Raw genomic sequence first — 144179 nt, forward strand, 5'->3', positions numbered from 1 at the left:
AATATGGTATAATATATGGGCATAGGCCAAAACTCTGTATAGTAGCGACATACCTGCTGTGCATACATGCTTGCCTCCAATGTCCTGTTGTTGTTCCATTTATTTGTTTTTTGTTGTTGTTTTGTTTTCTGTGAATGATGTCTACAAGTGCTAGAAGTTGCTGTGTACCAGCGTCAAATTCCTCATGTGCACAGGAACACTTGGCCAGTAAAGTTGATTCTGAGATGATCTGGGCTGTGGTGATATGCTCATGATGTGATCTAGTTTTCCATTGGGCTCTTTGGCAGCCAAGCGCCATCGAAGCATGTGTGGCAGTGTGAAGTTAACCACATGCAGATATGACGGTGTAGCTAAGCCAATGAGTGTGTGCATCTCTGTGAGCATAAGAAGCCATACACAACACAGACATGAAAAGAGTTTCCACTTTAATTATCTTAAATATAAGCCTAGTTCTTATTACATCTGAATCCATACGATTTCTGCACTTGTACAACTTTTGCCATGTCCTCTTTGTTTGACCGACACTGACAATGGCATGAACGCCAAAATAGGCTACAATTTCACATGAGGCTTTTTGAAAAGTATCAAATCTTCCCTTTACAACAACAATGCATGAGTTGTGACAAAAAATTTCTTGGTGGAAACGATATAAAAAAAGATATGACTATCATCTATAGTACAAAATGTGCTACCACAACAAATTGAAGACTAACAAACAAACCCAAATTTGTACTCAATCAATCCTGCTTGATATGTGCAAAAGGCTTGGCGCAACACTATCGTGAACTGAAAGCAGATTATGAGGCACAGTAACAAAGAAAAGGCAGGTACAGGGACAAGACCAGGAATGGTGAGGATGCAAGGAGTAGAGGTGAAGTAGGCATATGAGTTTAAATACTTGGGGTCAACTGTTCAAATTAACAGAGAGGGTGGAAGAGAGATGAAGAGGAGAGTGCAGGCAGGGTGGAGTGGGTGGAGAAGAGTGTCAGGAGTGATTTGTGACAGAAGGGTACCAGCAAGAGTTAAAGGGAAGGTTTACAAGATGGTAGTGAGACCAGCTATGTTGTATGGTTTGGAGACGGTGGCACTGATGAAAAGACAGGAGGCAGAGCTGGAGGTGGCAGAGTTGAAGATGCTAAGATTTTCATTGTGAGTAATGGAGGAGGACAGAATATGGAACGAGTATATTAGAGGAACAGCTCAGGTTGGACGGTTTGGAGACAAAACAAGAGAGGCAAGATTGAGATGGCTTGGACATGTGTGGAGGAGAGATGCTGGGTATATTGGGAGAAGGATGCTGAATATAGAGCTGTCAGGGAAGAGGAAAAGAGGAAGGCCAAAGAGGAGGGTTTATGGATGCGGTGAGAAAGGACATGCAGGTGGTTGGTGTGACAGAGGAAGATGCAGAGGACACAGGAAGAGATGGAAACGGGTCACCAGTTGTCCACGGGTAAAGTACCTTATAGTGACAACATCTCATAGGTAGGACATTTTTAAAGGAGTTCTGTATTACCATTTAAGACCCGATAGATACCAACTGTGACTTGCCATAGACAACAAGTTAAGAAATGGTGAAAGATTTGTGTATGCCCTCACTGTCAGGGACCACCATGAAGTGTACCAATCTACAACAGAAACAAAGTAATCTGTAAAACTACCACTCATTTAACAGCCAGATTACACAGCCAATACTAGGGTTTTCTCTGCTACACCACTGTTATATTAGAAAAATAATGAACATTAACTATATTCTACATTTCCATGTTAATGAGCAATGAGGTTGAGCTTTGGGCACAACGGACATTTGCAGTGACCCCAGCATCCATTTACAGGGGGTGGAGTTAGTCATGCGACAGCAAGTCCCTAAACAAACAAAAGGTTTGGGGAATGTGGATGGGGACCACAAAAACTTCTCAATATAATGGGAACCATTTTGTTCTGACAAGGACACGAGTCAACTCCAGTGTATTTTGGCACCCAAAAATACATTGTGCATTGTGGTGCACTCACACAACAGGGTTCAAGTGCTTGAACCCTGTTGTGTGAAAACAGGTGTTAGTTGGATAAAGCACTATTAACAGTCTTAAAGATACAATCCGCAATTGATGCACAACAGCAGATGTCAGCACCACTTCTACTGTGGCTTGGTCAGACTTTGTAAACTTTCACATCATCACTTGCGAATGAGAGTGTCTCAAACAAACCTGACGGTGAGACATGCCATGTAGATTGCTCATGTTGTTGCAGTCCTCCACACGGCCATGGCGGCACATGCCATTATGGATTGTGCCTTTAATATGAATATGTGTATCCATTTAGATGTAACAGACATGTTTCGTTAAAATAAAATAAATAATAATAATAATAATAAAGCATTTTCTGCAACAGATCTGCACTGAAATTGTAAAAAGATTCCCACCCAAGAGAATGTGGCTGAGTCCACCATGGCTGACAATAAAAGTGTCGTTGTCATCTGAGCATGTAAAATAGTACAGTGAGGCCGTTTCAGAACAATGCCGGTGATTGTGTACAAGTCACAAGAGCTGTACAACAACATCTTTTTATCGACAGTAAGGTCTGAAAAAAAAAAACATGAGATGAGCAGCTTGAAGTTAATAGCAATCCTGTATAAGCTGCATGTTTGCTTAACAATTAAATTCCAGCACAACTAATCCACTGAGGCACAGCCTAAGGGTATGCTACATGCAAGATAGGTTGACATACCTTGGTAACATATTGCAGTTATGTTATGTCTTGGTATGACTCATGTTGTAAAGCAAAGTTTTTACCCAAGTTAGTTTTTGATGCCTTCATATCCAAAGTTACCCAGTTCAAGAATCCATAGGAGCACGTTAATTCTAGCAGTGTCCAGGTGACTACAGAAGACAGTGATATTTGGTATTCCCTACTTGGAGAGCATAGTACTGTGGGGCTATTTGAGAACAGTAGGAAGAAGTGTTTGCCTGGGTCCAGACCTTTGAATCTACCCACTCCACCAAGTTGACCGATGGAAATGGAGTGTTAACAAGTTGACAATTCTGTCTGATATCAGGTAAAAGTGTAGCTTCCAATAAGAAGGGAAAAAAAGCAAAAAAACATATGCAGTCCACTTTAATCTTACACACACACACACACACACACACACACACACACACACACACACACACACACACACACACACACACACACACACACCTTTCTGGATTCAATGTGAAGAGTCACCATTTTATTTTTGATCCATGCCTTGGCAAATCTCATCAGCCTACCATTAACACTGGGCAGGACAGGCTGTACCAAAAACCAACAGACTCCATGTGGTATTTCAAACAGACTGGGAAATTCTGGCCTCACTGGCTGGAATTCCAGTTCAGAAGACTAGTAATGCTAGATCGCTGACTAAGCTTAAAGGGTAGCAAACCTTTTTTTCACCATTTTTTTGAGCTGAAACATGGGGCCTCAGATGGCAGAACCAATTGCCCTCATGATGAACTCAACAATAAACAAGATGCATCATATTGCCCCTTTGAGGGACAAAATGTAAGCTTTATCTTACTTCTGGGGGAAACACGTTAAGATCAGTCCCCTCCGAAATTGTCTACTTAATACAGAGGAATCAAAGATGCCTAGACCCATAAGACATAGGCGACACACATGGGGTTCAACACATAAGTTCAATAAAACTGAGCTGAATAGAAAAGCAACATGCTGGCTTTAGCCAGCTTAGCTCTCTGCACAGACTTGTGAGATGCCATGGCGTGTTGTTGTACTATAGACCCCCCCCCCCAAACACACACTCTCTGTTCTCTTGTTCTCCAGTCCTTTTTTCACCCTTTTCAAAATGTGAATTGGCAGAGACATGAAAAACAAAAACGAGTGCTTACTTATTCCTTTAGACCACATATTAGATGACCAAATGGCTGAGGTCATGTGTACTCTGGTCTTGTTCAACACTTGACAGTCCATTCATTTCCTGGTTTGTACTAGATGGTTCAGAACAAATGCAGTAGTCACAGTAGTAATACCTATACTTGGAAGGCAGAAAAGAGTCTGAATAAAGCAAAAGATGAACGCAACGGTCGACTTAAAGAGAAGGGTTTTACAATTGAACGTATACTGTTTTAGGCTGACATTTCTCTGGCCTGTTAACATTCCAAATTTTTCTGAATCTCTCTCGGATTAAGTACATCGGTGGAACATTTGCATTATATAAATAAGGCCACACACACGGGGCTGTAACAGTATACCTTTCAGGTAACTTTGAGTTTATGTAGACAAAGTTAAAAAACATAACCATCGGGGTGAGGCTCCAGCAGTAGATCCAAGTTCACTCAGAATGAAGTGGATCATATTTTTTAATTAAACCACTGATTCAGTCAGAATAGACTGGGTACTGCTGATTATATATACTAGAGAAGAATATCTGGCATATTGGAATCCGTCCTAGCATAGTGGATAGCTTTGTGAAATCCAACCGTTTTCAAACATCTTTACATTTGATTCCTTTTGCCTACCTTCAAAGCCACAAGCCACTAGTCAGACCAGCTTGAATTTTTCCGCCTTTTCATGTGAGACACTGGCAGAGCTTGAGCCATGACAATCATCTTGACAACAACTGAAGCATTTCCACTGCTTGTCTGGGGACTGCCGCTACATGGTCCTGGGGATATTATAGGATATGGAAAGTGTTGGTGTGCTGTGGACAAGGGGGACTGTAGGGAAGCCCAGTTCAGCTGGGTATGGCTGTAGGCCCATCTGTTTGTTTTCATATAGCTTGCGGACAACCACGTAACAGAAATCCTCATTGCGGCGATTGCATGTGTCTAGAAGATGGCGGACCTTGGCAGTGCGCGTGGGCTGGTTGATCACCAGCTCATAGTCTTCGTGCATCAACAGTGAGCGTGCCAGCAGGGCATCCAAGCTCTGATTCAGGCAGGCATCAGTCATCTGGCGGATGATTTCTTCGCGCCGCACTGCAATCCACTTTCCGATGGGGCCCTGCGAGGGAGTGGAGAGGGGCAATGGAGGCGAGTTGTCGGCTACAGCAAAGAAAAGGATTCCGATTTTATTCACAGTGGATAAGAGTTGTTAAGAAAGACAACATATCTACAGAAATGTGTGTACACATCAGTTGTCATGAACTGCAATGTCCCACACCTTGTTGCTGTAGCGTGATATTCTCTAGACGGCTCTCACATTCATTTATAGGTATCATTGTTTTGACAGGTATATTCAAGTCATTCATAGGTTTGGCACTCTGGTAGTCACTTTGATTGTTGACTGGGTTGTGGTCCTGCAGTGACTTAGGAGGCTCAAGAGCATTGGACATGAATGACAATGGAGACTCTTCTACATTAGAAAGGACAGCAAGAATGTAGAATGACAGCAAAATTATACAAAATATCAAAGTCAGCATCTTAAGCCTTAACTCATGAGAGTTTATTCCCGGTTACCTATAATGGTATGGCATGTAAAAATCTACTATGTCAATACAGGACTACGTCAAACTAATACACTAACTATTACAATTTCCAACAGCAACAGCACAGTCCTAAGTAATGTAATGACATCAGATAACTTGGTTTGTGATGACATGGATTAATTACCTTTAGAGGGTGGCACAATGCTGCAGCTGGTGAGGAAGCCTGGCTGAGATACTTCTACTTCCTGGGATGAACAAGACCCTGATCCTGAGGTGGAGCTCTCCTGTAGAGTGGACAGTAAGAGAAAAGGTAAACTTAAAGACAAACACCCTATATAAAAATACAAAAAACAAATTTATCGATTGGTTGATGAACTTGACTGATCCCCTAAAGGGAAAATGCATCAGCCACCACACATAAGGACATACAGTGCATCCGGAAAGTATTCACACCCCTTCACTTTCCCCACATTTTGTTATGTTACAGCCTTATTCCCAAAGGGATTAAATTCCTTTTTTTCTCATCAATCTACATACAATACCCCATAATGACAAAGCGAAAAAGGTTTTATAGAAATTTTTGCAAATTTATTAAAAATAAAAAAAATGAAATATTGCATGTACATAAGTATTCACACCCTTTACTCAGTACTTGGTTGAGGCACCCTTGGCAGCGATTACAGCCTCAAGTCTTCTCGGGTATGAAGCTACAAGCTTGGCACACCTATATTTGGGGTATTTCTCCCATTCTTCTCTGCAGATCCTCTCGAGCTCTGTAGGGTTAGATGGGGAGCGTCGCTGCACAGCTATTTTCAGGTCTTTCCAGAGATGTTCAATGGGGTTCAAGTCTGGGCTCTGGCTGGGCCACTCAAGGGCATTCACAGACTTGTCCCGAAGCCACTCTTTCGTTGTCTTGGCTGTGTGCTTAGGGTCGTTGTCGTGTTGAAAGGTAAACCTTCGCCCCAGTCTGAGGTCCTGACCGCTCTGGAGCAGGTTTTCGTCAAGGATCTCTCTGTACTTTGCTCCATTCATCTTTCCCTCAATCCTGACTAGTCTCCCAGTTCCTGCCGCTGAAAAACATCCCCACAGCATGATGCTGCCACCACCATGCTTCACTGTAGGGATGGTATTAGCAAGGTGATGAGCGGTGCCTGGTTTCCTCCAGACGTGACGTTTGGCATTCAGGCCAAAAAGTTAAATCTTGGTTTCACCAGACCAGAGAATCTTGTTTCTCATGGTCTGAGAGTCCTTTAGGTGATTTCTGGCAAACTCCAAGCGGGCTGTCATGTGCCTTTTACTGAGCAGAGTCTTCCATCCGGCCACTCTACCATAAAGGACTGATTAGTGGAGTGCTGCAGAGATGGTTGTCCTTCTGGAAGGTTCTCCCATCTCCACAGAGGAACGCTGGAGCTCTGTCAGAGTGACCATCGGGTTCTTGGTCACCTCCCTGACCAAGGCCCTTCTCCCCCGATTGCTCAGTTTAGCTGGGCGGCCAGCTCTAGGAAGAGTCCTGGTGGATCCAAACTTCTTCCATTTACGAATGATGGAGACCACTGTGCTCTTTGGGACCTTCAAAGCTGTAGACATTTTTTTGTACCCTTCCCCAGATCTGTGCCTCGATACAATCCTGTCTCGGAGGTCCACAGACAGTTCCTTTGACTTCATGGCTTGGTTTCTGCTCTGACATGCACTGTCAACAGTGGGACCTTATATAGACAGGTGTGTGCCTTTCCAAATCATGTCCTATCAATTGAATTTACTATGGGTGGATTCCAATCAAGATGTAAAAACATCTCAAGGATGATCAGTAGAAACAGGATGAACCTGAGCTCAATTTTGAGTGTCCTAGCAAAGGGTGTGAATACTTATGTACATGCAATATTTCAGTTTTTTATTTTTAATAAATTTGCAAAAATTTCTACAAAACCTTTTTCACTTTGCCATTATGGGGTATTGTGTGTAGATTGATGAAAAAAAAAAGGAATTTAATCCATTTTGGAATAAGGCTGTAACATAACAAAATGTGGGGAAAGTGAAGGGGTGTGAATACTTTCCGGATGCACTGTATATGACAGAAATATAAGGGTAAAAACAACACTAAAATGGTGCCATTCAGGACAAAACCTTGCCCCTTGACGGTTACTCAAAGTGAAAGTCAAGGTGCCAGATAGAAGCCTGACTGGGACTAATGTTAACTAATACAATTTAATTTCTCATTGTGGCTTCCCCTTAAAAAAAGTGTTTCTCATAGACTGAAAAGAGGACACAGGGCACACTTTGAAAAATACAAGTGTTGAGCCAAAAACAAGTGTTCCCGACAAATCCCCCATACTTTTAGCAGAGCCAATTTGCTGAAAGGTCACCAAATACGATAGGAAACCCATTTTGGTAGAACACCTGCGACAGATTACTTCCATAGATTAGACCCAGAGATGGGTCTGTCCGACCGTAATACTGTCATTCATGATTGGTTGGAAAGAAGTTTGATTATATCTGCTAGTTGCTGCTTTTTTTTCCTAAGTACCTGGCTGTTTGCAAAGTCTGAGAGATTTTTGAGGGTTGAATTTGAAATCGCAAATACAGAATTCCAGAGAATGTTAATTTTTAAACTGTTCTTCTCCCAATTACATTGAAACTGGATGTTGAAAACTCATTTTCAAATAGGCTGAAATTCAGATTTTAACAATTCAGAGTTAAAGAAATTAAGACTGAAACTGACTAGCTAGAATATACAATTCAAATTCAGGTCTCTGCTGACACAAATGTCATACCAGAGGGAACATGCTTTTGGCTTGGTATTGGCCTACAGGGTGTGGATTGTGCTGACGTGCTGTTTTTGTAAATACTGACCGGCCAGGAGCTGGGGCTGTCCTTCAGTGATTCCTGCTCTTTCCTCTTTTCACAGGCTGGCTGGGCTGTGCAGCTGGCTGTCATCCTCATCAACTGTGGTTGGGGGTGATGTGGATTAAAATAAAGGAGAGTCAAAAGAGAGGAGTCATGTAACAGAGATTAGTGGGACCTAGTGAATCAAAATAAAAATCAGAATTGCTATTGTTGTGATGGTTATGACAGATTTATGTGCAAATAGAAGAACAATCCATCATAATTTATTACTGCCACTTGCCACTCAGTCACTTTAAAATTTCATTTAACCTTATCTATAACTACTGTGTAGTGTTGTGTATTGTTGTATGGTGTGCACTGTCTCATATGCCGGTGCCAAAGACAAATTTCCATTTTATGTAAATTTAATGGACGATAAAGTAATCTGAATCCGAACCCGAAAAACATTTGCTATTTTAATGTTGCCTCAAATATGTAAACCATTCAACTATGTGACAATAATCAGTGGTAGTACTTATCCATCTCAAACCCCAATAATACGGAGGTTTCTCCTTACATGCACTGTAAGCAGTTTTACCAAGATACAACAATGTGCCAATACATAGTACAGCTGTGTGAAAACGTGGTCTCCATCGCATACACAAATGAAAGGAGGAAGGATGTTTCTAGAGGATATGGTGAAAATGAAATCTGTCAAGTCATTCCTTTCAAGTTATGCTACATGTCCAACATCACCCAATTAGTCACAGTTTAACAGTCAATTTTGCTGTGTCAAATGTGAACATCTCAGCTTATGAAAACATGTCATAACTCTTTGTATTGTTTAATAAGAGCAGTACAATGAGCACAGTGTACCCTGAATTCTGACAAACCTTTGATTTCTTGATCTCCAACACAGCTTCCATAAAATCAATCTCATTGAATCTCCTCAGCATGGGCTCCAGCTCAATCAGACACTCTAAATTAATAATAAATTATAAATAATGATAAACATTTTATTTAAAGGCACCTTTCATGACACTCAAGGTCACCTTAGATTTAATACAGTAAAACAAAGCAGTAAAAACACTGGCACAACCAACAATAAAACACACAAGCAATAGAGCATACATCAACTGGAATTAAAAAAAAAGAAGATGAATTTCATGCTGTCAATGCTGTTAAAGTGAGTATGCTAGCTTAAAAAGGTGGGTTTTAAGAGCAGATCTGAATTCTGTTAAGGAGTCCAGTAAGCGGATGTGACAGGGAATGGAGTTCCAGAATTTGGGTGCAGCACAGGAGAAAGCCCTGGCATCTATTGTTCTGAGGTTGATGGCTGGTAGTGCCAATAGACCTGCTGGTGAAGACCACAGGGAGCAAGATGGAGTGTAATTCTGAAGGAGGTCTGTGAGGTAAGCAGGGGACGGATTATGAAGAGTTTTGAATGTTAATAATACAATTTTAAAATTAATCCGCTGTGGCACAGGAAGCCAGTGTAATCGAATCAGCAGGGGAGACATGGTCAGTAAACTTTAACATTTAATAATGTGCTGCAGAATTCTGGATGAGTTGAAGTCAGTGAAAAGTTGGGGATGCCTGCCAGGACTGCATTGCAGTAGTCAATGCGTGATATGACCAAAGCATTGACTAAGACTACCATGGACCGTGGAGTGTTGTATTAAAAGCAGGGCATAGTCTGGAGATGTTTCTCAGATGGAAAAAGGCAATCCAGGAGACATAGTTTATGTGACTGGAAAAGGAAAGGGTACTATCTAGGATAACACCAAGGCTCTTAGCCTGAGGGGAGACAGGCATGGTGGCTCCAGTAATGGAGAGTGAGCAAATATTGGTTTTGAGAATGTAGATTTAATGCCAATGAGGAGTAGCTCAGTTTTACTTCTGTTGAATTTCAGATTATCGTTAGTCATCCATATCTGTATATCATGGAGAAAAGCAGTGAGGGTACCGGAGGGTAGAGTGGAAGTGGGCTTAGTAGACACAAAGCTGTGTATCATAAGCATAGCAGCGGAAATGGATACCATAGTGCCAGAAGATGTTGCCAAGAGGGAGGAAGTAAATAATAAACAGGTGTGGCCCCAACACTGAACCCTGTGGAACTCCATGAGGAACTATCAAACTTTCTGACCGGTAATTCCGAATTAGTACAAAATGTGTCCTGTTTGTAAGGTAGAAAGCAAACCACTGATACACAGTGCCCCCAACTCCAATGCTAGCCAGATAATCCAAGAGAAGCTGATGAGATATAGTATCAAAGGCTGCTTTGATGTCAAGGAGGATGAGGATAGAGAGTAGACCAGAGTCAGCTGCATGAAGGAGGTCATTAGTGATCTTAACCAGGGCCGTTTCGGTACCATGTTTGGGGCAAAAGCCAGATTGGAATTATTCAAAGAGACTATTTGCTATCAAGGTAGATCTAGAGTTGAGATGCAACTACCTTCTCAAGGATTTTGGAGATAAATGGTAATTGTAAAAGTAAAAAAGTAAAAAGTAGAAAGAATACAGCAAATCATGAAAAGATACTATGAGATCCTACATTTTCAGAACCAAACAACTGCACTGCGTGAGCACATCAAATTCATTTTGCAATCAAAAGGAGATAATAAATTGAAGTAGGTTGTGAAATAATCAATATTATCAATAGTGAAGACATGAAATTTTTTTTGCCAGACTGAAAAGTCCTTTTCATGTTTTACTTTCTCTGTTTAAGTATAGATTTGTAATAAAGTACATTAAAAAGGAATAGGGCTTTGAAAAAAGGAGGAGAGGACATCTTAAATCGTATTCCTACAGTTGCACCACTTATCATGTGTCCCTTACTGAGGAAGGAGGGTCGTTCATCAGGGTTAGCGGTCCAGCCGCAGGTCATAATGTTGATGAGAGTCTCTCTACTGGGGATATTGGCGGGCAGGCTATCCAAGCCTGTGTCAGGACGCCGTCCCCGCAGCACGCTAAACATGATCTGCATGGGGTTGGTCACTTCTGTCCACACAAAAACACACGGAGGATTGGTAATTACACTTTCAATAAAACAGTGGAAAAAAAAAAAGGAATAGAAACCAAGTGAAAAACATGTCAATCCAGGATGTTGTCTTCATATACTACTGAACTAATAGTTACCTTCAAATGGAATCTGCCTGGACAGAACTTCCCACATAATTATTGCATAGCTAGAACGTAAACAAAGGGGGAAAACAGATTAGGTAATGACAAATACATGTTCCATGTAAAATGGTATTCCCCATGGCTGGAGGGAGAAATTACAAACTATTCCCTTTATTTTACATTTAGTTGGAAATCAGAGCTTAACAAAGAGCATCTCTCCTGCTGGTTGAGCCTGATATGGTCAATGGATTTAAGCCCTTGGCCAGGTGACTCACAATGTGTTTGTTCTTAGTATATTAAGAATCCACGCTTTACTGTCACACTGTTTTGACTTATCGGTTGCGCAACATTTCTCACACAATGTCACCGGGCTGTCGGGGTTGTCAGCTACAGCGCATTAAAGACACCAACCTATGGTGATAACTATGACATAGTTTGTGAATGGGTGTGGTTCACACTGAGGTTTAAGTCACCTAAAATTATGTATGCAAGAGATGTCCAAAAAGTTAGTTAAATTGTTTGCTTTAGCATGTAGCAGATACCTTAGGTACTGGTTTATATCCAGGATAAGTTCAAATTTGTCATAAGTTTGTAATGTGCACCGTCATATTCTTATCTGAATATATGAATGAGAAACAAGTCATTGCAAATATTTCCACTAAGACAAAGCTTACATATAATGAGCCCCAACAATAAATTTGATAAGATCTTAACTATCATTTCAAGGATTCTGATATTTGGGATATGAGAACATTCAGGTAATGCAACCAGAATGAAGCATGAACATGTTCAAAATCAAACAGAATACTCAGTGTGTCCAGAACAATGCCAGGACATTAAAGTGCACACAAATACACTTGATGTTCACAACTTGACTCAAAGCAACTGATTTTAGGGATCAATGTCTCACCTGTACATGTCGTGTTTGACATCAGCCCGCCGAGTGTTGGAAGGCTCATACTTTTCGGGGGGCATATAGATTACTGTGCCCCCCATTTCTGTAGGCTTGGACCCTGAACCTTTACTGACTGAGAGCTGCCGCCATTTTGAAAGGCCAAAGTCTGCAATCTGGACAAAAGATTAGCATAATGTTAGAGGTCAGCTTTGTAAAGGATGGGTAGCTTTAGAAAATCAGCTATCCTTCCACGGAGAGCAATTAATCGAAAGATTAAGGAAAAAAAACATCAAATTTAAAGATCTGTATTAGGGGCTGTGAACCTCAGGAGAAAAAAAAACAGCTTTTGAATACAGGTTGTTTAAATGAGTCAGATCAGGATCAGACTGGTTCTTGCTTGAGGACAGCTTTTAATCAAGAATTAATTCATATGCAAATCTACAACAACTCTGTTTAATATGGCATGGGAAAGTTTGAGTGAGTCTGTGATTGAGAGTATATTATTATATCAGAGATAGATTTTCTGCAACACACACACACACACACACATATATATATATAGTAACGTGCATGACCAAATAGACTCGCTGGCCCTTGGTTAACGGGTCAGACCCTTTAGTTGACTGGTTAACATAGTCACCCGTGGTGCAGGAGATCCGGGTTCGCGTCCTGGCTGCGGTGGTTCCCACGCTGCTCCCCAAATTCGCCACATTGGTGTCAGAAGTAGGATGGTGAGACTGTGAGGCCATCGGAAGCACGTGCGCCCAGAGGCATGAGGGAGCTGATATGCTGAAGCGTGGGGATGCACTTCCCGAAGGATGGGGGTAGTGTAACGTGCATGGATAAATAGACTCGCTGGCCCTTGGCTAACGGGTCGGACGCTTTAGTCGACTGGTTAACGTAGTCAACCGTGGTGTGGGAGATCCGGGTTCGCATCCCGGCTGTGGCGGTTCCCGGGCTGCCCCCCGAATTCGCTACATTCCCAAATTTGCTACATTCCTGAAGGAGGGGGGTAGTGTAACGTGCACAGATAAATAGACTCGCTGGCCCTTGGTTAATGGGTTGGACCCTTTAGTCGACTGGTTAACATAGTTGTCCATGATGTGGGAGACACGGGTTCGCATCCTGGCTGTGGCAGTTCCCGGCTGTCCCCCTGAATTCGCTACATTGGTGTCCGAAGTGGGATGGTGAGACCGTGAAGCCATCGGAAGTGTGTGCGCCCAGGGGCGTGAGGGAGCTGATACACTGAAGCACAGGGACGCGCTTCCTGACGGAGTGGAGTAGTGTAATGTGCACGGATAAATAGACTCGCTAGCCCTTGGCTAACGGGTTGGACCCTTTAGTCGACTGGTTAACGTTGTCGCCCATGGTGCGGGAGATCCGGGTTCGCGTCTTGGCTGCGGCGGTTCCCGGACTGGCCCCCGAATTCGCTACAACACACACACACACACACAAACACACACACATATATATATATATATATATAGTAACGTGCATGACCAAATAGACCCGCTGGCCCTTGGTTAACGGGTCGGACCCTTTAGTTGACTGGTTAACATAGTTGCCCGTGGTGCAGGAGATCCGGGTTTGCGTCCTGGCTGCGGTGGTTCCCACGCTGCTCCCCAAATTCGCCACATTGGTGTCAGAAGTAGGATGGTGAGACTGTGAGGCCATCGGAAGCACGTGCGCCCAGAGGCATGAGGGAGCTGATATGCTGAAGCGTGGGGACACACTTCCCGAAGGATGGGGGTAGTGTAACGTGCACGGATAAATAGACTCGCTGGCCCTTGGCTAACGGGTCGGACCCTTTAGTCGACTGGTTAACATAGTCAACCGTGGCGTGGGAGATCCGGGTTCGCATCCCGGCTGTGGCGGTTCCCAGGCTGCCCCCCGAATTCGCTACATTCCCAAATTTGCTACATTCCTGAAGGAGGGGGGTAGTGTAACATGCACAGATAAATAGACTCGCTAGCCCTTGGCTAACGGGTTGGACCCTTTAGTCGACTGGTTAACATAGTTGCCCATGGTGCGGGAGATCCGGGTTTGCGTCTTGGCTGCGGCGGTTCCCGGACTGGCCCCCGAATTCGCTACAACACACACACACACACACACACACACACACACACACACACGTATGACAAATTATCAACATCAATAACATGTGACCCCTTAAAAAGATGTCCAAACTGGAGGTGTCCCTCAATTGAGACGTAGGCAGGCTAAGTGTTTTGGTGGAAGTTTGTATGAGGAAGACTCAAGAGCGAACACTCGAAAAAAAGTCAAGAGCAACCCTTCAAAAAGGTGAGTGATTAAACATCACAGAACTCTCCTCAGTGGTGACTTTGATGTCGAGTTGTTGAACATAAGGCTTAGTTGGTAGTTTACTCCTTAATTTTACCAAACTACGAGCCAGGATATTGGCACGGTTAGGCCAGTTAGTAGACTTAAGGTGTCATATGATGACTAGTAGTTCTCCTGATTTCCTACGTTAAATGCACTTATCGTAAGTCGCTTTGGATAAAAGTGTCGGCTAAATGACTGTAATGTAATGTAATTTACATCACATATATAGCTATGTAACTGCAGATGGTGGAGGGAGCCCTTGCTGATATCCAAGTAAAGTGACTGCAATAATCAAGCCAAGAACAGATAAAAGCATGTACAACTTCTTGCAGATCAGCAATTGATGAAAATAAAATAATAATAATAATCATTACATTTATATAACATTTTCCTAGACACCCAAGGTGCTTCACAGTGAAGGGGGTAACTCACTTCAACCACCACCAATGTGTAACACCCACCTGGGTGATGCACAGCAGCCATTTTGCGTCAGAATGCTCGAAACATCAGCTTGACGTGGAGAGGGGGGAATCATTGAGCCAGTTACATAGAGGGATGATTAGGTGGCCAGTTGGATACAGCCAGGTTGGGAATTTTGCAAGGACACCAGGGAAACCCCCTACTCCTTGTGATAAGTGCCACGGGATCTTTATTGACCACAGCGAGTCAGGACCTCCGTTTAACGTCTCATCCGAAGGACAGCACCTCCTAAAGCAGAGTGTCCCTGTCACAGCACTGGAGCAATGGGATTTGATATTTGTTGTTTTTATTAGGACCAGAGGGAAGACTGCCCCCTACACCACTTCCAGCAGTAACTCAGTTTTCCTGTGAGTTCTGCCATCCAAGTATTAGCCAAGCCCATACCTGCTTAGCTTCCATCATTTGGCAGAGCCAGGGTACATGTTGGTATGGCTGCTGGCATAATGACCTAATTTTACAGATTACCTTGAGCTGGAGAAAGCATGACTGAACAACAGGTTTGATTTGATTATCAAAACCGAGGCTAGCATTGAATATTACCCCAACATTCCTAGCAGCCTGCTTAAGACTACCTGACAGACCACCAAGATTAGTACTAAAAGGGCTGATGGAATTTGGGGGACCGAACAGATTGACCTCAGACTTATCATGACTGCATTTAAGAAATTTTTCAGAAATCAAGGATTTAATGTCAAAGAGGCAAGTTGTAAGATTTGCTAGGCCGCTAGGATCTGTGGGTTTTAGTGGCATGTATAATTGAGTGTCATCAGCATAAAAATGGTAAAACATATCATGATTTTGAATGACCTGGCCAAGGGGCAGCATGTATATAGAAAACAAAAGGGGTCCAAGAACTGAGCCTTGAAGGGCACCACAACTCAACTGAGCCATCAAGGAAGCAGTTACCCAGAACAACAAGTTCTGTTGGAGAGGTAAGAGCATAATAAACTAAGAGCTGAGCCTTTGATGCCAACCCAAATCTCTAAGCAATGTAAGAGGATACTGTGACCGACTGTGTCAAAAGCAGCACTTAAGTCTAACAGAACTAAAATCGAGCAGTCACCCCTGTCTGCAGTCAGTAGTAGGTCATTAGTAACCTTAAGTAGAGCTGTCTCGGTACTATATGAAGTGCTCTAAAACCAGACTGGAAACTGTTAAAAAGGAATCAACTGAGATTAAATTACTCTCTCCAGAACCTTAGATAAAAAAGACAATTTGGAGATTGATCTGTGGTTACTTAAGGACAGGGGCTCTAAATTAGGTGTTTTCAGCAATAGGTGAACAACGGCATGCTTAAAACTCTGGACAAGAACCAGAGGCCAGAGAATCATTAAGAATTTGCAAAAACAACAGGGCTAACAGTTGAAAATACCTCCTTCAGCAGCTTAGTGGGAATGATGTCTAGGATACAGGAGGAGGAGTTCATATTGAAGACTGCACTCTCTAACACTGAAATTGTAATTGGCTGAAACTGGGTAAGAGGCAGAATTAACATGGGGAATGGAAAGAATGCAAGAGTCAGGCTGGATTTGGGACCTGATATTTTCCACCGTATTTACAAAATTAGTAAGACATTTTTCAGACAGCTCAACATCAGGCTCAAAAAAAGTGGAGGGACCATTAATAACAATCAATAACCCTAAAGAGAACTTTAGGATTATCAAGTCAAGTTTATTTATCGAGTTTATTTATAGAACCAAAGTGCTGCACAAGCTTAAAATACAATATAAAATAAGTGACACAGACGAATATAAAAATATATGCAAAGAAAACATAATAAAATAAAGAATATAAAATATAAACAATAAAACACAAGAGTAAAAGTATATTTGCACAATAAAATCATGGTATCAAGCTCAACTTGAATTGACTGCCAGCGAGAAGAGGTAGGTCTTTAACAAAGATTTAAAAGTCTTTAGGGTCTGAGCAGATCTTATGTGTACTGGTAGATTGTTCCAGAGATCAGGGGCAGCCACTGCAAAGGCTCTGTCGCCCCTATTGTGGTTATTTCTAGACATCAATTCAGAAAAGTATGCTGATCTCGCATCCTTAACTGCCTCCTGAGAAATTAACAATTGGTTTTTAAGGGTGTTGTGTGATAATTTGGACTTGTTGACCATTCAGGTTTTCTATAGTGTCTCCTAAGGGCATGAGTGTGATTGTTCAGCCAGGGGAGGTTATTTGATTTTTGTTTGTTTCCTAGTTTTAAACAGTGCCATTTGGTTAAGGATGGATAGGCACCGATCGTTGAATGAATTTAACAGTGCATCTGGATTGAGAGTGGATATAGAGGGATTAAAGGATGATGAATTAATAGCATCACAGAATTTAACTGCAGAACCAGGATTGAGAATGCGAGTAGATAGCGATAGTGACTAGGAATAGAGAGCTGTAGTGGAACTTTGAAAACAACAGCTTTATGGTCAGTTACAAACATATCCACCAGATTAAGACACTTGAGAGACCAGATGATAGTACAAGGTCTAAAATATGACCTTTAGAATGTGTGGCCCCTTTAAGAGATTGAATGAGGTTAAAAGAGTCTATAAAATCCCAAAAATTTGAAATTGGGGAACGGGAAAGACATTCATGAATATTAAAATCACCAATCAATAAACACCCTGTCATATTTTGGCATGACAATAGATAGCAGGTCAGAAAACAGAAAACTCAGAAATAAAACTTAATGAATTAGGGGTCTATAAATTAAGATGCAGAGTAAAGGGGGAGGGCCAGTGATTAAAAAAACTTAAAATCTCAAAATAGTTGAATTACCAAAATTAACAGGATGGCACTCAATACCTAACTTATAAAAAAACAGCTAGGCCACCCCCTCTTCCAGAGGGCCTGGAAATATTAAAATATTTAAAATCAGGGGGCCTAGCCTCAATCGGGGGATTAGTGTCCCCTGGGGACAGTCATGTCTCAGTAATCATAAAAAAGTCCATATTATTAGAAACATCCATCCATCCATTATCCAAAACGCTTATCCTGCTCTCGGGGTCGCTGCAGCCTATCAAAATCATTAATGATAAAGGACTTATTACTAAGAGAGCTCACATTCAAGAGGCCAAAATTATTATAACGACAGATAAAGCCAGTGGAGGGGGCTAGTGGGCAGAACAGTACTGTGGCGTGCCACTATAGGCGGAAGTGGAGGTTCCGGGAGGGAAGTGTGGGATGTAACAGTCAGTCATGTGAAGAAGACTGTACAGTGTGCTTTGTCCGCTAGCATCCAGCTACCCAGCCTGTTTGGGTGGACTCCACCAGTTCTGAAGAGGGAGAAACGATTCCTAAACAGATTAAAATTGTCAATAAAACCTATCTTGTGAGCTCTGCAGGCGGAGATGAGCCATGTGTGCAGGCTGGGGATTCTGCTGAAATGCCCTGCTTCATGGGCCAGTGTCGGAATAGCACCTGAAATAAAAACAGACTTTCCACAAGTACTGAAAAAGTCAATAAAATCCTTCTTGGTTAATTAAGACTGCTGATGAGCCACATTGTTTGTCCCCACATGAACGATCACTCGATTGGTGGAGGATGGGAGTGAGCGGATCAACCCCGGGAGCTTTATCCAGGATATCAGGGACTGTGGCTCTACGGAAACAGTGACCAGCTGCATTGAGAAAACTGATATTCCTGATTATGGCATTCCCAACTATTTTCCCCCCTTTTTGCCCCCAACTGTACCTGGCCAATCACCCCATTCTCCAAGCCATCCTGGTTGCTGCTCCACCCCCTTTGCCAATCCGGGGAGGGCTGCAGACCACCATGTGCCTCCTCCGATATATGTGGAGTCAACAGCCGCTTCTTTTCACCTGACGGTGAGGAGTTTCCCCTGGGGGATGTAGCGCTTGTGAGGATCACGCTATTCCTCCAGTTCCCCCTCCCCCCTGAACAGGCACCCTGAGTGACCAGAGGAGGCACTAGTGCACCGACCAGGACACATACCCACATCCGGCATCCCACCTACAGACACGGCCAATTGTGTCTGTAGGGACACCCGACCAAGCCCTTGGAGGAACCAGGGGGATTCGAACAGGCGATCCCTGTGTTGGTAGGCAATGGAATAGACCGCCACGCCACCCGGACACCCCAGAATCCCCAACTATTAATGTGCCTGGAGAGAAAAGGGGATGAGGTGATGTTGGCTGTGGCTTCTCATAGCAGGAGAGTACAAGATCCACACTGTGTTGAAATCGCCGACTGGGGATGTGGTGTCTGAAGTCGCAAGTGTTGTGACGGGGCAGTGACGTCAGCTCTGAGAATGGATTTCTCTGCCGGCTCAGGGCAAGGAAGACTTCGGGGGTGTCTAATCACGGCCTCTTTCAGGAACTTATGAAAGGAAGAGGAGGTCATTACCCGGGATGAGGGCCGTTGTTTTGGCTTCACAGAGGGATGGCAAGCCATCTTAACATTGCTAGCCACCCGCAGGATAGTTGCAGTGTCAGCAGGTGCCATTGTCGCAGAAGGGCCCAGACCAAGATGTGTCAGAACCGCAGGAACATCAGCTGGGTGGACTGGAGTGTCGTCAGAAGACAGCGGTTGGAGAAGCTTAGGTGAGGAGGGAGGCAGCCCCGTCCGAGCCTCTCTTGCGACCAGGGACCACCTCTTTGGCCCAGGACGACTGGTAGTTAGGTGTTGAGTAGAAAGAAAGCTGTGGAGAAGTGGAGGGGTCCCACAGAACTGTGTCCTGGATGGCTGTACTGAGAGAGGAAATGTATTTGGACTGCCCATAAGCCATGTCCATGAAGCTGGTCAAAAGGGAGTCTCTTATGGAGTTCATCAGAAAGCCATCGAACATACTCTTCAAGGTCAGCGATCTTTCTATTTGCTTTCTTTAGCAGGGTTCAACAATAAGGATTGTCCAGGGCAAGTAAAATGCCATGCCGGGCTAGTAAATCTAGCAACTCACTTGAATGGGCAAGCAGTAAAAAAAAAGTTAAAAAAAAAACACAATAAAAATGATTCACTTTTTTTAAATCATCGTCATATGTCATATCATAAATTATGTTCTCGTTCACTGGTCAACAGTATAGCCCCCTCCTCTTGCATGCATTGGAGAATATTGGCACACACCATTGGCCAATCAAGAATTAAGTAGGCTAGTCATGTGATGCATGGACGCCAGACTTGACACTCATGAGAAAATGGCAGCGAATAAAGACAAAATTTATGAACTGAAGCGCAAGAGAGTATTTCAGTTATCCTGGAAACAGGAGTTTGGTTGGGTTGCATTAGAGGATGTGGGCAAAACTCCAACAATGTATTGTACAGTATGCCGGAAGTTTAACAGCAAGGCAGATAAAATGGGGTCGTTTTTCAAAGGCAGGTCAAGTTTCCAAAAACATCACTGGAGTACTAAACAAGAGCCAACAGCATGTGGATTGCAAGGCAGGTAAGAGGGCTACCGGCAACCCCTCCTCCGAGGCCTTGCTGGCGCTTGTACTAAACATGAACACTGAGGAAAGTCACTAGTTGCTAAACTGATTACCACAGCGTATCATTTTTTTAAAAACGTGCAGCCATTCATGGCGTACTCCAGTGTGATTGCTCTTCAACAGAAGAATGGGAGTGACCTGTGTACGCAGTACCACAACAACATGGCTTGGCGAAGACAAGTATCTATCTAATGTTACACTATTTATCATTCTGTCAGTCAAACCTTGCACTCGCAGTTTATTTTCTATGGGTTTAGCATTTTGTGTTTTCCATAAAAATATTTTTTGATGATCAAACTGATTATTTTACAACTGGTGTTATGAATAGCTTATCATTTGACCACATCAAAACCATGAAAAGGTAATGGGCAATTCACAACACCATATATACATGGTGCTCACATAAATTATTAAAACACAGAAAAAGTTTATTTTGTATTTTGTCCATAGAAAACGAATTGTGAGTTAAAAATGTGACGAGTAGCCACCAACTGGCTAAGGTTAGAGGTTAGGGTAATTCATACTAAAACTTGCAACGAAACCAAATGCATACATTCAGCCGACATGCACTTACCTTAACATGAAATTCCCCATCCAATAGAATATTTTGTGTCTTAAGATCATGATGTAAAAGGGGTGGAGTCATGTTGTGAAGAAAGTTGACCCCCAGAGCAATCTCATACAGAATCCTGAGCCGCAAAGGCCAAGCAAGCAGGGGGTAAAGAACTTTCTGTGGGCAGAAAAGAGAAAGCAAGTAATTTAAAAAGTGTGACGTGAGGGTAGAATGAGAAAGGGGAAGTAGTATTAGAGCAGGGAATCAGGGAATTTCCCCTAAAACTATGCCTGATTGCATCATTACTCAACTATTCCTTCCCCTGCATAGTTCAAGGGTTTATCAGACATTGCAAACAATTCCAGTTTCGATTTTCAATCTATACCTGAAAAGGCAAAATATAGCAATCAGGCAACAAAAAACAATGGCCCCAGTTTCAATTAAATCATTTAGGCTGTACACAATCCAAGTGAGGGTGTAACTTGGCAAAACCAGTAACTAAAGACTGGTGAAGACATCTACTCTATCAGCTTTTTTTTTGTCACCACAAAGCAAGAAGATGACACTCACTGCAAAATTAGAAAATACATTATCAAGAGCCATATGAAGAGAATCACAACTACAGGGTGGCTGTCTGAGTGAGTTAATGGAAAAAGGATAAAGAAACCTCACTTCTCCCAATAGAAAAAAAGAAAGAAAGAAAACAAAACAAAACATGTGCCTGAGATGATTACCTTAAATCAGAGCCATGGATTAGGGTTATACAACGATATCAAGACATTAAGACTTTAAATACCACATGGTCATTAGTATCCAATGACAACTTCCAAAGAAAAAATGACGTCTGATGACAATCAACGGCCAAGTCAACACCCCTGCCCCGTGTATTTTAATGGTTTGTTTTGGCACGTAGTTACCTCGTGGAGCAGCAGGTCTAGGGAGCCATTGCTCATGAACTCTGTAACTATGCAGAAGAACTCGGGCTCATTACAGACGCCGAAGATCTGGATGATGTAGTTGAACCTGGCTTTATGCAACACCTCTGCCTCCTTCAGCAGGCAGTTTCTTTCCCTGCAAAACGAGGTTAGAGTCAGCCGTTACATTCAGAAAGTGCTGAGTAATTTCGATTTACCAATATAGCGATGCCTTATTTGCATAAAACGAGCTGTTTGACAGCACACCAAGAAACTAATGTAATGATCGCAACAAGGAATGAAGATCACTTGTCAATTACACAGCATGTCATCACGACCCCTAACCTATATAATACGTCTCTTAAACTTCAAATACATTAGCGTGCATTCGATTAGTTGTTAAGTACCTTTCGCCAACGGGAGAATCGAGCTTGAGGCACTTGATGGCCACAGTTGTCCGCCAGTCCGAGTGCTGAGCCTTGAATACAGTACCGAAACCACCTTTACTCAGGTAGTGAAGGTTTGTCAGCTTCTGGTAGGGAATTACTGGTAAGGTGCTAGTCAGACTGCCAATGTTCACACAGCCCGTGTGCGGCTCCATGGCAGCCCCTTTTTACGGAAACTACAGCTAAATTTAACAAGCACCAGTGCTAGTGGCAGAGAGATGAATTAACCGTTCTCGTAAGCGCAAGGAAAAGTCCCATTCATCTGTTTTTCCACCCAGACGTCGCTTATCGCCGACAAGCTAAGCTAATGTTAATTTCGTTAGCTGTGGCAGACGGGTGAAAAAGGAACAACCAGATGAGTTTCTCCACGAATTAGGTGCCCGTATACAGCAGCCACGATTGGAGAGCCACGCTTTCACTGTCTCTTCAACTCATCGGCTCTGTCGAAAGACTGGCTAGAAAGGGGTACGTCAGGAAGTTGTAAGTCTGTTGTCATTCATGGCAGGTGAGTTACTGCCAATGACGACAGACTTCCGGGTTTCATAAAGCGCGTTAATGGCGCAAACGTTTCTGGATGGCGTCGTATTTTTTCTAAAGTCCTATACAATTAATGCATATATTTTTGTTTTAGTCAAATAAGAGTAAATATGTTTCAATTATTGTCTAACAATTGCAAGCATCGCCTTTCACAAAGAAAAAAAACAGTTAGAAATCATGACGTGTGCGCGTACACGTTTATTTACGGTAGCCCACAAGTTTTGTATGTTTGGGTACATCTACTGTGCGTTTGTTTCATCACGCCCGCATGCGACGACGAGATATTCATCCGGTTAAAGAGAAATAACTGTGTTTCAGATGTACAAATTTATATTGTAATAATGCAGATTTCATAGAATTACATCATATCATGGTTACACATCCTACTGCAGCTTTAACCCCTAAGCGATTAAGTCGCTGAATTGCAAGGAATTTCCCCAAAACTGGGAATTTCCTAAACTGGCTTTTCTAAATCGCGAGGATGTAATATGGGAAAAAAGACTCGAGTTTCGGGGAAGTTGAAAGTGAATTTGTAAACGGAAAAACAAATAGTTGGTAGTCAGCCGACAACGGATGTATAATAATCTTGTGTCGATGTGACTTTTGCTTTACTGTATCCTACTTGGTCTGGTTTCGGTTTTTGATCTATAAGTAACGCACTTCTACGTGTAAAAACGCGATGAAAAAAAATAGGTTAACTCAAAATCTCTATCGATGTTAAAGGTGAACATGCGCTTGCTCTGTTGTTGGTTTAGTGTTTGGCGTGTGCGTGTCCCCGTAACCTGAATCCCGAATGAGGAAAGGGTGTCAACAAATCCTTAACCAAGAACTGCCCCGTTGAACGGGCGCATACGTGGAATTGGTTGAATGCACTTTTCATCGATTGGTTCGAAATGAGAACCTCATTGATTAAGTAATAGCATGCACTTCAGCAACATCTTTCCAGTTCAAGCGGAAGTCAGACTGAGAAACTGAATCGGATCAAAGACGCGTCAGACTACTGTACTTTATCCTCCATCTTTGACAGTGATCATATTCGCGCTGAATTTCAGTAAGTAGCACCCCCCCCCCCGTGGCTGTTGTGTCTGACTAACCCTCTTGTTCATTGAATCTACGGTATCAAAATCCTACCAAGGCGACCACATATGGCAGCCCCCTTCGTTCCAGTTCAGTTCCCAGTGATCCGGACGGGGACGTGCAGGTCTTGGCCCAAGTGGACGTCCTCGACGAGCAGCTCTTCCCCTGGTCATCAGTCTTCCTCTCCTGCTTGGATTCCCTGGGTGAGAGGGTCCAGGTCCTGCTGCCCCAGCACAGAGGAATATCCAAGTAGGCTTAAAAAAGGTACGGAGCAAGGATCGTCCCTCCTGGAGGATAAGAGTCCCATCAACAGCTGGGTAGAGAGGCCCATTACCCCTACACTGATGGGCTTTGAAATCATGGAGGAGAGGGCAAAGTTTACGGTAAGGAGTCAAGAAGGAATTTCTTACTGGAGGCAGAAGCTACATTTTAATAATTATGAAGTTGTAATGAATTAAACTGTTAATGATAATAATTGTTGTAGTTGAGTTTGTACTGTGCAGCACAACTTGCATTGAATTTGAGCTATACGGTACAGTGGGAATTGAGTTTGAAATGTATAGTTGCTGAATTAATTTAAGAGTAGGTGAGAAGGGGTAGGATAAAAAAAGTGTATACTTGCTCCTATACTCCTTTTCAAACACGTAACAAATAATCTGATGCATACGGAGACTGTTCACTGAGTTTGATGTGTGGATTTGTTGATCACTTCAGATTATTGGCAATGGCTTACCTGTATGTTATATCCTGCTTATTTACATGTTCGAAATATATCATTCATTCATAATAATAATGATTTTTTAAAAGGAAGAAGCATAAAATGAGAGTGTGCTATCATGCATCAATGTCACCTTTTTCAGTTTTAAAATAATGGCACAACTACTAAATACAGTGCAAATAAGTAAACATTTTTGGAGCTATGGCAAGCAAGCCAGCTAGCATTAGCTGCTTTATAGTGCTTCTTGAATCTGTGCTACTTTCTGAGAGACAGCTGGAATGTCTGATACTGAGTCACACCCACATCACATGGTCTCATTTTAGAGTGGCCGAACAAATGCATGTATGTGTGTGTGTGTGTGTGTGTGTGTGTGTGTGTGTGTGTGTGTGTGCGTGCATGCATGTGTGGTTTTTTTTAAGGCACCCTATTTACTGCCCTCACACTGTTGTTGGATGCAGAATCAGTCACAGTCACATGATAGTGAGTTCGAGAAGAGTGATTTAGTTTCCGTTTTCTTCGCAGGGTAGTGATTAATAACCACACTGTGTGTGTGTGTGTGTGTGTGTGTGTGTGTGTGTGTGTGCGTGTGTGTGTGTGCGTGTGTGTGTGGTGTGTGTGTGTGTGGTGTGTGTGTGTGCACACATGTATGTGTGCATGCACATGTTCAACATTTTGCTCCAGAGTATAACTTCAGTTTGATCCGCATTTACATTTTAGAAACCTAAATGTTCTCTTTCGCAGCAGCAACTAACAATTTCCATGGTAATGGAGACACTGAAAGCTTATTTACAGTATTTCAAAGTATTTCAACTTCCTTGTGCAAGGCAATTGTGGTTTTGGTGTTTGTGTCTCTGATGTAGGTTTATAAGATCTTGGTGACAGGGAGTCATGGAGACAGCTGGGTGATTTTCAGAAGGTATGCTGACTTCGCCAGGCTTAATGACAAGGTGAGGGGCTGTGAAACACAATAATTACCTAGAAACTCCTTCCACATTGTTGTGCACAAGCATTTGAGCTCCAGTATTTCAGCCACAGGTCTTTCATCAGCATGTGGAAAGCATTTCCACATCAAAAGTGTTTGGATTGATAAGAAATACGTAATACTGGTGCAGTCATTTACACAAGTAGGAATCCGATTAAATGATTGTGTAAATAAAATGTCACATGAAAATGGGAAAAGGTTCATCCTGAGGTTCTTAGTTCAGACCCTAGCGTTTCCTCCGGCAGTGCTCCATAGTGGTGAGCCAGAAGGGTTAATGTGTCCTGCCATTACAATCAGAGACTCCTGCATATGGTGTGGCATTTGTACAGCTGCATGTAGATCTTGGGGAAATAGTTATGTTTTCCTGGAGAAACCTGAAGTTTGTAGTGGGTCTGACTCTGCATTGTGTAAGAAATGATGACAGACTTCCCGAGATCTGCATAAGTGATCTGTATTTGTGTGTAGAGAAACATTCACGTTATGAGTTTCTTACATGCTCTCATTCCGCGCCTTTCCCCAAGAAATCCCAAAACAGAAAGGGAAAGAAGGCAGTTGGCGACTCCATGCTTATCAGAGGATACATGTGGAAGTCTACACCTTCCCCAGTGGTTGGGGCCTTAGGACAAGGAAATGGACAAGCCAGATTGGGATGAAAAAGGGAAACCCCCTCCCAAAAAAAAAAGAAAAAGGGAAAAGGTTTGTCTTGCTTTAAGGCACTTCATAGGGGACTGGAACCCAAGTCTTCTGGTTGAAAGACAGCCCCCCTTACTCACTACTCCACCCTTCTGCCCCTCAACAATTGTTTTTGATTTTTTTTTGATTTTGATATACTTTATTAATCCTCATGGAGAAGTTCTGCTCTGCATTTAACCCATCCTAGCTGTGTAGCTAGGAGCAGTGGGCAGCCACTGTGCAGCGCCTGGGGACCGACTCCAGTTCGTTTTGCCATGCCTCGGCCAGAGGCACAGACAGGAGTATTAACCCTAACATGCATGTCTTTTTGATGGTGGAGGAAACCAGAGCACCTGGAGTAAACCCACCACAGACACGGGGAGAACATGCAAACTCCACACTGAGGACGACCTGGGATGACCGCCAAGGTTGGACAACCCTGGGGTTCAAATCCAGGACCTTCTTGCTGTGAGGCAACAGCGCTAACCACTGGGCCACCGTGCCACCCCTTCTGTTTTTTTATTTTTATTATTGAATTTATTATTTTTTTATTTTAATTTTAATTGTGTTTATCTTTTCAACCTTTCTTTAAGTCTCTGATATCATTGTCCTCGAGTCTCGGCGAGTTTTGATTCTCTTTTTTTATCTTCATAAAAGAGATATGTTCTATCATCATCTTGTTTCGTCATTATTTCTCTCCCTTTGTTGCTTTTTGTACGGCTGCAGCTCAAAGAGCACTTTCCAAGGTTTCGTCTTGCTCTGCCACCCAAGCGATGGTTTAAAGACAACTATGACATGGAGTTTCTGGAGGAGAGGCAAATCGGACTGCAGACTTTCCTACAGAATCTGACAGCACACAAAGACATAATCAACAGGTGCACAGTGGCGTGTGTGTGTTAAACCTTTGTTTCACTTTGTTGTCTGTCTACCCTCCATACTGCAGAATTTCTTGAAAAGCCATTTTAAACTTATCAGAATTACTCCAGAGATTACAGTGTTTATCACAGCTCCCTTTCTCTCTTTAGTGAGGCAGTCAGACAGTTCCTGTGTCTGGATGATCCACCAAGCCCATTTGACAGTCTGGAGGAAAGTAGGGTGAGCTCTCTCTACAGATTTATTTATATTTTGCAATAATAATAATAATAATAATAATATGCTTTATTCAGAACACTGCTCAAAACAGATGTTTCACAGTGTTTCACAGAAAACGAAAAGACAGCATAAAACAAATACAAAAACAATAAATTAAAACAGGCTACAAAAACACAAGATAGCTTTTGGAAGAAGGCAGTGATTTGAAAAATTGGCACTGCATAAACTAATTGATTTTCTTCTGGTCGGTTATCTTAATGTTAAGAAGCCCCGACAAGGCCTGATCATGATAGCAAACGCACAATCACATTCAAAAGCTTTGCACGCCAAGTCAGAATTTTTACGATGTTTTTTTTTTTTGTAATCTGTCATCAAGGTCCAACAACTCAAAAATCTCTGAGAGCTTATTGGCGGATGCAAGAAACCGCAGAAAATCAAAATTGTTCCAACCAAAACACTTATGATGAACGACATTTTTGGAGTTTGTGTACAAACTTATTGGACAAAACATGAAGTCATATTTATTTTTTTAACAAATGAAATTTTGGGACGAAAAAGCCTCACTTGATGTGCAAAGGCCTCCAGTCTGTGGCTAAGAACTGTCAATAAAGCATTGTTAGCAGATCATGAATTACATAAGAGCTCTGAGATACAAAGGGACCTTACCATTTAGTGCTGTAAAAGTAAAAGTGGGGATCTTGAAATCAGTTGTAAAATGCACTGGGAGCCAATGCAGGGACACTGAGTTGTTCTAGTTTGAAGTCTGGCTGAAGCGTTCTGAACCAGCTGAAGACGAAAACAATCTTTACTACCACGGCAAGAGAACAGCAAATTACAATGATTAAGATGGGTCGTAATGAAAGTGCAGACAACTTTCTCCGATAAAAATGACTACGCTCTGGACACGTTTCTCAAAATTTCAGAGTTGAATTAAAACTACTCCTGTAATTTCATCAGATGGTTTGACATGAATGGAAAGGTTGCCGAGAGTAGCTTGGACACCTCCCGATGGGCTCATTGCGCCAAATAAAACATCAAGTGCATCATCATATTTAGAGCACATCAAAGTTAGATCGAAAAAATAATGTTTGTGGACCAAAGTAGGAAAATTGTCGATGAATGAGATGCTAATTGATTTGTGGAAACCTTCTCATCAAATATGCAGCCAATGAACGCGGCTGTATCAAATACCACCATAACAGGGAGATGGCAAAGGGCCAGAGTTAATGCAGGCATTTCCTGAGCCAAGAAAAAATGTCAAGTAGACCTTTAAAATCCTCCTTAACCTTTGCTGATTCTTGTTGTTTAATGTTGTTGGAGCCCGTGTGGACGATAAGAGAAGAAGCAGTAGAATTAGCATCAGATACCTGTGCACCAGGGTACCAGAAAGTCTCAGCTTCAGATAATGAAATCTCCATACCATAGATGACCCTGCTACAGGTTTGAGAGGGGTGATAAGACCCCAATAGAAAGAAAAAAAATCAACAAAAAAGTAAAGCGCAAGTTGTGTTGGGCTGTCAACATTGACAGCTGTCTAACTGCCTGTGAGTGCAGGGCCACCCATAAAGTGTGTGTGTGTGTGGGGGGGGCAGCTTTCTGAGGCCCAGTCACTAGGGGGGGGGGCCATGGAGGCTAGCAATAATCACATTCATCCTAAATTTAAGCAATGATAATGGTAATACTTGCCATTAAGTGTGAACTGGCTACACAGATGGACTTTAAAGACATTATAATAAAGGACTTTTTATCCAGCAAGACAAGGAAAATGGCTGTATAAGAGGCAAAGATGAAGCCATATGGTAAGAAACTGCATTTTCTACTAAGAAATGTGTGGTGTAAGTGTAGCAGATCTTTGTTGACCTTGGTGTATTTAAGTGTGTTAAATAGTTCTGTTGTGGTGTGTGTGTGTTTGTGTGTGCCTATGCCTATATAGCCCCCATTACTGAGCAAGTCTCTCAGTTTACATGTATATGTGTAGTAGGAGCGAGAGAGCACGTGCATGTGTTGATATGAGTAAAGCAGATTGGGGGGGGGGGGCAGTCACTCGACCTTTTCAGGGGCCCAGCCATTTCTGTGGGCGGGCCTGTATGGGTGGATTAAAAAATTGTGGCAAATCAGGACATAATCAAGAAGTAACATAATAAAACTAGTGGTAAAAAAAACCCCAGCTTTATTATTCTTATTCTTTTTTTTTTAAAGTGGTAATGATGAACAAAATGACTCACAATAAGAATAAATTGTTATAATCTACACAGCAAAGAGAAAGCAAAATTTAGTTATATGTGACATGAAAAATGTATGTATTGATTTGTACATTTGCCAAATGGCTGGAAGCTTCTGTGTATCATATTAGTGTGTCAGTTGTCACTATTGTAACTTGTGCTATAGTTCAACTGGACAAGAATTTGGTGATGATTACAGTTACAATGGGAAGTCAAATCTACACCCCTAGTGGACCTAATTCAAGCAGTCAGTTGCTTTATTTATCCTTGGAGCCCAGAACTTAAACCTCAAAGCCGAACCTTACTCTCATTCTCACAATATAAAGTGTTTTTTGTTGACATTAACCCATCTGGTTTTTGTTTGGTTTTTTTTTCTTTTGCTTTTTGATTGTGTCCAGGCTTTTTGTGAGACCTTGGAGGAAACGAATCATCGTCTCCAGAGAGAACTTCTAGAAAAGCAGAGAGAAATTGACAGTTTGAAGATGGTCCTGGAAGACAGAGAACACCACATCATACTCTTGGAGAAAAAAGCCAAGTAAACAACACTGTTCTCATTTAGGAAAGTGAGGTGCGGTCGTGTGCATGCATGTGTGTGCATGCGTGCAAGTGTGTGTGAATGCCTCTCTGTGCTTCAGCACAGTGGACAAAATTACATGCGTGTGTGGTCAGTATCAGTGCATACGCCATACGCACACTGTTACGTTCATGTTTGTCTGCAGTATCACCATTTGTTCCCCTTACATAGTGGTGTGGCCCTCGCTGTGGAGAGCTCTGAGGGTCTTTGTCAGCGGTCAGCCGCGGTCAGTGAGAGCGGCACAGGACAAAGCACGAACGAGTGTATAGGCACAGACACCAACACACAAGGGCAAAGAGATGCAGACACGTATATAAATGGACAAGGACAAACAGGCAGTAATGAAGAAGCAGTTGTCGGCCGGAGACGCTCCATAACAGAGGCTGACCGGGAGTTGAGCCCTGCAGAAAGGTACGTAATCTGTTACAGAAGGCCCAGCAGTATTGCCATTCACTCATATGGCACTGTTTGCACCGACCCTGTATTCTAGTACCTCTGTTCTTAAATTGTATTTGATAGTTGCCAGTAAAGTTTATAAATATTCATTTTAAAATGTCAAAAACTTCATGGATGAAAATTATGAATTATGAATTTTTTCCTCTTCATTCCTGGAAAATCTAAAATTCAGTTTCTGCCGGATTGATGATGACATTTTGCCCTTTTTTTTAACCCTCCCAGCTGTGAGGCACCCGGCGCCGTAAAACATCATGGAGCTTACTGGAGTACTCTGGTCACCACCGGTTCCCACCTGCCGTCTTAAATCTAAGGAAGAAAGACTAGAAATAACAGCGAGAAGACTCCAGAATGGAAGAGTTTGATTTAAGGATCACAAACGCAAGTTCATGTAGCGAATAACCATAGGAAATCATGGACAGTTGTATTTGGTCTTATTAGGTACCATAAAAAATGTCTCTCCATCATTTATCACCCCAAATGTATTTCAACTCCTTTTTATGATATAAATTTATGTGTAGGTCACATTTGTGTGGGTAAGCCCTTTCCTTGACTGTGGGCGTAGAAGGTTTTGATGCGCTAGGGATACGGGAGGGTACTCACTTTAAAGGTGCCACTGTTTCATCGACATCTAAACATGACCTTTATAGCGTACTAACCAAAAACACTCAAAAGGATCCCACAAATCGTACATAATGACAATTAGCTCCACATGTCAACCTGGCTGTAATTTTTAGTGTTGTAGCTGTACAGAGAATGGGAACAGGTTTCACCAGAAGGTGGCACTGTGACGACAGTTTCTGAAAGTCCAACGAGTCAACACAAAGGTGAAGAAACTGGGTACTTGGATTCTATACGTGTTGTCATCATGGATGTACTACTATAATACATCCATGCTTGTCACCATGAAGGTCATTTATATGAACATTGGACATAACACAGTGGTCTTAACTAACAGGCAGAGACACTTTCTCTCGCTTTATATCTCATAAAATAACTGCAAGGTTTTGCTTTTGTTCGCTGAGCTAATGGCGCTTGGACTATTGATTACCAAAGACTGATTTCCAGAGCTTTAAGCACAGCCAGGTTACGTCCACAAGTAATATCCTTCATATTCAAGCATGGTTATTGGATCCATTGAGGGAAGCATTTGAAAATAGATGTTAGATTTACCTCACGGAAACCTTGTGAAAGCATGAGGCAGTTCATGCCAACGCACACTTCCAGTATTTTATTTTAAGCATCGGTGAAAGAGTCATTGTATTTGAGTAAATATTAATGGTGAAATCCAAGGTCCATAAACATTTCTTTAGGGCCTTTTGGAAATACCAGATTTTCTAGTGTTGTGTGTCAACAGAAGCTTTATCACATCTTCTCATCGAGCCAAAGCAAACATTTTGATTATAGGCTGACCAATATCAGTACATTAAATTATTCATGTGCACTTTAATAAAGGTGTTTACAAAAGTATAAAAATATTCAGTGCCGTACTGAATCTTATTTGCCATGCAAAGTGATTTTGTTACTGATCATAACTTTCCAATTGAAGGACCAACTGTTGTAGTTGGCTTTGTTTCAAATGAATTTTTATTGAAGGTCAAGACAAGTAACTTTGCACATACAAGGAATTTGACTTGAGTGGATAAAAAGCACAATGGAACGTAACATGACATAACTGTGTCCTAGGAAAACGATCCTAAGAGTTTCGAAGAGATGGTTGATGAGTCTAAGATGTTCTACATATTTAAAAGAAAATGTTAACTAGCAAGTTAATCAAGGAAACTGGGTATCTTGGTATGCCAAGTTGGCAACTCCTAGTCGGAGGGACATGCTCTGATCCATCTGAGGGGGACTAAGTACATCGAGTTGTTCATTTTCATGTTGTACTTGAGGTTGTTAAATGTATTGTGTAATTTCTTTGTTTTCGTCATCAAGCCTCAAGTATTGTTAAACACATTTCAAATTTAGAGCCTGCTATCGTTTTGTTTTTCTTAGCCTTCATTCCCATCTGCTGTGAACTTGTACAAGCTAACTGTGCATTGTACCTTGAGTAAGCGAGTTTGGAGTCCATGGGGTTGCTTTACGTGGAAAACAAACAGTCTATACAATCTGACAAGAACCATTTGTTCTACGGGGCTCCTGGGATTTCTCACTTTCATATAAAATTGTACCACTAATGTAAACTTCACTTTTCAGCATGTGCCTCTAAAATCATAACGTGCTGGAAATTTAAATCATCTTATTTCCTATGAATGTGCAGTGCTGTCTCATGCTTTGAAGGACTCCAGGCTCATTCTGTTCAAAAGAAGTACAGGCATAGAAGGTAAAAGAGGTTTTAGACAAACATATAGTCATTTGTCTTGATAAAAGCCATTGCCGAGACTTCTTTTCATTGTCATTCTTTAACCGTGACAATTTTTGAACTGGAAATATGTTGGTATCTCACGAGAATGGTAAAACTGATTATGCTGGCGATAAATTTAAGAAAAAAGGAGAAAATCTACACTTTCTCTTTCCTGTAGGGTAAAATGCACATCACAATCAATCCCCCGGATTGCCTACGTCATATGGGGGCATCAGAATTGCCTGTCAGAAGGGGGCATCGGAGGCACCAATACCCCGCATCACACAGCCAACACATGTAGTGTCCAATGTATTAGAGCAATGAAATATGACTAGAGTATAAAGGTGACATCATTGTCATCATCATCATCAGCGATCACTTGTGGTTGAGTATGATTGTCCTGTTGGTGAGTTGGATTATTTGTGAATCTTCAGATGGCTGTAGAGGCCGATCCTGGATCCACAGTCTGTTGCATTGTAGGCAGTTGTGTGTAGATGTTGTAGTCGTAGGTGGAGGAGGAGTTTTGGTGGTGGTTCTCTCCTTTCTTCATTGCCTTTTTGCTTCCATGACACGGTGGTGGTCCTTTTCCTGTTGCGCTGTGCCTTCATATATCATCCTTCTCCAAAGGTTCCTCTCCCCTGCTGTTGAGGTTGAAGTGGCATTTCCTCAGGTGGGATACGAGGTTATCCTTGTACCGCTTTTTTGTCCCCCTTGGGTGTGCTTCCCCTCCTTAAGTTGGCCATAGAGGGCCTATTTCGGAAGATGGGAGTTTGACATGTGGATTATATGGCCTGTCCATCGCAGCTGGTGTCATGTGATGGTTGTGGAGATACTTAGTAGGTTGGTTTCCATCAGGATGCTGATGTTTGTTCACCTGTCTTCTCAGTTGGTGCTGAGGATCTTCCATAAGCTTTGCTAGTGATATTGCTCCAGAGCTTTGATGTGCCTGCTGTAGGTAGTCCAGCTTTCAGCACCATACACGAGTGAGGGTAGAACTACTGCTTGATAAACAAGCAGTTTGGTCTTAGTCTGGATGTCCCGATCCTAGAAAATCCTATGCCTCAGCCTTGCAAAAGCCCTCCTGGCGCATTTTATTCTGTGTTGTATCTCAGCATCAATGTCTACCCTGGTGGACAGGAGGCTGCAGAGATATGGGAAGTGATCGACATTCTCGAGAGTAATGCCATCAATGTGAATTGCGGGGGCTTGGGATGTTCCTTTAGGTACATGTTGATGGAGGATTTCTTGATGTTGATGTTGAGTTCCAAGAGCCGGTATGCCCAAAGGTGACATATGCCAGCGCCGGCCAACTAAACTCTCTGGGTAGACGTGTGAGAAGCTGAGGTGTGTTGTTCTACTACAACACTGCCGCCCTCAGTCTAACCAACACCACCACGACTGCTCTCTTCATCAATATGCCTTTTCTTTTTTTAAAGATTCAAAGGTTTATTTATCCTCTACTTCATGTACAAGTACAATATGCAGTGAAATGCTTCTTCTTTTTTTTTTTTGCAAACTGCCGCTGTGCAAAAAGAGGTAGAAAAACAATTAGAATCAGAAACACTTCATTTGTTATTTCATTTCATGCACTTGCACACATGAAGCAAGTAAAATGGAATAAAATTAATGTAAAATTTGCAAAGTTAAATCTAATACAATATTTGAATACCAATGTGCAAATACTCTATTTGAAGGAAAGTGTCAGAGGCAAGTGACAGTAGTGACAGTTCTTAATATGTATACACAGTGTATGTTATTAAGTGTTACCAGAAAGGTAAATCAGTTCATCTGGTCATGAGAAAGATTTCATCACTCGTCTAAATGACTTTGCCAGTGTCATTTGACTGCAAGTTAGAGATTGATCCTAGGATTTCCTTAGCTGATTACTGAGCATGTATCAAGACATTATTTGTTGTTCAAAGAAAGTTGAATAGCGTGATCCTCCCACGTGCTACGTCTCCCTGGTGCAACTCTTCACTGTCAGGTGAAAAGAAGTGGCTGGTGACTCCAAATTCATTGGAGGAGGCATTTGGCAGTCTGCAGTCTTCCCCGGATCGGCAGAGGGGATGGAGCAGCGACCGGGATGGCTCGGAAGAGTGGGGTAATTGGCCCGATACAATTGGGAAGAAAAAAAAAGGGGGGGGGACTTTCCACTGCTGATTTATAAAAGGAGGCAGTTGTGAGACAATAATCTCCCTCAGTTTGCCTAAGGACAGCACCCATTGTTTAACCTTCCTGACAGAACAGATGTTCCCGTCACACTGGACTGGATGGTTAGGGTCAGTTCTGCAAACTAAAATGACCCAGCTACCAAACAGTTTCTTCTGAAAACTGTCACTTGGGAGTAGGATTGTGAATGCAAACAGTTTTCACTGACCTGCATTGAAAAGACCTTGACCTTGCTCCCAGTCTGTAAGAATTAGGACATTATGAAAGCCACTTTATTGACTTTGTATTCTTCCAATGAATTATATTCTTAAAATGAATTTGTTCACTGCATTTAACCCATCCTATTGTATAGGAGTAGTGGGCAGCTACAGCGCCCAGGGACCAACTCCAGCTCTTCTTTCCATTGCCTTGGTCAGTGGTACAGACAGGAGTATTAACCCTAACATGCATGTCTTTTTGATGGTGGGAGGAAACCCATGCAGACACGGGGAGAACATGAAAACTCCACACAAAAAGAACCTGGGACGGCCTGGGGTTCGAACTCAGGACCTTCTTGCTATGAGGCAACAGTGCTAACCACTGGGCCACCATGCCGCCCAACCCTAATGAATATGCAAAGCAGATACAAACAAAAATGTATCATTTTCTGTGCAAGAGTATCTACTACTACTACTTTCGGCTGCTCCTGTTAGGGGTCGCCACAGCGGATCATCCGTTTCCATTTCTTCCTGTCTTCTGCGTCTTCCTCTGTCACACCAGCCACCTGCATGTCTTCCCTCACCACATCCATAAACCTCCTCTTTGGCCTTCCTCTTCTCCTCTTCCCTGGCAGCTCCATATTCAGCATCCTTCTCCCAATATACTCAGCATCTCTCCTCCACACATGTCCAAGCCATCTCAATCTTGCCTCTCTTGCTTTGTCTCCAAACCGTCCAACCTGAGCGGTCCCTCTAATATAATCGTTCCTAATCCTGTCCTTCTTCGTTACTCCCAGTGAGAATCTTAACATCTTCAACTCTGCCACCTCCAGCTCCACCTCCTGTCTTTTCGTCAGTGCCACTGTCTCCAAACCATATAACATAGCTGGTCTCACAACCATCTTGTAAACTTTCCCTTTAACTCTTGCTGATACCCTTCTGTCGCAAATCACTCCTGACTCACTTCTCCACCCACTCCAACCTGCCTGCACTCTCTTTTTCACCTCTCTACTGCACTCCCCGTTACTTTGGACAGTTGACCCCAAGTATTTAAACTCAAATGCCTTTGTCACCTCCACTCCTTGCATCCTGACCATTCCACTGTCCTCCCTCTCATTCACGCATAGGTATTCCGTCTTGTTCCTACTGACTTTCATTCCTCTTCTCTCCAGTGCATACCTCCACCTCTCCAGGCTCCCCTCAACCTGCACCCTACTCTCGCTACAGATCACAATGTCATCCGCGAACATCATCGTCCATGGAGACTCCTGCCTGATCTTGTCCGTCAACCTGTCCATCACCATTTCAAACAAGAAAGGGCTAAGAGCCGATCCTTGATGTAATCCCACCTCCACCTTGAACCCATCTGTCATTCCAACCACACACCTCACCATTGTCACACCTCCCTCATACGTATCCTGCACCACTCCTACATACTTCTCTGCAACTCCTGACTTCCACATACAATACCACACCTCCTCTCTCGGCACTCTGTCATAAGCTTTCTCTAAATCTACAAAGACACAATGCAACTCTTTCTGGCCTTCTCTATACTTCTCAATCAACATTCTCAAAGCAAACATCGCATCTGTGGCGCTCTTTCGTGGCATGAAACCATACTGCTGCTCGCTGATCGTCACCTCTCCTCTTAACCTAGCTTCTATTACTCTTTCCCAAATCTTCATGCTGTGGCTGATCGACTTTATACCTCTGTAGTTGTTACAGTTCTGCACATCACCCTTGTTCTTGAAAATCGGTACCAGTATGCTTCTTCTCCACTCCTCAGGCATCCTCTCACTTTCCAGGATTGTGTTAAACAATCTAGTTAAAAACTCCACTGCCATCTCTCCTAAACATCTCCATGCCTCCACAGGTATGTCATCAGGACCAACTGCCTTTCCACTCTTCATCCTCTTCATAACTGCCCTCACTTCATCCTTGCTAATCCGCTGAACTTCCTGATTCACTATCCCTATATCATCCAACCTTCTCTCTCTCTCATTTTCTTCATTCATCAGCCCCTCAAAGTATTCCTTCCACCTTCTTAGCACACTCTCCTCGCTTGTCAGCACATTTCCATCTCTATCCTTGATCGCCCTAACTTGCTGCACATCCTTTGCAGCTTGGTCCCTCTGTCTAGCCAATCGGTACAAGTCCTTTTCTCCTTCCTTAGTGTCTAATCTGTCATACAACTCACCATATGCCTTTTCCTTTGCCTTTGCCACCTCTCTCTTTGCTTTACGCTGCATCTCCTTGTACTCCTGTCTACTTTCTTCATCTCTCTTACTATCCCACTTCTTCTTTGCCAACCTTTTCCTCTGTATACTTTGCTGTACTTCCTCATTCCACCACCAAGTCTCCTTGTCTTCCTTCCTCTGTCCTGATGACACACCAAGTACCTTCCTAGCTGTCTCCCTCACTATTTCTGCAGGGGTTTTCCAGCCATCTGGCAACTCTTCACTACCACCCAGTGCCTGTCTTAACTCCTGCCTGAACTCCACACAACAGTCTTCCTTCTTCAACTTCCACCATTTGATCTTCGGCTGTGTCTTCACTCGCTTCCTCTTCTTGGTCTCCAAAGTCATCCTACAGACCACCATCCGATGCTGCCTAGCTACGTTCTCCCCTGTCACCACCTTGCAGTCTCCAATCCCTTTTAGATGGCGCCTTCTACATAAGATATAGTCCACCTGTGTGCACTTTCCTCCACTCTTGTACGTCACCCTGTGTTCCTCCCTCTTCTTGAAATATGTATTCACCACAGCCATTTCCATCCTTTTCGCAAAATCGACCACCATCTGTCCTTCCACATTTCTCTTCTTGACTCCATACCTGCCCATCTCCTCATCACCTCTGTTCCCTTATCCGAGCTTGGGACCCGCACTAAGAATACATTGGCTTCCTCAGTGGCTGGGTTAGTGGCTGGGACAGTAGGCTATCATACATGAACAGGATTGTAAAAAGTCTCTTACCTTACTATTTAAGTTGAATAACATGCCAAAACCAAAGCGGTTTCACATTAATAATACAAAATACTAAAGCTCCATATGAATTATTTTCAGTAAAATAAAGTGTTGACATTTGCGACTAGCCTTGGGTCTCTTTGTGTTCTTCCTCTTCTTGGGGGAAGACTTGCCAGATGACTCCATGAAGCTATCAGTTATGAGACCATCATGGCCCCATTTTCTGTCAATCACAAATTATGAATATACTGCATTACAGAGCTGGTTAATCTAACTACCTTGCCTTCAATCATGTTTTATTCTCACGCAAGAAAACTGTCCCGTCTCACCTCCAACACACAAACTGGACTTATTAGGCTACTACTAGCTAACATGGTGGCTGCAATACTTGACTAAATGGCTGGTGGTGATGATAGGCTAGCTAACGTTAGCTAGCTAAAATGGTAGCTGTCACACATGGCTGGCTATGACTACGTGGAAGCTAAATTCTTTCAAGTTGTTTGGGCAGGTGATGTGAAAGGGTGCTATGCTAGGCTGACGTTAACAAGATAGCTATGCTAATATAGCTAGCAAGCTAAAAAGATGATCACTTATTTAGAGCTATCTGTGCTCTAAATAATGTGCTCTGTCACCTCACAGCAAGAAGGCCCTGGGTTCAAGCCCCGAGGTAATCCAACCTTGGGGGTCGTCCCGGGTCGTCCTCTCTATGGAGTTTGCATGTTCTCCCTGTGTCTGCGCGGGTTTCCTCCGGGTGCTCCCGTTTCCTCCCACTGTCCAAAGACATGTAGGTCAGGTGAATCAGCCGTACTAAATTGACCCTAGGTGTGAATGTGTGTGTAAGAGTCGGCCATCACCCTGTGATGGCCGACTCTTACCTGTGATGGCCTGGCGGCCTGTCCAGGGTTTCTCCCTGCCTGCCGCCCAATGACTACTAAGATAGGCTCCAGCATCCCCGCAACCCTGAGTAAGGATAAGCGGTTTGGATAATGGATGGATGGATGTGATTTAGCTTGATAAAAATTAATAATTATGAAAAAATGAACCTGTAACATTGAAGCAATGATCATTACTGTCTCAAACATCAGCTAAAGGTAGGTCTTTTATCTTACTTGTGTCCAGCATGCAATTTGCAGTTTACACCAGTTGAGATTGTCTACAGTGATGGCGATTTGAAGAGACTGTCACTACCTGATCTGAGTCAGCAGTAGGGTCACGCATGCATTATTTTAAGACATTTTACCAGTCGGTAAGTAAATGTGGTATTTCTTGGGCTTCTTTTGACCCAGAAATATTTGTGTTGCAAACTATTAAATTAAGGGCGTTATTGAGCTCTAAAGTGTCAAAATGTCCTTTAGTGTAACTGTCTGGGTTAATATTCTAATGACAAAAGTGTTTTTAAAATGTAGAAATTCCATCCGTTATCCAAACCGCTTATCCTGCTGTCAGTGTCGTGGGGATGCTGGAGCCTATCCCAGCAGTCATTGGGCGGCAGGCAGGGGGACACCCTGGACAGGCCGCCAGGCCATCACACACACACACACACACACACACACACACACACACACACACACACACACACGAAATTATTATATTATCAAATTATCAAATCAATCAAATTGTAAAGTCCACTTTTTTAATTATCCCGTAATATAAATGAACACCCATGGCATAATTGTGGTAGTGTTTGCAACAATATGTAGAATAATGGGCAACATACTGTATCTAAAAAAATGTTTAAAAACTTGAATAACCTTTGTCCAGACTTTTGCGCTACATCATTGTCATTAAGTATAACGAAGGAAAAAAAACATTTTAAAGCATGTCACAGTGTGACATCACAAAGAAGACCCACTGAAAACCCTCTATCAATGTGATCAGGTGAGTTAATATCTGAAATATTTGTTTATTTCCCCTTTTCACCCTCTAGTAACCTTTGTAACAAAAACACATGTCCTTCAGTACAACACAGAAAACATACTTTTAATTTCATAATTTTATAAAAAGCTATATTAAATATGAAAAGTAAGAATAATTTTATAGGTCAAGGTCATTACTTTATATTGGTGGCCAAGGAACTGCCGGTTAAATGTGTTTATGCATGAAATCTGTACTTCAGCATCACACTTTTGTCTTTCAGCACAACAAAAGTTTAATTTTATACCACAATGTCAACTGTTATGCTGACTGACAGTAGCTTTGTTATCTCATGTTTTCACTAGCTTACAAAATTTCATCATGCAATTCATATTTACTTGTATGAACACTGGATATTATCATTTTAAACTATTTTAGGGAATTTTAAGGTATGTCAAGACACACTGTATTTATACTGTAGATGCTATTGTCTAATAAGGAGAGGGCACAGACAAAAGATTAATGCAGATTCAGTTGCTAGGGAGGAAAGACTACACGGAAGAAAAGTAAGGTATTATTTTCATGGCTTCACGCTACTTTCAGCAACAGAACAGGATATAAAGCTGAGTGGGTAACACTTAACATTAAGTTGCACTATGACACTGTCGTTAATGTTTTATTGCACTGCAGTTAAGGCACTGATGGAACCCAGCCACTGAGGATGCACTAGCCACTGCATTCTTAGTGCCAGTAACAAGCCCGGATAAATGTGGAGGGTTGCGTCAGGAAGGGCATCCCCCATAAAAACTTTGCCAAATCAAATATGTGGATCATAAATCAGATTTCCATACTGAATCGGTCGAGGCCTGGGTTATCAACAACCACCACTGGTACTGTTGGCCAGCAGGGTGCCAGTGGAAACTCTGCTACTGTTGGGTGAAGGAGAAGGAGAGGGGGAAGGCATGTCCAGAAGCAGTGCGAGAGGAGGAAGGGTAGGAGTGTGGAGGTGAGAGTCAGAACTTTGAATGTTGGTACTATGACTGGTAAAGGCAGAGAGCTGGCTGATTTGATGGAGAGAAGGAAGGTAGGTATACTGTGTGTGCAAGAGACGAGGTGGAAGGGGAGTAAGGCCAGAAGCATTGGAGGTGGGTTCAAACTCTTCTACCATGGTGCAGATGGGAGGAGAAATGGGGTAGGGGTAGTTCTGAAGGAAGACTAGTTCAAAAGTGTGTGGGAGGTGAAGAGAGTGTCAGACAGAGTGATGAGGATGACGCTGGACACTTAAGGGGTGATGATGAATGTTATCAGCGCATATACCCCGCAAGTTGGGTGTGAAATGGAAGAGAACGAATAATTCTGGAGTGAGTTAGATGAATTGGTGGAGAGTGTACCCAAGGAGGAGAGAGTGGTGATTGGAGCAGACTTCAATGGGAATGTTGGAGAAGGGAACAGAGGTGATAGGTAGGTATGGTGCCCAGGAGAGGAATGTAGAAGGACATATGGTGGTGGAATTTGCGAAATGGATGAAAATGGATGTGGTGAATACATATTTCAATAAGAGGACGGAACACAGGGTGATGTATAAGAGTGGAGGAAAGTGTACACAGGTGGACTATATCTTATGCAGTAGGCACAATCTGAAAGAGATTGGAGACTGCAAGGTGGTGACAGGGGAGAACGTAGCGAGGCAGCATCAGATGGTGGTTTGTAGGATGACTTTGGACACCAAGAAGAGGAAGAGAGTGAAGGTTGAGCCAAGGATCAAACAGTGGAAACTGAAGAAGGAAGACTGCTGTGTGGAGTTCAGGGAGGAGTTAAGAGAGGCACTGGGTGGTAGTGAAGAGTTGCCGGATGGCTGGGCAACCACGGCAGAAATAGTGAGGGAGGCAGCTAAGAAGGAACTTGGTGTGTCATCTGGACAGAGGAAGGAAGACAAGGAGACTTAGTGGGGGAATAAGGAAGTACAGCAAAGTATACAGAGAAAGAAGTTGGTAAAGAAGAAGTGGGATAGTCAGAGTAGAAAGTAGACAAGAGTACAAGGAGATGCGGTGTAAAGCAAAGAGATAAGTGGCGGAAGGCAAAGGAAAAGGCATATGTTGAATTGTATGACAGGTTGGACACTAAGGAAGAACAAAAGGACTTGTATTGATTGGCGAGCCAGAGGGACAGAGCTGGGAAGGATGTGCAGCAGATTAGGGCAATCAAGGATAGAGATGGAAATATGCTGACAAGCAAGGAGAGTGTTGAAAAGGTGGAAGGAGTACTTTGAAAATGAGAGAGAGAGAAGGTTAGATGTTGTAGGGATAGTGAATCAGGAAGTGCGGTGGATTAGCAAGGAGGAAGTGAGGGCAGCTATGAAGAGGCTGAAGAGTGGAAAGGCAGGTGGTCCAGATGACATACCTGTGGAGGCATGGAGGTGTTTAGCAGAGATTTCAGTGGAGTTTTTAACTAGATTGTTTAACACGATCTTGGTATGTGAGAGGATACTTGAGGAGTGGAGAAGAAGCATACTGGTACCAGTTTTCAAGCGTATGGGTGATGTGCAGACATATAGTAACTATAGAGTTATAAAGTTGATCAGCCACAGCATGAAGATTTGGGAAAGAGTAGTGGAAGCTAGGTTATAGTTTTTCTTGATTGCTTACACACATTTAGCGAATCATGGGTCAACTTAATCTAATGCTCACACCTTCTTTGCACAGCAAGAGTCTTGTCTGGCGAATGGGTTAACTATTTTTCATTGTTTTCACACAATTTTCTTTGAGTTTTAACACACTTTTCAAAACAGTTAACACACTTCTCAGAGAAAGACATGAAACCTAATTGAATAACCATGTCAACACATTGCAGACACTCAGTAGCAGCCTACTGAAACTGCTCTCTCAATTCTAAATATCATCAGCACCTGTGCACCTGTATGAAAGAGGTCAATAGATTGAAGTTGATACCAAGCATGGACCGAGGAGGCTGCTACCAACAACCTCAGCGAGGACGAGGAAGAGGTAGAGGGCTGCCTGTCAGGGGACGTGGCGTTTGTGTAAGATGTTCTAATGAAATTAGGGCATCAGTCATTGATCACGTAGTCAATCGTGGCCTCTCCATGAGAGAGGCTGGCCAAAGGTTTCAGCCAAACCTGAGCCGTCATACTGTGGCATCAATTGTTCGTACGTTCCGCAATGAAAATAGGTAAGTCACTTTGCCGGCCTTTACAGTCAATTTACTGTGTTTCACTGTATTTGCACTCTTGGCAACAACCATTTCTATACTTTTGTAAAGTGTGTTGCCACAATACAATGCAGTACTGTAGTTTCACTGAAGCCATTTGCAATAGAGTAAGTGACTTTCAAAATATACAATTTCAAATACTTTCTGACAGCATATTCCCTAAGTAAGAGTGCTCTGTACCAAACCCAAATTGTATTATGGTTGTCAGTGGTAAAACAGTCAGTACTGTGAGGGTGCTGCACAAAGGTTGAAGTGATCGTTGCAGAGGTTGATATTGATAGTTGTAGTTTCAATTTTGCTATCCATTGTTAAATAAATGAGAAAACATACATTTTCAATTGAGCACAAATTGTAGATTTTGATGGAAATGTTTGGTTTTGATGGGTGTGTGACAAGCGTTGAGAAGGTGGTGTCATTCTGCAAACATTATATGCTGTTTTGGTCATTTTGTCTTCAGTTAAGGGGTGTGTGTGAGCTGTTCTGAAAAAGTGAACTGTGAATGGAAAAATGTGCCAAAGGAATCGAGAAAAACTGTAAGAGGAGAGGTGACGATTAGCAAGCAGCAGTGTGGTTTCATGCCACAAAAGAGCACTACAGATGAAATGTTTACTTTAAGAGTGTTGATGGAGAAGTATAGAGAAGGCCAGAAGGAGTTACATTGTGTCTTTGTGGATTTAGAGAAAGCATATGACAGGGTGCCGAGAGAGGAGGTGTGGTATCGTATGAGGAAGTCGGGAGTGGCAGAGAAGTATATAAAGATATGTAGGAGTGATGCAGGATATGTATGAGGGCAGTGTGACAGTGGTGAGGTCTGCGGTAGGAATGACAGATGGGTTCAAGGTGGAGGTGGGATTACATCAAGGACCGGCTCTGAGCCCTTTCTTGTTTGCAATGGTGATGGACAGGTTGACAGAGAAGATCAGGCAGGAGTCTATGTGGACTATGATATTCGTGGGAATATCATAGTAGGGAGCAGGTTGAGGAGAGCCTGGAGAGGCGGAGGTATGCACTGGAGAGAAGAGGAATGAAAGTCAGTAAGAGCAAGACGGAATACATATACATTAATGAAAGGGAGGAAAGTGGAATGGTGAGGATGCAAGAAGTAGAGGTGGTGAAGGCATATGAGTTTAAATACTTATAGTCAACCGTTCAAAGTAACAGGGAGTTCAGAAGAGAGGTGAAGAAGAGAGTGCAGGCAGGGTGAAGTGGGTGGAGAAGAGTGTCAGGAGGGATTTGCGACAGAAGGGTACCAGCCAGAGTGAAAGGGAAGGTTTACAAGATGGTAGTGACACCAGCTAGCTATGTTATATGGTTTGGGGATGGTGGCACTGACCAAAAGACAAGAGGCGGAGCTGGAGGTGGCAGAGTTGAAGATGCTAAGATTTTCATTGAGAGTGACGAAGAAGGACAGGACTAGGAACGAATATATTAGAGGGACAGCTCAGGTTGGATTGTTTGGAGACAAAGCAAGAGGCCAGATTGAGATGGCTTGGACATGTGCAGAGGAGAGATGCTGGGTATATTGGGAGAAGGATGCTGAATATGGAGCTGCCAAGCAAGAAGAAAAGAGGAAGACCATAGAGGAGGTTTATGGATGTGGTGAGGGAGGATATGCAGGTGGCTAGTGTGTGACAGAGGAAGATGCAGAGGACAGGAAGCGATGGGACTGGATGATCTGCTGTGGCGACCCCTAACGGGAGCAGCCGAAAATAGCAGTAGAATGTGAAACCACTTTGGTTTGGGCATGTTCTTCAACTTAAATAGCAAGGTAAGAGACTTTCTACAAACCTGTTCATGTACGATAGCCTACCGTCCAAGTATATACACTACATGGTCCTGTATTTTCTAACAAAGAAACTAAAAACATTTTAACATTTAACATTTTATTGCATGTGATCTGCTTTGAAAAATTTGATATGGACTTTAGTGTTGCTTAATTAATGTTTAATTTATGAGAAATTGAGCGTCACTTTATAGAGACAAGAAGCATTTAATTCATACATCATTCATGGATGTGCTAGTCAAATGAATGTACAAACAGGCGTTTAGGTTCATGATATAGACACTTTATTAAAGATAAATTAGGAGCGGCGTTCGGGTGGCGTAGCGGTCTATTCCGTTGCCTATCGGGGATGGCCGGTTCGAATCCCTGTGTTACCTCCGGCTTGGTCGGGCGTACCTACAGACGCAAATGGCCGTGTCTGCGGCTAAGAAGCTGGATCTGTCCTGGTCGCTGCGCTAGCGCCTCCTCTGGTCGGTTGGGGCGACTGTTCGGGGGGGGGGGACTAGGGGGAATAGCATGATCCTCCCATGCGCTACGTCCCCCTGGTGAAACTCCTCACTGTCAAGTGAAAAGAAGCGGCTGGCGACTCCACCTGTATCGGAGGAGGCATGTGGTAGTCAGCAGCCCTCCCCGGATCGGCAGAGGGGGGTGGAGCAGCAACCGGGACAGCTCGCAAGAGTGGGGTAATTGGCCAAGTACAATTGGAAGAAGAAAAAAAAGGGAGGGGGGTAATCCAAGGGAAAAAAAGCTAATTTGGGAGTCAATTTACAAAGGCTAACGAGAATTCCTTCATAGACCATTCATTCATTGACGTGTTATGAAGCAGAACGGCAACGAAGTACCTCCTGACGAGACAGGTCAATTCCATAAATACCATAGTGTTAAAAATAAAACATACATAGATATTACATCAATGTGTCATAGATTTTGTCTTGCTGAATACTGGTGGGCAACTATGAGATTTGCTCACGGCCTTGACGGAGGATTCAAAGACTTCTGATCTTGACTGAGTGTTCAGCTCTCCAGATGTGGTATGGTCTAATCATCCATCATACAGCAACATTAATGGAGGCGAGAAAGCAGTCGGTCGGCCTAACACGAGACGTATCAGCCTGCGAGGTGGAATCATAAAAGGCTAAGCGGTTCAGCACCAGGGGGGCCAAAGTATATGTTATGAATGTGACGCGGCATTACTCATAGCATATGGGCAAAACCTTTACGAATCATACTGGATCAGTTATGGCATATAACTGTAATGAATGTGCCATGTATATATAATGTAAATCGTGACCAGCAGCATATGTTTCATTGACACAGCGTTGTGTTCATTGATTGCTATGGATTCAAAACAGCATTAGGCCTAAACGTCACTCGTGAAGAACCGCAGATTTAACTGGTGTTTAAATAGTTTCCCATTGTGACAGAGGAAGTTCTTTACGAGGCTTAGGAGCAAATTAATGTCGATGCATGTAAACCAGGACATAAAGTAGCATGTCTTCCTAAAGATAAGGTTGGGTCGTGATCTACAGGCTGGAAAAACTCAGAATAAAATTCGTAGCCACGCCCAAACAGCGCCAATGCAAAAATAATTTATTGTGTAAAAAGGTTTCAACGGTTTAGGCTTTCTTCACCACATTAAATGTTTATACAGGCTGGCTGCCACGGGTTATAGCTTACCGTCAAAATATCGCCTTGTTATGACGCCATGAACAATTCTCAGAGCTATGAAAGTACAGCAATAAGTCTTCTTTTGAATTATGTCTGAATAACATCAGGACAGCACAGATTGGTTATTTAGCAGGGATCCAGTTTCTGCTGGAGATGAGATGGAGATTGGCTCACGCACCCAATTTCAATTAACTAAACCGCTACGTAGTCTTGAAATAAAGTATATGATCAAGAGCGATGTAACGCCTTTTATGCTCGATCTTTTGCTAATAAAATCATTTAAAACGTCATCATCCTCCGAGGTTGCCCTTGTGTTATACCTGGAGGAGAGGCCTGTGACAGAGTTTACATCATTGAACAGAAAGCTCAAATAATTACACTTTCAGATATGAAATCACAGGGGAAAAAAAGAAGCTTTTTTGTCCCTGCAACTGGTTTCTTTTTGCTGTCATGAGATCTCTCAAAATGTCAAAGTCCCCATCGCCCGACTAAATTCATCCATCTTTATAATCTAATTGTGCAGTATTGACATGAAGAAATGTCACAGTGTTTGCTATTTAATATGTGTTGAGATACTATGAGGTACGATCCACCCATTGTCTGTCATATTTCTATCTATCTATCTATCTGTATCTACGATCACTCTAAATAATATTTGAATATGTACTGTGTAACATAAAATAAGTTATTTTATTCTGAGAATAAAGTATTGGGGCTGGAGATGCAATGGCTAGTGTGTGTGTGTGTGTGTGTGTGTGTGTGTGTGTGTGTGTGTGTGTGTGTGTGTGTGTGTGTGTGTGTGTGTGTGTGCGTGCGTGCGTGCGTGTGCGTGTGCGTGTGTGTGTTGCAACCATACTAATGAACCAGGTATGCAATGCTTTACTAACCAGTTATCTGACTTCACCAGAGGATGGGAATGGGGACTCGGGGTTTCGCCGCCTTTTTTCACTTTGGTCCATAAGGTGGAATGACTGCGTGAATCAAGCAGGCAACAAATACAAGTCAGTTCATCAGACTGCCACACAAGAAGCGTCGAGGCAACTCTATCATTGGTAGGTAGTGTAGACTCTCTGGTGGCTACACCTTTTAACATCAATGCTGCGGCCCCGATCCGAACGTCCCTCAGATGACGTCATTCACCTGTGACGGTGTTACGGTAACGCTAACGAACATGGACCAGCCGTTTTACACGTTACTCACGTGTGTAGTGATGGTATATGTGCATGACGGACCTATAGCCGTCCATACGATTTTGCCAAGAGTGAGCAATTACCCACTGAAGGCTGCTCATGAAACTAAAAATGTGAGCATGTCTCATGGGATTCAGTTAGATTTACCAAGAAGTACACAAGCCTGATGAGAAACATCTATAGTGCACTACACATAATAACCAATGTGTGCACAGGCACACGCCAAAGGAAAAAAAAAAAAAAACAACGCCGCCCTCACTTTACCCTCCCATCATCTATAATAAGCTCACGTCATAACGACGATCGCACGAAACTGCTTAAAGCCTCTTGCACCTTAAAGTGACCAAAAAAGAGAAAACAAATAGGAAGTACCATTTAGAGGAGAAAACCCACCACCGGCTCTCATCACAACCTGCAGAATTATGGGTAAATACTTGCTATGCATTTGCCTGCTCGCGATCCCGTTGTCTTCGGCGGAGGACATGATGAAGAGAGCGCGTGAGACGCAGAGGGACGCAGGTGAGTCTCGTCATTATAGAGTCCTGCTGGCGTTTTGACGCAAACTGGACGGGTGCTAGTGAAAATGTGCTAGGGGGACATGCCCGGTGTTTTTATTCCGTCGGCTGACAGATATTGGCTCAGCAGATGATGTGTAAAGTCCGTCAGTATCAGGTGCGCACGAACAAACTTCAGAATGATGCAGGTTGAACGGTCGACAAACTTGCCGACAAACTTGCAGATTTGAAACGCGTTGCTTTCATTGCTCTCTATTACGCCCATTAACAGGGTGAGTTTTGAATTGAATAAACGGAACGACGGTAGTCGATGGCAATAACAATTAGGCCTAACTGAGATGTAACACGAGATCTAATATTGTTTTATGTTTGCCATATCCCATCCAACACATCCAGCAACTGGCTGTAAGAGCGGGATTTTACTGTTGCAGTACTTTGAACGACAGTTGATAAGGAAGAGTGAAAGCAGCGGAGATGTTTGCTTTGCAAGCATTTACAGCACCTTGTAGTTAAAGGTTAACTAACATAATGGGAGGAGCGGAATAAAATGATAGCAGACAAAACAGTGACCGTTTTTTACATCTTCTTGTCATGATCAAATTTTAGGTGCAGTCTTTTATAAAGCTGCATGTTCTTGTCGCTAATTGGCTTGTAGAGCGCCATGTGAAATGCACAATCACAACAAATAAGAATGGAAACGTTAATTACCTATCGATTAAAACAACGGGAGTGGTGAGACACGGCGTCGACCATCCGTCACACCGGGTGCAAATAAGGGAACTTTAATCTGATGCAGCCTGCCTGTAGGTGGGTCGGCCATCTGGTGCGCCAGATGTGTATGTCTGACTCCATTCACACCTGGCGTTAACATGCGCTCTTTATCCGGACACGTTATCCGGAGAAGGGAAAAGCATGTTTTTGCAAGGTGTAAATGCGCCGTGATGGGATGTGTCTGACCACATCTGGAGGTAGTCTGGCTCGCATCCGGATTATTTGATGGCATCCGTATTTAGGCAACGTTATCATTCCCGCTCTGACCTCTGACCGTAAATCCCAGCGGGGACCCGCCCCGCGATTTATTGTTATCATTATTATTAATGCTATTATTATTTTAATCTCCGGACCGCGCGGGCCGGTCCCCAGAGGTGGTGGTGGTGTGTGTGTGTGTGTGTGTGTGTGTGTGTGGGGGGGGGGTTAACTGACGTCCGAACAAGTCAAGTCAATTTTATTTTTACAGCCCAATATCAGAAATTGCAAATTAGCCTCAAGGGGCTTTACAGCAACACACCATCCTGTCCTTAGACCCTCGCATCAAATAAGGAACAACTCCCAAAAAAACCCTTTAACAGGGAGGAAAAACAGGGGGAAAGCTCAGGGAGAGCAGCAGAGTCTCTCTCCCAAGGACACAGTCCAGCGTGTCGTGTCGCTTATTACGCAACTGCAAAACAAACAAACACCATTGGCAGAATACTGTTTCATTTTCGCACCATTTGAGCAATATAGCCGCATGTAGCGTTTGTAATAAATACAACCTGTCGCGTGGACATGTTTTAGAGAAAAGATTTGAAAGTGTCATGATCAACCAGACGCGCGAGCTGCCTTCCACAGCATGACGTCAGTCATTTCTGTTGTAGCGAGACGACCGGTTGGAAGCCGTCAGAAGGAAGGCAAACTATATGAACTTCTGTAATTACGCGGTCAAGCCAAAACTGAAATCCAGCAACCAATCAGTTTCTGACCACTTGGTGCTACACTGCTCAAAAAAATAAAGGGAACACATAAGCGATGCAATGTAGCTCCAAGTCAATCACACTTTTGAGATATCAACCTGTCCAGTTAGGAAGCAACACTGATTTGTGAATCAATTTCACCTGTTGGTAAATTGTCAAATTTCCACCAGGTGGAAATTAGACAATTTGCAAGACAACCCCTATAAAAGGAATGGATTTGCAGGTGGTGGCCACAGACCATTTGCCTGTCCTCATCTTTTCTGGCCGATCTTTGGTTAGTTTTTCATTGTGCTAGTGCCCTCACCACTAGAGGTGGCATGAGGCGGTATCTGCAACCTACAGAAGTTGCTCAGGTAGTGCAGCTCATCCAGGATGGCACATCAATGCGTGCTGTGGCAAGAAGATTTGATGTGTCTCCCAGCACAGTGTCCACAGCATGGAGGAGGTACCAGGAGACAGGCCAGTACACCAGGAGACGTGGAGGGGGCCGCAGGAGGACAACAACCCCGCAGCAGGACCGCTATCTGGTCCTTTGTGCAAGGAGGAACAGGAGGAGCACTGCCGGAGCCCTACAAAACGACCTTCAACAGGCCACTAATGTGCAGGTTTCTGCTCAAACAGTGAGAAACAGAATGCATGAGGATGGTATGAGGGCCCGACGTCCACAATTGGGGCCTGTGCTCACAGCCCAACACCGTGCAGCCCGATTGACCTTTGCCAGAGAACATCTTGGTTGGCAGATTCGCCATTGGCGCCCTGTGCTCTTCACAGATGAGAGCAGGTTCACACTGAACACATGTGACAGACGTGAGAGAGTCTGGAGACGCTGTGGAGAACGTTCTGCTGCCTGCAACATCCTCCAGCATGACCGGTTTGGCGGTGGGTCAGTGATGGTCTGGGGAGGCATATCCTTGGAGGGCCGCACAGACCTCTACGTGCTAGCCAGAGGTACCATGACTGCCATTAGGTACCGGGATGAGATCCTCAGACCCATTGTCAGACCATATGCTGGTGCAGTGGGCCCTGGGTTCCTGCTCATGCATGACAATGCTCGTCCTCATGTGGCCAGAGTGTGTCAGCAGTTCCTGTATGTCGAGGGCATTGATGCTATGGACTGGCCTGCACGTTCCCCAGACCTGAATCCAATCGGGCACCTCTGGGACATCATGTCTCGTACCATCCGCCAACGCGATGTCGCACCACAGACTGTCCAGGAGTTGACCGATGCCCTGATCCAGGTCTGGGAGGAGATCCCTCAGGAGACCATCCGTCGTCTCATCAGGAGCATGCCCAGACGTTGTAGGGAGTGCATACAGGCACGTGGAGGCCACACACACTACTGAGCCTCATTTTGAATCGTCTTGAACAATTTCCACAGAAGTTGGATCAGCCTATGTTCTCATTTTCCACTTTGATTTTGAGTATGATTCTGAATCCAGACCTTAATGGGCTAATGATTTTGATTTCCATTGATCATTCTTAGGTTATTTTGCTCTAAACACATTCCTCTGTCTAATAAATAAAGATTTTCAGCTGAAATATTTCATTCATCGAGGTCTATATTGTGTTTTTAGGTGTTCCCTTTATTTTTTTGAGCAGTGTATATCACGCCTAGGCTTACGTAGGGGATGTGTCCTTCACACATGAGCGCGCACAGCCCAAGCGCGCTGGCAACCATGTTAAAAGTGAAATATCAATTTGTTTTAAATCACACTGTTACGCTTTCATTTTCCACGTTTCCTTTTAAACATTAAGTGTGCGCACGAACTTATGTCGTGTTAAATTGAAAAAATATGCGTACTCACTCATGATAAATTTATAGCGCGCACACGCACACGATTGGAAAACATTTTTATTAGACTCACTGCGGTGGCGGATTTCAGCCGCCCCGCGTGTCCCCGCAGCTGATTTGCCGCCACCTCAAATTACTGGCGGGAAGGTTTTGCTCTGGAGGACACAGATCCGGTCTCAGCGAGGGTAACGAGAACGCATTAAAAATACCAGTTAAACACACGCAAAGGCAAAGGCAAGATCGGTTTGTTTATTATCCGGACCGTCTCTCTCTCTCTCTCTCTCTCTCTCTCTCTCTCTCTCTCTCTCTCTCTCACACACACACACACACACACACACACACAATTGTGCAACACGGTCAGAGGCTGTAGCAGTACTACAACACGTCCACGGTAACCATTTAAGGCTCGCTGATGCGCAATTCATTCTTCTACCACCTATCGAAGAAACGGACTCCATCCATCCATTATCCAAACCGCTTATCCTGCCGTCAGGGTCGCGGGGATGCTGGAGCCTATCCCAGCAGTCATTGGGCGGCAGGCAGGGGGACACCCTGGACAGGCCGCCAGGCCGCCAGGCCACCACAGGGCTCATTTTGCGAAAACCTAGTTGTTGTTGTTTTTTTTTTTAGCAAGATACCTAAACAAGATACGCAAATACAAGTCCACATTTCCAGAAATAGGCTACAGCTTTATTTTTTATCGACAGTCAGTCAAGTCCCACTCCAACACTTTATCTGTCCTTGAAGTATTGACACGGTTGTCAGTATAACGGGAATAGGTTTGGTCATCGTTCCATCACAGTTTAAATTTACATTAAGAATTTAAGGTCAGTTTCCTTGCAATAGTTTCAACACTCCTTAACTGGTGCAGCCAGTTGACTGACTTGGATGTTCCTAAGAAACACTTTGTTGCGGCAGCTTTTGGTGGAAGTCAGACAAATTGTAACAGCCTAGTATTAAATACTTTAATTTTCAAAGCGTTTGACTTTTTATAGGTCAACAAAACACCCCGCGGCCCCTTCTAAGATTGAAAGAAATGTCAGCATCTGGGGAAAATGTTGGGCGGGGCTACAGGTATCAAACCACGCCCCCCAGATTTGTTCCACCTTTGGGAATAACTCAGTCTACTCTGGAGTCAGCGGCAGCCGTGGAGGTAAAGAGAGCGCTAATTATATAAACTAACCATAAAACTGTATGTAACTATATATAAAAATGTAGAAAATCAAACAAAAATATGTAAAAAATAAACTATCAAATTAGATCGACAGAAAAGTACAAAAATATGTAACTGGTCTGTCTTTCCTTTTAACTGCATCCGCTCTCTCTCTCTCTCTCTCTCTTTCTCTCCATCTGTCTCTCTATCTCGCCCTCACTCGCTGTCTCTCTCTCTCTCTCTCTCTGTCTTTCTCTCTGTCTCTTTCAATGTCTCTCGCTCAAATACTCCTCTCTTCAGCAAAGAATTTAAAATTTTCTATATATATCTTTATGCATGCTCAATAATCCAGGTAAGAAAATCAAAGAAAGTTGAATCAGTTCGTCTGGACACAACGTTTATTGAGAGAGAAACGTTTCATCACTCAACTAAGTGACCTCTTCAGTCTAAACTGACTGCAGATATCCCCAACCTTATAAACAATACAGTGGCATAACGACCGCAACCAACGATCAGTTTCATATGTTAATAGGCGTGACCATTAAGCGGGGACGGGCAACAGAAAGGGCCAGTGTAGGTGCAGACTTTGTTCCAAAGTTACACACCCGGGTCTACAAATCAGAGTCCTTAGCAAAGACTATTGGTTGACTAATAGAATCAGGTGTGTAACTGCTTGGTTGGAACAAAGACCTGCACCCACACCAGCCCTTTCTGGATCATGTTGCCCATCCCTGATAAAATTTCAGTGGCGATGTGTACTATTCACAGTGGATTTGGAAATGGTTGCTATTGTGTTTGGAAATCACGTCAAGACACAGCACTGTCGCTCGACACAACCTCTGCGTTGCATTGTTTACTTAGACTGACACAGCGTCATAGGCAGACCCGATCAAACAACCCAGAGCCCGCAGGCATCACCAATCGATCCCAGCACAATAGAACAGTGCCAAATCAAATGCAGCACTGTTGATGTGTGCAGACATAACATCCCCACCCCCCCGCCGGCAGGATTTAACAATAACAGAACTACTGGGCATCACACATCAACCAAGGCGCAATAGAACGATGCTATCATTAACTAATTGCAGCACTGCTGATCCAGTGTGCAGACATAACACCCCCCCCCCCGGCAGGATTTCAAACATGAAAGTTTGACACAAAGTCCTCTAGGTGGCCAGGGCGTAAACGTGTGCGAACAGGTCGCAAGGTGGCCTGAGGCTGGGCAGGCCGAGCTGGGGAGGGGGAAGGCAGGGGAAGCTGAGGCCCGGGGTTGTCTTGGGCCCGTGTAGGAGCTGCATGAAGCCCCGGGGCGTCTTGCCATGCTGAGGGAATGGCAAAGGTTGTGTCACCAGCTGTGTGTGGCGGAGCTGACACCTTCTGCAGACGACTGGAGTGCCACCGAGTGCCATTGCTGAGGAGGTAGGTGGCTGGGTCCAGCTGACGGGTGACTTGGAGAGGAGAGGACCAGTATGATGCCATTTTATTGTCCCTGTGGGGCCTGTTGACCCTGACCCAGTCTGACGCATTGATGTCTGGCACCCTGGTTCGTTTTGACTGGTCAAACCGTTGCTTCATCCGCGTCTGCTGATGAGTGACTGAGGCTCTGACCCCAGAGGGAGGCCCCTGGGATGTGGAGGGGCGGAGCCTGTCAAGGGGCATGCACAGTTCCCGGCCCAGCATGAGAGAGGCTGGGGAGACGCCTGCGGTCGAGTGCTGTGTGGCCCGATAGTGCAGCAGAGTGTGACAGATGGCCTGCGTGAAAGAGCATCCTTGGGCCATGTGTGCTCTGAGGTCGTTCTTCAGTGACTGGTGAAAACGCTGCCATTGGCCTGGGGGTGGTAATACGCAGTGCGTATATGACGGATGCCCTTGTTTTCGAGATAAGCAGTGAACTCAGCAGAGACCAGCTGAGGATCGTTGTCAGTGGTGATGGTCTTTGGGAGGCCCCAGCGAGAGAAGAGAGAGTCCCGGAAGTCGATGATGACCTGTGAGGTCACAATGCCGGAAGTGGTGAGTTCAGGCCATTTTGAGTGTAGATCGTAGGCGACCACCATGAAGCGTTGGTGGTGGGGAACTCCATGGATCTCACCACAAATGTCCAACTGCAGGTGTTCCCAGGGCTGAGAGGGCCAGGTGAGAGGTTGCAGGGGTGGGGGAGCCTGGTGGCTGGTCTTGCCACTCACAAGGCAGGTAGAACAGTCCTTCACCAGAGCCTCAATATCTCTGTCTATCCCCGGCCACCACACCAGGTCTCGGCAGTGCTGTTTCAGTTTCACAATGCCCAGGTGGCCTTCATGCGCCGTATTCAAAACACGCGCACGGAGAGCACCTAAGACCACTGTGCAAAACCCACGTGCCACGCAGGTGTCGTTCCAGCAGGAGAGCTCCTGTCTGACTCGGGAGAATGCAGCCAGCTCCTCTGGGACCTTGTGAGGCCAGCCGTTCTGGATGTAGGTGCGGAGCTGGGAGAGGACAGGGTCCTGTTTGGAGGCTGCCCTCAGCTGCTGCAGAGAGACAGTGGCCTGGAGGGGTGTGTGTAGCATTTGGACAACGTCCTTTTCCACACATTCAGTGTCCGTCTGTGGAGCTGGGGTGGAGACAGAGCGAGAGAGCAGGTCGGCGACAACATTGTCTCTGCCTGGGGTGAACTGCAGGCTGAAGTTGTACTGGCGGAGGCGGTCAGACCAGTGGTGCAGCTTCAGGGGTTTGTGTCCTGTCCCAGATGTGGACAGCAGCTCTGTCAGGGCCTGGTGATCTGTCCTGAGGGTGAAGGAGCGGCCATAGAGGTAGAGGTGCCACCTTTCACAAGCCCAGATGCAGGCTAACGCCTAACGCTCACCCATGGAGTACCGTTGCTCGGTCAGGTTGAGGGCACGGGAGGCGAAGGCGATGGGCTTCTCCACGCCGTTCTGGGTTTGAGACAGCACAGCCCCTATCGCTGTGGCTGACACGTCATAGGTCACAAAGGTGGAGCTGGAGATGTCGAAGTGAGCCAGCACTGGTGATGAAGCCAGTTGAGTATAGAGATCACGCACAGTGTCACTGCATGCCTTTGACCACACCCATGGCTCGTCCTTATGCAGCAGCTGGCGCAGGGGGGCTGTGGTCGCAGAGTACTGGGGAAGAAACCTCAGGTAGTAGCCTGTCAGACTCAGGAAGGAGGCGACCTGGGCCGCCGAGCTGGGCTCAGGGATGGCCTGAATGGCGTCCACATTGGATTGTAGTGGAGTTACAACGCTCGCTGACAGCCGGAACCCCACGAACTCGATGGCTGGCACAGAGAGGACACATTTCTCAGCATTGAGAGTTAGCTTGTGCTTGGACAGGGCTACGAAGACCATGTTGAGGCGCTTGTCGTGGATTTCACTGGTGGGCCCGTGTACCACTATATCGTCCAGATAAATGGGCACGCCCAGTATGCCAGCCAGCACGGAGACCATGATTTTCTGGAAGCAGCTAGGGGCGGAGCTGAGACCGAAAGGCATCCTGGTGTAGCGAAACACTCCTGCATGTGTCACAAAGGCTGTGAGGTTTCGGCTGCTGGCGTGGAGGGGCACCTGTAAGTACCCCTGTCTGAGGTCGAGCTTGGAGAACACCTCAGAGCCATAGAATTGAGCAGTGAGTTCTTCTGAGGTGGGCAGTGGATACTTATCAGGGACCACTGCCTTATTTACTGCACATAGATCGACGCAGACACGCAGGCCCCCCGACTTCTTCTTAGCCACCACGAGGTTTGAGACCCAGGGTGACGCGTCCACCGGTTCAATGATGCCAGCTTCCAGCAGTTGTTGCAGCTCGGCGGAGACCCATCATGGAGAGCCAACGGGATGCGGCGCAGTGGTTGGATGACAGGTTTCACAGCAGGGTTGAGGAGAGGTTGATGGGTGAAGGCGGAGAGGCAGCCCAGCCCCACAAACAGTGATGGCCACTTCTGCTGCCAAGGCCTGGCAACAGTCAGGATTGCTGCCCCCCTTGTGTCGAAGAGGGAGAACCCCAGAGCAGAGAACAGGTCCAGGCCCATCAGGTTGGCCCCACGGCGTGCCACATGAAAAACTGCATTGGGCACCAGCTTGGTTCCATAGCGGACAGTCACTTGGAGAGAGCCAGCCAGATCGAATTTGGAGTCACCATACCCACAGAGGACAGCTGAGGGTGCAGACAGTGGCAGTGAACTGAAAAATTGACTGTAGGTATCAACATTCAGCAGACACACCTGCACCGGCGTCGAACAGCAGGGGGATGCACACATCATTAATGTTGACTGAGCATGATTTGAGTGACACTGGCCCAGACCTCACATTGTGAATGATGGCGGTTGAAGACTGGGGGGTGTGGCCATCTGATCCAGCCGGGGAATATCGACAGATGTTGGCAAAGTGATTTTGCTTACCGCAGCTACGGCATGTCTGGCCACGACAGGACAGTTCTGAGCCCTTGAAGCATGAGACCGGGATCCACAGTTACCACGGGACTGTTGAGGGCGGGGCCGAGAATGCTGTCGTTGCAGTTGCAGGATGTCCTCAGTGGAGTCGGCGCCCGCCTCGCTCTGGCTGGGTTGCGTTCCGAGGGGCAGCCGTGAGTAGAGGGAGAAGTCGTTGGCAGCTTGACTGGAGGTGGCCACTTGCTGTGTATTTAGCATAGCAGCACACTCAGCTGCTCTCTCAACTTGTAGTGCGATGGTAATTGCTCTGGACAGCAGCAGATCGTCTTTTTCCAGCAGGAGAGTCTCACGCACCTTTGCGTTGTTGGTGTGTTCGATTAGCTGGTCGCGAAACATCTCGTCCTAAAGCGCGCCAAGCTTGCATGAGCTAGCTAGCCCTCATAAATTAGCTACATACTGCTGCACAGACTCACCAGGCAGTTGGTGTCACTGACGGAATATAAATTGCTGAAGGAGGGCACTTTGTGGAGCAGCGAAATGGGTGTTCAGTCCCACAGCTTCGTCAAAGTTTGTGAAGTTCCCCAGAGTCCCGAGCACACGATGACCCTCTGCTCCCAAGCAGTGTAGCAACATAGCCGTCTTCCTAGCCTGGCTCACGTCGTCGAGCCCTGAGGCTATGAGGTAATTTTCAAAACTATGTAGCCAGCGAGTCCATGGTACCGGAGGCTCGCCAGGTAATGCCAGGAAGGCGGCAGGTGGTGGGAGAGAGATGTCAGCCATCCTCGTCGCCAATATTGTGTTTAGAAATCACGTCAGGACACAGCGCTGTCGCTCGACACAACCTCTGCGTTGCATTGTTTATTTAGACTGACACAGTGTCACAGGCAGACCCGATCAAACAACCCAGAGCCCGCAGGCATCACCAATCGATCCCAGCACAATAGAACAGTGCCAAATCAAATGCAGCACTGTCGATGTGTGAAGACATAACAGTTGCACTCACAGCATTGTAAATGTCGACAGATGTACTCTCAGCCGCCCCCTTCGGTTCAGGGATGGAAAGAAAGAGGCCATCTATGTGAAGAGGGAACAACTATCCCCAAACCGGGGGGTGGGGGGTGGCTAAGAGTACATCTGTCGCCGTCTTATAATGCTATGATTGAAATTATTCCCAAATCATTCCTCTTCTCTCAAATGCATACCTCCACCTATCCAGGCTGTCTTCAACCTGCACCCTACTCTTGTGACAGATCACAATGTTATCTGCAAACATCATAGTTCACGGAGGCTCCTGCCTGATCTTGTCCGTCAACCTGTCCATCACCACTGCAAACAATAAAGGGCTCAGAGCCGATCCTTGATGTAATCCCACCTCCACCTTGAACCCATCCGTCACTCCTACAGCCCACCTCATCACTGTCACGCTGCCCTCATACATATCCTGCACCACTCCTACATACTTCTCTGCCACTCCCGACTTCCCCATACAATACCAAACCTCCTCGGCACCCTGTCATATGCTTTCTCTACATCCATAAAGACACAATGTAACTCCTTCTGGCCTTCTCTATACTACTCAGTCAACATCCTCAAAGCAAACGTCGCATCTGCAGTGCTCTTTCGTGGCATGAAAACATTCTGCTCGTCTCTTAACCTAGCTTCTATTACTCTTTCCCATATCGTCATGCTGTGGCTGATAAACATAACTTCGGCCGTTATGTCGCTAGGGGGAACCAGGGGGAACCAGTGTAGGGACGTGGGAGTGAACTTTTCAATACGAGTAGGGAAGGGTAGTAAATGACGCACACACAACAGGCGCCGCGAAGAGAAACACGGCCTCTTGTTCTGCGGCGGCAAAACCCCGGAAACTTGGGACTGCTAGCTAACAAGCTAACGCTAGCTAGCTTTTTGTTGACAGTGAGCGTGCCGGTCAGACGCGGGGGCTGACCCGAGCTAAACGTTCCTCCGCCGTCGTGGTCTCGGGTTTTAAAGCCGCCAGTGTCACTCGGAAGTCGTCCTCGGAGCTAAACCGTGGAAGTCTCGGCCGCCGCCAAACCACTTGTAGCTCCGACAGATGGCTTCGAGGGGAGGCTTTTCGGGTCCCCCCGTTAATCAGAACGTGAACCAGACGGCAGCAGCCACGGGGCCGAGTCCACAGGAGGCCTGGAAGCATCAGCGGAGGGGTAGGGATTTGTTCCCCCCCCTCCTTCAAGATAAGTGCCTATTCGCGTCTTAAGCTATGACGTAGGCACGTCCCTGTTGCGTAGGCGCGCGCGCGCGAATTTGCTTCCGGCTCCATCGACTTGTTGACAATATGCCTCACTGCTGTGTCCCCCTTTGTTTAAATCGATCAGAGAGTAAAACTGAGACCAAACTGTCTTTCTATCGCTTTCCTCCGAAAGACAAAGATAAGAAGAGGGGCTGCAGTTAATACGGTAAGTTGCTATTGAAGAAATGCATTGAAAATCGAAGTTTGGCGCCGACTTTTGTGCTAAGTGCAGACTAGCTACCCTGCACTGCAGACTAGCTACTACCGGTAGCTACCCTCTTGTTACCGAAATCCACGTTACATACTAGACAGGTATTTAGATTTTTTAGCTAATTCAACAAGCGAGGATCAATATATGTGCTTTTCCATATGTTTTTCTGCTCAATAAGGCTTTAATCAGAGTGTAGTGGAGGGTAAACAAGCATCGGTTAGCCACTTATGTTGTTACTACTACAACCCTGTCTGTGAAGACATACAGTTACTGTAAGCAAGCATTATGTCAGCTACACACTCGGAAAACTGCATTATTCTATGCATTGTTAGCCCATGATTATCTAAAACGAGATGATGCATCTCAAGGGGATTATCATTAAAGAGACTTGGAGTAAATGCATGAATAAGCAGGGGTACATAACGTTAGATAGTCCAGGTGAATGTGCTGTTTCTGCCTGTTTTGTTACAGTAGTTTCACTTCTGACTTTTCCCATATAAATCAAACAATGAAACTTCATATCTACAAAAAATAATGTTTCTGTAGGGAGACTGACATCTAATTCTAAAGCCTTACTATGTAACCTTTCCTTTATGAAAAGGCCTGTCTAACCAGACACAGACACAAAAATGGGCATTGTAGCAGATGCTGAAGATTTCATGAATGGGAAATAGGCTGAATTAGTACAGTGTTACCTCCTTCAGTGAAAGATAGTGGTAAATCTTGACCAAAATCAACTTTATTTTTTATCGAAAAAAGTTAAAGAATGCCACTTTAATTGTTCAAATCCAGGGCAGACGATAAGTTACAATGCAGCTTCAAGTTTTCATTGCCAATCATTTCTAAATCTCTCATTCTTTTTTTTTTTTTACAGGCGTGATGGCTTTACACCAAGCCCCTGCTCAAGGGTGTGCAGTTGGCATTTTCCAAATGGCAAAGCTGCTGGCCCATCACGTTTTGCTTGGAACGAGGGGAAGACTTTCCCAGGCCACCTCAGCCTTCCACACAAGAAGAGAAAAACAGTACCACTCCCTCCCAGTGGTGAAGAAGGGACAAATGAACTTGAATTACAAAATTCTGACATTGCAACCGCAGAGCCCCCTAGTACTTCAGACAAGCCAACCGCAGAGACCCCTAGTACTTCAGACAACCCAACCGCAGACACCCCTAGTACTTCAGACAACCCAACCGCAGACACCCCTAGTACTTCAGACAACCCAACCGCAGACACCCCTAATACTTCAGACAACCCAACTGCAGACACCCCTGGTACTTCAGACAACCCAACCGCAGACACCCCTAGTACTTCAGACAACCCAACCGCAGACACCCCTCGTACTTCAGACAACCCTTTTAACAGTGTTGCGCTGCTAGAGATAGAGGTTGACATGTTGAGAAGAGAGAATGAAAAATTGAAAAGAGAATTGGAGAAACAAAAACAGACCTTTTCCTTCAGCCAAATATCTTCCAATCGTGTCAAAGTAAAATATTTCACTGGCTTACCAGATGTTGCTACCGTCCTGGTTTTGGAAGCACTCTTATCTAAGTTTGAGCTACAATATCATTCGAATTGGACAGTCCAGTCTATGCCACTAGTCGATCAGTTGCTACTGACTTTGATGAAGCTCAAACTTAATTCTGGTCATGAAGACCTTGCAACCAGGTTTAATTGCAGTACAGCCACAGTTACCAACATTTGTATCACCATTGTCAGTGCCCTGTATGACATTTTATATGTTGGTATGCTTGAGAACAACATCCCCTCCATAGAGAAGAACCAGGCATCGTTGCCAGAGTGTTTCCGTCCGTTTCCTAACTGTAGGATTGTGCTCGATTGCACAGAGTTAGCAGTCTCCAGGACAGAGAGGCTTGACAAACAGAATCATTTATGGAGCCAGTACAAAAAACGGACCACACAACACAAAAAGCCTTAATAGGTGTGGCTACTACTGGAGTGATAACATTTGTCAGTGACTATTATGGTGGAAGTGCCTCAGACAAGGCTATTACATTAGATTCTGGAGTTCTCAATCATCTACGCCCAGGAGACATGGTGATGGCAGATAAAGGCTTCACAATCCGGGACATCTTGCCAGAAGGGGTTTCACTCAACATCCCGTCTTTCCTTGTTAATGGACAGTTCACACAAGAAGAAGTTAAGAAAAACAAACTCATATCCAGTGCTAGGATCCATGTGGAGCGCTCCATTCAGAGGTTGAAATTGTTCAACATTTTGGACAATATCCCATATCAGTTCACTAAAAACATAAACAAAATACTGAAAGTGTGCGTGTGTCTTACCAACCTACAAACACCAATTCTTCGGGAAATAGCATGAAATGACTTGAATAAATGTAAGCAGAATCAGATTCATGTATTTATACTTTTAATAAAGTAATACTGAATTAAGAACACTGCTTGATTTTTTTAATCAAAACACATTTGTAACAAAATGCATAGTGCAAAAACTAATGTCACTGTAAAAAGTATAAAGTGCAAAACATCAACATTGGTAACAAAATGCATAGTGCAAAAACTACTGTCAACGTAAAGAAGAGGATCACCATATGATGAATACAACATTTAAATATGCAAATTTGCATATTTAAATGATAATGATGTACCGTGCATGTTCACATCATGTATACTTTACATTACTTAACCACTTATCCAACCCATATGGTTGGACAGAGTCCTTCAGGGCTCTAACTAAGTGTCTTGTGTTTTATGTTATTATGTTATGCTCTCCTCGAACCATCACCTTAACGTGGTGGAGAGGTTTGAGTGACCCCATGAATCCCGAGAGCTAGGATGACTAAATGAATAATGGGGTTCATGTGGTTAAGACCATTCCTCTAATATTACATGTTTCCAAACATTTTGGACAAAATAGAACATTTTACATCAAGGTGCCCAGAGATTTCCTGGTGCCCAGCTGACCTGTATCCAACGTGGCCTATAACGTTAATAAGAAACAGATCGTAGCACACATGGTAGCCCTAAAATGGCTGTGATCTTACATGTAAGTCTATATTTCATTAATTCCTAATATGTATTTTAAATTCATTAAACCTTTACAGCGTTACAGTATGTACGATCATAGCCATTCTGGAGTTAGACACATGAAAAGCTAGCCTTGGATCCAAGAACGTCAGAGTTATTTTAACAAGTCAAACGTCGGAAAACAATTATCTACCGACAAAATAAAGCACTGGCAGTCTTTATCCAAGGCTTATGAATCGCCAGTAAACGTGGGATATAACATCAGAAGCCAGAATACCCAACATTACCAAGCTAACGCTAGCTAACCCTGTTAGCTCACTCACCTCAACCTGATAAACTTTCTGTTTCATGGAAGCCTGTACCTTGCCTTTTATAATGCCCCCTGAAACATTTACGTTCACAACTCTATCTGAATTGAAAGCATTGAGACCCTTTTTCACCCTGAGAGGTTCGTCTTTAAAAAAAGACGTTAATGTAAATATATTTACGGGTTCAGACATATTGTTTTGAGTGGAAAATAATGCAGTGAGATTCCCCAAGGCACCGGAAGTATAACTCCGCCCACACGTGACGTCGCGTCGCGACGTCGTGCTTAAGAGCCGAATCCTTGTCTATCCATGGTTGATCTGACGCCGAGAGAATCGTATGGCTAGCCTGGAACCCTCTGTTGTAGCTGGAACCAGTGGTTGAATTGTGTTTTGTTTCCGTCTTCCTCCGCCGACCGCCTGGATAACGCCGGAGATACCCGTCCCCGAACCGGACCCACAGTATAGCCTACGGACCAGTCAACAGTGCGCGCCGCGGGGAGTCGGAGGGACCTCGTCGCGCAGGGAACCAAGCACTTCACCGAGGAAAGGAGAGATATTCATTTGAATTAAGCTGGCACCCAATAGCCTACTAGATAGTTAGCCTCTGCCGGCCGAGCTCAGTGGTGGAGTGTTCCCTGGTTAGAGGGGGAGTTAGTTGACCGGTTCGTTTCCATGTGTATGTAGTGGTTTGCTAATGTTTGGGGTGCAATAGCAAAAGTAACCTTCACCTGACTTGACTTTATATACCTGTATGTTCTTGGGAGCGTGGGGTCCGGGCAGTGGGGGTGCTCATTAGGGCTGACGAGTAGGCAGCAGGGAGCTACTTAGCTAGGGGTGCGGGAAGGGCTTCCTTACAGTGCTGTGTTATAAATTTGTCAGATTTAGCATTGTAAAGTAGTGTTTTATGAATTGTTAAAGGTATGAAATGAAATATTGTGAATAAAGTTAGTGCTGTTATACCTACCTGCCCTGTTTGTGTGTGTGTATATATTTTGGGGATGCTGTGAACCGTGTCACCGGGTTGATAAATAGGCCGGAACCATCACTAGTGTTGACAGTTATGCCACTGTATTGCTTATAAGGGTGGGGATACCTGCAGTCAGTTTGGACTGAAGATGTCACTTAGATGAGTGATGAAACGTTTCTCTCAATAAATGTTGTGTCTAGATGAACTGATTCAAATTTCTTTGATTTTTTTATTTATAGTATTATAGTAAAAGGTGAAAGCCAAGCCTATGAAAATCAATGGTTGTAATAATACAGTTATGACCACAGACACAGCATTTTGCTGAAATTCACTGCTTTGTATATAGATCGTATATATTGCACCAAAATATCAAGATAAGCACCAGGGTCGATGTCTTGGTTGTCTTGACTTGGTTGTGTCCAAGTACATCAGTAACTCGTTGATGTGTAGAGCTTTAAGTTATTTTACCCAGTATGAATATTCAGAAACAAATGAAACAAACTGGATGCTACAACAATTTAGCCTTACTTAATTTAGCCCTACTTAACTTGCTGCCACCGCGACCCGACCCCGGAGAAGCGGCTGATGATGAGATGAGATGATGAGACGAGGTAGAACGAAGTTACTTGTGCATCATTATGCAGTCTGTTTCACAAATAAAGCCGTGTGCCTCGTAATCTGAGGATGTGATTGGTTTGAAGATAAGATAAAGATAAGATAAGATGAGATAAGATAAGACAAAAATCCTAAGATTATGCTGAACAATAATTGATTTACGCTATCATGACCCGCTCCAGGTCCTAGATGGCTCCTCCTGTCAAGTTTCCCTCCTGTGTGATTACCAGTTCCACCTGTATGTCATTGTCTTCCCCACGTGTGTATTTAAGCAATGTGTTTGCTCCCTCGTGTTGCCAGTTCGTCTTTAACCCCGCGTGAGTGGTCCAGCATTATTTTCTTGTCTTCCCTGTGAATGTTTTGACCATTGCCTGTTTTTTTGTTACCTCTGACTGAATGCCGTGTACTGACCGTTTTGTCTTATTAAACCTTTTTGGAACTTTTACTACCTGTGTCAGTCTGCTTTGTGGGTCCTTCGTCATTGTGAGCCTGATAGTACGAATTGGCCACAATATGGACTCCGCAGACTCAGACCCGGTTCGTACTGCTCTGCAAGCTCAAGGACAGCGGATTCATCACCACGTCACGCTTTTTGCTTGGAAAATACACTTGCTATGCTTCAAGCAGAGCCCTGCCTCTGACAGTCTCTTTAGCACCTGCTCCAGGTTGCTGAGGTGCTCATCCTTGGTCTCTCTGGTGACCAGGATATCATCCAGATAAACTGCTACACAGGGAATACCCTGCAACAGACTGTCTTTCGGAAAATGGCCAGGCTGGAGGCCACTCCAAACACTAGGCAGTTGTACCTAAACAACCCCTTGTGGGTTTTGATTTGTGGTGAACTGTTTCAAGTCCTTGTCCAACACCAGCTGTTGGTAGGCATGGCTCATGTCTAGTTTTGAAAATGTCTTGCTGCCAGCCAGGGTTGCAAACAGGTCCTCCACTCTCGGCAGAGGGTATTCATCTAGCTTGGAGGCTTGGTTGATGGTGAGTTTGTAGTCTCCACAGATATGTAGTGTGCCATCACTCTTGAGAACTGGAACAATGGGGACTGCCCAGGCTGAGAACTGGACAGGATGCATGACTCCCAGCCTCTGTAATCTGTCCAGCTCCTCTTCCACTTTGCCTTTCATAGCATAGGCTACTCCTCTGGGCTTGAAAAAGTGAGGGGTAGCCTGAGGCTCTACGTGCAGTTTAACTGTAGTTCCCCGCAGTGCCCCCAGCTCATCTTTGAAAACCTCAGCATACTTTTGAATGACATCGTCAGTCACCCATGTGTGTTTAATTTCACCCCAGTTCAGTTTAATTTTCTAGAGCCAGTCCCACCCCAGTAGACTGGGCCCCCTACCTTTTACTACCAGAAGCCGTGCTCTTGCGTCCTGGCTGTTGCACTGAATGTCCACCTCTAGTGCTCCGACCAATGGTGTTGTCTGTCCTGTGTACGTCTGTAGATTAATACTCGCTGGGGTGATGGTGGGCGCCTTGGTATCACCCCAAGTCTCTCCGTAGGTCTCCTCACTGATGATTGGGGCAGAGGCCCCTATGTCAACCTCCATCCTCATCTCCTTTCCATTGACCACCACTGTGATGTAGATAGGCTTAGCACGTGGCTCACTCGCACTGAACATGTTAACAGAGCATTCCTCCTCCTGCTCTGTATCCAGGTAGTGTGCCGCTAACTGTGGCTTTCTAAAGGCAGCGTTGCCCTGCTCAATCTCTGTTTTGTTCTTGGAATGCCTGCACTGTTTTGACTGCCTGTGGCTCATTCACATTGAGCACAGTGTACGAGCATTCCTCCTCCTGCTCAGTCCTCCACATAGTGTGCAGCTGACTAGCTTCCTAATGGTAGCATTACCCTGCCCAGTCTTTATTTTACCCTTAGCAGGGGTGCGGGAATGTGGGGGGTGGTGTTGTGTGGCCAAAGGGAAAGATACTTCAATGCAGAATGGTATAAAAATAGAGTGGTTAATTCTACTGAACACATGGCAACATTACCGTTGCTATTGCTTGCTTGCTCCTACAGTGTTACTGTCTTGTAAACTTGCAGTTTAGGCTAATTGAACAAGAAATGGTTGTATCTAATCCCCCATGCACTAGCTGGTTTATGTTTGAATTATACCACTACCCTGTGGGCAGGCAGCAGAAAGAGTGGGATTTCAAAACTGAATACACTGCATCACTTAAGCGCTCAACACGGAACGCAACATTGAGATTGCGTCTAACTGCAACAAAGTAAAAAGATGGGGCGGACATGTGTCTTCAATAATGTGCTTTATTGTCTTAAAACCGCAAATACAGGCATACGGAGCTGCGCTCCAGTGCGCTTTTATAGCACTAGACCGTACACCCCTGCACACGCATACTATATATTGCAGTGAATTCGAGGGGCAGCCGCGGGAACCACCACAGCCGGGACGCGAACCCGTATCTCTTGCACCACGGGCGACAATGTTAACCAGTCGACTAAAGGGCCCGACCTGTTAGCCAAGGGCTAAGGTGTCTACTTATCCATGCATGTTACACTATCATTGCTACCCCCGCCGCTTCTGAAATGATTCCGGCGCACCCCTGCACCTTTTACCTAAATGTCCTTTTAGATTGCAGTTGCAACACACTGCCTCCTTGAACTTCCAGTTGTTTGCATAATGTGCTCCTCCACATCTGAAACACTCCACTGCTCGAGACCTATCTGCCTCCCTCCTAACCTGGTGCACTTCTCCTGCCTGCGCACACGCTCTCTAAAGGTCTTTGCGTTATCAGCCATTTCCATTCATTGAGCCAATTCCTATGCTCTCTTGAAAGTTAAAGTGGTCTCCCTCAGTAAACAACGCTGAATCCTGTCATCATTAATGCCAATTACAAATCTGTCACGGAGCATGTCCTCTAACATCAGCCCGTACTTAAAATGCTCTGAGAACTGACGTAACTCTGCCACAAACGGGGCTACGGACTGACCTGGCTTCCGGACCAGGAGTGTTGAATTTAAACCTCTGGACGATCACTGATGGCCTGGGATTGTGGTGATCCTGAACGAGCTTGACTAGCTCATCAAATTAAAGGTGGCCCGGTTTCTGTGGTGTCGCCAAATTCCTCATCAATTTATACGTCTTCGCACCACACACACACACACACACACACACACACACACACACACACACACACACAGTAGGATTGAGCGCTGTTTATCCTCATCGGTAATTCCGTTAGCAGAGAACAAGTGCCCCAACCTTTCCACATATTCGTCCAGTCTCCGTTTTCCTCCACAAACTCACTGATAGTCCCAAACGTGGCCATGGTGCCGTTTCCTCTGTTGGTGTTCTCACACGAACTCACGAACGTAACGTTAGCTCAACTAGCTAGCAAACAACGATCAGATGTAGTTTTATGTTACAGGTACGGGCTGGTACCCGTGGAGACCGAATATAACCTCTGTTTTAAACAGATAAAAGTAGAGAGACGGGAGACGTTAGTGTTTGCATCAAACAGGCTGTTCTCTGTCTTTATTAAACATTTTTGTTTACCATCTGATCATTTGGTTTCTTTTCCCCTTTTTTTAATCAAAATCTAACAAAAATACAAGTCTCATAACATCTCATGAATTCCATATTCACATACAAATTATGAATTCTCCAGTCTGACATCTGAATTAGAAATCCTTTGTAATCTATGAAAACGAATCACTAATGTAAGTGTAACCAATCCATCAAGTGTTGATGTAAATTTGTTGCATTAAATAAACCACCTTCAGTCACTATTTGTGTAGTCTTTGAAATTATCAACAAATAAATATAAACAAACGTTTATAATTATAGTGGAACCAGCCTACTGTTTTAAAACAAGATCAAAACACAGTAATAGAAGAATTGCAGGTACATAACCACAGGCAAATACTTTAAATTCACATTCTCAATTCAAACATTGTACCACCACAAATCACCCTTCTGAACGTGGCTATTGTGAATCAATCAAGTGTAAATAAAGGTTACTGAATTGAATCTGATGACACGTAAACTAATAAAAATCTAAACAACTTCGTTTTCTTAACATTTATACATTGTTTTCCAGGTAACATAACTTATTTTCCACTGTTTTGTCAAAATAAAAGGTGTCAATGAGCCATCAAAATAACAAAAGGATATACAGACGGCGCGAACGCCATTTTCTCGCTGGCCTACTGTCTTTCAGGCTAGCTTACATCCATAGTGGACGGAGGGAAACGTCGGTATGTTTGCTACATCAGTAAACACATATTTTTTTCCAACTCAATACGACATCAAATTCGACATTAATACAGTTAAACATGTTAAATCTACATTTAGTGTACTGGATGAGAGTAATATACACTAATAACCTGTTTTAGACAGATAAAAGTCAAGAGAAGACGTTAGCGTCTGCATCAATCAGGCGGTTCGCTGTCTGAAGAACGGAAGCCTAGCTGGCCCAACTTTACGAACTAGCGCTCCCGTTTACTCAGAGCTCCTCCTTGTGGCGGACGTAGGAAGAATAATTTCATAAAGTTATACATTGAATCCGGTGCACCCAAACAAAAACACATGGCTTTTAAACAAAAAATGTGACCATACATTTGTATGTGTCACATTTACTTGCCGAAACTTCAGCCTTCTATCTCCCGTTTTATCCTCGTCACCGAAAATGTAGTAACTTGAACGACACGCGTACCTTATAATAAGACAGCTTTACTTAACTGAATGGGACCAATACATAGCCGAATTGCGATGCACACACCAATAGACTGACGCACACAACTCATTTACTTCCTGTGTAACGTCCTAAAAGGGTCCGGGGACCCCATAAAAGGATAATAATGTAACGTGCATGGATAAGTAGACACGCTGGCCGCGAGCTCGCGAGTCTAGCCCTTTAGTCGAGCGGTTAGCGATGTCTCCTGCGGTGCGGGCGATACGGGTTCGCTTCCCGGCCGCGGCAGTTCCTGAGGTTGCGTTGTTCTCCGAATTCGCTACAATAATAAAACTAGTCCTGTTTAAATCTTTACAAGTGTTGACCATTGCCCGATTTTTTGTGACTCTACCTTTTGCCTGCCGTTTTTGATACCTCTGCCTGATCTGATTGAACCCTGTGTACCGACCCTTTTGCCCGATTAAACCTTTTTGGAACTTTTACTACCCGTGTCAGTCTGCTTTTTGGGGTCCTTCGTCATTGTGAGCCTGATATACGCATAGCAAACTAACTTATTTTAATTACTTCAGCTTTAAAGTGTCCGGGTAGCGTAGCGGTCTACTCCGCTGCCTACCAATACGGAGATCGCCGGTTGGAATCCCCGTGTTACCTCCGGCTTGGTCGGGCGTCCCTACAGACACAAATGGCCGTGTCTGCTAGTGGGAAGCCGGATGTGGGTATGTGTCCTGGTCGCTGCACTAGCGCTTCCTCTGGTCGGTCGGAGCGCCTGTTCGGGGGGGGAGGGGTGGTAGCGTGATTTCTCCACGCGCTACACCCCCTTGGCGAAACTCCTCACTGTCGAGTGAAAAGAAGCGGCTGGCGACTCCACATGTATCGGAGGAGGCATGTGGTAGTCGGCAGCGCCTACCCGGATTGGCAGAGGGGGTGAAGCAGTGACCGGGACGGCTCGGAATCGCGGGGTAATTGGCCGGATACAATCGGGGAGAAAAGGGGGGGGGATCCGGGAAAAAAATACTTCAGCTTTTCAGTAAAACTGCATTCACCTCATATTGGAGAGACGCGCATCCAACTTGGAAATTCGCTACATGGCCAAAAGTATGTGGACACTCAAACATCTCCTATGTGCTTGTTGAACATCGCTTTCCAAAACCATGGACATTCATGTGGAGTTGGTCCCCCTTTGCTGCTATAACAGCCTCCACTCGTCTGGGGAGGAACATGGTTACAGGGATTCGCTCCTATTCATCCACAAGAGCATTGATGTTGGGGAGAAGGCCTGGCTCACAGTCACCGTTACAACTCATCCCAGAGGTGTTGGATGGGGTCAAGGTCAGGGCTCTGTGCAGGCCAGTCAAGTTCTTCCATACCGAACTCTGGAAACCATGTGGCATTGTCATGCCGAAATAGGAAAGGGCTTAACCCCAAACTGATGCTAAAAAGATGGAAGTACACGATTCTCTTGACTGTTATTGTATGCTGTAGCCTTAACATGTCCCTTCACTGGAACTTGGGGGCCTAGCCCAAACCATGAAAAACAGTTGGCAGTCCTATTCTGTGGTCTTGTGTGGCCTACTGTTTCACGGCTGAGCTGTTGCTGCTCAGAGACATTTCCACTTCACACTAACAGACTTACTGATGACCAGGGCAGATCTTGCACTTGTAGAAGTCAAGTTTTTCTTTCAGTCCGCATCGTACCATACACCAACCCCTGTATAGAAATGTGCTAACATGGGCTTAACCCCAAGTCATATTATGCTTTTGGTGAGCCAAAATAAATTACATTACATCTTCAAGGATGAGCTACCATGAAAATGACCCTTGAAAACTCAGGGTTAGGCCCAGCTTGGTTAGAGAGACCCCTGGTATGTGTTCCTGACCCAGGCAAAACCTAGAAATGAGGATAAAAGAGCATGGGTCTGTTTGTCATAAGAGAATCTCTCTTTTTGTTTTCACACACTAGTTACTACTACTAATCCATCTTAATTGTTTGGTCTTCGCTGTTTCTATCCGATACCTATAGGCTCTAAATCTATATTATTTCACTGTCAGTTTATCCAAGTTAGCTCTAGGTGCCCATACAAAACACAGGTCACAGGCCAATTTTGTAATGCTATATGGTGGTGAAAATTATCTTTGTTGGCACTGAGAGCAGTGAAAGTGAGATGGCAAGTTTTTATGTCTCGATGCTGACTTAGTCTTGTACATTTATGCATTTATGATAAAAATCTACAGATCTAACTGAAAACTACTCTTACTTTCCATTATATCCAGATTTAGTTTGGAGCCAACGACAACTGTTTGCCAGGCAGAGGGCTCCTGAACATCATGCAAGTCATGGTCCTGTAAGTTTATATATATATTTATATATATACATATATGTATAGTTAGTCTATGGCAAATAACTTACAAAAATTACTTCCAATAAAGCATCAAGCTGTGCTGGGGGGGGGGGGGGTTCTGCAGTGCCAAAGCCAAAGATTTAGTTGAGAGAAAAGCCGTTGGTGGATGCTTTTACTGAGAGCCTTTACATTGGTAATGAAAGCACTAATTCTTAGTGGAAATCAAACCTTGAAACCTGACAGTGTTACTACTATGCTGTTGCAATTGTAATGCCATACCTATAGAACCAGTGCATATAATATTTGTCTAAGGCAGACAGAAACCATGTACCGTTTTTCCATCCGTGGTCTATCACTGGACCTGGCCATGAGCGTATGGATAATGTATGACTTGTTCTCTTTGTCTCCCCCTGTCTGTCTGTCTCTGGTTCCCCGCTTTCTGCACACGTGTTGTTTTAGAAATCCAAGCAAGAGACGAGAGGCCCGGTGCGCAGCTGTAGTGGTCTGTTGGAGAACTGTTCCCCTAAAGAGCCATGCTGTGATCCCTGTGCCTCCTGCCACTGTCGCCTCTTCAACACCATATGCCGCTGCTGGAGGATGGGCTCGCACTGCTCGAGGAAGATGTAGACATGCATGTGCACGCACACATGCACATATTTTCACATGCATGGGTGCACACACACAGCACTCTAGGGTTTCCCTCTTCTAATACAACGGATCTACAACACAGGTTACAGTGCAGAGAAGATTAATACAGTGTTATAAAGAATCCCAAACAACTGCTTTAGACTATACCCGGATGGACGCTGGAGAGAGCATACTGGATCCTACCCATTCAGATAGATTTTGCTCCCAAAATGCATAAGGCAAAAGACAAAATCCACACCACTAGTCGAAAGCAACATTTCTCCTCAAGCTTGTCGTCTTTATAGTGCAGCTCTTCAGGAACAAGACAGTCTATGAACAAATTTACTTCTGAAAGCTGTCCTCATCCAGGAAATAGGTGCATCCATTTCTAGTTTCCTGGTTTAGTTAACAGCTTCCTTTCTCAGCATTTACTGATACACACACACACACACACACACACACACACACACACACACACACACACACACACACACACACACACACACACACACACACACACACACACAGAGCTGAATTGTGCACAGTTATAGCCCCATGGTTCCAGAAACTGGACCAACTCTGGACTTCTCTGCCTCTGGATTCCAATTAATCCTCACCACGTTTTCCACATTGCTCAGTCCATGGACTCAATTTTCCAGGTGAAGAGATTACGGCTACTATTATTTTGGATTCCAGCGAAGATCGACGTTAGCCATGAGAGAGAATGGGTCAGGCAAGGATTTTTCACCTTTTAAACGGTTAGGACATTCATGTTGTTGCCAATATTTGCTCCTAACATATGCACTGTGGTTTGTTTGTTTGTACTCTCACTGAGTAAAAGACGCTCAACCATAATATAACATCCTTTAGCCATATGATGAAAACATCAAGCATTTCAACTCCTGTTGGTGTATGAAAGTACACATGGGGGGGGGGGGACGTCCGGTTTGCATAGCGGTTTATTCCATTGCCTACCAACATGGGATCGTCAGATCGAATCCCCGTATTACCTCCGGCTTGGTCATGTGTCCCTAAAGACGCAATTGGCAGTGTCTGCGGGTGGGAAGCCGGATGTGGGTATGTGTCCTGGATGGGGGGAGGGGGAACTGGGGGGAATAGCGTGATCCTCCCACGTGCTTCGTCCCCCTGGTGAAACTCCTCACTGTCAGGTGAAAAGAAGCGGCTGGTGACTCCATATGCATTGGAGGAGGCATGTGGTAGACTGCAGCGCTCCCCGGTTTGGCAGAGGGGGTGAAGCAGAGATCGGGATGGCTCGGAAGTGTGGGGTAATTGGACAAGTACAATTGGGAGAAAAAGTGAGCAAAAAGAAAAAAAAAAGAAAAAGTACACATGGCGGGCTAGTTCATGTATCCACAAATCTGTGGGTGGTGTGCATTTTGGCAGTTAAGCTGGCATTGTGGATATATTGTCATTGTATTGCTGCTGCTTTCAGGGACTATTTTGTTCTCAAGTGTTGCTGACCTAGTAGGAGGTGCCAACTTACTTACTGCATTTACATTGGAACAAACATTTAGATTTTAACCATGTGTATCACAGATGTCCCCTTTATTGTACCCTTAACATATGAAAAAAGAAAGACAAACAAAAAAGAAAACATTGGTGTCTGTATTTATAATTTGCTATAAAACACATTACAGCTTGTTTGTATATTTTAATCCCTGTTCTTATTGATAAGCTCTCCCTCGATGTTGAATCAAGAAGTTTTGTTTTGTTTTTTTGCGTGAACTTTTCTTGAAAGCCAAAGTCTGAGGGCCAAATGTGGTCTACCTGATGTTTGTTGGTATAGTGTAGTTTTACTAGGGAAAGATGCCAGAGTTAATTAAGGACATGTGAAGCATGGGCTCCATAGATCTTACAATGAGGGGCCTTAAACTTTGCTTAAACCTGCCTTTGAACTCCTTTATGACACGACAAAAAACACAAGCATGATGCACATTAAGTCTCGTATAGGGTACTGTTTTTGTGTATGTACGAGGGATCAAGATAAGTACAAAGTCAAACTTACTTTGTGCATTTTGGTAATAAAGCAATCATAATTCCTTGAATTCAAACAAGTTATTATACCACGCCATGTTTTGTATTTTGTCCTGATGTTTCAGCTCGTTTTGAAGATATTGAAAGCTCATTGAAAGTTGAAGACAGTGCTTTTATACACACACACACACACACACACACACACACACACACACACACACACACACACACACACACACTGATCAGCCAAAAATATTAAAACCACCTGCCTAATATTGTGTACGTCCCCCTCATGCTACCATAACTGTTCTGACCTTTTCGAGGCATGGGCTCCACAAGACCTCTGAAGGTGTCCTCTGCTATTAGGCACCAAAATGTTAGCAGCAGATTCTTTAAGTCCTGTAAGTTACGAGGTGGGGCTTCCGTGGATTGGACTTGTTTTTCCAGCACATTCCACAGATGCTCGATCGGATTGAGATCTGGGGAATTTGGAGGCCAAGGCAACACCTTGAATTCTTTGCCATGTTCCTCAAACCATTCCTGAAGAATTTTTGCAGTGTGGCAGGGCGCATTATCCTGCTGGAATAGGCCACTGCCATCAGGGGAAACCGTTGCCATGAAGAGGTGTAGCTGGTCTGCAACAATGTTTAGGTAGGTGGCACATGTCAAAGTAACATCCACGCGAATGCCAGGACCCAAGGTTTCCCAGCAGAACATTGCCCAGAGCACCACACCGGTTCCTCCGGCTTGCCTTCTTCCCATGGTGCATCCTGGTGCCATCTCTTCCCCAGGTAAATGATGCACACGCACCCAGCCATCCATCCATCCATCCATCCATCCATCCATCCATCCATCCATCCATCCATCCATCCATCCATCCATCCATTATCTTAACCGCTTATCCTGCTCTCAGGGTCGCGGGGATGCTGGAGCCTATTCCAGCAGTCACTGGCCCACACACACACACGCACACATTCATTCCTAGGGACAATTTAGTACAGCCAATTCACCTGACTTACATGTCTTTGGACTGTGGGAGGAAACCGGAGCCCCCAGAGGAAACCCACACAGACACAGGGAGAACATGCAAACTCCACACAGAGGACAACCCAGGATGACCCACCAAGGTTGGACTACCCCAGGGCTCGAACCCAGGACCTTCTTGTTGTGAGGCGACCGCGCTAACTACTGCACCACCGTGCTGCCCCCAGCTGTCCACATGATGTCAAAGAAAATGTGATTCATCACACCAGGCCACCTTCTTCCATTGCTCCATGGTCCAGTTTTGATGCTCACGTGCCCATTGTAGGTGCTTCCTGCAGTGGACAGGGGTCATCATGGGCACTCTGACTGGTCTGTGGCTATACAGCCCCATACACAGCAAGCTGTGATGAACTGTGTGTTCTGACACCTGTCTATCATAGCCAGCATCAACTTTTTTAGCAAGTTGAGCTACAGCAGCTCTTCTGTGCGATCTGACCAGATGGGCTAGCCTTTGCTCCCCACGCACATCAATGAGCCTTGGGCACCCCTGTCCCTGTTGCCACTTCACAGGTTGTCCTTCCTTGGACCACATTTGGTAAGTACTGACCACTGCATACCGTGAACACCCCACAAGACCTGCAATTTTGGAGATGCTCTGACCCAGTCGTCTAGCCATCACAATTAGGCCCTTGTCAAAGTTGCTCAGATCCTTACACTTTCCCATTTTTCCTTCCAACACATCAACTTCATGAACTGACTGTTCACTTGCTGCCTAATATTTCCCACCCCTTGACAGGCGCCATTGTAATGAGATAATCGGTATTACTCACTTACAGTGGTATACATACATACAGACAGGTGACAAATTAAAGGAAAAACCAACATAAAGTGACTTAGTAAGGTGTTGGGCCACCACGAGCCACCAGAACAGCTTCGTTGCACCTTGTCATAGATTCTACAAGTCTCTGGTCTCTACTGGAGGGATGGACACCATTCTTCCAAAAGATATTCCCTCATTTGGTGTTTTTATGATGGTGGTGGAGAGTGCTGTCTAATAACACTACTACTACTACTACTACTACTACTACTACTACTACTACTACTACTACTACTACTACTACTACTGCTACTACTACTACTGCTACTACTACTACTTTTGGCTGCTCCCATTAGGAGTTGTCACAGTGGATAATCCGTTTCCATTTCTTCAGCATCTTCCTCTGTCACACCAGCCACATGAATGTCCTCCCTCACCACGTCCATAAACTTCCTCTTTGGCCTTCCTCTTTTCTTCTTTCCTCTTCCCTGGCAGCTCCATATTCAGCATCTTTCTCCTAATATACCCAGCATATCTCCTCCACACCATGTCCAAGCCATCTCAATCTTGCCTCTCTTGCTTTGTCTCCAAACCTTCCAACCTGAGCTGGCCCTCTAATATAACCGTTTCTAATCCTGTCCTTCTTCATCACTCCCAGTGAAAATCTTAGCATCTTCAACTCTGCCACCTCCAGCTCCACCTCCTGTCTTTTCATCAGTGCCACCATCTCCAAAACCATATAACATAGCTGGTCTCACAACCATCTTGTAAACCTTCCCTTTAACTCTTGATGGTACCCTTCTGTCACAAATCACTCCTGACACTCTTCTCTACCCACTCCACCCTGCCTGCACTCTCTTCTTCATCTTCATCGGTCCAAAATCTCCCTTAGGTGTTCAGTTGGGTTGAGGTCTGGTGACTGTGAAGGCCATAGCATGTGATTTACATTATTTTCGCCTCATCAAACCATTCAGTGACCCCCTCCTGCCCTGTGGATGGGGGCATTGTCATCCTGGAAGAGACCAATCCAATCAGAATAGAAATGTCTCATCATAGGACAAACGTGATCACTCAGAATAACTTTGTATTAATTTTCAGTAAAAAGTCAAGTCAATTTTATTTGTATAGCCCAATATCACAAATTACAAATTTGCCTCAGTGGGTTTTACAGCAACACAACATCCTGTCCTTAGACCCTCGCATTGGATAAGGAACAACTCCCTAAAAAAAAAAAAACCTTTAACAGGGAGAAAAAATAGGAAGAAACTCAGGGAGAGCAACAGAGGAGGGATCTCTCTCCCAAGATGGACAGATTTGCAATGGATGTTGTGTTTACACAATAAAACACAATTTAAAGGATACAACATTGAAAGAGAATAACATAATTTTAGTGTAATTATAAGATATATGAAGAATATGATGAGGAGGACGCAAAGCAGTGATCCTTCCTTCTAAGGGGACAAATAGACCCAAACCATGGCAGGAAAATGCCCCCCACAGGATAACAAAACCCCCAAACCCCCTCACTGTAAGGGTCAAACAAACAGTTTTTTCCTTTAATTTGTCCCGTCTGCACTTTTATCAACACTATTAATGGTTCCGGAAAGAAAAAAAAAACGCTCTCTCTCTCTCTCTACACACACACACACACACACCACACACACACACACACACACACACACACACACACATATATATATATATATATATATATATATATATATATATATATATGTATATATATATAGTATATACAAACCAATGAAATTGGGACGTTGTGTAAAACGTGAATAAAAACAGAATACAATGATTTGCAAATCCTTTTCGACCTATATTCAATTGAATACACTACAAAGACAAGGTATTTAATGTTCAAACTGATAAACTTTATTGTTTTTTGCAAATATTCACTCATTTTGAATTTGATGCCTGCAACACGTTCCAAAGAACCTGGGACAGGGGTAAAAAAAGACTGGGAAAGTTGAGAAATGCTCAAAAAACACCTGTTTGGAACATTCCACAGGTGAACAGGTTAATTGGAAACAGGTGAGTCTCATGATTGGGTATAAAAGGAGCATCCCCCAAAAGGCTCAAGTCGTTGACAAGCAAGGATGGGGCGTGGTTCACTACTTTGTGAACAACTGTGTGAGCAAATAGTCCAACAGTTTAAGAACAACGTTTCTCAACATACAATTGCAAGGAATTTAGGGATTTCATCATCTACAGTCCATAATATCATCAAAAGATTCAGAGCATCCGGAGAAATCTCTACACATAAGCAGCAAGGCCGAAAATCAACATTGAATGCCCGTGACCTTCGACCCCTCAGGCGGCACTGCATTAAAAACCGACACCATTCTGTAAAGGATATTACCACGTGGGCTCAGGAACACTTGGGAAAACCATCGTCAGTTAACACAGTTCCTCGCTACATCTATAAGTGCAAGTTAAAACTCTCCCATGCAAAGCGAAAGCCAGATATCAACAACACCCAGAAACGCCGCCGGCTTCTCTGGGCCAGAGCTCATCTGAGATGAACTGACACAAAGTGGAAAAGTCAGTGTGCTGTGGTCTGACGAGTCCAATTGTTTTTGGAAATCATGGACGTCGTGTCCTCCGGGCTAAAGAGGAAGAGGACCATCCAGATTGTTTTCAGCGCAAAGTCCAAAAGCCAGCATCTGTGATGGTACGGGGGTGTGTTAGTGCCCATGGCATCATGGGTAACTTGCACATCTGTGAAGGCACCATTAATGCTGAAAGGTACATACAGGTTTTGGAGCAACATATGCTGCCATCCAAGAGACGTCTTTTTCAGGGACGTCCCTGCTTATTTCAGCAAGACAACGCCAAGCCACATTCTGCACGTGTTACACCAGCGTGGCTTCATAGTAACAGTGCGGGTACTAGACTGGCCTGCCTGCAGTCCAGACCTGTCTCCCATTGAAAATGTGTGGCGCATTATGAAGCGCAAAATACGACAACGGAGACCCCGGACTGTTGAGCAACTGAAGTCGTACATCAAGCAAGAATGGGAAAGAATTCCACCTACAAAGCTTCAACAATTAGTGTCCTCAGTTCCCAAACGCTTATTGAGTGTTGTTAAAAGGAAAGGTGATGTAACACAGTGGTAAACATGCCCCTGTCCCAGCTTCTTTGGAACGTGTTGCAGTCATCAAATTCAAAATGAGTGAATATTTGCAACAAAAAAAAAAAAACAGTTTGAACATTAAATATCTTGTCTTTGTAGTGTATTCAATTGAATATAGGTCGAAAAGGATTTGCAAATCATTGTATTCTGTTTTTATTTACGTTTTACACAACGTCCCAACTTCATTGGAATTGGGGTTTGTACATACATACACACACACACACACATATATATATATATACAGTGCTGCTTGAAAGTTTGTGAACCCTCCAGACATGGTCACTGTTTTTGTAAAAAACATTAAGATAAGCTTATTACACATACATCCAAATCCCAATTTGTAAAGCACACCTTCCAAATAATGGACACACACACAAAAAAAGATATATTTTCATTATTTAATTCAACAAAGGTGGTTTATTTCACAAAAACTGAAAATTTAACATGTGCAAAAGTATGTGAGCCCTTGTATTAGTAGCTTGTGGCTCCTCCTTTTGCAGCCATTACTTCAACCAAACGTATTCTGTAACCACTAACCAGTCTCTCACATCTGCTTATGGGGATTTTTGCCCACTCCTCCTTGCAGAACTCTGCCAGTTGAGAGAGGTTGGAGGGACATCTGGTATGTGCCGACTTCTTCAGGTCTCGCCACAACATTTCAATTGGATTAAGGTCCAGACTTTGACTTAGTCCATGGGCCAGACGATATTTCGGTACACTCAAGGTGGCAAAACTTACTTATAATTTTAGAAAGGATCCATGTCTGTAGATGATATTTTGGTATGATAACCATTCCTGAGTGGCAGCTGTATCACAGTTATCAGCTCATGAAGTTAACCACCCGCTAAACTAAATTGCATTTTAGACGCTGGTGCATATCCTGGTTTAGCCTCATGGTCAGGACATTTTTCAATGTTCTATAATACTGTCTTTGGTATCATTTTAAAGGGGACCTTCTTAGCTTTCATTCAAGCCCTGTTGTGGATATTTCTCACAAATATAGAGGTCACTTGAGCTCTTCAACCCGTCAATAACACACATCTTTCTGCAATTTTCGCCTAAACTATATACTTTCTTTTAGCCCTGTGGCATCTAGGAATATCAGGGACACAAAACACAAAAACTGAAATACTCACAGGACTGTAAAGATTCAGAAAATGTATAATATACCCATACTATTTCATTGTGTGAGGTGATTGTGAGCCTTAAATGAGAACTAGACCAAAGCCAGTTAGGTCACAAACTGGTCTCTATACATTTGTTTAAATACACAATCAAAATACATGATAAAAAGGAATACCATAGTGAGGTAATGAACTATTTTAATATTTTAAACAACATTGACATTTACATATACTTAGTCAATGATACATGTAATCCCATATCATTAGTGGGTATATGTAATGGTAATGGGTAGGGTAATGGGTATATGTGAATATGGTTACATTATTGTTATCAAGCTCTGGGTAACCAAGTCCAGAATCAACATCCTGTGCATCAATAGACTACTACCACAGTAATACCATCAGAATCATCACACTGTCATTCATCAAACTGCTCGTTTCTCTCATCATCTGACTCCCCAAGTTCAAAGTCCAGTTCTGGACCATCCTGCTGTTTTTGGTTACTGCAGGTCTGTAACCTGCACATGTCTGTGCATGGAAGTCCATTTGACAGGCACATGCAGCTTGGCATTTTGCATGAATGCACACACTTGCATGTTAGCATTTCCAAGACCACATCTGGTGCAGGTGGGGAGCGCATCCAGTAAATGGCCAGCTTGCCTTCATCGTCTGTCCATCCATACTCAGTAGGGCTTGACACCACAGGGTTAGCCTGCAGACAGCACTTCCATATTGCTGCCTGATAGTTGGCTCGTTGAACATGCATAAAGAGACAGTCTCTACATGGTGGCAGCTGGCTGGACTCAACCTCTCCCCTTTTGGTGCAGAAGAGCTGGTAACGCAGTTTGTTCACCTCAGCAGTGCTGCTATTAGCAACATACATCCGACAGGTGAACTGCTCAATTTTCTGGAACAGCTCATCACTCACATTCCATGTCTGTCCCAGTTAACTAAAAGTATCTTGGCAGGAAGTGTGCTTTCTCACTATCTTCAGGGCATTCAGCTTCCCTCGACCAGCGAATGCACTGACAGTGTCGCAGCCTGTGAAGGCATGTAAGCCAATTAGGCTGTCACAGATGCTGTCTCCAAGTGAACTTGCCAGTTTGGTGATGTCGACAAACCGTGTGCGGTTCTGAGTCCCACACTTCTGGTAGATGGGACAGGTGATGTCCTTCTGGAAGCCAAGACAAAGCACCATGACATCAGTGTCCTCAGCTGTGATGATAACTGACTTTGAGCCCGCATTTGCTGCATGCAATGCATGCAGGAGCAGACGGGTGTCAGCTTCTTCATGTGTGGAGTGCAGTTCTGCTGCTTCCTCACACCCATCTTCTGTCAACTTGTAGCAGGTTTCCTCACAGGTCATGTACAACACCTTGCCATGCAGCATAGCTCTGTATCGTGGGAGTTTCCACTCTTCCACCAGAAACTTGATGAGACTGGTCTTGTTGGAGGAACTGCACAGAAATTTTCTCCACTGCTGGACGTGGTGTCCCCCTGCAAGATTCTTGTACTGGAGAGTGATGTCTCCCCCCCGGTTCAGTTGTTCAGCATCTTTGATCGAAGTCTGGTGATAGACATCAAAAACAACATCAATCCTCCCACTCTGTGCTCCCTCATGGAGGACCTGGGTCAAGGCTGACTCTGCCACCTGTGCAAAGGTTTTGTTGTTGCCATTCATTTTTTGGACCAGGCTCATCCCATCAATGATGGAAGTAGATGGGATTGGGATGTCTTCTGCAGGAGATACATTCTTTTCAAGCTCTCTGGCAAGTGCAGCCTTGTTTGTTTTTCGTAAGGACCCATCAGCATTTGCCAGTGCCCATGGTAGTGGGCCCAATGGGTAGGCAAGGACATCCTTCAGATTCACCTTCCTGCTTTCAGCCACCAGGATCATGTGACTGAAAAGGTTTCTATCTGCCTTCAGAACCACATCCTGTGCTTTCTTTCCATGAGCTTGTTTTGTGCTGACATTGGAGAATGTTTTCAGACTTTGCTTGGTCATCTTGTCGTGGAATTTCACAGGTGGTGGGTCTGCATCTAACCTTGTTTGCTGGAATGCTTGGTAGGCCTCTTCTCCTTTCTCAAGAGCTCTCAAGAGATCTATGGTCACATCAGGTGGAGCCATGTTGCCAGTGGAGAGGCTAACCAAATCAATCTCATCAGGGGACATAGGATTGAGCCAGTTATTCTCCATAAGGTCCATGAGAGACTGGACATCTGCTTCATCTCTCTTGATCCGTGGACTCTGTAGATCTGGATGAGACCATTTGCACCTGCCTTGACCTGTCAGGTCTCTCAGCTGTCTGAGGTACATGCTTCTATACTCAGCTGTGAGATAATATTTGGTCACAGCTCCTGGCTTCAAGCTGAATCCCTTTGTCCCTCCAGCTGTTTGGGTGTCTTTGTTCACCGTTTCTTCTATAGCTTGGTCAACAGGGATTCGGCCAAAGGGATTGGTGGAGCCCAGTTGGACTGAGAAGCCTCCTTCCATGAATTCTGTGTACACATCTGGGTGTGTGATGGGCAGCTCAGACATCTGGGCGTAGTAGTAGGGGAGGTAGCGTGCATAATTCATCCTGTCATAAGCAAAGCACCATGGGATCATTGCTCGAATGCTAGCCAAGTGTAGCATCCAGTCTCCCTCTCTGGATGCTCGGATGAGCCCCAACAACATTTCAACCATGTCCAAATAGGACATCCAGAAGTTCGAGAGGCTGCCGTTTCCACCTCTAAGGAACTCACGGTAGACTTCAAATAGATCCATGATGCGTGTACAAGAGCTGTTCTCGAGGACCTCCTTCAAAGCATGTTGTGAGACTTCTTTCCCAAGGCTGTCAATGGTCTTCAGTGTCTCATTCAGGTGAACCATGTCATTCCTGTGAGTTTCTTCCAACCAGGACAGGAAACCATTCAAGGTCAGTCGCATGAGAGCCTCATACAGGAGCTTGTGTAGTCGCACTGCCCTGTTGTACTTGCGGCCATCCATAACACCAGCAATTGAGCCTTCTGCAATCATGCCAGACTCAATGCAGAGGTCTTTGAGTCCAGCATCTTGGAAACGCTTTCCTATTATTGCCAGCAGTGTGCAGATGGTGTGGAATACCCCAAGCCTAACGATGATATCATGGAACTTGTCATGGTGTTTCCATGTGATCTCGACAGCCTTCGCATACAGGGCTTGGTCAAAGACACAGATAATCTTCCTCAGGCCTAAGCACTGCATGATGCTCAGTGACTGGTTAAGCACCTCGTTGACAGTAGACATTTGTGTCGCTGGAGCATTGATGGTAGGCAGATAGCCTATATTGTCGGGGATGACCGTCATCTCTCCTCGAGTCAGGATGTTGAAGCCTGTCCAGCTGCTGACTGACTGTTCTTCTTGTTGTGACATGCGTGCTAGGACCCAAAGAAGGTTTTTCTCTCTGGCAAGCTTAGTATTGGCCGCAGTATCGGCATCTGACTTTTTGCTTTGTGGTGGCCCTACCCGTTATCCAGCATTGTAAGTTGGTAACATTGGTGGGGGTCCATCAATGCTTCTCTTCTTTGTTTTGGGAACAGTGGGCATGGGTTGGACAGGAAGTGGGTTGACTGGCTTTGCTTGCACAGCAATCCCATTGACTCTGTGAGATGTTCCCTCACCACTGACAGTTTCTTCAAGACGGTCGATATTGTCCCAGGCTAAAGTTGTGAATATGCCAGGATGGATGTTAGCTGGAAGGGCAATGCCACTCCCTGATGATGAGAGTTTCTGGAGACACAGGGCAGTGTTGATCTCTTCCATCTGTGAATAGGACACACTGTGACCAAGTCGGTTGAGGATGTTTATCAACTCTACATTTCCTGTCAACGATTTGACACTGAATGGCAGAACAATGTGCTTGGAAGGCTTGGTATTTCCACATGTCACTGCATATACTATGTCATGGCCAAATGACTGCAGAAGGCACTGCACTCTCTGGGATGCATGATCAGGATCATTTGAGCCTGTGAGTAGAGAGTACAGGAAGATAATGAGTGACTCTGGAATGGTAGGACATTCTGCTTCTGGTTTGACTTCAGGCGGCCAGGTTTGAGGAACATCTTGACTTTTGATGTCTGCTCTCAATTTGATGGCTGCTTTGGCTATAACATCTTGTGCACTGACACTTTTCAGGGTCTGCAGCTCCCTTTTGAGAGACTGATTTTCTTTGGCAAGTTCCCTCATGGACAAGTTATCGGGATAGAGGAGGAATTTTCCTTTCTCATCAGGGAATATCTGCAAGGCTCCAGCAAACTCACTCTCCAGGTTTCGCCTTATGTGCTTCTTGGTTGATTCCTTGACTTGGGCAATGCCTTGGGAGTTCATTGAAGCTACCAGTCTAGAAGAGAGATCAGTCATTGTCATCACTTGAGGATTGCCAAAAAGCTCCATCCTGATGAAGAGGAACAGCTCATTGTATGCCTTATTCACAGCAGCTTCATACTGGGCTGCAGCATCATCATCTTCATTGCTGGCAACCTCTCCTTTGGAAACCTCTTCTTTGGTGTAAAGGCTATAGCATGACCTGTGGTAGTGCCCTTCAGCTGCTACAAGGTCTCTACTCACAATGGCAAGGATTCTGCTGTCCCTTTTCTTTGTGGCTGCACTCCTGATCTTTGCATCAGCTCGCAGTTCTCGACACTGCACCAGTACTTCTCTCGTATTCTGTCTCTTGGAATATTTGCTGTTTTTCTGACAAAATATGCACTCTGCATCATAAGTCCTAGATGTACTTGGAGCATGTCCAGCTACTCTCTTAGATTGTTTCTCTTCAGCAGAGACACAACTTTTCTTTTCTTTTGCAAGGAGGCCATCAAGAATTTGCTTCATAGTGAAGATACTGCGACACTTTCTGTGGTAGTAGATTGCTGGAATCTGTCCCTCAGGAATGTCTTTTGCCAGTTTCAAAACTGGTGCATGATTTCGTATCTGAGCTGCCCTGAGCAGAGTTCTCCATGAGTCGACACTTTGTAGTGAAACCAGCTTATCTGTATCATCAGAACAGTGGATAATGCACTCCACCCGTGGGCGCTTTGGTATTGGGTAAAAACTTGCTTGTTCACCAGTGGCCATATTCAGTCAGTTTTCACCTGCCACAAACAAACAAATACATGTAACTTAGGTGTATGAACACTACTAAAACAAAGTTTACTTTGCTTCACCAGCGTCATATTACCATTATTTATCTTACATAGCCACAAATAGATACATTACCTAGTTGCTATGCAACTGCTGTATTTTGTCCACATGAGGCCGCTAAAATCAACACAAGATGAAAGTTCCTCGTAGCCACTTTAACTAATCATATTAACATATACATTAAAAGAACATGCTAACATTATGGGAAATTAGCTTACAATCTTCTCCAGAGTGAGACAAGAAGATAGATACCAGTTTCCTCTATATGTGTTTAGTAGAAAGCTATCTGGCTGCACGTTAGCCTAGCTTAGCACAATGAATGGAAGTACACAGTACTGGTTATCCTTGGTTGTTGGCCAACTAAGAACTGTCCCAGAGTTTAAGCTAGGCTAATCAGTACCAGGGGTGTTGAAATGCTATATTTGTAAAAATCTGGGCAAATACACAATCGTGAGAGGCACAGAAACAGGTTTCCTGAAAGAAAAATGAAATAGCTGCTCATTTGGAAAGGTTATCATGTATTATTTTACTTCTGTTAGTGTACCAAATAAAATGGCACCAGTGAAGTTGTGTCACCTTGGGTGATATCGATATCTGGTCTGACCCATGGACTAACTGGCTTTGGTCTAGTTAGTTTCTTAGTAATAATGCCCTTCTAATTTAAGGTTCACAATCACCTCACACAATGAAATAGTATGGGTATATTATACATTTCCTGAATCTTTACAGTCCTGTGAGTATTCCAGTTTTTGTGTTTTGTGTCCCTGATATTCCTTGATGCCACAGGGCTAAAAGAAAGTATATAGTTTAGGCGAAAATTGCAGAAAGATGTGTGTTATTGACGGGTTGAAGAGCTCAAGTGACCTCTATATTTGTGAGAAATATCCACAACAGGGCTTGAATGAAAGCTAAGAAGGTCCCCTTTAAAATGATACCAAAGACAATATTATAGAACATTGAAAAATGTCCTGACCATGAGGCTAAACCAGGATATGCACCAGCGTCTAAAATGCAATTTACTTTAGGGGGTGGTTAACTTCATGAGCTGATAACTGTGATACAGCTGCCACTCAGGAATGGTTATCATACCAAAATATCATCTACAGACATGGATCCTTTCAAAAATTATAAGTAAGTTTTGCCACCTTGAGTGTACCGAAATAGAAAATTTTGGGCTCTAGCCCATGGACTAACTGGGCCAATCCAGAGTACGAATCCTCTTTCTCTGAAGCCATTCCTTTGTAGTTTTGCTGGAATGCTTTGGGTCATTGTCTTGTTGCATAATCCATTTTCGTCCCAGCGTCAACTCCCTGACTGATGGCAGGAGATTCTGGTCAAGAATTTGTTGATATGCTGGAGAATTCATGGTTCCTTGGATAATATGGAGTCGTCCAGGTCCAGAAGCAGAAAAGCAGCCCCAGACCTTCACATTTCCACCACCATGCTTCACTGTTGGGAGGAGGTTCTTTTCTTCATATGCAGTGTTGGCTTTTCTCCAAACATGTTGGTTTTGATTGTGACTAAATAATTCTATTTTGGACTCATCTGTCCAGAGAATGGACTTCCAGAAGGTCTCTGGTTTGTCCAAGTACTCTGGCAAAGTTGAAATGGGCAGCTTTGTTCTTTTTTGAGAGCAGAGGCTTCCTTCTAGCAACCCTCCCATGAATGTCATGGCTATTCAATTTTCGTCTGATTGTAGACACATGCACATTTGTCCCAGATGCTACCAGAGAGGTCTGCAACTCTCTAGAGGTGATGTGTGGGTTAGCCTTTACCTGATTTATTATTTTTCTGGTGCTTCTGGGTGATAGTTTTGATGGGCGTCCACTTCTAGGCAGAGTTGCTGTCATGTTGAAGGCCCTCCATTTGTAAATTATTTGTCTTACAGTGGATGGATGGAGCTGGAATCTTTTGGAGATGGGCTTATAGCCCTCCCCAGACTGATGGGCTGTCACTACCCTCTTCTTCATGTCCTCGGATATCTCCTTTGCTCTCGGCATTGTTGATTTGTATGGGACCACAGTGGTTTGGTTGATTTCCTCTCTCTTTTAATTAGTGCAGGCCAAACCCTTTCCCAAGGATGTCTCATTTCATTGGTCTGCTTAAATGATTAATTAAGCACCCAAATGTGTTTCACCACAGTCTGTTACCTGCTTGACTTAACCAATGCAGCTGGGGGTTCACTTCCTTTTGCACATACACTATTCCATGTTTCATGTAGTTTTGGGGCTACTTAAACAAATCCCACTAAACAAGTACATGAAATTGATAAACATATATATCTGAAATTTCATACATAAAAACTGGTGATGATAAAATAAGAAAATCATGGTAAAACAACAGAAACATCTAAACTGCTCAAGGGGTTCACATACTTTCAAGCAGCACTGTATATAGTGTTTTTTTTTTTTCAGAAACCATCAGTGATGTTGACAAAAGTGATCAACAAATGAGTGGAATATTATGATAGAATATTAAGATAGATGAGTGTGTGATGCACGAAACAGGTTTGTACTTCTATGAATTAAAGTTTTTTTTCCCTACATCTATCTTATGTATACACATATATGTATGTGTGTGTGTGTGTGTATACGTATATACGTATGTGAGTTTTATGAAACCCTAACTCCACTCTGTCCTATAGTAGAACACCTATTCTATTCTGGGTGTCAAAAGAGGAAGAATAACTTCATGAGCATTAATCATAGAGGATGCAGAAGTATAAAAAGCAGACGGGAAAACCCAGTCAGTCTAGTAATTAGCTCACTCACTGTCTGGCATCATGACAGTCTGCGGAGAGTTGAGTTTCAATGTGGATCACGGCTATCTGGAGGGCCTGGTTCGAGGAATGAAGGCTGAGATTCTGACTCGCTCTGAGTATCACAACCTGGCCCAATGTGATACTCTTGAAGGTAACACAATACATTTATGGTAATCATTAGTTCTGCTTATGATGCTCCGTCCGTAATTCATCATGTCTATATTACCGTATCTTATTTTATCTGATCTGATCTGAACTGTGCTCTTCTGTGCAGACATGAAGCTGCACCTGCAGAGTACAGACTACAGTGGTCTCCTGTCTTCATCAGCTGAGGATCTGACTGTTTCTCTAATGGACACCAAGCTGAGAGAGAACCTACTGGCAGAGTTCAGCTGCCTGCGATCCAATGCCCTTCCACCCCTCTCCACCTTTCTCGACTATATCACGTATGTTTTGGCATCATAACATAACTTCTCCAGCTCCTTTTGACAGAACGGTTCAGCAATACAGTACAATCTCAGTAACATCAGCCTGAACATTACTTTTCATTACATTACTTTTCATAACTCACTATCAGTCTCGGGAAATAGCCAGATTTATTAACCTTACACTTAGCAACATGCAAAGCTTGCGATCAGTCGACCTCAAAGGATAGAAATAAAAGTTGTAAAGGCCTACAGTGTAATTTGTACATACCATATGCTCCCAAGTCATCCTTGGGGCATCATACGGCCTGTAAAGAACATCTGGCTGGCTCTTGGATCAACTCCAGCGTGTACATTTTCTACCGGCTTATCGTCGTCTTCCATGTAAGACATGTTTGAATGGTGTCCATGACGGCATTTATTCAACATCTTGCAAAGGTGATGTGTTTCTGAGCGGCCACAGGCACGTGTATTCAATAAGCTTTTTGATCATATATGATCAAAACAAAGTCAGATGGATGTCTGAGTTAATCCGATGATTTTCCACAGAAAACTTTGTTTGGGTCCAACAGTACAATCCTTATATTGAAGAATCCTATAAGCGTCTCTTTAACAAAACAAAAAAAAGATTTTCATACCATTAAAAGAAAAAAAACAAAAATGCAGGGGGAGCAGTGGGGGGAAGGTGTGTGTTAGGTGCTAAGAGGGGATGGATAACAGCTTTCCAGATTATTAAAACACTAATATATAGGGCATCCTCGTAGCGTAGCGGTCTATTCTATTGCTTACCAACATGGAAAACGCCGGTTCGAATCCCCGTGTTACCTCCGGCTTGGTCGGGTGTCCCTACAGACACACTTGGCCATGTCTGCGGGTGGGAAGCCGGATGTGTGTACGTGTCCCGATCTCTGCACTAGCGCCTCCTCTGGTCGGTCGGGGCGCCTGTTCAGAAGGGAGGGGGAACTGGGGGGGGAATAGTGTGATCCTCCCACGCGCTACATCCCTCTGGTGAAACTCCTCACTGTCTAGTGAAAAGAAGCGGCTGGCAACTCCACGTGTATCGGAGGAGGGATGTGGTAGTCTGCAGCCCTCCCTGGATCGGCAGAGGGGGTGAAGCAGCGACCAGGACGGCTCAGAAGAGTGGGGCAATTGGCCAAGTACATTTGGAGAGAAAAAGGGAGGAGAAAAAAAAATACAAACCAATGACATGGTATGTGATGACAAGGTAAATTGGATGACGTAGCTGCAGAGATGAAGGCTATTGCCAATAGTCCCATCCACCCTCTCTATCCCTCCTGTGAAGTTCAGATTCCTTGCCCTCTCGTCATTCTCTCAAAGTGGCCACTAGCCCATGCAATCACCCACCTTTAAAAGATGACGTACTATATGTGATGCATGTGTGCAATCACACAATTCCCAGGCCACAGCCGGACAATAAAGTTGTCTCAGTGCTCTTCGTGTTACATAAATGAAGAACCTGCCTCTCATTTCATTTCCAACCTGCTCTCTGCTGTCCTCTTTGCTGCCATAGCTACAGTTACATGATCGACAATGTGGTGATGCTGATCACTGGAGCTCTGAAGCGAAAGGATGTGGCAGAGCTGCTCCCACGGTGCCACCCGTTAGGCGCCTTTGACCAGATGGCAGCGGTGGGCATCGCCTGCACCCCTGCTGACCTCTACTCGACCATCCTGGTGGACACACCACTCGGTAACAATTTTGGAGTTTCATCGTTTTCACACAGACATGTAATTTAAAAATGAAACCTGATGTGGCATCTATACACACACACGCACGCACGCACGCACGCACACACACACACACACACACACACACACACACACACACACACACACACACACACACACACACGTCTCCACAAGTGACGATAAAAGGGTTTAGACATATAGGCAAGATATGAGCCTATTTAAAAGATACAGTAAATAGATGAATTGACAGATTTTGAGATACCATGTTACAAACCAATACACACATTCTGTGTCGATTTGAATTCCCAGCTCTTTGTTTGCTGGACAAACACTCCCATAATTAAGCAAATCAGCCCTGTTTCATACAGAATGATAACAAAAGCAAGATAGGTAATTGCTATTTCTACAGAATATCAAACATTTCAATTATTGGGAACCAGTTTGTGGACCAAAAGTGTTGATGATTGGACCAATGGCCAGCATCAACTGTTTTTCCTAAATTCAGCAGTTAGTTAATGGAAATCATTTTGACAGGCCAATCAGGGCAACGTAGAGTACGTTTCTGCAATCAAGTCTCTTTAACAAATATATGGTTACTGGTCCAACATTTGAAAAGCAGTCGGGCAACAATTATTGACATATTACCCACAAGGGAATAAGATTACCTTTCTAATCCCAAAATATGGCCACCCCAGATCATCTGCAGTTAATTATGTGGAAAGAAGATGAACCAGATTGGGAAATTCTTCTGTACCTTACTGATGACTGGATCATGGGTTTGAGCTTTGGACATTTAACTTGTTAACCCTTCATGTTGTCTACTTAACGATGGCCATGATGTTTATCTGTTCAAGCCTGAATTTTAGTGATTGGTGGATGGTTGCGCTATATGCAGGTTTGTAGCACGCATCCTACTGCGTATGTACACAAGCTTAGTTTTGCCGAGATATGTCCTGTCAAGTGCTTGCTTTTCATTACAATATGACAACCAGGGCGACTACCATTCAACTCAAGTCAAGGTCCCCATCATGCACCACTTTATAGAAATTGCACATGTGGATGGAAGAGAGAACTGCTGAACATGTTAAAGGGTCGATCCTACATCGACTTCCAGTGGGTGAAGTAATGGAAAGCTGTTGTCTCCTGCTCATGTTATGCTGTTTACCACCGAGCCCCTGGAAACTTCATGAGCAAATATTATGGAACTAGTGAGCAATCCAGCAGCAACTCTTTGAACAGTGTGGCAAGCTGAAAAGGCAAGATAGGCCACACATTTATTTGTGTGTGTGGGGGGGGGGGCTGCTATCACTACAAAATAAAAATCAAATAATTGCCCCCTCAAATTATGATTCTTTGTGTTGCAGCTCAGTTTTTCCAGGGCAATGTGTGTGAGTCCAACTTGGATGAGATGGAAGCGGAGATCCTGAGAAACAAACTGTATAAGGTGACTTCAGGGAGCCCATGTTACTGCTTTATCCATCAAGTGGCATGATAAATAAAACATGACGCTTTCAGTTCGTACTCCTGCTCAAATCTGAAGTGTTTATGCAAAATATAGCCAACAGTGTGTTCATGCACGCCTCTATCTATTTCATGTTTAAGTTGCATTGATCAAACAAAACCCTATATTTGATATAGGTTAACAGCGATCAATCTTTTTTTTCCTTCCATCAGACCACACCTGATTTTTTCTTTTTTCTGTTTTTTTCTTAGGCTTATTTAGAGTCTTTCCACTCATTCTGCAACCACATTGGCGGTGCTACAAAGGATGTCATGTGTCCTGTCCTAGAGGTATTGAAAGTTTGCTCACATCAGAGAAGAGCTGTTTTGTTTTAATTCATTTGCCAGAGACAGTTTACTGCAAGCTGCCCATGCGACAGGCACACTCCTCTGTGCATGATGTGTGTGATGCGTGTGTGCATGATACAGTTCGAGGCAGACAGGCGGGCCTTCATCATCACAGTGAACTCCTTTGGGACAGAGCTCAGCGGTGCAGAAAGGAGATCCCTCTACCCAATCTGTGGCAAACTTTACCCTGAAGGACTGCGACTGCTTGCCAAAGCAGAGGACCCCGAACAAGTCAAAGCCGTGGCTGAACACTATCCGGTGAGTCTGGACTCCATTGTAATACTTCCATCATGAGTGGCATGATGTTGCTGCAGTTAGAAAACCAATCAACGTTGCAGCGAGACTGTTTGGACGCTTTAGCCCGATTTAACATGCTAAATGCTCTCCTCCAGGACTACAAAATTATTTTTGATGACTCTGAGCCGGGGTCGATTCCCAGGACTTTGGAGGACCGATTCTTTGAAGAAGAGGTAAATAACCCCTGTTGCTATACATCGCATCCTGTGCACAGCTGCGGCTTTCGTATTTGTATACTGGAACCATGGAAAATCAAAACTATAAACAACTGGAAACGAGCCAGTCTATAAGTGGTTCTTACCGTGGATCAGTTGTTTCAGTTTTAAACAGCAAAATTCCACCCTGTGGTTAATATCTGTCTGCCTGCCAGCTGTGATTTAATTTCAGCCTGTGTTTACCTCACTGATTTGGCTCCCTTCTTATCTGTCCGTCTCTCCATCTGTCATCTCTTGGACAGGTGAGGCTGAATAAACAAGCATTCCTGCAGCAGTTCCACTTTGGCGTGTTCTACTCATACGTCAAACTGAAGGAGCAGGAGAACCGTAATATCGTCTGGATTGCCGAGTGTGTGGCGCAGAGGCAGAAGTCAAAGATAGACAGATACATACCAATTCTCTAGACAAGCAGGAGGGCCGACTACTAAATCTGAATAAAGACGAAGCAAAGCAGCATATGTGAAAAACAGCATTTATGCATCTTGTTAAAAATCTACATGAGAAATGTCAATGCCTTTATAGTTCAAGTCGTCGACTTGTATCTTCAGTGTTTGAACTCTGTGTCATGACTGATCTCTAAAATTATTAAAACCATTCTTCTATTCACAGACAATATAAGAACATGAGCATTCACATTTACAGCTAACTAATACGAGGGCACTCAAAGCCATTAGTACTGTTCCCTATCAAATCATAAGCGTAGTGTCATGCCTAGAGAGAACCATAATGTACATGAGGGGAAGAATGAAAGTACATGATCAGTTGCACAAAACATGACGTGAAATTAGCAACGGAAGTGCACAGGTAAAGTAATTAAGTACAAGAAGTGGTATAAGATAGCAAATCTATCAACTTCGGCAAATCTGACAAAAAATGCTCCTTATTCACCCGTAGCGCCTTTCCTTGCTTCATGCTCGCACTGAAACAGAAAACAGGGAAGACACAAATGAGGAAGATGAAGTTAAGCTTTCTTTTGGCACCACCGCACCTACAACTTCAGAACATTTTTTTTTATTCTGTGTTCCTTCAGTCTTGAACATTTCAGTGGTGTTATAACTTACAGCACTGTGCAGGAAGATCCAGGGGGACGTAGTTTTGCCGACAGAGGTGAACAAACGCAGCAGCTAATCTACAGGGGGATCTGGTTGGGCCTGACAAGGACCTGCAATGGCTAATCTCACACACCGACAGGAACTGGCCCGGGTCCACCTGCAAGAGAGGGGGGAGAACGAGTGTACTGATGTCACATTTTTACTTATTTATCATATATCTTATTACATATATACACACACTACCGCTCAAAAGTATGGAATCACTTGTCATTTAAGTAGATCTTGCTATTCTATTCGATAATATTGTTTTTAAATTAGATGAAATAAACTCCAAAATGTATTTTAAGAGGTTTTATGTATAGTAATTCAAGTATTTGAGGGCAAAAAAAAAAGTTTTTCAGTGATAAATAACAGTTGTGTATTTTAGTGACTTCTCATCAAAGTATTCACTGTGAGCTGTAATCACTGCTTTGCAAATTTTAGGTGTTTGGGATATTAATTATACTAAAGGTATCATTCTCAATGGATTTCCATGTGGACTGCAATATTTTCCACAGGAGTGTCTGTGGAGACGGGCACACTCCATGAACTTTACGACCCAGGTGATCCCACAACGGAAAGTTGCATAATATGGGAATTAAATCAGATGATTGAACTTGCCACTCCATACATTGTAATTGCCCCTCATGTTCTTTTCCTTTCCAGAAAGTCCCTGCAGAGTATAGATTTATGTTTTGGGTCATATCTTGCTGTAACACAAGGTTTCTTCCATTTGATCCGAGTCCCGAGGGTACTGCGTGTTTGGACAGAATCTTTTTGTGCCCTTCTTCTTTTTTTTCTAAATCCTCTCAATTTTGAAGAGGTGTCCCACTCCAGCATAGCTAGAGCAACCCCACATAATGACTGAACCACCACCATGGGCAAGACACATGCTGCCATCTCCTTTTCTTGAGGGGTTCTTCTCACAAAAAGTCGATGGTTGGATCCAAAGACTTCAAACTTCGATGCATCAGTCCAGAGTACCTTTTTCCATTCTTCTATGGTCCAAAGTCTATTCCTCCGAGCCCAGGCCAACCTTTTCTTTTTCTTTTGACATCTTAATAATGGGTTTCTGGCAGCCACATGCCCACTTAATCCAGATGGTTTTAGGCAGAGTTTTACATTGACACTGACACAGGAATTTCTCTGTTTGTTTTGACATCTGCACAGATTGTTGGTGCTGTAGTCTTTGAGTGAGTCCTCTTACTAGTGAGTGTCATCTCTTATCTTCTGTTTTTTTTATTGCCTGAGGTCTTCCTGCTCTTGGCCTATCCTTTATGCTGTCAGTCTGCTTGGAGCATTGAATGATGCTTTGCACTCCCTTGTATGAAACTTTGACCTTTTTTGCAGTGATTCTCATGGAATGGCCTTCTTTATAAAGAGTGACAATAGCACTTCTGTTTTCAAGAGTCCTTTTTTTATTGCCATAATGAAGGTATAATCCCTTGTCAACTTTACACAACTCACCTCTACCTGCAAGTGGCCGTCTAACGACTCTTGCCTATTATCCATCAATTTATAGAAAACCCCAGAGAATTTTGGGAGGTCTTTAGAGCATTAAGGGGTTAAGTAAGAGGAATCTACAATTTCTTCTTGTTATCAATACAACTAGTTACTTCTTCTATTAGCTCCATTAATACCATAGATGTCGATCTGTTTGATCCGAACCCATACTAACTGTCTGACAACAATCTATGTTTCTCAATAAAATTATAAAACCTTGCAATATAGAGTTTTTCCGAAATCTTAAGAGAACTGGGAAAGTAAGGACACAGGCCTGTAATTAGTAAAATGATGCCCATCCCCAGCTTTATATAGTGGGATAACTTTAGCAATTTTCATATTACATGGAAATGTCAGTGGGTTTACAATACCATCAATGACTTTCTTAACTAAAGCATATCAATTCCATTCCAGTAAGTCGACATTTGGTTCTTACTCTTGTTAACAATATCGGTGATTCCCTTTCTTTCTTCAGCTCTCAGAAAGATTGAGCTTTGAATTCCATCTATCCATCCATTATCCGAACTGCTTAGCCTGCTCTCAGGGATGCGGGGATGCTGGAGCCTATCCCAGCAGTCTTTATATATTATCTTTTGTATTGTATTTTCTGCCTCTACTGTTCTACATTTTATGAACCGTCTATAAAGAGCATTCTTTTTTTACAGGCATTTTGCAGTCCCTTTGTAATCCATGGCCTAGCCTCATAGTTTTGCTTCCTGTTGAATTGTTTTATTGGGCAGTTAGTGTCCTATAGTGTTATAAATATACTGATAAATGTATTATAGGCTTTGTCAATGTCATGCTCCCCATATACTTTTTTCCAGTTTTGTTCTAATAATTCATTTCTAAATGCACCCATGGCTTCCTCTGTTCTCACTCTCCTGTATTTAATCATATTATCTTGCTTAGCCTTCACATAATAACAGCCATAGATCACAAAATCTGGAAAATGGTCACTTAGATCATTTGTTAACAAATCGCTCAATATATTGTTGTCCATATTATTTGAGAATATGCTGTCTATTAGAGTGGCACAGTGTGATGTTATTCTGCTGGGTCTTGAGACCGCTGGATAAAGACTCGTGCTATACATTGCATCAATAAACTCGTCAGTCAATTTGTGCATGTTGGGATTCAGCAAATCTATATTAAAATCCCCACAAATAAACATAACCTTCTGATCTGACCGAGCAAACATTTCTTCCATCCTTTCCTTGAATATTTCAATGCTGGATTCAGGTGCTCTGTACACACAACTAACAATTAAATTTTTCCTTTTTTCCATGTAAATATCAATGGTAGTGCTTTCCATTACATTATCAATAGTTGTAGACATGTTTTCTACTACCTTATAATTGAGGTTTCTGTCTACATATAGAGCCACACCACCTATTTTCTTGTTCTTCCTATTCATGTAATTTAAGCCATAGCCATCAAAATCCACCTCTTTCTCATTGTTGAGCCAGGTCTCAGTTATCGCTATAATATTGAACGGTTTCTTGAATAGATATAAATACATTAAATGCATATTTACAAAACATATATTGGATTTAACAATTTGGATGTAAGTCAGCAGAATTTGAATGTTGTATGAGTGTCATTATCAATAACGTCTCGTTTAATGAGTCAAAAATATTGTAAAAGCATGTTGAGTGTATTTTTTTTCTCTTTTTGGGATTTTCTCCCCTTTTTTTCTTCCCAATTGTATCCGGCCAGTTACCCCCCACTTCTGAGCCATCCCGGTTGCTGCTCCACCCCCTCTGCCAAGCCAGGGAGGGCTACAGACCACCACATGCCTCCTCCGATACATGTGGAGTCGCCGGCCACTTCTTTTCACCTGACAGTGAGGAGCTTCATCAGGGGGATGTAGCGCGTGGGAGTATCACGCTATTCCCCCCAGTTCCCCATCCCCTGCGAACAGTGCCCCAACTGACCAGAGGAGGCGCTAATGCAGCGACCAGGACACATACCCACACCCGGCTCCCCACCTACAGACATGGGTAATTGTGCCTGTAGGGATGCCCGACCAAGCTGGAGGTAACACGAGGATTTGAACCGCCGATCCCTGTGTTGGTAGGCAATAGAAATGTTGAGTGATTTTAGAGCAGAGGTGACTGAGTCAATATATTTTGTTCCCTCACTTAAAGTTGGGGACAACTTTAGCAACTTTTCGGTAATGATTTCAGCACCATAAATATATCAATAGCTTGATAACTGAATGATACACATGAGTTTCAAATGTTTCATTAGTCTCATTTCTCTCATTTCTCATTTTGGCAATTACCTTTTACTCTGCCATGAAACAGGTTAGAATCATTTTTTTCTGTCAAAAACTGTCAAAAATGGTTCAATGTACTCAAATTGACACCAAAATGTTCAACTCTCTATTTCAAAGCTGTATTCCTATCCATTGCTATGGTGAGAAATGCACTTTTTTGAGGATTGGAAGATGTTAAAGTTCAGGGGTGGGGTTTGTTATGCCAGGCACCGCTTTTTTACAAGGGACTTTCTTCTCAAGTGAATTATTCCTTCCAAGCTAAAGAAGAATATATTTATTTCATCTCATCTCATGGAGTGTCATCAATGAGACAAGTGATTACTGTGAGTGGGTACAGAAAGTGATTATTTAGTATTCAGAGACTCTGCCGTGGACTTGATGTTGCGCCTGAGTATATTTTGCCTTTGGAACATTATTAAATGTAAAAATAAATGAGACACCAAACCACAAACAGGAATCGGCTTCTCCTCTACTCACCACTCGAAAACAGGAGCTGAGCGGTGAGCCAGGGGAGGAAAACAGATAAACACAGTTTACGGGACCCTTTGCTGTTTTAGAGCAGGGCTGGGTAGCAGCTGGTGATTTCATACAACCAGGCCTCATCTAAAGACACAGACAAAAGGTCATGCCCAGACTGCAAACAAATCCTGCTTTCATTGCTTCGGTAAGAGATAGTATCATGTCCCACATACACACAAGAAATGTTCAGGGTTCACCTCATTTTTTCCATTTGACTTAATATGTCTAATTTAGTCAGAGACCATGAACAAATACATTAAACTCAGAGAGAAGTGATATGAGGGGCTGTGATGCTATAAATATAATCTAGTGAGTCAAGTAAATTCTTTATGAGACAGTACAAGCCTGTATCATGCCATAAGCAATGGATTATTTTGCTCATTTGTTGAGCACTTTCCCTACCGTTGAGTGTTCTTTTAACAAAGTTTTCTATATATAAAATATATATTTAGTCGCTATTGAAACTTTTTTCCTGTATCTGTATTGATATATACACATACATACATACGTACATACACACACACATACATACATATACATACATGCACGCACACATGCACACACACACATACACACACACACACACACACACACATATATATATATATATATATACATACATATATATATCGCGTTTTTTTCTGAAACCGTCAATGTTGTTATAAGTGCTCAACTAATGAGAAGCGGAATATCAATACAGATGCAGGAAAAAAAGTTTTAATGCATGCAGATGCTATGCATTAAAACCTGCTATGCATTAAAACCTTTTTTTCCAGCATCTCTATTGGTATATCTATCTATCTATCTATCTATCTATCTATCTATCTATCTATCTATATATATATAAAGATAGATAGATAGATAGATAGATAGATAGATAGATAGATAGATAGATAGATAGATAGATAGATAGATAGATAGATAGATAGATATAGTGGTGCTTGAAAGTTTGTGAACCCTTTAGAATTTTCTATATTTCTACATAAATATGACCTAAAACATTGTCAGATTTTCATGCAAGTCCTAAAAGTAGATAAAGAGAACCCAATTAAACAAATGAGACAAAAATATTATACTTGGTCATTTATTTATTGAGGAAAAAGATCCAATATTACATATCTGTGACTGGCAAAATATGTGAACCTCTAGGATTAGCAGTTAATTTGAAGGTGAAATTAGAGACAGGTGTTTTCAATCAATGAGATGACAATCAGGTGTGGGTGGGTGCCCTGTTTTATTTAAAGAACAGGGATCTATCGAAGTCTGATCTTCACAACACATGTTTGTGGAAGTGTATCATGGCAAAACAAAGGAGATTTCTGAGGACCTCAGAAAAAACGTTGTTGATGCTCATCAGGCTGGAAAGCCTTGTTTTTTTTCCGACCTGCATTCCGGGAACTCTGCCTCTGATTGGCTAGTACTCATTGCCTCCGTTGATTAGGTTGGTTAAGGTTAGGGTTAGGGTGGGGTTAGGGATAGGGTTAGCCAATCAAAGATAGAGTAGGGGAGGGTCTTCCCGGAATCCAGGTGGGAAAAATAATAACACGGCTGGAAAAGGTTACAAAACCATCTCTAACGAATTTGAACTCCACCAATCCACAGGCAGACAGATTTTGTATAAATGGAGGAAATTCAAGACCATTGTTACCCTCCCCTGGAATGGTTGAATCAAAGATCACTTCAAGAGCAAGGCGTGTAATAGTCAGCCAGGTCACAAAGGAACCCAGGGTAACTTCGAAGCAACTAAAGGCCTCTCTCACATTGGCTAATGTTCATGAGTCCACCATCAGGAGAACACTGAACAACAATGGTGTGCATGGCAGGGTTACAAGGAGAAACCTACTGCTCTCCAAAAAGAACATTGCTGCCCGTCTGCAGTTTGCTAAAGATCACATGGACAAGGCAGAAGGCTATTGGAAAAATGTTTTGTGGACGGATGAGACCATAATAGAACTTTTTGGTTTAAATGAGGAGTGTTATGTTTGGAGAAAGGAAAACACTGCATTCCAGCATAAGAACCTTATCCCATCTGTGAAACATGGTGGTGGTAGTATCATGGTTTGGACCTGTTTTGCTGCATCTGGGCCAGGACGGCTTGCCATCATTGATGGAACAATGAATTCTGAATTGTACCAGCGAATTCTTAAGGAAAATGTCAGGACATCTGTCCATGAACTGAATCTCAAGAGGACGTGGGTCATGCAGCAAGACAACGACCCTAAGCACACAAGTCTTTCTACCAAAGAACGGTTAAAGAAGAATAAAATTAATATTTGGAATGGCCAAGTCAAAGTCCTGACCTTAATCCAGTCGAAATGTTGTTGAAGGACCTGAAGCGAGCAGTTCATGTGAGGAAACCCACCAACATCCCTAGAGTTGAAGCTGTTCTGTACGGAGGAATGGGCTGAAATTCCTCCAAGCCGATGTGCAGGACTGATCAACAGTTAACAGAAACGTTTAATTGCAGGTATTGCTGCACAAGGGGGGGGGGTGTCACACCAGATACTGAAAGCAAAGGTTCACATACTTTTGCCACTCACAGATATGTAATATTGGCTCATTTTCCTCAATAAATAAATGACCAAGGATAATATTTTTGTCTCATCTGTTTAATTGGGTTCCCTTTATCTACTTTTAGGACTTGTGTGAAAATCTGATGATGTTTTAGATCATATTTATGCAGAAATATAGGAAATTCTAAAGGGTTCACAAACTTTTAAGCACCCCTGTATATAAAGAATCTACTTGAATCACTGGATTATTTTGCTCCGTATTTGTTGGGCACTTTTCCTATTGTTGGGTGTTTCTTTTAACAAAGTTATATATAATGTACACAATTCCATTCTTTCTGTCCTACCTGCCAGCTGTGAAAAAAGTCCACCATGCTCCTCGCCTGAGATCCATCAGGTAAGGGAAAGTCATTGGCTGCATCGTTGTCGTTGGTCCCCAAGAGACCGGTGGACATACCTGCAAGGGTGCATGACATGTTAGATTTTTTTTCCTGAGCATATTTGTACATTTTATTTTAAAGTTTAAAGTTAACAGCATTGTGTTAGACGTATGTTTTGTACACCGCATATTGGACATTGCACAAGCTCTTGTCTTACCATGCAGCCATCCATCAAGTGTTAAGCTGCACACGTTAAGTGATAGATCACATGACACTGCTACTCCATGATGATTGGACACCTCCACCCTGGTTGAACTTGTCTTGATAGCCACTCCACTGACATTTAGGGATGTGTGTGTAACATGGCAGTTGGCCTTCACCTGCAAGCAAAGAGATATTTTTATTTGGTAATTGGTGGGAGCTCCCTTTGTGTCAAATAAAACCAATACAATTAAATGTTACATTAAAGAAAATGCATTCATATATAAAAAAACTATTTACAAATAATTTTATCTTTCTGTTTGATAGACTTGACATTTATTCACTCACAAGAAATTTAAACGATTCACTTTATTGCAATTCGTATTGCAACCGCTTCTTTTAATTCATGGTTGCTTTCACTACGACATTTAATTCGATGCAGCTTTCAACACTGCTTTATTTGATTCAATAGCAGCTCCAATATGTCAATCAAATGGTCTTATCCCGCCCACCACCGTAACGTACATCTATGCACTTGATGACTTTGTCAGAAAATGCCTACTAGCATACTATTTAGTACATCAAAATAGTATGTGAGTGTTTTTAGTATGTCCGAAACCCAAGTATGCAACTAGTAGTACATGAATACCAGGATGTCATACTACGTCCAGAAAATATCATAGTATGCAAACACTGGACACTATGCTGACATGATATCTCACAATACATTGCAATACTTCACGACAACAACCTGCTGGTCTCTGCTCCACCCCCTCTGCCAAGCTGGGGAGGGCTGCAGACTACCATATGCCTCCTCCGGTACATGTGGAGTTGCCAGCTGCTTCTTTTCACCAGGGGGATGTTGTGCAGCGACCAGGACACATATCCACATCTGGCTTCCCACCCAGAGACACGGCCAATTGTGTCTGTAGAGACTCCCGACAAAGCCAGAGGTAACACAAGGATTCGATCTGCCCATCCCTGTGTTGGTAGACAACGGAATATACCACTATGCTACCCAGACACCCCATTTTTTTTTTAAAGATGTGAGTCACCACACCAGTTTGTCTTCATTAACCTGCGGAGAGCTGAAAGGAAGTGGCGCGGCTCTATGATGAAGCAACATGTCCGAACAGCCATCATACTTTTTGTTCACGTACTAATAGTACGCTGGAAGATAGTACACTCATATAGTATGTAGCAAGTAGTATGTGATTTTGGATGCAACCGATGATCTTGCCATACTCTCGATGTGACGTGTAAGCTCTGCGCAGGAGAGTGCAGCATCGTATTAAATATAGACGTTAAAGCAGCAATGACTTAAAAGAAGTGGTGGCGACTGGAATTGCAGTAAACGGAGTTGGGTACATTTCTTGCAAATAAATAAATGTCAAGGTGATGAGCTAGAAAGACGAGAGAGAGTGTTTTAAAATGTAAATATTTAATGTAATTGCATTTCATTTGATGTAACTTTTACTTGCTTTGATTTTATTTGATGCAACATGTAATATGATAGCATTCAATCGACCAATTAATTTGATAGCTATCTAATCAATTCAGTGTTTTACTATTTTTGCTACTTCCACCCTTCATAACACCCACAATGCTAGATGCGCAAATGCAAGCATGTTGCATTTGTGCCGCTCCAGTAAGGTAAGGCAATGCTCCAGCTGTTGTCTCTGAAACCATGCTTTCTGTTTCCATCGTGCCAAAGCTGATCACCATGCTTTTGCAAAGGGTAAGGCATACCTGTCCATTCTGGTGGATGACGACAGTGTTGTTATTCATCCCGACCACCATGAAGCGCTGTGAGTGTGAGTCTGAGCTGAGTAGCAGTGTGAAGGAAGGCTCTTGGGCAACGTCCTGGGCAAGGAGGACCGAACATGAGCCAGGAAGCTCATATAGGTGACCATCGAATGAAACTACAAACTGATCTGCAATCACTAGAGCTTGGTCTGAGGTGAAGAGAATGGGAGGGAGAACATGAGGAATACAAAAAAGACTGATAAACAGGCAAAAAAAAAAAAACCAACAAAAAAACTAACAAATCCTGTTCGTGCTATATAGTCAATTATTTTGAATTGGTGTGTGATTCAGCATCACAGAATATTTCTAATCTGATAAATCTCCCTCATACGGCATTATGTAAATTGTAGAAAATATTTAAACTGAAAATAAAAACCTGTCTTACATATAAAGGGGCTGTCCATAATCCTCCTTTTGAGGTAGTAGAGCTCAGCAGTGGGTTTCAGAGAGGTGAGGGTTTGCATGGGCCTAAGGAGCCACTCTTCCAAAACTAACTCCACCACACCAGTCTCTGTCACCCTGGGCCAGGAAACCCATGGCAAGGGCACTGACACAGCAACTGAACAATATCTGAAAAGCAAAGAACATTTAGTTCAAAATGTCAAGTTACTGTCGAAATGAATATTATATGGTCGGCATCACTTAAGGGGATAGTTTGGTTTTGTTGACACAATAAGGTATTATCATATTGTGTCAAAAAGTTACCCAGTGGTAGTGATGGAAATATATTGTTTGTTGAAGATCACCACTGCATAGTGAAGTAGTGATGCACAGAAACTTTTCAACTCAACAAATTAGTTCCAAGATATAGCATCAGTTTGTAAGACGAGAACTTGTGTAATACACCACAAAAGTATTCTGTTGTGGATGGCTCAACCCTGTTTTTGCATGTTGTTGTCACTTAAAATGTTTTTGTTAGCTGACCCTGTTTGCTGCCATTCATTTTCCCCTGCCAAGTTGCTGACTTCCTGTGAAAAGCAGCCAGATCTCCAATCACAGGACTCACTGACCAGGATAATGTCCATGCATCACTAGCAGTGATTAAGTCAAACCATCTTAGGTCAAACAGCCCAAAATGTCCCTTTAATGACTGCCTATGCACCAACAGGTAGATTGCGCATAGTGGTTTTTTTTTAATCCTGACCACACCTTAAACAGGATCAGAATATATTTTGTGTTTTTTGAAACAGTCAAGTCAACCTTTCTTAAGAACATCAATTTTTAAATCTTTTTATACCCATATTTGATTCAACTAAGCCACAACACACAGAAAGAGTATTATTTTTGTTTTTGCTTTATTTTTTTACCTAATTGTTGTCACTGGTTTAAAAGAGGACTGCTTTTCATAGTCCTCATCTAGGAGAAATAAGAAATACCTGGGGGAGAATTTGTAGACAGCAGCGAGACGTTTCCTGACCCCAGACAGGGCTGTTGCTAATCTGGTCTCAGCCCAGTGGATTGTCTGCTGACTAGCCTAAAATGTGTGCACACATGTGCATGTGCACGCGCGCGCGCGCGCGCGCACACACACGCACACACACACACACACACACACACACACACACACACACACAAACACACAAACGAGTAAACAAGACATAGCCATGGGCATGCTCAAAATTACAGAAACAAATGAAAAAAGCCCTCATTTGTTCACACAATCATTTATGCACACATAAATACCATAGAAAAACAAACACTTTTTTTTAAAGTGCTTTGAAAGCACAAATAGAGCAGTACTTTTCCTCTGATGGAAAACGAATGACTTCAATTTAATGAACAAACATTTTGAAACTAAACAAGAGCATCAGGGCCTTACCACATCCAAAACAGTGCCAAGGGCAGCTATGCTAGCCTGAGCCAGCGGTCTGAGTTGGTGGTTTTGCAGTAGGGAAGGTAATGCTTCGGCCAGCTGAGCAGTCCACAGAGACACAGCCACCCTCCACAGAGCCTCCAACCGCTGACCCGTCACATCATGATACACGCCTGCCACAGTTGCCAGCGGCCCTGGGATGGGCAAGGGCAGAAGCAAAGATAAATATTTGACATCCTTTACTAAGACGTTAACATTCAGCTAACACTGTAAATGAGCAGTGTACATCCGGCTTTCACCTTCATGAGATTGATAACTGCTGGTAATTCTCTTGTTCTCGCTTCTCTATATTCTCCTCTAACCTTTTCGTTTGTCCTACTGATTTCACTATTTTCTGTGCTTAGTTCACTTATGGCTTAATTTTGCTAGTTTTCTTTCTCAAACGACTCTTGTGTTAGTGGGCAGCTTTTTGTTCCTAGTCTGTTTACTAGCTTCAATCTTAGCCTAGCTTAGCAGTTAGCTTTATTGGATTTGCAGTCAAAGCAGCCTTGTTAAAACGATCGTGTGAGGTGACTGTTCCGCAGTCACAGATACATTGTCTCTACTAGAGAGACATGTCTGTGAGTTAAAGCAGCCTATTTCAGCTAGGATTACATTAGATGTGAGAGGCACTACAGATAACCTTAGTCCCGGGCATGACAGCAGACCTGCTATTGTTAGCACTAGCCCAGCCTCTTTAGCGGATGTGGTGGAATTTGTCCCTTTTTGCTGCCGTGGGAAGGCTCGCAAGAGCAAGCCACCGGGTGTGGGCTTGTCTGCAGTCACCTCTCCCAACTGCTAACCAGTTTTCACCCCTCACCAGCCCAATTGGTAGTCCTACCAGCCAGCGTGCCTCTTCTACTCCTGTTGACAGAGTAAACCAATGCACGCTAGTGACAGAAGACTCCATTACCCGCAATATCAGATTAGTTTCGCCAGACTTGATTCATGGTTTACCCGGAGCCAGAGTCTTTGACATAGAGGATAATCTTAGGGTGCTGGCACCACAGAGGGAGAATCAGGGAACCCAAGCACACAGCATCACTACTTTAAGCAATACTGACATTCATGTCAACACCAATATTCCTAGGATGAAGCAATCACAGATCACAAAAGCTAGCCAAGTCAGAATGCTTGAGTTGGCCAGAAAGATGTGTGGCATCGATTAATTGTCTCTGGTCCCTTACCTTTGAGGGGTAATGATGAGATTTAAAGTAGACTCACCTCAATGAATGGCTGGCTGGCTCATTACTGTAATGAGCAGGAATTCAGCTTTGCTGATAACTGGCCTTCTTTCTGGAACTGCTCTTACCTGCTAAAAGTGGATGGCATTCACTCTACTGGGGATGGCACTGCTCTTTTGTCTAGCAATATAGATAGCTGTCTCCTTTTAGTTTGAAACTAGGGACATCATTCAGCAGGTTGCAGGTGATTAGAGCCTGCTAGGTTTAAACTTAGTCGACATGTGGACACAACTAGTTTAGTTAACATGTCTAGCCAGGGAATTCTCCACAGTATAGATTATCAGACTGACAGCTTGGTCTATAACATTGAGACCATCTCCCTTCCCTGCTGTATTTCTCCCAAGCTCTCCTCCCCTAAATGTGTGAATCACAATCATTCCCACTACTGGTGGTGGTTAAATGTGCAACGAATCACCTAATAATCTACAGAGCCAAACATCGAATGTTATCAAAAGTGTGACTACACATCATCCAAAGCGGAAATCTTCAAAATGGCCATCTAATAATACAAGGTGTCTAATTCCAATTAATATTTCATCTAGTGGTAGGTCTAAAGTTTTGCCTACCTCCGATCAAATCTCTACTTAAGAAACCACACCTCAATCCAGGGTCTCTTAATAACTATTGACCAATCACTAATCTTCCATTCTTTTCTAAAGAACTAGAGAGAGTTGTGTATCAACAACTTTCAACCCATATAGAAGAAAACTATCTATATGAACCTTTTCAATTGGCTTCTAGGGCCTGCCACTCCACTGAAACTGCTCTGACCAGAGAGGTTAACAATCTTCTACTTGCTATGGACTCTTATTCCAACTCTGTGCTTCTACTACTGGACCTCAGTGCAGCCTTTGACACCATTGATAACTGTATACTATTAGACAGAATAAATTGTAATTTTGGCATCTCTGGCTTAGCTCTCTCTTGGCTTAAGTCCTACTTATCTGAAAGAACACAGTGTGTCAGCAATAATGATATCACATTGAAATTCTCTGACATTAAATATGGTGTACCCCAGGGCTTGGCTCTTAGCCCTATACTTTTCTCTTTATATTTCACATCTTGGCCAAATTATGAGCAGTCATGGAATAAATTTACATTGCTATCCGGATGATACTCAGCTGTATGTGCATTTAAGGGCTGATGATCATACTCAAATGACTAATTTAGAAGCCTGCTTGGCTGCTGTGAAAAAGTAGATGTCACTAAATTTCCTGCTTTTAAATTCAGATAAAACTGAGATGCTGGTTGTTGGCCCTTCTAGACAAGACACCAATTTGATCAAGTAACAGCAACGCTCGACAACTGTGATTTCACAAAGTGTGGCAGCCAAATATCTTGGTGTTACGTTAGATTCCAGCCTTTCCTTTGATAAGCACATCAAAGAAATCACCAAGACTGCCTTTGTTCACTTACATAACAGAGATAAAATTCAGTCTTTCCTGTCCATGCCTCATGCAGACTCTAATAGATGCAGTGTTTCATCCAGACTTGATTGCTGTAATGTTCTGTTTAGGTCTGCCACATGCTTTTACTAAAAGTCTTCAGAATCCTAACTAAAACTAGAAAATTTGACCACATTACACCAATTCTCGCCTCCCTTCATTGGCTTCCTATCCAGGTTAGATCAGAATTCAAAGTGCCTTCTTATCATATGACTTATAATATCCTAAATGGCTTGCCCCATCATACCTGCCTGATCTCCATAAACCATATATTCCATTGCGAGCTCTCCACTCTCAAAATACAGCGCTAATGTGTGTACACAAAATTAAAAAGAAATCAGTTGGTGGCAGGGCCTTTTCCAATCTGGCCCCGTTCTTATGTAATAACCTGCCTGCTGACATCAGACAATCAAAATCTGTTGAATCCTTTAAATCCAAACTTAAAACTTGTCTTTTTGCCTTAACCTACAATTAGTTGCCTTTAAATGGAACATTTCATCACCTGTACTGCATGGGGGTTCAGTTTCTGTTTCAATTAATTTACCAAGCACAATTCTGCCGACGAGATTATGGAGTATTGACTATTGGAACTGTTCTTTTCTTCTCTCACATCTTTTCTCTCTCTCTGAATGATGTCTAGTCCTTTCTCTTCTCCCGTGTTATGTAAATGGCGTGACGTGAGTCTCCCTTATGTGTATGTGTAGTCTGTCCTCCTGTCAGGTCTACATGGTGATGGTGGTCATGTGGCTGTTCCGGTGGCATCTGGACACTGCTAGGCATCCTTCTCATCATATTCTTCATATATCTTATAATTCCATTATAACTCTGTTATCCTCTTTCAATGTTGTATTCTGTAAATTGTGTTTTATTCTGTACACACAACATCCATTGTACGTCTGCCCGTCTTGGGAGAGAGATCCCTCTTCTGTTGCTTTCCCTGAGGTTTCTTCCTATTTTTTCTCTCTGTTCAAAGGTTTTTTTTAGGGAGTTGTTCCTTATCTGTTTTGAGGGTCTAAGGACAGGATGTTGTATTGCTGTAAAGCCCCTGAGACAAATTTGTAATTTGTGGGATTGGGCTATACAAATAAAATTGACTTGATTAGTTTAACTACAAGATCACTGACACCACAAGGAGCATAATGGTCAGACTTATGGTAACCTGACAATAGATTTCACATGAGCTTTTTTTTTTTTTGCTCTCTGAATGAAATCAATCTGACAAATTCCCCCAAAAAGTGTTTGTATGAGCATCTTCGTGCATGCTCAATAATCTAGGTAAAAATTCAAAGAAAATTGAATCAGTTCATCTGGACACAACGTTTATTGACAGAAACGTTTCATCACTCTTCTAAGTGACCTCTTCAGTCTAAACTGACTGCAGGTATCCCCACCCTTATAAACAATACAGTTGCATAACAACTGAAACCAGTGATCAGTTTCATGCTATGCAAATAGCATGAAATAGCATGCACATTCTGTCTTGTTTCCATTCTCTCGCTCCCGGCACGCGCTCTCCTCAGATTTCCTTTTATTGGGTCACAAGGTGTGCCATCTCCAAGATGTTTTATGCTTGTGTCAGTGGAATCAGAGACAGAAATGACAGCTTCATAAAGACTCACTCCTGAGTTCCTGCTGGCCCAGCTGGGAGGTGAGCTGCAGCAGACTGAGAGACCGAGGTAGGCTGTCGATCAAGACATGGCGCAGAGGGCCATCCCGCCATAGAAACCACAGATCTTTATCTTTCTGCCCCAGCAAAGCCTCTGCTTGCTGGGTGAGATGAAGGGGCACAGCGCTCAGCTCCTGGAGCAATTTACTGTTACTATACTGGAAAACAATGGGCAGAGCACAAACAGACAATATTACTTTTTACATATTGCATGGTTTACCTAAAACCCAGCTTTTCAGAGGTCCAATGGCTCCTTTCATTATTGCACACCCCCACCCAAGTAAATCTAGATGACCAAGCCAAATTTGGAAAGCCTTAAAGGTCCACTTAACTTACATCTCTATATCCAATATGTTCTAGGAATTCACAAAAAAAACCCACTTTTTTTTTCATTTGAATGTTTTTCTTTTTTCCGAAAAATACAATAATTTTCATATTGTATTTTGACACGACATTCTGCACGTGCAGGCGTACACTAGAAAGACGACCAATGAATTGAAACATCCAGCAAGATTGAAAGAATACAAGTGACCTTCTGCTACCAAAGAGAAACTAGCCAGTAGCATATCGATGTCCACATTCCCCTAATAAAGACCGGACATTATTGGCTGTGAGTCAAAGCAACCTCCCTTCCCTCGCAAAAAAAACAAAAAACCACCAGACAGTTCTGTTTCATTCAAATGAACCTCAAATCGTGGAAGTTAACGGTGCTCTAAATGCCATTTCGTGGGACCTTTTAAGTACAGTCTTGAGGGCACTGAAAACTGGATGACTGGGATCTTCTCCAGCTGAATGACAGCAAATAGACTAATCAAATTTGTTGCATTTCCCTACCAGTTAGTCATCCATGCCCCAACTACAAATGGCCCAGAATGCTGTGGTTAGATTTTCCACAGATTCCCAGAAAATAAACAGCACTAAGCCTATTCAGACCTCCCTCCACTGCCTTGAATAACTGATTACAAGGTCCTGTTATTATTTTTAAAATCCTAAATGTGAGGTTGTTTATATCAATCAAAACCTGTATTTATCAGTGTCCTGAAAACTACACTTAAGAATCCTCCAAAGAGACAATCTAGGCATAACAAAAGTATTTGGTAAAAGTTAAATGTAGGTAATTGTCACACTACTCAGACCCACTTGTAGCATAATGTCAGAGTACTTCAAAAGAGCAGCTTGCAATTATTCTTTTAGAACAATTGAAGCTTTCAGAGTGATGATACAGTACTCAGCAAGAATCTATATTGTCCAATTTATATAATTAGCTCTCTAACATCTTCAGGCTACTGGCTTTTCCTCAGTTAAACCAAAGCCCATGGTTTGCTCTGTTTTATCGGTTGTGCCCCCTGGACTGTAGAATAAACAGCCTTCCCATCTGAATAATGGTAGACTCTTAGTTGACACTTTCAAGTCCCAGCTCAAAGCACACTTTCTTCCATGATATTTGAGCCTTCTTTGTTTGGATATGGGTTTATTTGGGTGATTTGGCAGTGCTACATTAGACTTATCAGGATTTAGTTTGACTTTATTACAACACTTTGGCAAACCCCAGATCTTTTTAAAGTGGCTCATACACCCTCATGTAAGTAAAAACTGACTTGTATCATATTTCAAACACAAAAGAAAGCGTTGGGGGTATATGCAGCGAAGGAGCATGGTGCAATATGGTGTGACAGTGTAACGACCACAGACATGTAGGCTCGCTAGCCCTTGGCTAACAGGTCGGACCCCTTAGTTGACTGGTTAGCACAGTTTCCCGTTGCAGGGAACCCAGGTTCAATTCCCGGCTGCCCCCTGAATTCTCGTTACATTGGTGGCAGAGGATGGTTGCATATGCGCTCATAGGCGTGAGGGAGCTGGTATGCTGAAGCACGTGGCAGCTGGGAATCAAACCTGGGTTCCCCTCACCATGGGCGACTGCGCTAACAAGTCAACTAAAGGGTCCGACCTGTTAGCCAAGGGCTAGCGAGTCTACGCATCCGTGGTCATTACACTGTTACGCTATCGTGACTTCTACCATAAAGTTAACACTGTAAAATGAGTCCAAGACAACGGCTAAATCATAAATCAAGGCTATGATTAAAGTGAATCCCTTAATTTAATTAGTACATTGTGGTTACCTGCTGTCTGAACTCCATAAGAAGATGCTGTAATGTCTTTACTCTCTCCAAAAGTTTCTTCCTTATTTTGGAGGTCAAATAGTGGACTTGCGCCTGCAGAAATATAACTATTAAATGACTGACTTCACAATATGTTTTGTTGCTTTTTGGTTGCATGAATGTTGTCTCTTTTCAATAGACCATACCTCCATTGAAAAAAGGTTCTCTGAACAACCTCTGCCTCTCAGTATTAGGCTCTGATTGTCTTTTCCCGCTGAGACAGTGCCAAGAGTTTCTGGTTTGCCTCTGCCCACTCGCTTCTGTAAAACCAGAGTCAACTTCTGTCTGGTCTCCAGACACAACGCGACACTAAAGTCCTCATCAACCTCTTGACCTACACACACACACACACACACACACACACACACACACACACACACACACACACACACACACACACACACACACACACACACACATATTACAACACTAAACATTTTTGTACAGCTCAAAACCATTGACAAATTGTATTTTACAAATGGGTCTGTATTTACCATTTTGATAACCGGCTATTGTCCGAAAACAGCTGCTCTCTATTGCCCCCCTCAGCCAGAGATTTTCATTGCGGTCCAGCCTGGCCTGAACCTGGACTGCGGGCCCCTGGAGTGAAGACAGGGCACTGCCCCAAACTTCCACACTCCAGTTACCAATCCTAGCCTATGGAGTACATACACCCACAGACACAACGCTCACGGCAAAGCACATTCTAATCCAATTATAGTTACCACGTGAAGCAAAGAGAGGTGTTAAGATTTAAGAGAAAGTGCTTGCAGCAAACCAAAACATCGGATGTAACCCATAATTTAAGAGAAACAGACAAACCTTCCAAATACTATACATAATTATCAAATTTTCTGTCACATTTGGCAATGTACGTATGGGGCATTTATGGTGTTTGTGTTCCTCTTTGTTAAAATTATTTCTTACCATTCTGACAGTCAATGAATCAGTTTAACAAGCACAAGACTGCAGGTCTGTCATGTATCTCTAACAGGTCATTCAGATTTACCTCAGTAAATATGGATATGTTGGTGCCACGACAACTAGTGGAGTTGGTGAGGGCTAAGGTGAGACTGGACTGGAAGGGTCGTCCCGCCACCGCTAGACGGGTCTGTGTGAACAGCAGCTCCTCTCCTGAGTTCATTCTGTGGGATCCCAACCAGGACAGAGACTGAGGGACACAAAAAGAGTAAAAAACAACTGAAGTAAAGGAAATGAAATAGACGCCACATGCTACTGTCACCAGTTTTGTGCACTCTCCTCTATCAAAAGCCATACACACTTATATAATGAACTTATTATATTATTATTATTACTATTATTATTACTTATTATAGCTGCTTGGGAAGTTCAAAGTCTGTAGATTGCATGAAACCTGCAGATCTATTGATGGTTAGGACTAATGTAAAGCCAGGGCCTACAATTTTGTCTACTTATATTGCTTCGATTTTTCTAAAATCTGGATTCATGCAAAATGCCTCCTCATAACACTCATAAGACCACTTCATTATTTTTTTCCCTCCCCAGTTGTATCCAGCCAATTACCCCAAGCCATCCCGGTCGCTGCTGTGCCCCCTCTCCCGATCCGGGGAGGGCTGCAGACTACCACATGTCTCCTCCAATACATGTGGCGTCGACAGCCACTTCTTTTCACCTGACAGTGAGGAGTTTCGCCAGGGGGACATAGCACATGGGAGGATCACCCTATTCCCCCGAGTTCCCCCTCCTGCCTGAACAGGCGCCCCGACCGACCAGAGCAGGCGCTAGTACAGTGACCGGAACACACACCCACACCCGGCTTCCCACCCACAGACATAGCCAATTGTGTCTGTAGGGACGCCCGACCAAGCCGGAGGTAACACAGGGATTCGAACCGGCGATCCCCGCGTTGGTAGGCAACGGAATGGACCGCCACGCTACCCGGACGCCCCATAAGACCATTTCTAAATGTGCTCTTTCCTGGGTTGATCATTTAAGGTCTTCTGAATCATGTCTTTTACTGTGCAAAATAAGCTTTCTGATTTTTGTGGGTTGATTTTTGTTCTCCAAATTTAAAGGTTTGATTCTATCTCTAAACTACCTGACCTCTTCTCTGTTTTGATAATTAAGTATTATACTGTTGGCTGTTAGCATACTGTCATGAGGTCGCCTGATTTATTCACTTTTAGATAATTTCAACATAAATACAGCCCATGATGGTGAACTAGTGATGATGAACTGATGAAGTTAAGATGCATGGCCATATCTTTAGCCCTGTAAAATCCTTTGACTTGAGCTGTAACACTGTCACATAGAAAACCACATGTCTAAGATCATGTGGCAAACCCAATATCATATCCCTCTTCTTCTTTTTTTTTTTGCCTTTTTCCCACCTTTTTCTCCCTAATTGTACTTGGCCAATTACCCCACTCTTCCGAGCCATCCTGGTCACTGCTCCACCCCCTCTGCCGATCCGGGGAGGGCTGCAGACTACCACATGGCTCCTCCAATACATATGGAGCCGACAGCTGCTTCTTTTCACCTGACAGTGAGGCATTTCACCAGGGGGATGTAGCGCATGGGAGGATCACGCGATTCCCCCTAGTTCCCCCTCTCGCCTGAACAGGTGCAGCGACCAGGACACATACCCACATCCGGCTTCCCACCCGCAATTGTGTCTGTAGGATGCCCCACCAAGCCGGAGGTAACACAGGGATTTGAACTGGCGATCCCCGTGTTGGTAGGCAACGGAATAGACTGCTACTTTGTGGCATTGTTTTAGAAAAGTGCTGTATAAATAAAATTATTATTATTATTATTATGCTACCCATCATATCCCTCTTTTGATCCCCACAGACTCTCTTAAGCTCTCATGGCCCTTTCGATTCACTAATACTCTAACTTTATAGTACTGAAATAACATCTTTAAACATCCAAGTGTGTCCTGCTGACAGGGGATAGAGGATACCTGATAAAAAGGTGCTGTGCTGGGCACAAATAACGATTTCTCTCTGTCCATTTTAACCTGTCAAAACCCGAACTGACTAGAAGGTTCACAGTCCATATCATTGAAAATGTCTCATCAATAATGGTGACATTCATGGTACAGATAGTGAAAAAGGTAGCCAACTATCTTCAATAAAGGAAAATTCTGAATACAGCCCGAGAGTAACTGATCTCCTTCTGATGAGGCAGAAATCACAAGTAATGTACAAAAAAATGCTGACAACTTTCAAAAATAAGAAGACTAGGCCCCAAACCCCTCTTTGAAATTTAGGATGGAATTTTATTTCACAATGTCATCAAAAGGGCTCCAAAGCCGGTTGGATTTGCAACGACCAGTGTCAAAGACCTCAGATCTGCCTTTCAACTGGTCATGCCTCCAAACAACAGAGAAAAACCCAAGGGAGATAACACATCCTGAGGAGGAGGCATTGTGGGTTTGCTGGCAAATTGAGGGTTGATGAGACACAGATCGCCTCACATGGGCCTGTTAGTAACTAGCTCAAAGTAAATAGATCCAGTGATAAATCCTCTCCTGTCTTATCAGAAAGAAAGACAAACACTGCAAACATTACACTTTCTCTATGGCTATTGCTTGTTTTGGACCCCTTTTGGAGGACTCATCTTCCTTTTTTTACTTTACTTTCTTTTTTTTACTAGTGTAATTAAGTATTTTATTACTGCTCTCTTAAACAGTAGTTTATTTTTCTCAAAGACATTTTTATTGGATTTTAAACAACAAGCAATACTTACAAAGATTTTAAAACAAGTGCATGATATGTCAGATTTACATGATATAAAAATGATGTAAGAACATGACAAACAGTAGTTTCTGTGCTCATTATTCTGTCAGCCTATCTTTACTCTTCTCCAGGGGTTAAACACTTGCGAACACTGCAGAACATAGCAAACAAACCTCTCCTATAGCTTGAACTTGTGAAACACGAACGTGTGAATGGGCAGTCTGTGTAAGTTTAGAAGGATTAATTACATCTGATTTTGTTAGGTGTCGACAGTCTGCTGGCTTTGAAATCATTTTTAGAACATTTTTCATTTGTCTGTATACGATACGCCTGTCATCAAGACTGAAGCAAATCTAATGTGAAACAGTGGGATGACGTCTCTTCAGGAGTTAGAAAAAGCCCTTTTGATCTCACACACACACACACACACACACACACACACACACACACACACACACACACACACACACACACACACACACACACACACACACACGATCAAACCCAGGACCCTCTCGCTATGACTCGGTAGTGATAACCACTCTGCCATATGCTATAATGATTATGGTGATTATAATGATTACTATCATTATTATGATTATTGTTATGATGTTGAATGAGATTATCATTGTTGTTGTAGGATCCCCTGTATCTGAACCCATTGGTTGAGAAGGTAAATGTGAAATTTGAAACACGGAAATGGATGTGAACAGCCTGACTCATTCAAAATATGAGTATAAACAGCTACATATAAACATTATCATAGAGTTAATTTTTCTCCTGTGTCTAATTTGCATATGAAGTGCTTTTAATCACCTAGAGCATGAATCAACCTCTGGAATATTTTCACATAGCTGAGTTTTTGGTCATATCTATATCTATATCTGTATCTATATCAACATGGATACAGGAAAAAAGATTTTAATGCATAGTAGTACAGGCCTGTTTCGTGCGTCTCGCACTTTTTTCCTGTATCCGTGTTGATATTCCGCTCCTTGTTAGTTGAGCACTCAACACCATTGACGGTTTCGGGGAAAAAAAGCTATCTATATCTATTTCTATATCAAATAACGGAAGCTAAGCCGGTATGGGCTTGGCTAGTACTTGGATGGGAGACCCCCGAGAAAACTGACTTGCTGCTGGAAGTGGTATTGGTGGGCCAGTAGGGGGCAATATCCCTCTGGTCCTAATAAAAACAACAATCAAATCCCAATGCCCCAGTGCAGTGACGGGGACACGCTGTAGGAGATGCCATCCTTTGGATGAGACATTAAACCGAGGTCCTGACTCACTGTGGTCATTAAAGATCCCATGGTACTTATCACAAAGAGTAGGGGGTTCCCTGATGTCCTGGCAAAATTCCCAACCTGGCTCTTTCCATCTGGCCACCTAATCATCCCCCATGTAAGTGGCTCAATGATTCCTCCCTCTCCACCTCAAGCTGATGTGTAGGGTGCGTTCTGGTGCAAAATGGCTGCAGTGCACCCCCCCGTTGGGTGCTACACATTGGTGGTGGCTGAAGTGAGTTACCCCCTCCACTGTGAAGCACTTTGGATGTCTAGAAAAAAGCTATATAAGTGTAATGATGATGATGATGATTATTATATCTATTTTGGTGCTTGTGTATTCAAGTGGGTTGCTTATTTTCGAAGTATGCAGTTTAGATCAAGAAATTTGAATGGGTATAAGGTGAAACAGGACACAATGTCATTTTACCTTGCCACCATTGTCTCACCTTTAGTCAAGTTGAGCCTTGCCAAAAAAATTACAGTAATGCTTTGGCAGAGATAAAATCATTAAACTGTCACAGCAGAGAGAAACAACAAATGACCAAAGAATGAATGATGAAAATGGATAGGTAGAGGTAGACTCACAGGCTGTGGGGGGCAGAGACCCAACAACACCGTGTGCTCCAAGCGGTCCTTAAGGTTGGTTTGGACTTTAGACAGCAGCGTATGTGAAGGACAGGGAGCTGGGGACACGTTCTCTGCTCTCATGTGCATCTGAAAAGTGTAAGTTCCCCTTGGGCCCCTCTGGACACAACACACAAACAGATATCCATTTCAAAATACAATCCTTGATGAGCTCACAAGAGGCTGACTTGTGGATACCTTGTGTTTCTTGATTTAATATGTGTTTAGTTGGATATAGCATGCTCATAAATGTATTACATGTATGTGTGTATGGTTTTACAGACATAGGGCACTAGTTTCCAGATGGCGCAAAGCCGGCAGTAGCGCTAAGGTGGGTGTTGTAATTTCCCTGTCTGCAAGTACGCGAGGGTCTGCTAGGGTCCACATGACATAAATTTTGTCACTATCATAGTCCGCGGTAATCCACACCCAGCTGTCCGCGTGACGACATAGTGACAATTTCGCTGGGCGCAAGGTGGTTTTTCTCTCACCTGGGCGCATTTGCTATTTCCGGGCTCACCATGATATCGCTTGCGTCGAAATGGCCGTGTGGGCGGAGAAGGGTGTGCAGTCAAAATCAGGTTGTACAGTTGTAGTTTGGTGTCAAATAAAACGAAATAGGGTGTCCTGGTAGCGTAGTGGTCTTTTCGGTTGCCTACCAAAATGGAGATCGCTGGTTCAAATCCCTGTGTTATCTCTGGCTTGGTTGGGTATACCTACAGACACAACTGGCCGTGTCTGCGGGTGGGAAGCCGGATGTGGGTATGTGTCCCGGTCGCTGCACTAGTGCCTCCTCTGGTCGGTTGGGGTGCCTGTTCAGTGGGGAGGGGGAACTGAGGGGAATAGTGTGATCCTGTCATGTGCTATGTCCCTCTGGCGAAACTCCTCACTCTGTCAGGTAAAAAGAAGTGGCTGGCGACTCCACATGTATCGGGGGAGGCATGTGGTAGTCTGCAGCCCTCCGTGGATCAGCAGAGGGGGTGGATTAGAAACCAGGATGGCTTGGAAAATAGGGTAACTGGCCAAGTACAATTGGGGAGAAAAAGAGGGAAAAAATCCCAAAAAACCCCCGAAATAGAATAAACAAAATAAACAATAAACGAAATATCTGTACATGTATACTAATATCTTAAATGGTAAATGGGCTACATTTATATAGTGCTTTTCTAGTCTACCGACAACTTAAAACACTTTACAGTGTATGCCTCACATTCACCCATTCACACACATTCATACACTGATGGCAGAGGCTGCCAACCAAGGCACCGACCTGTTAATCAGGAGTAGTTAGGGGTTCAGTGTCTTGCTCAAGGACACTTCGACACACTCTCTGGAGGAGCTGGGGATCGAACCAACGACCTTCCGATTACTCAACTACCCGCTTTACGTCCTGAGCCATGCCGGCAACATAAAACAGCCACAGTGCGTCATTACGCATGGAAAATAACATGGTGACGAGAATTTCAATAATTCAATTAACCTCATTCAACCTGAAATAATGAATTGATCGCCTAGGCTAAAAAGTAAGGAAATTTGTGTTTGGTAGATTATTTATTTATTGTAACAATGCTTCTTGGCAATAATCTTATATCACTGGAAAGCCTGTTTATTTCCCTTTTAAATGGTGCCACATTTGTAAGGAATATGCATTTGTGGGATGAGCAGCACAGCTGAGTATGTGGGTTGCGCCCGTGAATAATTTGCCAAATCTTCTCTGCCAATGCCAAACAGCTTATTTTGTTGTTCCTATTGACTTGTTTTGAACTTCTGGTACCCCAGGTGCTGACAATCAGGGGCCTGATATAAGATTTATTGCCAAAAAGCATTGTTACAACAAAGAATTAATCTACCAAACACAAATTTCCTTACTTTTTGTGCTAAGTTTATCTAAGGTCTCCTGCTGTGTTCATAGAATGCACAGGAATAAAAACACGTTAAACGGTAGCCTGCCAAATAATCATGTTTGTGTGTTTTCTCATATCACATTGGAATTGGTGTTAATGTCTGTTGTATGTACACTTGGCGACTCTGCACTTCCCGAACAAGGACAGCCGGCCTGGACTTTCGCTGTCCATTACAAAATTGGTAGTTCGCCATGACAGAGCATGGACGGATGGACGGACTGCATTTATATAGCACTTTTCTAGTCTACCGACCACTCAAAGCGCGTTACGATGTATGCCTCACTTTCACCCATTCAAACACATTCATACACTGATGGTGGAGGCTGCCATGCAAGGTGCCAACCTGCTCATGAGGAGCAGTTAGGTGGGAATATCAAAATCTGCAGCAGTTTTTCCTCCTCTGGACCTGGACAACTCCACATCATTAAGGGGACCATGAATTGTGAGGTATATCAGGAGATCAGAACATCAGGCCGTCAGTCAAGGAGTTAAAGCTGGGTCGAAAACTACTCTTCCAACAAGACTACAATCCAAAGTATTCAAGCAAATCTACTAAAGAATAGCTGAGGAGAAAGAAGATTTCTGTACCGGATTGGCCAAGTCAAAGTCCTCATCTAAATCCAATCAAGATGCTGTGACAGGACCTGAAGTGGCCAATTCATGCCAGACACCCCTCAAACCTAACTCAATTGGCTGAGTTCTATAAGGAGGGATGGGCAAAATCCCTCAGAGATGTAACAGTCTGATTAGTGGCTATAGAAGACATTTACCCCAGGGTATCACTGCTAATGGAAAGAGTGCTGCTTTTTTAAAGGGATTGAGAGGAGCTGATTTGATTGGTCATAATTGAAGACAGCCCCGTGATCATTTATTCCTTCTAATCCAACCTTTTTACAACTGTGCCTCCGTTTTGCCCGATTACCACCAGCATAGCATGGTGGTAATCGGGCATTAGCAAAAAAAAGTATCGGCCACACCTTAGAATGACCCAGAAACTAGAGCCCATAATTTCTACTAACATAAGAAGTGTATTATAGGTGTATTATAATAATTACCTGGTACTTCAGGGCCTGTTTGACACTGCTGTTGTTCCACCTCAGATCTGCATTCTGGAAATATGAGTTCCCCTCCTGGGATACTGAGATGCAACCTTTGAGAGAAGGGACTTCAATCTAAGTGCACACATGCATGCACATGCACGCACCCACGCACGCACGCATGTGTGCGCGCCCGTGCGTACACACACAGACACACACACACACACAGACACAGACACACACAGACACACACACACATATGATGAACTGAATTCTTCGTGCAGACTACACCCCAATCTGTTTTAGGAATATCTGAAGAGCTTTCTAGTTCACAGAGTGCAATCACCTGTCTGGAGAACAGAGCACAGGCCTGCACCATGCTGGAGTTGTCCTGCCACTGTTTGTTCAAGTTCAGGGAGATGTTGATGGGCACTGTACTCTCACACAAAAAATGGGTCTGTTGTAACAAAGATAAATAGGAAGGATCAATCAATATATCATCATTATATTATGAATATATTGTATTATAAATGCTAATAACAGATTGGGCTAGCCATATCGAAACACAAGCTACAGGGGAAACAGTGACCTGAGTTTCACAGGCTGTTTACCCTTCAAAGTAAGATCTCTCTCCCTGAATGATACAAATGACAGTGTCTTAAAGCCAAACTACATTTTTAAAATATTTGTGAAAAAACCATCCATGTGTGTGAGTTTATGATGACATTCTTGGGTTAATTACACAAATAGAAATAAAAAAAAATAAATGTACAGATGACCCTATAGATAATGTGTGGCAGTGGCACACAGCAGTTCCTGGAGAGATAATCCCATAAACAAAAGGTTATTGTCTTAAAGGGAAACATGGCCATTTTTCAGCTTTATCCCCATATACCAGTCCTCAGTAATGCTCACTATAGGACAGCAATATTTCTGTCAGCTACTTTGCTCTGTATCCTAGTACTGTGAGTACTGTGGATAGACTGAACATTTACCTGCCGATTTCAGTCTAATGAAAAAAACACAAGGCCCTTCTTTTCTTGATTCTCAGTCATGCCTCCAGGGGGCAAAAACATGGTACAGCAGTCAGAAGTCAATCTTCACCAAGGAAGAGCTGCAAATGATACCCATTTGCCTAGAGATTCTTTCATTGAGGTTGTCATCAAAATACAAAAAGCAGAAACGGCCAGCCGGGGTGCAACAGCATAGAAGGTGATGGATGAGGACATCTGAGACCCCTCTCATACCAAGCTAGAAAAACGGCTGGCCAGGGTGCAACAGTATAGGAGGTGATGGATGAGGACATCTGAGACCCCTCTCATATCAAGCTAGGGAAAAAAAAGGTAAGGAGGCTCTCTGTATGGCAGATGTAAAAAGCTACCCTCCCATCCTCCGTAGCTTTTACATCTGCCATAGTGACAGCCTCCTCACCCTTTCTTTTCTGGCTTAGTGTGAGGAGCTTTCAGAGACCAACAAGGCCAAGCTGTAGAGAGTGATCCCCTTGGGGTCCAAGCCCTGCAGGGGGGGTGGCAGTGCTCAACTCTCCAGCAGCTCTATGACCAGAGGGATGTGAAGAAAGCAAGTAAAATCGTGAGGGATTCAACTCATAACCTCAGCACCTGCTTTCAGATCATGCTCTCTGATAGGAGATATATTACCCCTATATTTAAAACAAACAGGGGCAGAGCCAGTTTTATCCCCTCTGCTACTAGGCTCCTTAACAAACACAATCTCCTGGAAACCCTAGACCCCTCCGCCAGCAAAAACTAGACCCGTCGTGCTAACACCCCCCATGCACACGTTCTCAGAATGAGTAGAAAGCATTGCTTTTCTTTTAAAATCTTGTCTGCCTTTACTGTGGTGTTATTTATGTTACTTATTGTCTTGTCTGTATGTACTAACCTGAGCAAAATGAATTTCCCTTGTGGACAATAACGTCTGTCCGTCCATCCATCCATCCATCCATCCATCCATCCATCTATCTATCTATCTATCTATCTATCTATCTATCTATCTATCTATCTATCTATCTATCTATCTATCTATCTATCTATCTATCTATCTATCTATCTATCTATCTATCTATCTATCTATCTATCCATCCATCCATCCATCCATCCATCCATCCATCCATCCATCCATCCATCCATCCATCCATCCATCCATCTATCTATCTATCTATCTATCTATCTATCTATCTATCTATCTATCTATCTATCTATCTATCTATCTATCTATCTATCTATCTATCTATCTATCTATCCATCCATCCATCCATCCATCCATCCATCCATCCATCCATCCATCCATCCATCCATCTATCTATCTATCTATCTATCTATCTATCTATCTATCTATCTATCTATCTATCTATCTATCTATCTATCTATCTATCTATCTGTCTATCTGTCTATCTGTCTGTCTGTCTGTCTGTCTGTCTGTCTGTCTGTCATGGTATTTTGGTTGATAAGAACTTGATTGTAAGCCAGAAAAAAATGGCCTTGTCTTGGCGGACACCCCCCATGTATTTGAAAGTTTCTTGCATCCATGATACTGACAGCGAAGTTTCCGTTTAATCTCTACTACAGCTAATTACCAGACATGTGTAGACAAAGCATCCTCCAGGCAGCATTGGGAATACACATTAATTTGCCTGGGCATTCACTGAGGCACTCTCAGTAGAAAGGTCACATATAATATGTGTACCTGATAGCTGTTCCGTTTCTCCGTCGATGAGGTGTGTGTGAGAGCGTGGAGGGAGAAATGGGACAGTGTGGCAGTGAAGGGCTGATAAAGCTCCAGCTTGGTCTCACTCCTCTCCTTTGATCCACTCCAGAGGTTTAAAGCTCTGACCTAGACAGAAAGAGGCCAACCCATCATTAGAATCTCGCTTTGTGACCACAGAACTGCCAGACGGAAATCCAGCTAACAGAATGAGACGGATCGTATTAACAGGATCTTTCTCCGAGAAAATAAAATTTGCTCACAAAGCAATGAAATACATGTCCTGAGGAAAGCTAAACTGACATCTCCCTGCATATAATGACTATAAGCAGGGGGATACAAATAAACAGTAACTTAATTCATGTAGCACATTTCAAAAACAAAGTTTGCGAAGTTTAATCTTTTTTTTTTAAAGCCACAACATCAAACAGAGACACAGAATCAAAGGTGCACAAGAAAAGACAAGGACATAAAAAAATTCTGAAAACCTATAGGAGCACATGCGTAAGAGTACCTCTATACACTTCAAGCTGCACCTTAAGATAATAATCATTCTGATTATCTGGGCTCTAAATGGGGGATATTCCTAAGAGTACTTTCCCCTTAGGATCTAGTCTCCTTCAATCCATCTAGAGGAACAAATGACCAAAGGGGCCCATTTCCAGGGGTCTCAGGCCAGGTTGAGGGTCAGGTGTCAGAGAATCACCTGAAGGCCATATATTTGCTTGAAAAATAAGCAGAAAGGTTTTGCGTTAGTTGTTAAGTCAAGTCAAGTCAATTTTATTTGTATAGCCCAATATCCATCCATCCATCCATCCATCTACCCATCCATCCATCCATTATCTTAACCGCTTATCCTGCTCTTAGGGTCGCGGAGATCCTGGAGCCTATTCCAGCAGTCACTGGGCGGCAGGCAGGGAGACACCCTGGACAGGCTGCCAGGCCATCACAGGGCCCACACACACACACACACACACACACACACACACACACACACACACACACACACACACACACACACACACACACACACACACACACACACTCACACACACACATTCATACCTACGGACAATTTAGTACAGCCAATTCACCTGACTTACATGTCTTTGGACTGTGGGAGGAAACTGGAGCCCCCAGAGAAAACCCACGCAGACACGGGGAGAACATGCAAACTCCACACAGAGGACGACCCGGGATGACCCACCAAAGTTGGACTACCCCGGCGCTCGAACCCAGGACCTTCTTGCTGTAAGGCGACCGAGCTAACCACTGTGCCACAGTGCCGCCTAGCCCAATATCACAAAATAAAAATTTGCCTCAAGGGGCTTTACAGCGACATAACATCCTGTCCTTAGACCCTCGCATCGGATAAGGAACAACTCCCTAAAAAAAACCTTTAACAAGGAGAAAAAATAGGAAGAAACCTCAGGGAGAGCAACAGAGGAGGGATCTCTCTCCCAAGATGGACAACGTGCAATGGATGTTGTGTTTCCAAAAAAGATTTTTGGGAAAACAAAAGCTAACCAGTGACATAATGCCACAATTGAGATGAGTGAATTTTTCATTTAGCGACAATCCAAATCCTCAAAGCCGCTTTCTATACAAGCGTTACCCTTCTGAAGATGATTTTGGATTTAGAAAGGAATAGAGGGCTGCAGTAGTCTATGCAAAGGAAAATAGAAATATGAATTATTTTCTTCAACTGTTTTCTTCCAGACTCCTGAGTCCTTCAGAATCAGATTTAAGGAATAGCAGAGGGGGGTATTCCTGGTTTGACTTCATTGAGTATTGTCCGAAAGGTATTCTTTAAATCAAAATGGACTATATGGATAGCTGGATAATATGGCCAAGAAGAATGTAAATAGGAAAATGGATGGTTCCTAAATATGAACCTTGGAAGAACCCCAAAGGTAACTTCAATTCCTACCTTTCCCACTTTGACCAAAGAGGTTTACTGAAAAAGATGGGCAGTCAAGTGTATTGTAGTTTCCTTAATCCAAACCAAGAGACCAGTCGATAAATGAAGATGCTAAGGTCTATATTGTTAAAGGCCACATAAAGACATAGAGACTTTAAAATACATCTTTCACAACAATCTGCTGCCATTGCAAAATGAGAACAGCTGTGCTCAAATTGGGAAGGGAAATGCTGAATTTCATGAAAGCCAATGAATATCATCAAGGAGACATTTGGTGGACTTTATGGAAGACATATTGCAGTGTCAGTCAGGATCAAGGCCAGAATGGGTTAAAATTGGTTATCGCCAGCAAAAAAAAAAAAAGATCCTGGAAACTAATAAAACCTTATGTGCACATGAGACCTTAAGTTATAAACCCTCTTTGGAAAAATAGTTATCGTTTTTCTTTGCACCACAATTTGTTTCATCCCTCTCCATATTGGTGTCCCTCATCTTATCCACAAAATCCATAGTGTTCTGAGTGTGATGTTCATTACTGCCTACCAACGGGTTAAGAATAGATGCTAGAAACTTCGAGATGTTATAGGTCATTAAGTTAATCATTCAATTGATAGGCTGTAATAGCACATCCTGTTTACGTATGTTAGGTAAACCATACAGACTATTTGTAGCTTCCCCTGGGTATAATCTATGGTACAAAATTCTGTCAATAGCACTGTCCTGTTCTAACAGCTTCAGACAATCTATCACCTTTTTCTTGTTACCACTGCCTGGATCTCGTTTCAGGGGCTCATAAGTATTTATGTCACTAAGTAACATCATAACTTTCTCATGATAGTCTGTTTGATAATATGTTAGAACAAAAACGTTACCTGATGCTGCTTTAAACAGGCTCACTAGAATGACCAAGGCGGTCATTTTGACTGTTTTGGATTTTAAAAGTTTAATAACTTTGTGGAAAAAAAAGATACAGACCTGCCACTCCATGAATGCTCCTAAAATTGTATATATGTGCAATAAAATTAGTTTTAGATCAATTGCACAAAAAAAGTTATGATAAGATCTACCTAAAACGACCATGAGCGGACAAAATGACCACATGTAATTTGCGCATCATCGTGCACGTCATGTCACTATTTATAACGTGTTTTGGTTGCGTCATTTCCTTCGCAAAGTTCATAGCTCTGTCCTAGAAACACACTAGCATTCTCCAGTGCAGAGAAATAGTCTAAACTTGATTTTTGATTATTTCCAACATGTCTGGGTACAGACACCAATTCAGATGCACCATGATTACCACCAAGGTGTTGCAGTATTTGCAGGCGTTGGATAGCGGCGATTTTAAATTGTTTGAAAAATAGTATGGTAACACTTTAGTATGGGGAACATAGTCACCATTAATTAGGTGCTTATTAGCATGCAAATTAGCAACATATTGGCTCTTAATTGGTCATTATTACGTACTCATTAATGCCTTATTCTGCATGGCCTTATTATACAACCAGTAAGCCATTAACTATGAGTTTTCCCTCTATAACCTCAGAATTATTGCTTATTAGTAATACCATCTCAATATGCTTCGCTTAGTATGGACTTTATAAGGTGGTAGTACCACAAGAAGAGTTATTCTCCCTTACTAACACTTAATGAATATGGTCTGTTCTTACATAACAAAACACAAAACTACAAGTGTTAATAGTGTTAAATTACTCTAAATTAAGTTTTTGTTACTTAGAATATGTTCCCATACTAAAGTGACATCTTGATCATTACTAATTCACTAGTAATTAAGTTTTTTTATGTTCCCCATACTAAAGTGTTACCAATAGTATTAACGTTTTTAAAATGTTAATTTTGGTGTCAGTCATTTCTTAACATGTGATGCATTAATATCTCAATTGGGTATTTATCTTGACAGAATATAGTTTAAAAACCATGGTCGTTCTAGTAGTTTTTAAGTTTCAATGGTTATTTTCAGTTCTTTTTTACATTTCACGTTTTATAGGCCTTGTTATGTTTGTTAGATTAGCAATATGTATTTTCCGTTTTGTTTTTCAGGTAATATTTTAACTTTTTCGATTTTGCTATTCAAGTTCGACCATGTCTCTCTGAAGTTTAAATTGTTAAAAAGTTTAAGTTGTAAAAAATAGTATTATAGTTAATTTTTATATTAGTATTTTGTTAATTTTGGTGTCAGTCGTTTCCTAACAGACATACTAACATACGCAACGCATTAATATCCCAGTTGGGTATTTATCTTGACAGAATGTAGAGTTTAAAAACTGGCGGTCATTTTGGCCGCCCATGGTCGTTTTAGGTAGGAGTGAAATCCCGGTCGTTCTAGTGTTAGTTGGGAAGGGCTAACAGTGCTTTTTTGTGATTTGATAAAGAAAAATCTATCATATCCACTATAAAGTCTGAGACTGGACATAAGCACTCATTTGCATTTGACCTTCAGAAGAGGTGGGCCATTCTACATTTTGAACAAGAAGGAATAATACAATGGGATTTAGAAATTTCAATGCGAACTGGATACAAATATGGATATCAAAATCACCAAGGATTGACATTGTTATGCAAGGGCATAAAAAGAGACGGGGATCTGCCATTAATTTGCTGTTTAGCATTGCTGACATATTTCCCCAACACATTTCACTTAACTACCACATTTTCACATTAAAAAACAATCATACCTCTGCAATTAAACTTACTCCTTGAATCCTGTGAATACACTACAGACAAACTCTTCAGGACAGACTTTCCTTTCCTTCTCTGATCCCCCCCCCCCCTGCCCCTTCTGTCTCACTGCAGTGAAACTGTCATACAGTACTGACAGGTTTTCTGGGATTTGACACAGTAACCTTTAAAAACTCTGACCTGTTCCACACGGCCATGCCTGGACCAGCCCAGTAAAACACTGTCCAGTCGGCCCAGCAAGGAGCGCTCCAGTGCCACCTCCAAACTGTTCCAACGGGGAACGCTGGTGACCTGGACTAAGAACGAGAAGACGATATCGTAGCAACAACATGGGCGGTGGTATCATCGAACACCATTCACCTTTAATAATTACTTTCTCATACATCTTTTTGTAGGTCTGTTATACCCGCACTTTTCACACTTTTGGAATTTGTGATGTAAATAATAGAACTGTAAAAGAAAAAGCATTGCCCGCATAGCAGTTGTAAGGCTTTGTAAAGGTATGTGTATGTGAGGAGGGGTGGAGGGTGTAATGGCCTACACTTTAGGGTATGGTTCCCCATCTCTAGCGTTGGAGGAACAGAGTACAGGCCAGCCAAGCTGACCTCCATATTTCCCCAAACTGCTCCATGTTGAACTTGGTAGCTCCAGTTCCTGGCCTCATACACAGTCTTCATTGCAACTGTCCTGGGAAGCGGCTTCAGCTGGTGGACAGAGTCAATGGCAGAAACATTATTTTAGTAGAATTATTTTGCAGTGTCACGCTGACAATTATATTGACTCTGGCTGTCAGATTATTTCTGTCATTGTATTTCCAAACACAGTCTACTTTTTTGCATATTGGAACTTTTTTTTGGTGGTGGGGGGGGGGATTTTTTCCTCCTTTTTCTCCTCAGTTGTACCCGCCCAATTACCCCACTCTTCCGGGCCATCCTGATTGCTGCTCCACCCCCTCTGCCAATCCGGGAGGGCTGCAGAATACCACATACCTCTTCTGATACATGTGGAGTCACCAGCCGCTTCTTTTCACCTGACAGCAAGGAGTTTCGCCAAGGGGACATAGCGCGTGGGAGGATCACGCTATTCCCCCCCAGTTCCACCTCCCCCTGTGAACAGGCACCCCAACTGACCAGAGGAGGCGCTAGTGCAGCGACCGGGACACACACCCACATCCAGCTTCCCACCCGCAGACACAGCCAATTGTGTCTGTAGGGATGCCCGACCAAGCTGGAGGTAACACGGGGATTCGAACCGGCGATCCTCGTGTTGGCAGAAAATGGAATAGACCGCTATGCTACCTGGACGCCCCCAGTCTACTTTTTTTTGCATATTGAAACATTTCTTTTAAAATTTCTTATTATTATCTTTGGGTGTCAAGTGCACATTTGAAGAAGTGCTGTTAATTTTGTTGAGGTATGTTTCAGTCCAGAAAATACCTGTGGAAAGGAATGGTTAAGCTCCACAGACTGCCTATAGCCACCCTCAATGACAGCCAGCTCAGTCAAAGCCAGCAGCCTCCTTCGTCCTGATGACAACTCCACCAGTCCTCCAGAACTAGAGCGGGACTGGTTATACTACGGATAATGACAGAGAAATGGACAAAGAGAGACAGACGGAGAGAGAAATAACGAGAGAAATATGAGAAGGAAAGGATCACTGTGAGCATATGAGTCTTGTAAATCTTCCTTTTAACCTGGGGCGCTGGCCTTTCTGGAGAATCTCTACCTTTTGTTTGGTCGTTCGTTCATGACTGCTGCTTTACGTCGGGTCTTGATGCCACATGTGACCATGCAGCTCTGTAATGATGTCTGGGAGGATGCTTCATAAGCATGCAGTCCTGTCCCAAGATTTACATTTCCTTTTTTTTTTTGTTGGATTTTTCCTCCTTTTTCCCCCCAATTGTACTGGGCCAATTACCCCAATCTTCCAAGCCATCCTGGTCGCTGCTCCACCCCCTCTGCTGATCCGGGGAGGGCTGCAGACTACCACATGCCTCCTCTGATACATGTGGAGTCACCAGCCATTTCTTTTCACCCGACAGTAAGGAGTTTCGCCAAGGGGACGTAGCACGGGGGAGGATCATGGTATTCCCCCCAGTTCCCCCTCCCACCAAACAGGCGCCCCGACTGACCAGAGGAGACACTAGTGCAGTGACCAGGAGACATACCACATCCGGCTTCCCACCCGCATACACGGCCAATTGTGTCTGTATGGACACCCAGCCAAGTCGGAGGTAACACGGAGATTCGACCCATCGATCCCTGTGTTCATAGGCAATGAAATAGATCGCTATGCTACCCGGACGCCCCCAAATTCAAGTTTTTTCTGGTATGATCGCTAACAGTGAGGTCCTGAAAGAAGCATGCTGGGTCCATGATCAGTGCAACACATTAATACTGTTCCCTGCTAAGTGTATTTCCACAATTGCTAAGTATATATGTACGGTATAGTCTACTCCTCATTGTCTGTGAGGTATTGCTGTCCTTGTATCATATGGTTTAGTGTCTATAGTGTGACTTTGTATGTTGCTGCTATGTCTCTGCAGCATTAGTATAGAGACCATTCTCCACACTTAGAAAACAAAGGGTTGTCAACTGTAATTCTGATTCCAGTTTGGTTGTTCAGCAAGTGGGCCATCCTTCTTATTGCTATATTGTGTGCTTAAATCCCCTTTCTCACTGGCCTTAGCAAGCCCCAAAACATGACCACATTTTAATTATGGCATTTAAAAGTTTCTGACTCTAAGAAGACGTCCCTCGCCCACAGTCTGAGTTGAAGGGACAAAGACACAGGCAGACAGAGATAATGGCCCATCAGGGTCAGCTAATGAGCTGGATGAGAGTCTAAGAGTAGGTTAGTGAGATACACTTTTAAAATATGAGGCATATGTTCCTCAGAAAGAGTGTAACCCACCTGAGACCTGGCATTGAGTTGAGCAGGTAGGTAGAGCGATAGCTGAGGAATGCTCTGGACAACCTTAACCATCAATTCCTTGCTGGGCAAAAGAACATCAGTTAAAGTGAGCGTGTAGGTGTGTGTGTGTGTGTGTGTGTGTGTGTGTGTGTGTGTGTGTGTGTGTGTGTGTGTGTGTGTGTGTGTGTACTAAGTGATAGGGTTTTGGATGCAGAGAAAGAACTTTACTTTTACAACAGGTTTATATCACAATGTTGTTAGACATTTGGGTACTATTTTCAGATGGTGACAGCTATAAATCATGTGTCATACCATACACTGTGGTTTTCCAAGTTAATGTGGTAAATGTGTGTATAAGTGTGTGTGTGTGTGTGTACCTGTCAGGAAGATAGTGTCCCTGAATGATGAGTGCCAGAGAGGCACTGAGTTCGGGGTTCACAGCCATTGACCACCTTAACTGTGAGTCAGTTATTCTGCCCCAGGCTTCTATCTATACAAACATGCACAATTAGCTTCTCAAAAGACAACACATAGCTTTGCCTCTACAGGTCCAAGTTTAATCTCTTTTCAACCCAATGACTCGAAACTCTTTGTATAGTAATTCTTTTCAAAGAAAAACAGTGAAAACCTGTGCTCTTGGATAGATAGTCCAAAAAAAAAAATGAAGAATATATAGGACGAGTAAAACATTTTCATAAGATTGTCTTCTTGTATCTTTTTCTGGATTGTAGTCCTTCCCTTTGCTTTCTCTATAGTTATTTTCAGTCATAACACCCTGGGATTGACTTGCTCAAATGGATAGAGCACTATACTCCAGAGCCTTAGACTGGGATTTCAGGTCTCATTCGGACAGTCTGAGAATGCACTTGCAAAATGGCAAAACAAATCAACAGAGGTTGAAATTATGCCTGACATACCGGATATCTGTGTCTTTAATTCTGCTCACCTGAAAGACAGGGTGTTTTTGTCCTTGCATGCTGTGCTTCAGAGTTATCTTGGTCTCTCTGGGCCCTCCATGTGGCCCCCAGCCACCGACGTCCCCCACCATACGCAGCCTGCTGTCGTTGCAGCGGACATCCACTACCACACTCCTCAGGGGACCTGACAAGAGAACAGAGTTCAGATGTTATCAAGTTATTTAGAATCCCTTTATGTGCTACTATGTGCTTTACTATGTGCTGCAGTTCATCCATCCATCCATTATCCAAGCTGCTTATGCCACCTGATACAGAGAAGTCAATAAAAACCTGCTGAGCACAAAGCTCTATTACATAATGTATGTCTAATTCAGACCCAAATGCTACTGTCTAATGAAATGTCTTAAAATGTGAAACATCTGTAGAATTTCTTATTTTATTTTTTTTTGTACCCCCCCCCCTTTTCCCCCCTATTGTATCCAGCCAATTACCCCACTCTTCCGAGCCGTCCTGGTCACTGCTCCACCCCCTCTGCCGATCCAGGGAGGGCTGCAGACTACCACATGCCTCCTCCAATACATGTGCGGTTGCCAGCAGCTTCTTTTCACCTGACAGTGAGTTTTGCCAGGGGGATGTGGCATGTGGGAGGAGCATGCTATTTCCCCCCAGTTCCCCCTCCCCCCTGAACAGGCACCCTGACCGACCAGAGGAGGCACTAGCACAGTGACCAGGACACATGCCCACATCCAGCTTCCCACCCGCAGACACGGCCAATTGTGTCTGTAGATGCCCGACCAAGCCGGAGGTAACACGGGGCAATCCCCATTTCGGTAGGCAGCAGAATAGATTGCCACACTACCTGGATACCCCTATCTGTAGAAATATTGGAAGTGTACTCATCTCAAGAAATCAACATTTAGAAGTTGTTGACAGGGTAATCAGAGCATTAGTATTCAGGACAAATGTCTAAAAGTATCTCTTTTTGCACTTCTCGAACATCACCTGTGAACTGGGTGATCAGAAGAAAGTCCGGACTGTGCGCTGCGCCTGTTTGAGGGGATGCCGGTGGATTGAAGGAGAATAGCACAGCCAGGCGTCCATCAGCTCTAGTAATGTTCAAGCCAGAAGTCAACAGCTTCTGTCCATCCACAGTGAGCTGTGCTTTGGACTGAAGCTGAGAGACGGGTCCTTGAATCGAGCACAGGCCCTGGGATACAGGTTGAGGGAGCCAAGAGAAAATCTTTTTTTGTAACTTCCCTCGTTAACACAGTTTACTGTGATATTGACAGGAAGCAAAGCTGTGTTAAGCCAAACTTGAAAAGGATAAGAACAAAAGGATCAGAGAAAAAGAACATTATCATGACATACATGCAATGTATCTCCACAGATCAACGACTGCAGTAATAAATAATTTAAATAGAAGAAAGGAGCCAAATCACATATTTGAGGTCTGTATGGGTCTGTATTTTTCCCCCCATTTTTCTCCCCAATTGTACTTGGCCAATTGCCCCACTCTTCTGAGCCATCCCGGTTGCTGCTCAACCCCCTCTGCCGATTCGTGGACGGCTGCAGACTACCACATGCCTCCTCTGATACATGTGGAATAGCCAGCTGCTTCTTTTCACTTGACAGTGGGGAGTTTCACCAGGGGGACGTAGCGCGTGGGGGATCACGCTATTCACCCCAGTTCCCCCTCCCCCCCGAACAGGCATCTCGACCGACCAGAGTAGGTGCTAGTGCAGTGACCAGGACACATACCCACATCCGGCTTCCCACCCGCAGACACGGCCAATTGTGTCTGTAGGGACGCCCGACCAAGCCAGAGGCAACACGGGGATTCAAACCGCCGATCCTCATGTTGGCAGTTAAGTTCCATTGTATAGGTCATTTTAAACTATGCCCCTACATTACCTCTAAATTATGTGGAAGTCCTCTGTCCAGAAGTGATGGCCAGTTATGCCACATGGTTCCTCTTAACTCTATGCTCCTGGGGGAGAAGTTCATCTTAAACTTCAAGCCCACCTGCTGAACTCCAAACTGGGACTGCAAAGTCAAGAACTTGGACTCACCAGAACCAAACTCTACCTGCAAACACAGTAAATGTAAAAGTAAGTTTGTAATGTAAATGGAATGTTTCTGTTTTGTTTTGTTTTTAGACACAGTGGCAGGGCATGTAGATTCCTGGCTTGGTGGTTTATTGGTACAACAAATTTAGATTTAGTATCATGATACATACTCAATAATCCAGGTAAGAAAATCAAAGAAGGTTGAATCAGGTCATCTGGATATGTTTATTGACTATATAAATGATAAACGATATTTTCAATTAATGTTGTATCCAGATGAACTGATTCAACTTTCTTTGATTTAGATTTAGTAGTTTCTAACCTGGAAGGTGTTGTTTTCAGGAACTCCCAGTTTCTTCAGGTAGTTCATTGTGTGACTGAAAATAGTCTTCAATGTCACTGCCTCAGAAGTCTTTGACACAGTCATCTCTTTGTTAAACTGTAAAACATTGAAAATGTCACAGCAAATGCAGTCTTTCCAATAAAGACAAGAACAATATTTGATAGTTTTGAAAGCCTTCACAGCTACCTGGCCTCTACCACAAAGTTTAAAAGGGACAGCCAGGGCTTGATTATCATTTATACTGCTCAGTTAAACTAAAATGAATACCTTGTGCTTCTCTCACATCTCTTTGCCAGGAAATATTATTTGTCTGCTGGGCAATGTTAGCAAATTGCTGAAAGATGCTGTACTTTTTAAAGTTTCCCTTATAAATATTTGATGTTGTTCTTGCCCTTATAATCCTTCTTCTGGCCTAGCAGATGACTGCCTGGAGTGATTCAGAGGTACATTACACCAGAAACACGCAGTTTTAATATGTACTATTATCGTTTTCCTCCTACCTGTTGTTTCCCTGTGTGACCATTTAAAACATAATGGCTGGAACCATTGTCTTGGTGTCTGGAGTTAGTTTTTATGGAAACATCGTAGGGGAGGCCCAGCCTTTTCAGAAGAGGTACAGAGTGGTTGAGATGGACTGATGCCTCGTTTTTATCCTGAAAAACAGTGCACAAACCTCTAGCAAAATGTTTATTCAATCAACATGGTGTCTTGAAAATGGCAAATACACATTATTTTACAAAGGCTATTATAAGTGAGATGCTGAATAATTGGCACACAAAGGAAAAAAATGTGCTTTGTTAAAATATTTGCCAGATCTAATATACAATGCATTTCCACACCTTTGTTTTCCTCAGAGCCACCATAGCCTGTAGTTCTCCATCACCTATTGCCATGGAAACTTGTGAATCAAGAACAGTCTGGGAGACAACCAAGGACCCAGACGCCTGTATCCTATCTGGACTACCCCACTCCTAGATTAAAAAAAAGAATGTGAAAATGTCATATGATGTATGTTTTGATGGCTAGGCAAGAGAAACTGCCCAAATATTAACTTAGATTAAGTTACATGAAAAACATCAGCATCAATGTGATTACAAATAAAGCATGCCTTAATGAGTGACATCGGCGCCCCACCTGTATCACCGTGCAGTTGTTGTGATACACCACTGACCCCTGCAGGCCTGGCTTGGACATGACAGCCCCGATAGCTCTGACAGCACACTCGCCCATTTGCAGAAGGGCTTCAACATATTCCTGTGTTCCAGTTTGGCTTGTTATCAGCAACCGTCCGTGTCGTGGTAGGATCCTGAGAGCTGCGACGTTGTGACTGAGGTGGCCTTCCAGCCTCAATCCAGGCTTGGCCCTCGCACTCAGCCTCAGGGAAATCCTCTCATCCTTCAGGCCCGTGTCCACCTTAACTGTCCAAATACCATGAGGTTCATGCAACACTGAACCATTCAGGTGAGCCTGGGAAGAGAAAGCAACACTTTTGGCATCACTGTTGACAGTAGCAGCAAGATATGAACTAAAAACTTGAAATTCTACCTGTAAAGATGGGCACTCAGACTCCATAGCCCAAAGCCACAAATTTCTTCCTTTGCCTGACATTATTCCTTTAGCTTTTATGTGACATGTCCCAGCTTTGATTAGCACAACCCCAGTCTCTCCAAGTGCTGCAGGAGCAGAGGCCTCTAGTGTGTTCTTCTGAGGCAGGCCTCGACTCCTCAGCCCAGGGAAGGAGTGATTAAGGGTCCCTGAGACGCGCACAGGGCTGCAGGTCTGACCCAAATCCAAGGTGAGGTCATGGTTATCCACCCTCAGAGCAATAGATAAGGTTGACTGGCAGGGAGCTACTGACAGGAGGCCCTTAAGAACCAGCGAAACAGGGAGGATAGTTTCCTGAGATAGACAGACACAAACATATATGGGGTCATGTGAACATAAGACTCTTGGTTTTAGCTCCATCCACAAACTGCTGCCACTCACACAAATTGCTCACAGTTTCACCGACTGGGGATCCTTTTGGTAGGCCAAACATTCTTTAGGCCAGAAGTCATACAGACATAATTTCTATGGTAAATGAGCTCCAGCTTTGCTTTATAACCGCTTGGAATCATATTTCAAAGGAAGCTGTGTCAATAATATTTGGGATACTTCACATAGGGTATCTCATGGCTAATAGCTGAAATGTAAGGGGTAAACGTAAGCTTAGACAGCAAATGAATATTCAGGTTTCCACAGGCAACATGTTGATATTTGAAATAAAAGTCTGTCTGTTCATGTACCTTTAGAGCAGGGCAGTAGTGACTTGCATTGATAGCATAAGACTGGTAATTTTCGATCACTGAAGCCTTGTTCTGCCCCACATTAGCCTTGAAATAGCAATGACCCATCTCCAGGCCTAGCTCCACACCAGGGCGGTTTGTAGTATCTGTGACATCTAGAACCACAGCACCATAAGTGGGGAAGCCCAGGGTCTGTATTCTCCCTATATTGTGTTGGATGGAGGCTCGGAGGATAAGGTGTGGATGGAAATCAGTAGTCAGACTAAGGCTCCCCCCCTCTCTCTCTCCAGCTTGGAAATGTGTGTCGAAATGAGTGGAGTGATCCAAAAAGGCAAGGGAGCCATTCACTGAGAACTGTGGTGGGAGGAAAGTCTGTGGAAGAAAGATGCAAAAAAAATTTTAGAATTAGACAAACTTTTAGCCCATTCTAGTAGTAGCCAGTATTGACTTATAAGTTTGTGCCGTCATTAAGTCTTCTCACATGACATCCCACGTAATTAAATTTAAAAGAAAATTACAAATCAGCACCACATAAAAAGATAATTTCAATCAAAAGAGGTTTATACACAAGTGTCAAACTACATTAGCATCATCATTGCTTTTCTTTACTATAATGGAAAGAGGAAAGTCATCTCCAGTGTGAAGATGTCTGTGCTACTTTCCTTCCGCTGGGAAACATGTCTACTGGGGCATCTCAATGCCCCCATGTTTCCTGTCTAACCTTCAGTAAGAGACATCGCTGATGGACAGAGACACTCCAACCGGTTCTCTTGCCTTCTCCTCCGCTGTGAACATTCCCTAGGACCAGCCCAGAGCATGCATCACTTTCTACCTCCAGCCGGGCCTGACTGGGCCCGGCCAGCATGCTAACAGTGAGTTCCCTTTGTGCACCAGCAGCTGTTAGTTTGTCCAAGCTGTGCTGGAGCATAACCCTGAGGGAGGTGTGGTGTTCCCAGGCAGCAGTGATATCTAACTGAGCAGAGCAGGTGTCTAGAGAGACCTGGGCACTTCCAGAGAGGGAGGTATCATGAAGCTGTGCAGATCCTTGAAGGTCCATGGTATTTGGGATGGTTGAGCCCAGAGAAGCCCATTGGTGCTGGAGAGTCCAACCCATCTCAGCTTTATGGTCCTTTAACAATACTTTCAGAAGGCATTGAAGGGAGTTATGATCGCTTTCAAGGCCAAGAGAAACTTTCAGTCCACCTCCCTCAGCTCTTCCAAGTACGGTTAGAGAGGTCTTGCACGGTGCGTCATCATTGATGTCCCTGACATGTACCCATGCCAGCCTACCGACTCTTCCGCACCGGGCAGACACCAACAGGCTAAAGCTGACTGAGGCCCACATTCCACCAACATCCACCCAGACATGACACGTCATCAGCCTGATCCGACCTTTAACCTCAGCCTTGTGTATAGCGCCAGGGGCTCCGTGCTCCATCACTACATACCAGCCATACAACCCAGCCATCTCCAGCCTTACTCCCATGTTCAAATCCATTCTCCAAGAGCCAAACAACAACCCTATCCCAAGGGCCCACCTCAGAGGTCCAGGCCGAAGCAGCAGCCTGAGACTGTAGTTGGCCGGCAGGCCCCGGGACAGCAGTAGCCTAGAAGAATGGGTGAGGTTAGCCCTGAGCTCTGCCTGACCAGTGTAACTGTAGCAGCCTTTAGCTTGAGTGCTGAAGCTAAGGTGAGCGAATGCCAGGCCATAGCAGAGCCTGCTGTGTGGTCTATAGGAGCGAAAGGCTCGTACCTCCACAGGATTGCCTGTGATGCTTCCGTAGCAATGGCCTAAGAGGCGGTCTGTGGCAGCGTCCCCTGTGCAGTTCATCTGTTAAAACAAAAGTCCCTGTTGGCTTAGTTTGTTTATCAAAGGAAAAAAAAACCAGGGGAGAAAATATGGGAAATTCACAGAGGGGTTACAGAAAATTGGAGTTCTAACAGCAAGTCAAGTTTATTTGTATAGCCCAAAATCACAAGGTAGTCCCGAAGGGCTTTACAATCAGTACAATATACAACAGTATGTGAAAATATAGCATGTATATTGTTGTATATATGTATTCTAGTGCACCAACATACTGATCAGAGGCAACAGAAAATAATATGCTTCGTTTTAAAGCTGCTACAAGAAGTTTTTCTCTGATTATTTATCAGTCTCACTTTTATTTGACATCTCCATACGATGGATATAAGCAAATGAGACCATCATCAGCGAGAAGATTATATAGCCATATAATTATTCCAAATGTTTGTCTCTAGGTCAGTTTCCCTGGGAAATCTGATGAAATGATTTATGGCACACAGACGGGACACATAACCGCTAAAGAGTTACATTACTTCATCACTGTATATCTTGCAAAAGATGTTCTTTTAAATACTACTATATCTCTAACCCTTCTCTTCAAAACAAATGCACAAGCTACCAGATGGTATGATAATGAAGTTGTTCTGCTATGAAACACTACCGCTTTTGTCCACAGCAACAAGCAGTCAACAAAAAGCCAAAACTACTTATAACAGCCTTAAATACTTTATCATGTTTGTATTTTTTTAATTACAACACTTTCTGTGCATTGAAGTATGCTCAATGTTCCCAACAGACACATGCATATTTATCATTGTGTAAAATATGTATATCTCACCTGTAAGGAGTTGGGTACCACTCCCTCGAGCTGGCTCATCTGCTGCCATAGAGACACTGCCATGTTAGCTGAGCTGTTGTTAGTTCCAACATTTAAAAGGATGTCAACCATCCTCTCTTCCTCCATATGAAGAATCAAGCCTGCATCAATTCCCTTTGCTTCCACCTGAAGATTGAGTAGGAAAAGGAAAGAGTAAAAAAGGGGTACATTATAATGTTGATAGGAAAGGGGCTCAAAACAATGAGGGTAAAAATGAGCTGGAGGTTTTGAAAACAAGTGCAAAAGCTGTGCCAAAAAGGAAATTACAACCACAGAAATCATGCACCTGGTAGTGTGCTTTAGCCTGTATGTTACTTGGTAAGCCTCTCTTCACCAGGGCCTTGCTTTGGTGCTGTAGCCTGGAGAGGAGCTCCCACCGTGGGATACGTTGTTCTGTCTTGCCCCCATTAAGCTCAGCCATCATGTTTTCAGCCCCCACCTGCAGCTTTGCAAGAGCTGATAATTGGCCATCCTCAAGGGCCCAGCTTGCCTGGACACTGTTGTTAGCAGGTATACCTGGTATACAATGTGGAATAACATTTGTATCAGAGTTTCTGCCATTTCAGTGCAAAGACGACAGTCGGCCACAGACTGAGGAGAGAGAAGGAAGACAGAAAAAAAGACAGAAAATGAGAGCGGGAGAGGCAGTTAGAAAGAGAAAGAAGAGAGAGAGAGACAGCCAGAAAGAAAGAGGGACAGCAAGAGCGATAGACAGATAGACAGATAGACAGATAGATAGATAGATAGATAGATAGATAGATAGATAGATAGATAGATAGATAGATAGATAGATAGATAGATAGATAGATAGATAGATAGATAGAATGGTAGAGATTACCTGTAGCACTGAGTACACGGGAGGAGTGGAAGAGGCGAACATAGACCCCACCTTTTCCCTGACCTCCTAGTTGGTGGCTCACATTTGCACACAAAGACTGCTCCCCTAACTGAACACACAGCCAATTTCGGGCCCTCCTGGATTCTTCTCCATTCATGCCCTCCTCATCTTCATGCAAGAATTCTCCAGGAACCCCCTGGTGCCTTAAATCCACACTGTACACGGCCTCCATGAGTCTAACTCTCAGCTGCCCTGCGAACCCCAACACACACACACACAAACACACACACACAAGCACATGGCTATGAGTCCCTCTTGATATTCCTCATCAAGTTAGTGAAGTTGAGACAAATGCTGTTGTTTCACTAAATTACAGAAAGTTCAGTCAATTCATCAGGACACATTTAATTGAGAGAAACACTCACCAAAGTGACCTCTTCAGTCTCAACTGACTGTGTGTATCCCCCAACCTTATAAACAGCACAGTTGCATAACAACTGAAACCAGTGATTGGTTTCATATGCAAATTGGCGTGACCATTAACTAGAGTTACAATGGCCATGTGTAGAGGATTCACTGATGTTACATCTCTCTTCATGTGTGTTCCTGTTGAAGCAATACTGAAGCTTATTATCTGTGGCCGCGCACATGCTTAAAGTTACGCATGACAATAAGGGAGGGAATAATATTCAGCTCTTCAGACATTTCCTTAATATTAATGCGCCAAAAAATAAAAATAAAGTAAAGATCGTTCAAGAGTCCCAAATCTCGAGTCCGAGTCGAGTCTCAAGTCTTTTGAGGACGAGTCTCAAGTCGTTGTGTGTGTGACTTAAGTGAGACTCAAGTCCAAGTCGCAAACTCGAGTCCCCATCTCTGGTCCTATCCAGGGACACCACCTAGCCGTTGGTTCAGATTTGTGGATGACACCTGGGTTAGAATTAAATCTCAGGATGTACCACATTTCACCAGCCACATTAACTCTGTGGACAACCACATGAAGTTCACCAGGGAGGATGTGAAAAGTGACAGGTTAACCTTCTTAGACTATGGAATTGCAATTGGTGATGGGGGACATTTGATTGTTGATGCTTTCCGTAAACCAACACATACTGATCAGTACTTAAGGTTTGACAATGTCCCCACCGACACAGCGGCCGGGAAGGGGAGAAATCCCACATTAAGCAAGCCCTGGTTAACTGTGGTTATCCTAACTGGGCATTTGTCAAGAAGCCAAGAAGACGCCTAAACAGTGCACCAGCCAATCGAACAGCTGCCTAAATATAAATCAGTGGTGATTCCGTATGTGGCAGGAGTTTCAGAAAAGCTGAGACACATATTTTCCAAACACTGCATCTCAGTTGCTTTCAAATCCCAAAACATGCTGTGCCAGAAGTTGGTCCACTCCTGGGGGCTTGCCGGTGGCTTGCCTGGTAGAGCGCGCACAACATAAGGCCGAGTCCTTACCGCAGCAGCCTGGCCTGGGCTCGAATCCGACCCAGGCCCTTTGCTGCAAGTCATCTCTTCTCTCTCTATTATCGCTATCAAATAAAGGCGGAAAATGCCAAAAAATAATCTTAAAAAAAAAAATTTGGTCCACTCCAAGGATCGGATCCCCTGGCACAAACAGAGCAATATAGTAGTGTATGCTGTCAAATGCCAGGAGGATTGCTGTGACTTGTACTTCGGGGAAACCAAACAGACACTGGCCAAGAGGATGGCACAACACAGGAGAGCTAACACGTCAGGTCTACACCCATCTACAGGCCAGTGACCACTCTTTCAAGGATGAGGATGTGGACATCCTTGCTAGGGAGGAACGCTGGTTTGAACGGGGAGTCAAAGAGGCCATCTATGTGAAGTGGGAACAACCATCCCTGAACCGAGGGAGGGACATAAGAGTACATCTATCGCCATCTTACAATGCTGTGACTGCAACCATTCCCCTGTCCTCTGTGAATAGTATACATGGCCAGTTTAACTCTAGTTAATGGTCACAGCAATTTGCATATGAAATGGTTAGTTGGTTCTGGTCGTTATGCCACTGTATTGTTTATAAGGGTGGGGATACCTGCAGCCAGTTGAGACTGAAGAGGCCACTTAGATGAGTGATGAAACGTTTCTCTCTCAATAAACACCCGTGTCCAGATGAACTGATTCAACTTTCTGTGGTTTCCTTACCTGGATTATTGAGCATGCATAGAGACATTTCACTGAATTAGTTTTTCTATATAAGCCTGCCTAGCTCGCCCATATGTTATCTATTGTAAAACAGTACAGGTTTGCATCCATTCTGCCAAACTTTTGCCCCTTACCCTAACACCCCCCCACCATGAACCTCCAATGTCCATCTTTTTAGCCGTCTTTACTCTGCCCTCTTGTTTGGTTCTTTGCCTTTTGTATGTCTTGCATTACCCTGCATTTACTCTTATTCTTATCATACAATATTGATCAACTGTTTATTCTCTACATTCACAACCACATTATCTGATTGCAAATATACTAAACACACCAATGCTGCCTATCAAGCCAAAGGTTTTAAGTTAAGGTAGTTAGATGCTCTAACTCAGTCTTGTAAATTATGCCTTCAACGAATATATATAAACTGATGAGCCAAAACATTATGACCACCTGCCTAATATGCTGCTGGTCCTCCATGTGCCACCAAAACAGTGCTGACCCGCCGAGGCATAGACTCTGCAAGACCCCTGAAGGTGTCCTGTGGTATCTGGCACCAAAACATGAGCACCAGATCCTTCAAGTCCTGTAAGTTGCCAGGTGTAGCCACCGTGGATTGGATTTGTCAGTCCAGCACATCTCACAGGTGCTCAATCGGATTGAGATCTGGAGAATTTGGAGGCCGGGGCAACGCGTTGAATATAGGGCTGCACAATATATCGAAAATGTACCTTCATCGCGATATCAACATGCGCGATATACGTATCGCAATACTGCTTGAACTGCGATAAATGACATACATTCACACTCTCCATACTACTACGAGTTTGTTGACTTTGGTGCCCCCTTCTGGAAAAAAGTGGTAGTGTCACTTGGCCGATTCCGCCTCAGCAACAACAAAATATAATGTAAAAAATAAAATTCTAACATTAGTTACTCACTCTGCAAAGCATCAGTTTTAAATTGAGACTGTTAAGTAATTATTTCTAATATAAACTCCTAGTAGCTGCTATATTTAAATAGGCCTAGATGTTCTGTTAAAGTAATGAAGAAACTGTATTGCCATGCAACGAAGTTGGTGCTATTTGTTCATTGTCAACATAGCGGCTGTAGCCAGGTGCTTTTTCTTCTTCAATAAAACCATGTTGCTGGAATGGAAATAATGCAGCAAACCTAAAGCAGAAAGACATTAAAACTGTATACTTCAATATTTGTTTATTTATCGCGTCATATTGTCACGGCAATATTCAACAACGTTATTGCATATCGCATGTTTTCTTAATATCATGCAGCCCTAGTTGAATACTTCATCATGTTCCTCAAACCATTCCCGAACAATGTGTGCAGTGTGGCAGAGCGCATTATCCTGCTGAAAGAGGCCACTGCCATCAGGGAACACCACTGCCATGAAGGGGTGTGGTCTGCAATGATGTTTAGGTAGGTGCCTGTGTCAAATTGACATCCACATGAATGGCTGGACCCAGGGTATCCCAGCAGAACATTGCCTAGAGCATCACACTTCCTCCACCAGCTTGTCATCTTCCCACAGTGCATCCTGGTGCCATCTCTTCCCCAGGTAAACAGTGCTCACATACACGACCATCCACGTGACCTTAAGAAAACGGGACTCATCAGACCAGGCGACCTTCTTCTGCTGCTCCAAGATCCAGTTCCGATGCTCATGTGCCCATTGTAGGTGCTTTCGACGGTGGACAGGGGTCATCATGGGCACTCTGACCGGTCTGCGGTTATGCAGCAGGGTGCAGTGCACTGTGTGTTGTGATACATTCCTCCTGTAAACATCATTAAAATTTTCTGTGACTTGTGGTGCAGTAGAGCTTCTGTCGGTTCGGACCAAATGGGATAGCCTTCACTGTCCTCGTGCATCGATGAGCCTTAGGCACCCAACATCCTGTCGCTGATTTGTGGTTTATCCCTCCTCGGACCACTGTCGGTAGGTACTCACCATTGCTGACCAGGAACACCCCACAAGCCTTGCCATTTCAGAGATGCTCTGACCCAGTCATCTGGCCATAATAATTTGGCCCTTGTCAAAGTCACTGCCCATTTCTCCTGCATCCAACATGTTGACTACAAGAATTGATTGCTCGCTTACCATCTAATGTACCCAGACCTTGACATGTGCCCTTGTTTGGAGATGATCAGCGTTATTTGG

The 144179-nt window shown here is 43.5% G+C and overlaps 4 protein-coding genes across 7 annotated transcripts; 3 read left to right on the plus strand and 1 right to left on the minus strand.

Moving 5' to 3' along the window:
* Positions 1-2759: 2759 nt before the first annotated feature.
* LOC130123872 (receptor-interacting serine/threonine-protein kinase 2-like) lies at positions 2760-22919 on the minus strand. Of its 3 annotated transcripts, XM_056293186.1 has the most exons (12): positions 22399-22919; positions 21995-22148; positions 21099-21254; positions 12276-12433; positions 11381-11430; positions 11081-11242; positions 9136-9221; positions 8270-8362; positions 5604-5703; positions 5155-5346; positions 4837-5036; positions 2760-4657 (listed from the first exon to the last, which is right to left on the minus strand). In XM_056293186.1, the coding sequence occupies exons 1-12, from the start codon at positions 22590-22592 to the stop codon at positions 4598-4600; spliced, it is 1605 nt and encodes a 534-aa protein (XP_056149161.1). In that variant the 5' UTR covers positions 22593-22919; the 3' UTR covers positions 2760-4597. The 3 variants fall into 3 exon arrangements, with proteins under 3 accessions (XP_056149161.1, XP_056149160.1, XP_056149163.1); XM_056293185.1 differs by having other exon boundaries at positions 2760-5036; XM_056293188.1 differs by lacking the exons at positions 21099-21254; positions 21995-22148; positions 22399-22919 and adding an exon at positions 12901-13357 and having other exon boundaries at positions 2760-5036.
* A 573-nt stretch (positions 22920-23492) lies between these two features.
* On the plus strand, positions 23493-33140 carry LOC130124011 (sorting nexin-16-like). Of its 2 annotated transcripts, XM_056293369.1 has the most exons (8): positions 23493-24025; positions 24110-24434; positions 25630-25716; positions 27150-27298; positions 27449-27518; positions 30136-30272; positions 30483-30722; positions 30990-33140. In XM_056293369.1, exons 2-8 carry the CDS (start codon positions 24120-24122, stop codon positions 31069-31071), a joined length of 1080 nt encoding a protein of 359 aa, XP_056149344.1. In that variant the 5' UTR covers positions 23493-24025; positions 24110-24119; the 3' UTR covers positions 31072-33140. The 2 variants fall into 2 exon arrangements, with proteins under 2 accessions (XP_056149344.1, XP_056149346.1); XM_056293371.1 differs by lacking the exon at positions 23493-24025 and having other exon boundaries at positions 24065-24434.
* Positions 33141-44238: 11098 nt separating this feature from the next.
* Positions 44239-72726, plus strand: asip2b (agouti signaling protein, nonagouti homolog (mouse) 2b). Its single transcript, XM_056293836.1, has 4 exons — positions 44239-44246; positions 48576-48676; positions 72032-72102; positions 72559-72726. The coding sequence occupies exons 1-4, from the start codon at positions 44239-44241 to the stop codon at positions 72724-72726; spliced, it is 348 nt and encodes a 115-aa protein (XP_056149811.1).
* Positions 72727-88737: 16011 nt separating this feature from the next.
* LOC130124149 (V-type proton ATPase subunit d 1-like) lies at positions 88738-93807 on the plus strand. The gene is made up of 8 exons (XM_056293586.1): positions 88738-88867; positions 88991-89162; positions 90673-90851; positions 92215-92294; positions 92564-92641; positions 92780-92956; positions 93091-93168; positions 93453-93807. Exons 1-8 carry the CDS (start codon positions 88738-88740, stop codon positions 93612-93614), a joined length of 1056 nt encoding a protein of 351 aa, XP_056149561.1. The 3' UTR covers positions 93615-93807.
* The last annotated feature ends 50372 nt before the right edge of the window (positions 93808-144179 follow it).

The sequence above is a fragment of the Lampris incognitus genome, chromosome 14, assembly GCF_029633865.1.
Source record: "Lampris incognitus isolate fLamInc1 chromosome 14, fLamInc1.hap2, whole genome shotgun sequence".
NCBI lineage: Eukaryota > Metazoa > Chordata > Actinopteri > Lampriformes > Lampridae > Lampris > Lampris incognitus.

Coding starts and splice junctions, on each gene's coding strand:
- LOC130124149 (XM_056293586.1), top strand. CDS start 88,738: ATGACAGTCTGCGGAGAGTTGAGTTTCAATGTGGATCACGGCTATCTG. Junction 88,868..88,990: donor CCAATGTGATACTCTTGAAG/GTAACACAATAC, acceptor TCTTCTGTGCAG/ACATGAAGCTGCACCTGCAG. Junction 92,957..93,090: donor CCGTGGCTGAACACTATCCG/GTGAGTCTGGAC, acceptor GCTCTCCTCCAG/GACTACAAAATTATTTTTGA.
- asip2b (XM_056293836.1), top strand. Junction 48,677..72,031: donor TGAGACGCAGAGGGACGCAG/GTGAGTCTCGTC, acceptor CATTATATCCAG/ATTTAGTTTGGAGCCAACGA. Junction 72,103..72,558: donor ATCATGCAAGTCATGGTCCT/GTAAGTTTATAT, acceptor GTGTTGTTTTAG/AAATCCAAGCAAGAGACGAG.
- LOC130124011 (XM_056293369.1), top strand. CDS start 24,120: ATGGCAGCCCCCTTCGTTCCAGTTCAGTTCCCAGTGATCCGGACGGGG. Junction 25,717..27,149: donor TCGCCAGGCTTAATGACAAG/GTGAGGGGCTGT, acceptor GTACGGCTGCAG/CTCAAAGAGCACTTTCCAAG. Junction 30,273..30,482: donor CTCTTGGAGAAAAAAGCCAA/GTAAACAACACT, acceptor CCCCTTACATAG/TGGTGTGGCCCTCGCTGTGG.
- LOC130123872 (XM_056293185.1), bottom strand. CDS start 22,592: ATGGAGCCGCACACGGGCTGTGTGAACATTGGCAGTCTGACTAGCACC. Junction 21,255..21,994: donor TAGACCTGCTGCTCCACGAG/GTAACTACGTGC, acceptor TTCTGCCCACAG/AAAGTTCTTTACCCCCTGCT. Junction 11,431..12,275: donor GTCAAACACGACATGTACAG/GTGAGACATTGA, acceptor TTTACGTTCTAG/CTATGCAATAATTATGTGGG.